Raw genomic sequence first — 127931 nt, forward strand, 5'->3', positions numbered from 1 at the left:
CCTTAGCATACTTGATTTGCAGCCATTCACAGATTGTTAAATCTCACTGAATTTTGATTTAGAACATAAAAGGCACCTTAAGACCCAGCTGCAGTAGTGTAAATAGCATCACATTTGTATACTTCAAGAGAGCTGCACATAGAAGAATCAAGAGACTGAGAAAATGTACTAAGTCTGTTTTCTACAGAGAAGAAAAATTCCCCTAAGCAATATATTTTAGGTTTACAGGTATTGGCTAATGGCTAGTATTTCATTCTTGGTGTAATCTCCTTTGAGCTTAAAAAATGAGCTTGAAAACATCAATAACAGAAATAAATTACTGCACCTAATCAGCACAATGATATAGGAACAAACAAGACTTTCTCAATAGATATGGACTAGACACTTGAAATCAGGGTCAAGTGACAAGAAATGGGAGAAGATAAAATAGTGCCATTTTACTTAAATTGCTGACAGAGGGAGAGATATTCCAGTCCATGGCTGTCAAAAAGTGTGAGAGAGAGCTAATGGGAAGATACTGTGAATCATTATGGAATCTTCGTGTCAGAAATATTTAATACAAATAACCTGTATTCCAAACTTTCTATGTAGGTGCTTTTATGTAAGCATAAGTTTGAAAAGAAATAACTAGATTAAAAGAGTGAAAACTCAAACTCAGACCTCTGCAGTTCTCCACAACAAATGTTCATTCACGTCCAGGTTCAAGCTGATCAAATATAACTACCCATAATGAAGAAATAAAACTAAAACATCCTTTGTGGGAGATAAAGTGGAGTACTTTATTTATTGCTAGCTATTACCATCACCTCTCCAGATAACAGATTACTGCTCACCCAGCTGCTTAAGATGACTAAAAACTCCTATCTGGACTCCAGTTAGTCGTCGTTCATAAATACCCACTCTGAATAGAAACAAGTCCCTCATCCTCTCACTCTGTGGCCCCCATCCGTGATTTCCACTGGTGCCACTTTCACTTCCCATCCCCTGTTAGTAAAGCCCCTTGCTGAGTGCCTGGAAATATCTGTGCTGCAGCTCCCCTCTCCTCAATGGCTTTGGCTCAAATTCCAAAAGCAAGAGATGAAGTGATTTTGGTTCTTCAACCCAGTGTCTGTAAGTAGTTTTGGTCATAGAAGTCACTTACCATTTTCCCTAAGTTATGTGAAGCCTTCCAACTTTTAATACAATATAAAAGCTGGGTTTCCTGAAGCATCTTTCTCTGTCCCTGGTGTGGAATAGTGGCAGACAGGCTTGTCACAGTTGGCCAGTGAAGTTTGTCAGGGAAAATGGGAGCTTCTCAGCTCAGAAGTAATTTGTGACAACTGGCTGAATGCAGACTCTTGTGAAGCCTCAAGTATTTTTCAAGTCTTGGGAGCTTTGCTTCCAGACCACCACATTCACAGCTTTTGCAACTACTGAGGGAAAATTGGTGGCATTTCTCACCTTGACTGCTGCTGTTCAGAAGTTGGTAGGTGATGAAGCTGAAGAAAAATACATCAATTTCACACAGTTATTGCTGAGATTACAGGCAGGGTACAGATTTTCCATGGGAATGTGACATATCTTTGAAAAACACCTGATTTTTGGGAAGCTGCAAAACACAAAATTATCAATAACCGGGAAATTTTTCCAGTTCTCCATGAGTGTTTACTACAAAGAAGTTGTTAGTTAGCATTTCTTTCTGCCATTTCTTAAGGGAAAAAAAGGGAAACATAACATATAATGTGTCAGCTGTTACTCATTCTTTGAATAATGGAAGCTATTTTCTGCAAAGGCTCCAAGCCACACATGGGCAAGTTTTCTCTGCGACTGTGGGATGGTGATATAGCAACAGTTGTTTAAGGAGAAGGGATGGGGGAGTCTTTATTTCACTTTTGTGGTGTTTACTTTTGAAAAACTCAATAGAGTTTCCAAAAATCCAGCAGGGAAATATTTGCCATCCCTGGGTTGAGCAACAGGCAGGGGATTAGTGTATCCTGCTATCACTAATTATGTGTAAATGCAGGGGTTTGGGGATTTATAATAAGATCTCAGGAGATGGGTTCTGCTATTACTAATTGCTGCTACTCAATTGAATGGGAAGATTGGTTTAGACATCTGTGGTAGGGAAGCTGCAAAGCTCTGTAGAGCTGTACATGAAATTAAGGAAAGTGGTGGTGTATGCAGTCCCTTGAACTCAGGGGAGTTTGAGCACTTGTGATCAAAGGTGAAGGTCCTGACTCCAAAGCAAAGCATTGAGCATGATGTTCTCCTTGTGCTGAAATCCAATCCCACTTATTTCCAGACCTTATTTCCCAGTGATGGGACCAGGGCAGCTGCAGCACAGGGACAAGGTTTCTTTCTCCAGCCTCCTAAGCATAGCCAGTGCAGCAGGCTTACCTGTCCCTTCCCAGTCACCAGGTAAAGCCCTTCACGGTGGTAACAGTGATCTGTTCCACATTCCATGTCTGAAAACATCACCGAGGTTTGTAGCAGTGGCATATGCCCGCTGCTGGAAGCAGCAGGGCAGGCTGAGCTCAGCGCTTGCTGTTCTCCCACCATCCTCATTCTTACAAACAGATGGACCTCCTGTACAAGTCATGTCTCAGTTGCATTTAGCTAACAAAAGCAACAATTGAAATCTCCACTGCACCCACAAAGAATAATGAGGATTAGAGTCTCGTCCAGCGTGCCGGAAGGCTCATTTGCATTCCTTGTCTGGCAATTCCCCTCTTTTCCATTTTGTGAAAGGACCCTCTCCCCAATGTCTTTCTGTCCCTAAGACAAGAGAACTAAAAAGCTTTCTTTGATGGGGGAAAGTGGAAGATCTTGTTCATCACATCTCATTTATACATAATTCCTACACATCATACACTTCTGCCACAATTATGATTTAATTCATTCCTCTCCAGAAAAATACACCAATCGTCTCCGTGGTTGCCCTATTTATCATCTCCGGCTGTGGGAGCTGGTACCGGCCAGGTGCAGGGACAATGGCTGGCTATTCATTTCTCTGCACCAGCTGTTACCCTCAGCATGCACCCAGTGTGGGTCCTGCTGGTAACAACCTGGTTATGGCTGCTGCTGCAACTTTAATTTTATTTCAAGAGCTAATCCCGAATGATTGTTCTGAGAACATGCCTAAGTATAGTGAGGGGTAAGTATATTTTACAGAAAGACATGTTCCAGGCTTTAAATCTGTCACAGAATAGCTTATAGGTCTGTGTGAACTTTTAGGGTTTTTTCCCCCCCAGACTCAGGGGAGATGCTGACTGGTACAGTCAGATAATGCCAGGTAGTGAATCACTCCCCTGCTATCAGCATCCACCAAAATCTGTGTTCCAGCATATAGGTTAAACGTAACTTAAGGCACCAGCAATAGCCAGTGCCTGATAAAAAATGTATGGATGCCAAAGAAGAGCCCACAGTATATTTCAGCCCTACAAAGATCCTGGAGCCAACAGGGAGCCTATTCACTGGGTATGCTTGTGATCACAGGAATTGGTCTGCTCCAGGCGGCTTGGAGGTCTTAGGACAGTGCTGATTCTGGCATTTGACTACATGGACCCAGAGAGGAGAGGAGTTCATAATGAACTGATGGCATAGAAAAGAAGAGAAAATTTGTGTACTAAATGTCATGAGGCCTCTGAAGCCTGGACTAAGGATCCAGGTCCCAGTCATTTGCTTTCAGAAACATGAAATCCATCATTTTCCACTTAAAAAGCAAACAAGACTGTCTGGGTTTTCAGGGAAATTCTGGTTCTGGTTTCAAGTTTTGCTGTTCACCAAAAGATTAACTGCAAGTTTTTTAAAAATGGCTTTGAACAAGATGTATTGTAACAAAGGAAGAGATATAATTTGCAGCTCTATGAAAACAATGTAAAAAAAAGAGAAATTAAACTCAGAAAATATTTTCTTAGCCGTGATATTCACTGATTCACAGATCTCTTCCAACTAATTTTTTATAATTCATAATTTTCAACTAATTACTTTACTTTCAAACCTTTTTCATTATTATTAAACGGAGACAAAACCTACTCATAGCTATGTCTGTTACATTTTACTTAAATCGATTGGATTTTCCTCCCCCTCGTTCTCAGCTCAGTCTGTTATATTATCAAAATTCCACATTGAAGAATGTACTTTCTTCCTCTGAGATTTCTGCTCACATCCCTCCAATGAGAGAAGGAATTTGCCAGTACTTTGACCTTTCTCTTTCTACTAATCCAGCTTGAATCGGTAGATGCCAAAGGCAGCTTAGTTATTTCATATTTTTCCAGTTTTGTCTGCCAATAGTGCATCATTCTTTGTATAGACTCAGGTCTGAAGAGTAGTACATTTTGTTCTTTTATAGGCCAACAGAACAAGACAAATGGGATGCTGTAAACACAGTACTAAAATCCACAAATAAGTGAAACTGCAAGCTTGAGAGACGTCACTCAGAAATAGCTTCAATTCCAATAAACTCTGTATTAGTGACTCAAAACTGTGTATATAGCCAATTAAACCACCAGTTCATGCTGAGATACAGGGATGGGGACTGCTGGATATTTTTTGTGAATATTGACTTTCCTTACAGGAAATCTGCCTTCTCTTCCCAGCAATTCCACACATTTATGGTATGATGTTGAGCGAATCATCCCCTCTAGTTTAAAATCTCATGTTCCTTAGAATAGGGGCCATGATATGGATGTTCTTTGTAAAATTCCTTGAAATCCATTACTAAAGTCAAGCCTTACACTGAAAAATCAATGTCATTATGCATTTACAGAACAACTTCTCAGAATGCTCTCCTGAAATTACACAAAAATGTATACAGCAATTCAGCAGTTAGATGAAGCTGTCTGAAAAGGCCATATTCCCAGTTCAAGGACAGTTTGGTTTTTTCCTCTCTTTCATTTTCAGCTTTGGCCCAAATCATATCAAACTCAGAAATCATTAGTATTTCCCGAAAATGGCAAGTTCCAAGGGAAAAAAAAATAATCAGAAATAACAAGGAAGGATGGCTTTCAAGAAAAATTACATTCCCAAGTGAATCCTGAATTATAGACAATGGGTGCCTCAGGCAGGGGGTAAGGAGGAAAAGAAAATTAGTTTCGCAGGATGCCTGAAGAGAACCAAGCAGACCTTGGTATTTAAATTAGTGTTTCTCTTCTTTTCTTGTTTTAACCTCAATGCCTAGCCAAAATTCAAGGTTCTATAGTAATTTTCTGTTAGGAAGAGTAATGATAAGAGAAGCAGGTGTTTTTGACACAGCTCCACTTGTTTACAGACAATGTACAAAACTTTACTTCCTTGAGCAAGGCAAAACCAGCAAGCTGGAGACAGCTTCTCAGAAGGGGGTCTGGCATGGCCAACCGCCAGCACTCAGAACAGCAAGATCCCAGGAGATTTTCCCAGCACCATCTTCCCTGTGCTTATTCACACTGTAACTTATGCTTGGCTTGACTCCTCCCTCTTGGGTCCCCCTGCGCTGCTTGCATGGAGACACAATCCAGGCACTGGGTGTTGCAAACTGAGGCCTCTCTCAAAGCCCCCGCTGCTGGGCACAGCATTAAACTAAAAGAGGCCACCTCAGATAATTTCAGTGAAAAGTTGAAAATAAGCTTGCATGGCAATCTTAAAACTCAAAAAGGAGAAGATAAGAGATTGCCCAATGTACTTGCTTTGCCACAGAAACATACCCTTTATATGAGGGTATTGATTACTCTGGGCCCGACTGCTGCTTTGAACATCTGAGGTTTGTGATTTTCAGGAGCAGACTCTGTTAGGTAAAAATTCAGTACACTTCTGCCCCAAGAAATATTTGGGATGACTTGGGCAGGATGAGGATGGGTAAAAGCAATAAATAACACAAAGGGGGTACACAACTGCCATCAGCATCTCCACTTGGCACAGCCATCACTGTTTCTGCCACAGGCTGAAAGGTCTCTCTTGCTGTAAGAAGTCTTTTTCAACTTCCAAAGGAAAAGTGGGTTGGATATCACAGAGTTTCACACCAGGAAACATGCATGAACTCACTGTAAATGATAATAATGGAATTGTACATATGTAATTTCCAGCAGAAAAAAATCTTCTACCAGCCAGAAATGAGAAACTAGAAAAAAAATGGAGACTTCTTTTTCATTCTGTAACTTGCTATCATTCCTTGAAATCTCCGAGTAAGACTGGGGGCTCTGGAGCAGATCATTTAGTCTCCTTCTCTCTTTTCCGTATATAGGCCTCTGCATTACGGAAATGCAAAGCTGGTATTGGAACCACAAGCTCTATCAGTTCTAGTGAAACCATATGAAATTTATGGAGTATAGCTCCAGACACATGATGAAAAGGGTAGAAAGTGTGAAGGTGATATTTAGTATTTGGAAACACTGAGAAGAGGTGAAGAGTCTTGGAAGGGCTGAGCTTTTTTGGTTTTCCTAAATTCCCTTATCTCTAATCTGAAAGAGTAGGTCTCTCAGGTATTGAGTTTAAATTTAGATTGCAGTGTTGTTTACTACTCTGTTACATAAGTCAGATATATTTAATGTCCAGACCTGTAAATCCTTTGCAGTGAAACAGGGAAAAAAATGAAGTCACACACCTATTAATGGAAGCGTATGGATGAATGGCCTGTGGGGTGTTCCCATTGACTGCTGTGCTGATTTATATTGTTGTTATCACAAACTTTTTGTATTATCTCTCATTGTACTCAAAGAATTTTGCTACAATTAGATTGAAATTTGTCTTCATGGGAGGTATTGCCCTGACCGAAGGATGAGAATGATGTTCCTGGGCAATCTGTAATATAATTGGCCACTTAAGACTGCCAGCTCACATCCACTGGATCTTCATCACCATACATAGGGCCAGCCCAGAATCTGGGGAATGGTTAACCACAGGATTTCAAAACACCCATACCTGCACTAGACCTTCAGATAAAAGATAAACAACCACCTTTGTGTGGCACCAAGGAAGGGAAAATCCAAGCACCTCCCTCCATGGTTCAGGAGGAGTTGAAAGCAGCTGCTCCTGCTGGGGTTCATGCTCATGCTGCTGGGGGGGTAATGTGTGCACACATTGCAACTAATCACACTCTGTACATCAGACTGCAAAAACCAAGACAAATTAATCATCATTTCACCTTGCCAAGTAAGTAAATACTAAAACATGCATCTTGCATACAGGAAAAACGAGTCATCAAGCTGTCACAGAAAGAGCTGGGGCCGGTGCCAGGACCAGGAAACAGCTATCCAAGCTCTCCAGTGTGCTAGCTCTCATCCTGCTCCCCTCAGGCAACACAACTGATCCCCATAGGAGTTAAACTCAAGCTAGCTCCTCTGGAACAGGGGAAGGTGGCAGCCCACCTGTCATGGTATCCCTCGCACCCTCTCTGTGAGGAGCACATCGCACTTCCTAACTTTTGGCTACTTGTAACTTGTTCTTTGCTGAGGGGGAATGAGGAGCCACATACAGTAGTTCTAGGGGATTCTGATTGCTTCTATATTAGAAAAATAGCAGGCACAAAAAATAACAGTGACAAGCTTTGAAGACCAGCTAATATTTCATTTCCATCTAATTTTCAAAATTTCCTATGTGTGCATCCAAAACACAGATGAAGATTAAAAGCTTCCCATTAAAAAATAAAAGCAACAGCCTGGACTTTCCTTAATCTCAGAGGCATCACAGTGAGATCTTCACAGATCCTCTAGCTGACTATTGTTTTCAAAGGCAGGCCAACACAAACTTCTTGCTCCTGTTATTATAGCTCAGTTCATCCTACAGACTCTCTGCTTGCAGGACCATGAGATTGCCTGTCTTGATATACACATGCAGGTACGGTTCAGTTTGCAGACCTTCCCTCTCCCTACAGGACAAAGAAAGAAAATGCAATAAATAAATAATTTTTAAAATCTTCAAACCTTAGCAGAGAAAATAAGATGCTTGGACAAACCTAGTGCTCTGGGGGAACTGACATTTGATTTTCCCTACTAACACATCAGTAATTCTCTATGCTACAAAAGAACTATGTGATTCAGCTTGTTTGCTCTCAGGGTTGTTGCTGAAATCCCCTAGCCACATACTCAGGAAGGAATCCTTTTATCAAGAAGCTTTGCACTTTGCACCACAAGTATTGTACGTGGCTGATACTGCCCTTCATTATAGCCTTGAATGGGACTGACTGTAGTGATGTGGCAGCGATGTGCTGATAGCAGAATTTAGCTCCAGTCTGATGAGACAGGGCAAACACAGATTTCGGGAGGGCTAATAGCAAGAGCTAGGTCTCTGTGGACTTTACTAGCTCAGTATCAAAACCCTGGTGGTCCAAATTACCAGGGACTCCAGCTGTATGAGGAAACAAAAGTGTGGTAGAGCAAAAGGAATATAAGGAAGAGAAAATAATTTGAACCAACTGGAGGAGTCCATCTCCAGCCAGAACAAACATGAGTGAAGGTGGTATTTATGTGCACAAGGATAGAGGGGACAGATTTTGTGTGTGCTCAAAGCTGGCTAGGGAAAGCAATAAGCTCTGTCCAGAAAGTGAAAGGATAACTTGTTCTGAATTAAAAGAAAAAAAAAAAAAAAAAAAAAAAGGGTAATTGCCACACTGTACTGTTCTTACTCCACCTGTGCAAATACTTCTGTATCCAGTGGCAACAAATCTTGAAGGTCCATCTGCTTCTAGTCAACACATCAACACCCACTGATCCTACCTCACAGCACTTACTCTGTGTCCCCTCATTTTACCAGATCATGGAAACAGAGGAGGAGGAGGGAGAAATCCAGTGGATTTACTCTAATCCTTGAATGCAGCTTTGGATCTGCTTTGTATGGTCTCAGAGCCACCCCCTCATCTATATAAACAATATATCATGCTGAACAGGAGATTCTGTACAGCCCATGGAGAAGAAAAAGGAGAGAAAAAGGGGTAGTGAGACACAGTATTCAGTTTAGGGAAATATAATGTAATAGTGGCAGAGTTTGCATTTTATGCCAAAAAAAAATCCCACGAGTTTTCTCAGCTCTTCTTATGAGAATTTGCTGAAGTTGAGAGGCAGAGTGTAATTTTACAGACTCTGACACATTTAGCTGACTAGCAGAGCAAAAAAGCTTAGGAAATACCTTTCACATTCAAAGGTACAAAATAATACATCTTTTGGTTAGTATCAACCTGGTTTTCCACATGCCTAGGATTTAAATGTAAATCTCTGCCAAGCATAAGGAGTTTTTAAGAGTGTTAATCACCTAGCCCTTTTTACAGTGTGTGAAGTGATTTGAAATCATTGGGGGACATTAATACTTTGTGGAGAGAGTTCCAGGATAGAAGACTGCAGTTTGCAGCACTGCTAAGACATATAAATCACTTCATCTGTGGTGGAATGTGATGATTTGAAGCCATTGGGTTTGGAAATGGAAAAAAGACTTGCTCTTGAAAGATTCAAACCACTTTGAATATATTGAGCCCAATCTTACAGCTCTGATTGAGACATTTTCAATAAACATCAAAGTACAAGCTGCAAAATCAAATACTTTCTTCTGGAAAACTTGCAATAGAACTTACCCTTTCTAGTTCTGCATATGTTTAGAAATACTGGGTTTAATCATACAGCAGTTTGCACTTGATGTAATCACCGGCTGTTGTGCAAACTGAGCTCAAACACCTTTTCTGATCTAGTAACATTGTACATCATTTTACCATCTTTGTGAAGTGCAATGCCACAGTGGAGGAATGCTTTGTTCTGCAAGGGGAAAGAAACTGGAGAGACAATATTCTTGCTTCCACAGGACTGCCCTGCTGTAATAAGCAGAAAAAAAAAGATGGAAAAACACTCACAAAATTGTGTAAGTTAGGTAAAATGGAAGTGGGAAAACAGTGGGAGCACAGCAGCTTCATTCCTATAAGTAACATCAGCCAGAGAGTAGGAAAACACTATCATCTTTACCATCTTGTCCTCTAACTTTGCTCATTGGCAATCTTGAGGACTGGAGCTTGCATCCAGTTTACATATTATTTATGCAAGTCTTGCGCTGTCTGAGATCTAGTGCTGTGCTTATAGGAAATGCTGAGAAAGGAAATCTCTAAAAAAGGATTTAGGAACAAACAGCTGTCAATTGGTGATGCTTGGTAAGATGTCATTAGTGACACAGGATCAGACAGGATGTGTTTAAAGATTACACTTGCTTCTAAAAGCCATTGTGTATCCACAGACAAAAGGAATAAAACACATTTCTAAGTTTACCAAACTTTTAAGCACACCCAAATCATTCTTCGGAAGAAGTTTCCCTGCCTTTTGCTATGACTTCATTTAGCAGTAAGAATGATCTGAGAGAGCAAACTGAACTTGTATGTGCAGGTTGTGAGGAGTTACATATTTAGCTTGATTAGTTTTTGCTATTGCAAAAGATATCTGAGCTTTTCTGGAGGAGCTCAATTGCTACCTCTGCCTCATAGCAAGCCTTTGCAGGTCTGGAGCAGGGAGTGGTGACATGGGTGCTGCCTGCCTCCCATGGAGCTCCGTTCAAGCTTGGATGACAAGCAGCATTTTTCAGGTTGCTACAGTCCTTTGGCCATCTGTGTTTACCCCACCAATATCCTGCCAAAATAAGGGAGCACAAGCCCTTTGTGAAGGGATGGAATAGTGTACTACCAACAACAACTCATACACACATCCAGAGTGAGACCCTGCTTATCCATCTTCCTCATGAAGGACTTGTATGTAGAAATGCATACCAACATGGAGATAATGCTTATCAATGAGTATATATGTTCATCATACAGCATTTATATGATATGCTTTAGAATGAGGTTAAATACTCTAGAAATATAAATGGCATCTTCTGTAGAGCCTTAACTTGGAGTGTATGTATGATGGAAGATAACCTTTAATTAAATGTTATTCTTTTTTTTTCCACAGGGATCTTGTCATAAAGGGAGAACAGTGGTAAGAAAAAGAAGCAAGTTTCTTTATTTGGCCCGCCATGTAGGAAACGAAACTTCTGAGAAAAATAAAGGCAGGAAACTAAAGGAGAGCGCATGTGATGCCTTTTCCTGGTCTTAAAATCAAGACTCATACATGGTTAGAAGGGGAAAAGGGATTTTACCTTGGTATTTATTTTGAGGATCCTTAGGCGCACACATCCAGGTCATATGCATCGAGATGCACCCAGCTGAGTATGCCCCAAAAAGATTGGGTATAACATTATAGGTTTTACTAATGAGCATATCTATCAAAGATTCCCCTATGAGAGGCTCAAGTGAGCCCCCCTCCCCAAGGAGCCTTCCCCTGGATGGTTCTCTCTTAGTTTACAAAATGTGTTCTGGAGAGGACCTTGGGGTCTGGGGCACACTGGTCCCTAACTATGAAGCTTCTAAAATGTTTGGTCTCTTAGCTGAACAAACAAGTCCAAGAATGTGGGCAAAAAGCACTAAGAATACAGAAGTTGTAAAAAGGTATAAAAGGGGTATAAAAGAAAAGGCAAAAAATCATCATGGCATCACGTATCTTTTGGAATAAAGCAAGTGAATATTACAAAATGAAACCCTGCCACTGCTGCACACTTCCTCCCTGACTGTAACCACAGCTACCTCAGTCTGCTCCATGGACGGTGAATTGACAGTTTAGACACGACAGGGTGGAAAAGAAGTGTCCAGGTTAGTATAACATGGGCCAAAATTAGAGTACCTGGCAGCTCTGGAAATCAGGAAAGACCAAATTTTGCAAGAAGAGGGAGGCCAGAAACATCACAAGACACCAAGTGGGATTAGGTACATTTGATATCCTAACTCTATGTGATACAATGTAGTTTTACATTATAGAAAATGTGTAGTTGGCAAAATTTGCATTGGGACAATTTTTAAATTCCACTCCAATACATGAAATACTCAAGTTCTCATAAAGACCAGTTACTCTACTTGAAAACAATGTCAGAATGTACTTCCCCAATTTTTCTTCCCATTTTCACTGGTACATTAAATGACTTCATTTCAGAAGTAAGAGAAGGAGGAGTGTTAGAAGAATCAACCAAGATTCATCTGTGTAGGGCTTCTGTCCAGGAGGTTGCTGTGCATCAGGGAATCAATCACCCACTCCACAGCAAACCTGAGCAGTCCCAGGCCTGTGCTGTGCCACACTGCACATCCAGCATGGCCTTCAGCCTCAGCTGTGCCGCACAGATTGACCCCTTGACCATGGGACAAATTGCCACCTCATTATTAAGAGAGGAGCCTGTGGGCAGCTCCCATTTGGTACCAGCAATTAGACCATCCCATTTGGCCTTGCCCTCATCTGAAAGTGCAACAAGAAGTTCTCATGAAAACGTCCTTCGGGAAAAGAGTTGTTTTCTTATAAGGAAATTATTTACTAGCTCAAAGAACCATAAAGGAAGAACTTTTCCTTAGAAGGTTCTGCCCAGAGAAAATACATACGGGGCCTGTCTGATGCAGTGCAATCTGAAGCAACATAAGAATTACTTAACTATGTTTCTGTCTTTATTCTCTAATTAAAAGGGCTATTTTATTAATCTACTTGTTGCCAGCCATTCTTTCTGAAATCCAGAAAGAGCCCTGCACTGTATTTCTCTCCATCTCTCTTTCTCACCTTACCACTAACCCAGTGCAAACCAATGTCTTATATGGATTTTTAAAAAACTTTTTGCTGTAATACTGGAAAACAAAGTCTGACAAAAAAAATATTTGGAAAGCAACTAAGTGAAAGTCTAGATGATACTGTCATTTGCACCATTACATCAGTAAAACAGATGTTCCAGTCAGGAGTGGCTTAGTGGTACGTAATTGGACAAATTCAAAGGAACAATAATTCCTCTGGAGATTTTCCACCAAAAAGCCCTGGTGCTACCTGGAAAGCCATAGAGATAGGATCTGTGATCAGATGCCTTAATGAGAACTTTTTCTGGGATTTATGGGCTAAGAATTCGAAAGGTTATTTTGTCTACCCTTTATGCAAAGATGGAGATATTTTGCAGTATAACAGGAAGGGTTATGTTGCTTGGGCATGCCCTAGAGATAAAAACTAAAACAAAAGAAAATAGATACCTGTAAAATGGACTGCTGGTGTTATAGAGGCACAAACTCACTCTTTACCTTCTCCAACTAGGGCAGAGATAGTCACCCCAAAAGGCACATCTCAGGCGTCGGAGGTGGAGGCATCATGCCCACTCCTCAGACTATGGACCTCCAGGTGAGGAGGAGCTACATGGCTGTATCCATGGTAGAGGCAACAGTGTCTCTGGAGCAGAGCCTCCTCTCATAACCACGAGCAACACTGGGCAGAGCACCCAGTGGAACCTCCGGTTTTCTCAGAAGTTTCATCCCGGGCTTCTCCCCCTGGATTGCTGCCTTCCAGCAACCAGGTGACCATATCATCCAGCAGCCTTCACACCTGTACCACCCCAGTGAACCTTTAAACCTGAAACACATCTCATGCCTGGTGTGGTTTTTTAAACAGTAATGGTAATGGGTTAAGCTGGTAATATAAACCATGAGACAAATGTGTCTAGAGCATGATTTTATGTCCAAGCTGTGGCCTTGGTATCATCTGGTTTAATGGTATGGTAGCCCCAACTACTGTGGTTGTGAAGCCACAGGATCATGATGCATGAGTGGCTCACACTCTACCTGTGCTGAGGAAGGGAACGTGCATAGATAGCAAGTGCAGTAATATAACTCATGATTTTCACACTGATTGCTTCTTTGCATTCATAGCCACAGCCTAATACATGGCTTGATCTCATGTGAACTGCCCCATTGACTTCTAGATGTTTGCAAAAATAAAGATTCTATAAAATACAGAAAGCATTCCTAGAAATTTGATATTAAAAAAAAAGTTATTTCTTCTGTAGCCCCACCTTAGCCATACAATACCCTCAAGATTTTAGATTTAGTGAAAACATTACTCTTGTACTGCAAACAGCAGCTTGGAAATATGACCACAAAAGTAAGGAAGGCAAAGAAAAAGCACTTCAAGCATTCTTTAAAAAAGAACTTTCCAAAATATAATTTTTGCATCAGCCTCTTGATATTCTTGCAGCCTGACTCACTGAGTGTGTGTGGGAGAGGCAGAGTGGGAGTGAAGGGATGGCACTGCCATTTAAAAAATTATTATAAATAGATAAAATGCCAACTGTCTGTATTTTACCCTCAAGACACCATTAACTGGCCAAGATTATTGCCATCATCTATAACTAACAATGCAAAGATGATTAGTTTTGTTTCTTTAATTTAAAGGAGAGTGTCATGAGACTTGACAGCAACACATGCAACTTGCAAGGAACAGCTCAAGTCAGCAGTTTTGAGTTTTCTAGACAGTTTTAGAGATGTTTCTTTTTTTGTTCAAAACATAGCAATTTAAAATATGTGCTTGAATGATCACAAGTAGTCTGGATTGCCATAAAGCAAGAATTTGCAGTATCATTTAGTTTGCACTGTTTATACCGTTTACTCCCTCTTGCTTCTGCTGACATGAGCTGGTTTTGTTTTCTTTTCTGCAGAAGTGTTTCACCCCTGGCTGTCACCCACCACAACATCCTGCCGGTGCGCGGGCTGCAGACCGCAGAGAGGAAGGTTTGACTTTTACATCCAAATGCAAACCCTGCTGTCTTTGGCTGCTTTAAAAATGTAGGGGAAGCACGTTGTGTACAGGCCTAAACTTAGTACAGGCAGTGGGACTGTGGTATTGCCATGTTTTAACCCTCCATTTTCTGGGCCATATATTGTTATACTTTTAAGACAAGATGTGTTCAGTAATGTCAACAAAGCTCTCAAGACCCATATTATGGTGCGCATCCATGTATGGGGTCCCAAGCATGATTGGGAGCTCTTTTTCTCGCTATGCAAGGTGTCTGAGAGGGAACCAAGCTGATGTGTGCTACAAGCTAATGGGTGCCTTCCAACCTGAAGTATTCCATGACTTTATAAACTGCCAAAAGTGTTCATAGAGAAGAAAACAATTCTGAGAAGTCCCACTACAGCAGTTCCCTGCTATCGGACCAGCTGGCTGGGCGTGCTTGAGTAGAACACAATGCAAATGTAAGCACAGAGAGGGGCATTGTTTTCCACAACACAAAGACACGGGTTAGGGAATCCCACTCTTGGCTCTGAGCAAGCCGTTCAACCTCGATGCTGCTTGACACAGAAGCACAGACCAGCTTCCCAAAGAGCCTGAGGCACAGCTTTCTACACAGCAATTTCTTTTCACCTGCTGACATGTTTTTTCGCACACCACGTGCCATGCAGGGCCTGGCAGCAACCTCCACCCACCCACTGCTGATGCTCCCACCCCCTTCAGGCCAGAACCATTCATCAGAATAATGAAAGGTGTCTTAGTGGGTGCTTAAGGAGAAAATTACAGACATTTTTGTATAAAGCTAAGGACTACTCCGTGTCCCTGCTTGCCAGCACACATCCTGGGGGACTTTGGGCATGTGTGTCTTGATTCCCTGTGGTCATATGTCTGAGACAGGCACTTTGGTGTTCAATGGAGACAAGGTGGCAGTGCCTCTGGGTATAGGAAGGTTTGCATGATTTTAGGTTCCCAGCAAAGTTTTCCGGTCAAACCTTAGGTGTCTGTGGACTTGGAGCTACCAGAGTACCTTGAAGATGTCACATACGAGAATTTAAATATTCCAATGCCACTGAAGTTACCTGCAACACAGTTATTTCCATGTTTGTCTTGACTTCAGTGTGAACTGCTACGTAGTGCTGAAGTCCTGACGAATGGTGGTGAGCATCTTCAACTGCTGTTGATTTTCTTTTTTTTTCCCTAAGAAAACTGAAAGCAGATTTCCAAGAAAATCATACTGTGCTCCAAAATAAAATTTTATAAAGGAAGCTTTTTAGAACATTAGCTGCAGAGATGGACCAAGGCCTCTTGACTAATAAAGACCTGGCAGTAATATGTCCTCTATTACCAAAACTTCGCAAAAGACCTAATTCTGCAGATACAGACGATCAATTTTACTAATATAATCTTCTGTGGCATTTACCAGACTTAGCAAAGACCAGGAAATTCAGATCACCATATTCCCATTCAAACATAATTGTCATTTTACTGAGTGTTTTCCCACTGAGAAAAAATAGTCAGGTTTTGAGTACCTGTTGTAGCAGTAAGTACGCATAGTATGCATATACAATTACATGGTACACACTATTGGCCTCTCTGGAGAACAGCTTCAAACATGGCAAGGTGGCAGCAAAACTCTCAGTGTCACTCAGCTTTCGGTGGCTGTGCAGGAAGGAGCTCCAAAAAGGAGCAAGGTCATGGACATAATGCTGCTATATTTGTGAAAATGCTGTACTGGAAAATGCTGTACTGGAAAATGCTCAGGTCTGACTCTGAGCATTTCTCTGAAAGAAGTTTTGATCTGGATCTGATCCGACAAGATGCAGGAGAGCGTTTGTAGGTCAAATTACTCCCTCTCTAGGTTACCAGGCTGATATTTGAGTCACTCAGGTGCTTTTGCAGAGATGAGCATAATCTGCAATGACATCTAGGCTACGCCAGAAGATAATGCTGCTTCTGGTGTGTTATTCAAAATATGTGCCAGCAGACTGGCTTTGGCTGCTTAAATATGCACTGCAGTGCTTTTGTGGCTAAAGCTGTACTCAGAGTGGCAGAGCTAAACTGAACTGCCACCCTCAGGAAAACTTTATTAGAATAATTTTACATTAAGCAGTTTATGTAACTAGGTGTTAAAAACACTGCTTCTAGAAACACTGTCAAGACCTTAACCTCAAATAACCCATTCAACTTATTGTAAAATCAGAGGTACCTGGAAATATGGGCCACACAGATTCCTGGAAATCATTGCACTGGAGCAGCTCTTCAACCTGCTCTTGATTTTCTTTGAGAATGCCATTTCAGATCAAAATACTGAAGATATCTTGCCTTGAAAATCAAATTGTTAAGAGATCTAAGCTGGTATGGGTTTTGCTGCTGGGAGAAAAGGCAGATCACATGAATTTTGCAAAATTACTGACTTTGCCCATTTTCAAAAGAAACAGGCTGGGCTTTTTTTAAGTTCTTGAAAGCATGATTCCCATCATAGAGTTAGCAGACAAAGGATTTTCAAGTAATGCTGAACATAAATTATACTGCAGACTGTGGAACAAACTTTTAGAACTGTTTTTTATACTAGGTGGAGATGATACAAAGGTATCATTAAGGGTTAGTGTTTTGGTATGGAGCCATAAGGCCCGTCCTGTGACAATAATTGGTTCATGTGGTGTCATCTTACCAAAAGCTCTGCAACTGTTTAAACATACTTATATTTTGTGCTGCTGGAGCAGAGGAGAATCTCAACCTATTTCTAGAACATCCAAGTAATTTTAAAAAACCCTCTAAGTATCAGTGGCAATATAAGAAGTTTTCAGTATGTAGAACTTCCTGCTTGTTCTTTCCTTTAAGTGTTTTTTTCGTGGCAGAGCTTTACACAGGTGTGAATGGCAAAAGTGACATTGCTGTCAAGAGAAATCCCTTGGAGCAGAAAGAATATCTCCAGCAAAGCTTTGGAGGGGACATGAGGAATGAGAAAAACACAACATGAATTTTCAAAATTCATTCCAATGTGAGAGGCACATAAATGACAGTATTGCATGTATTTCAACCCTTACTTTGCTCATGCTCCAAGAAAAAAAACCCCAAAATACCATGCTCACAAGAGAAATAGCTGCAAAGTTTAAGATGTCACCACCCACCACAAGAGGTTATGCAGACCTGCACCTCAGCACCTTCACAGCTTAGTTAAAACTCCTTTGAAAAGCACGTTTATCTCCAGTCACTGGATTTTGTATGGAAACAGCTGAGAGGAGTGAGTGTGAATGCACACACTCCACTCCCTCAGCTACTCTAACAGTCCCACCTGAAGATATGCACTGGTGACAAATTGTATTAGCTAGATTTGCCTGAAGCTCATCTAACCTCTCTTCAAGGTTCCACCATGCTCTCAGATCTTATGAAGATGGAGACTGAATTAGTCAAGCTAGACTTTTGCTAATTTCCCGGCATTATCGCAGGCAGGTAACAGCCTTACTGATAGCTCTTATGCTGTTGTCAAAAATCTCTGATTCTTCATACTTCCCCATAGTCAGAATTACTTTCTATTTTGGAATGACTGGTGCTCCTGGCTGACCTGCAAACTTCCTTTCGACCCACAGCTGGCAAGATCATGAACCCATCGCAGTGGAGCGCTGATTGTACTACTGTTTATAGAAATAGGTAGTTCCTCCCCCCAGCTTTTTCTTATTGTGTCAAGTGCTCCAGGAACTACATCTCATGTCCAGGCCATTTGCTGTGGTAATTATTTCCTCAACAGATGTGTGGTCCCATGCATGGGAAGAAATGTTAGTATTTATATACTCTGAAAAATATCTCTAAAAAAAAAAAAAAAATTAGAAAGTCAACAGTGCTTGTATATATAACCTGAAGTGGAAACCCTACACAATTCTGAGGCCAGTAGATACTGGATTAAACTTTGTACTGGGTGCAAATCCTTGGATATACATCCTTGTTCCTGTTGTTCCTCTCCTGCTTTCAGAAGCAGAGAGAAAATGAAACTCAACTGCCCCAGGCAGTACACAAGCCACATTCTCCTCTGATTGTTACAGATTTATTTTAATTCCAAGTTTCTCTGTCTCTTTCTACATGGTGTTCCCAGAAGCCCTGAGCACTTTTATTAGTATTGTTAAGATAAATCTAAAATAAGAGAGACAAAGGTCTCTTCCTAGTCCTGTCTCGGCTCCAACTCAGCACTGAGCCTTATATTTACTGGTTTGGTTGTTTTGTTTTTACTGAATTTTCACGGCTGAGCCCTTCAGTACTTAAGGAGCTGTCAAGAGCTTGTACCGAGAACTACTTCCTGGCTGGGGTAGGTTGGTGCCCTCAGTACCAAAACGGGCATCTCATAGAATCACAAAGCACTTGGTATCTGTCAGCATACTCCGGCTATTCTGTGAATCCAGACAAACCAGACTCAGGCTTGCAGCAAATAGAAGCAGAAGCAAAAACATCTGTGGTTATCTGGACAACACAGAGCTGGTCTGGTCTCACCCCTCTGGCAGAAGGCCTGGGTCTCTGTCCCCCTTCTTTCTGCCTGTGGAGCACAGGGGTGCAGGCACTCGCCAGCTCAGGTCTGGAAGCAGAAGTGCTGCACCAGAGTGACAGAGCACTGGGGCCAATGAGCTGTGCTGAGCTCCTGCTCTGCTCCTCCAGTCCAGCTGGCTTGGACCCAGACAGCTCAAGTTTCTCTGCATATCACTTCCCTGCTCTCCAGATTCTGGGGCCAGCACAGGCAGAGGCAGCCCAGATCTGTTTGCACACAGGATCTAAGTTGTTTTCCTGTTGCACAAAGCAGAGCAAAACAAGATGAAAGGGGTAGCAGCTGGAACTACACAGCTTTGTACAGATTCCATAACCATGCACACATTTGCTGGATCTGGAAATGAGGAGATGCTTTTCAAGCATTTTGCACTTGTAAAAGTCTGCTAAGGGAAATTCACCCATCCTGCAACTTTAAGAGCTACAGCTGTGGAGCGTAAGCACAGAGCAGGAAGCAGTTTTGCTTACCCACAGCTGCCTTCCTCATGCAGCAACTCTTTCTCCCTACTGGAGGGTGCACTTTTACCTGATAAAAAGAATTGGCAGTAAGCTAGAAAACAATCAAAAGGGCTTTTTTCTTCCGCTGCCCTCCTACTTTCTGCCTGGAGAGATTCGGAGAAAGTAGGACTTCTGTGAGGAAAAGAATCACAACCTGAAGCTGCTGTACTAACTTCCGGTTAACACTGCATGAAAGCATTCAGGGAGCTCCTCACCCACTTCCTTCACAAGTCTAGAAGACGAGAAAATGAAAGCATATGACACTGCCACAGATGAATGAGGTACATTCAACATTCATGACTTTTTGTGCACAGTCTGGTCAATCCGAAGGGCAGTCATTCTTCTATTGAATCACGCTGCAAAATTATTTCTCTCTCACTGTCCTGTTTTCTGAACAGTCCAGCTGTTCAGAAATACGCTCCTTGCAGGAATTCAGTTTGCTTTCATTTCAGATTGCAAATAAAAAGAGAAACCAAAGCAGTAAGAATAACACAAATTTAAGTATGTGCTTTTATTTTATACTTTCATGGCACATTTTCATTTGTAAACATTAAATAACCAGTCCTCTTCTTCAGATGTTGAAAATAACCACCAGACATTTGAGAGAATTACCTGAGATTTAAAAACAAAAAATAAAAAAAAAAAGAGAGAAAAAGATCTGGCATCTTTTACATTACTCACATACAGTACCATTTTAGGAAGACTTACAAAAGGGAATGTTTTCCAAAATAGGACAGTTTTCTTTTGACTATAAAGCTATACAAAATACATTAAAATGCCTTAGAATGATCAGCCTTATTAAGAGGATGTGGCAAATCACTGTTTCAAACAATTCCATTAATGCATAGCTGAAACACTGCATCAGTCCTGCAGCAGCATGATATCCACATTGTCGTGAACACCTTGTAAAAGCAGCTCTCCTTGGTAGGTGACAATCTTCCGTCGTTTTGCCGCCTTAAGCGTTCCCACCAAGGCTTCAAAGAGGTTGGCACACTTTTCATCAGCAAACAGCACACCAAATTTCACACTCACTTGTCCATCAGCATCTAAATAAAAGACATAATGTAGATTTCCTTCAAGTTAGGAGAGTACTGGGGAAATAAGGTTACATACAGAACATTGAAAGTAAACCCCACTCTGTTTCCCAATTTCTCTGGGATCATATTATGAATGCTGATGATAAACAGTAGGCAGAACTCCTGCCTAATCTAAGTTTGCCTTTCCTTCCAGAGACTCATATCGAGGACCACATATCTGCTATGTTTACTTTTATTGATGACTTCCTGAAACCTATGACAAGCACAGGCTATTGAACCTCTTCACAGTGTTTGGAGGAAAATAGTTTTAAATAATTAAAATCCTAGAATCCTAGAACATCTCAAATTGGAGGAGACCCCTAAGGATCAAGTCCAACTCCCTGCTCCTACAACCTAAATCTAAACCATACATGAAAATATTTTTTTCACAATTTTTTCACTCATTAGTATTTGAGGTTCACATTGAAAAGGCTGCAATGTGAATTTTCACACAAAGCAACAATTTAAAAATATATTTTAAAGTTGTGTTATTCCTAAAAAGCAGATGCAGTCATACAAATGCAAGACATACATATCCATTTAGGTTTTGAAAAACAAGTGGAACTGAACAAATGGCACCAGAACTGACATATAGGAGCAGGTAGCACAACCACAAACTGCATAAATATTTGTAAAGAAAGGAGTTTTAGCAATGAAAAACAATCTTAAGAAAAAAAGGTACCTTCTAAGCAAGTTTAAGGAAGTTTGGAACTACACGTACAACTCCTGGATTAGTTTTAGGCATACAGACCAACTTCTTCCAAATAATACAATCATCAGCAGAATTGAAACGCATGAATTCTGAAGTAGAGAAGTTACCAAGGAAGGAGGTGGAAGGAGGAGGTGCAAGTTTCTTCTGTGGTGACTGTAGCAAGTATTGAAAACGTGAATCTTGCAGCTGATTCAGGATTCAGGGAGCAGGACTTCAAGCCCACATCCTCTCTGCTGCAGAGGCTTAAATGTTTAACTTTATAACAGAACTACTTTAAAGGATGGGACATAGGTGGTACTGTACAGTTCAACATTAAGTGCATATGTAGGTTTTCAGGTTACCTAAGCCTGCTTATTTAAATTTGCCAAGTTCATAGTTTGATATAACATGACTACATCTGTACAGAGACATTACAATACTTACTTTTGGTTCCCAGCCGCCGAATCTCCTCAACTAAGAGGCTAATTTCATGTTCCACGTTCATTGTGGTCTAAAGTAAAATAAATTTTTACAAAGTTATTAGGAATCCTGTAAATCCTTTGCACTGTTCTGCCATGTTCTCAGTTCTTTAGGGATGTCACAACACTTCATAAATCCCAGGAGCCTGGAGACACACGACTACAGGATAATCTAGGATTTTAGTCTTGAACAGATGAAGAGCCTCTGCACCTCCACATTTGAAGGGAAGAGAACAGAAGTTACAATCTTGTTACATTCTATACACAAATATAAGGAGCCAATCTCAAAATATGAAAGATGTGGGAAGGTCAAGGAAAAGGAGGGTTGTTTGTTTTAAAGAATTGAGCTTAAGCTGCCACAGAATCAGAGCAACTCCTTAACATCACAGGTCTTCAGGGGCAACTTTCCATCGATGGCCTCAATTAAAATGGAACATCTGCCTTTGAATTTCTCCCTGGGATACGTGATAGATTTGGTTTCTTAAACCACACCACAGCTTTCTACATGTGCTGGGAAGATACTGCAGGCATCCTGCTGGTTACAGACACACATGGTGTCCGTAAGGACAGCAGCTCCTGCATACCTGCTACTGAGAGCAGAACTGATCCAAACTATGCAAGTGACCTGAGGCAGTTAATGTTTTTGCCTTTCATAGTGATCCTGAAAATCTACTAATAATTCCAAACATATCCTGGGCACCCCTTTGCCCTGAAACACAGCAATTTGCACCAATGTACACCAATGCCTTGCAACAGCTTAGCCTTAGGCAGCCCAGCATATGGCAACGCTGCAGTCACACAAAACACTATCTATCTATAGTGTCCAAGGTTAACAACTACAGACACCTGAACGGTGTTTTATGACCTATGCTGTGCAAAGCAGCATCAACACAATGAAACCATTAGACATTGAACTCCTCAAGCAAAAACCGGGATTAAGGTAGGCACAAGAAACTAGGCACCACAGACAAAGCAAACCATCAAATGCAGCTTCCACGGGTGCCAACAATGCAGCCTGGAACAAAAGCCACTGAGAGCTTCTGGAGCTGAGCTAGCTAAAAGGGGTTCAGTGAGCACTAAAACCCACTCTGTTGTTCAAGAAACCGGGATTTCTGCACTAGTATGTAAGTGGAGTTAAAAAATAAGCATCTGAATGCATCACAAACTCTTCCTAAGAGAAAAGCTTCCCCTCCTTTCTTACTGAGTTAAAATAGGTAAGAGCAACACAGTTCCACTTCCTGAACCCTTATGATTTATCCAAGAGGCAAAAAACCCATTGCAACAGAGTCTGATTTTAAGATCCAAAATTGACATGCAAAAATTTTTTCTTTTTAACATGCAAAATTGAGCAAGGTTAATTATCAGCACGGGTTTCATGCAAAGCCCCAACCAAACCACAGGTTCATCCCTAGTGCACAGGAACAGCAGCAGACTGACAGGTGACATTGCAAATGGACCACCACTACCTAGGGCAAGGCAGCAAGGCTGCACAGCTGCAACTGCCTTAGGTGAATTCTACAAACTTCGGGATTTTGTTTGAGTCGGCACTAAACAGATCAAGTCAGCAAGGAAAATATGACCCATCTATTAGAAAGCTTACACTCTATTTGTCAGACTGCCAGTTCTGATATTGGTCATCACAATGGCATAATTAGCTCCTCTTTGAAGACGTTCTTCTCATTTTAAAGGCTCTTTTTTACCTTCAGCTCTTTAAATTCACGTTAATTTCTAATTATTTTCATACATGTACACCATCAATATAAACTGCAGTATCTAGAATGAAAAAAGTTAAATTCTACATTATTAGGCAAGACTTTTGAGATCAGAGAAGCATGAGTAAGGAGTTGGGATGCTCGGTATTTCAAAACTTAATTACTTGCCTTATACTGTAGATACTCAGCACAGGAACTGTCAAAGGTGCACACCAACTATTAGACTCTAATTTAATTTCTGATGCCAATACACTGCTGCAAGGCAGTACGTGGTATGGAAACTAAACTTCTCCTTATTTGGTGCAAACGCGCCGAAGCGCTGCGAGCAGACGCACACACACCCACACATCTGTCACCCACCGCGCCGACCTGTCCCCTTGCCGGCACTGATGGCTCCTCGGCAGGACCGCGCTGGGCGGCAGAGCGCGGCTCCCTTCCCACACCCCGGCGGGATCCGACTCCCGCCGCCGCCTGCGCAGGGAGCGCCGGGAAGCGGGCCCCGCCCGGGCGAGCGGCAGCCGCACCCAGTACCCGAGCAGAGCCTCTGCCCCCGCAGCGCAGGGAAGGAGGGACGGCTCCCCGGGCTGGAGGGAGGGGAGGAAGGAAGAAAGGACGGACGGACGGCTGTCCCGCACCCGCTCCCGCCCGCCGCCACTCACCCGATGCCGCCACCGCCGCTGTGGCCGCTCGGAGCCGGCGGAGCCGCGGGGCAGCGCCGGGCGGGGCGGGAGCGGAGGGGCGGGCGGACGGAGCTCTGCCCCCGCCGGGCCGCGCCGCCCCCCGCGCTGAGCTCCCACCGCCCCGGGGCGGCGCTCCCGGCCATCTTGGGCTCGGCCCCTGCGGGATGCTGTGGGAGCGCGCTGGCGCTGCTGCGCCCTCTGTCCTGCCGGGACCTCTCTCCCCGTGCCGTGCCCGCGGCAAGGGCGCTAGTGAGTTTGTTGGGTAAAACGCCTTCCAAGGCCAGCCCGTGAGCAGCTCCCTCTCTGCCAGTGGATCAGCTTTCAATAATTCACCGTGTTGCTTTAGTCACTTTCTGTCACCGTACCGTGCCCCATGCGCCCCATCTCTGCTGGCTTCCCCGGGTGACGTCGTGCCACTTTCCTTAGGCCCCCCACATTTATTTTCTCCTAGAAAATCAGTTCTCCTTCCAAGGAACGAGCTAGGTTAACACCATTTACTTTCGATAAAGTTGTGTTGAAATGTATCTCTATCTCCATTCAGCACCCACGTCCTTGCACTCTACGCTGCAGAAAGAATGCAATTTATTTTTTTCTGTCTTGTATCATGGCACTGACTATTGTCTCTCTTGCTTCCTCTTCACCTCAGAAACGTTTACGTCCTCTCTCAAGGACTCAGGCATTTACGCCGAGAGCTGCATTAACTCCTACAAAGCAACGAAGCTGCCGCCAACGCCCCAGGCAGAGTCAAGGCTCGCACCAAGGCTCTCCGAAGAATTCTCACTGGCACAGCTGAAGGCATTGCCGTTCCCGGCTGTCTGTCCCGCCTCCTCATCAGACATGACTGCCCCTAAAGCAGAGTTGATATAAGAAATTATTTCCAGCCCATGCAATTCACATTTTCATGCACTAGTTTCTGAAGGTGAGATTCTTTCTCAGACTGTGAGCTGTGCCAGCTGAGGCTGGTCCCTTATTACATTCTCCCATCCCAGGTGTGAGGAGGAATTAAATAGGTGATGGCACCTTGAATCACTGCAGCAAGCTCTGCTAGGATTCAAACCTGCAGCTAGATAAATTGATTTACACAGTGGAAATGATGCCAAGAAGATCACATTTTTATCACTCCAGGGATTGTAGTCCAAGCCCATTGCTTTTCCAAGGGATTTTTTGGATGGTGTTTTCATGGAAAGATTAACTTTTCCATAGAATAATCACTATTTATCTATCAGTTACAGAATCTTTGGTTACTAAAAAAACCAAACATACTGCTTTCTGGTTGTGATATGCTATCAAAACGTTTTCCAGAACAGATTGGATATATTTCACATCAATAAAGGGTGGTCTTTGCAAAAAACAAACCTTGATAGTTAGGGAAACAAGATTAAAAGGCCTACATTCCTACGTCGATAATGAAATAAATGAAATTTAAATCTATCGGAATTGAATCAAAAGACAGTGAAAATTCCCAGGAAAATGTAGTATCTGAAGAGCACTGATGCTCTGTGCATATGATGCCATATGTGTGTACTGCTTTTCCTAAGATCTTTGTTATACTGGCTGACAAAACGCTAAATACTACAGTAAAAAAAGGTACTTTTTTAAGGTAGATCTGAGATAAAGCTTTTAAAAGGGAATCTGATTAGTATATTAGCAAGTTAAAGATTCCTATTATTTAGTAGTATAGAATAAAAGTGCTTATCTTCTGGTTTTATTGTCAACAACATGCTTTCAGTTGCACATATTCTAGATTTCTTAATCATCAAAAAACATCATTACATTTGCACAAATAATGTAGGCCTTTGCATAATGTGATTGCTATTATGGATAATTTATGTTTGATCAAGTAATAGTTTGTGACTTTTCAGACTAAATGTATTATTATTGTTGTTGTTGTTATTATTACTATTATGCCGATGATTAAATCTATGTTAAAAATTCTCTTCAGTTTTGACTCATAGACCCTAATATACAAGAAACATCAACTACACATCTGAGAAAGATGAACAAAAATCTGTAATTGCTCATCTTATTTTCTTTTACCACATTTTTTGAATAAGTGCAATTTATTTTTTAATTCTGTCTTTTGAAAAGAAAGTGTTAGACCCAAATATTTGTCACCAGACATCAGGAGATTATTGAAACACTTTTGTTACTATTTTTTACATGGCTCTTCCTGGTCATGTAATGTTAAAATAGGTTGATAAGAAATCAAAACCATCTGTTACCATGACAATTAAGGTAACAGATACTGCCAAAGTACAAAAATTAGCTGGGCAGCATCAGAACTGAGTGACTGATTATATCCTTACAGGGACAGCAGCAGTAAGCAGGAAGCATTATAATTATGGAGATGGTGATTTCCCATCATTCTGTTTCCACAAATTTATGTTGTTTTAAAAATGAAAGAAGCGCAAAATTGTTCTTTACAAGCTTACAGGACAGACATGGAAATATTGCTCATACATATTTCATATAACTGGGGAAGGTCATAATCAGACTCATAATTCATTATGCATTTTAGCTGCATAAGAGTACTCCTTAAAACTCATGAGATTCTGCCTTAAAACAGACTATGCTGATTTGACCTTCCTTGGCATCTCTTTATTGTTACTGACCCCCCAGATGCACATGAAGGCAGCCAAACAGAGGAATTATGCACAATGTAAAAAACATAGCTTGAGAACAACACAGTAGACATACTGCATCTGATCAAACCATCAATTTAACAGGACATTTTGCCTCCAGCAAGGACCATGAGCAGGCATTTGGAAGACAGTGCGATCAACGAAAACTATCGGTTTCTCTCCTGGCTCCTGGCACTTATTGGAGGAAGTAATTATTCCATCTTCTCCTTTCTCCATCACATTCCCTAATTTAATTATTTAATCTAATATAAGATGAATGTATCTCCATGTTGCTGATCCTTCTTGTGTCTCTTTATAATTTTTCAAACAATTCTGTGTTATTTTCTGGGATTGAATTAGCAGAACTGTCAGTATTATTCAGCATGTGGGTATAACATATACAAAAGACATGTTTTCTGTTTTGTTCTCATTCCCAATAATAATAACTCCCAACATTTTACTTGACTTTTTCAGAAGTTCTAAGCACTATACACAATGGTTTCAAAAACTGTTTCCAAAGTGATAGTGATTAATTGTTCTGTTACAGATAATTAGGATTACTCTCCCCCCAGTACACTACTTTGCATTTTTCAGTACCATCAGGTGTTTTACTGTGTAATTTAAAATAGGATGGCACAAACTTCGTCACCTCTTTTCCCATGATTTCAATGACAGCTTTGAACAGCACAGAAGGTCCAAACAGAAATGGTACTAAGAGTGCACTAGTAATTAGTAACCTCTCTCCATCACGACCATAAGTTGACCATCAGCTTTACCTGTTTGTCTCTTCCTACCTTTCAGCTGTTTATTGATTCTGAATGGAATCTTAATATCTTCTTACCCCATGAGAAATTAGTTTTATAGAAATACTTAATGTTTACAGTAAACACGTGGTAAGCATTTGTTGGTACAGGTTTCTCCAGAGACAGGTGTGTAACAGCATTAGGGCCAAGCCTGAAAAATGTAGGGGAAAGTTACAAGGTCATTCGCTAGGTAATGGCCATTTTTATTGTTTTCCAGCATATTCTAGACATTCTCACTTTACTAGTATATGTTGATAACTCATGCTGTTCTTGTTTTGTATAATACTGTTCTTTTTAATTTTTGCTGTATTGTATGTGCTTGTGCGTAGGCAGACATATGCATCACATGTGCATACACAGAATTTTCTGCTGAGATCCTCCCCAGATAAAAACCATTAGAACTGACAACACAATTTGCAGATTTCACTGTTAGATGAGATTGTATTAACAGCCTTCTTACATAATCCAGGTCTTACTTTTGCCTTCCAACACATTTTTGTTTCACGTGTTGATTTAGTAGAGACATGAATTCCTGCTGCATGTGCCTGCGCCCCACCCCCTTGCTTTAACACCAGTAACCTGTACCTGTGCAAAGTGCCAGATTCTCCTTACTGCCTCCAAAGCTGGACGGAAACTGTAGTGCTGTGATTCAAACAGGAGTGTGCGGATGTGTCTTGTCTTAGCCCAGCCCCATCAGGTATCTGTGCCATCGACCCGCCCTGAGCCACTTCTCACCATGGGTGTATTGCACCCACTTCGTGAATGTGCTGCAGGGTTATGACTCAACGTGACTCAACATGAACTTGTAAAGCCACTTCAGCCCCGGCTAAAACAGGTCTTAAAAGTCTTCATATGATTCAAAGATTTCAAGTGGTAGAGGATCTACTACATTCCTTATTCCTGTGGGCTTTGTAAAACCATAGAAAAAGTAAGATATCTTTTTCTAGAACATGACCAGGTCCTTGGATGCAATGAGAAGTTAAAATTCAAGTCAATACTGTTATAGAAACCTGATGAGAATAAGCCAATATTCAGAGAGTATGGATATTAGGGACAGTCAGAAGAATAGCTGTATTTTTTGAGACAAGCCAGTCAACGACAAAAACATCACTCTTTTACCAACTCTGTATCCAAAGGATCCTCATAGATTTTGGTCCAATCATTGTCTTCTTTTGCCACTCTCTCTGTCTTAAGTCAGCAGTTGTTTCAGCTGAGAAAATAATTTGACCAAAATGAAAAGCATAGTGATGCTCTGGAAAACTTTCCACGAATTTGCATGTAGACTCACATTTTAAAATATTGATTGAATGGGCTCATAGCTTTACTTTTCCTATAATGACCAAAAAAGCTCAAACCAAAAGAGAACAACAGAAAAAAACCCAACACTTTCTCTTTTTTACTCTCTCAGTGAGTTACTTTTTTAACTAAGCAAAACATAAACATTTCTTTTGATGCAAAAGGAAATATGCCAGACCAGCCTCAGAACAAGAGAACTACAAGTACAAACACAGTGACTGCTGACAGTCTTGATTCTTGAATGAACACTTCAATTGAGGTAGATGGAGTGATTCACTTACGCTGTTACTCATTGGTGTCTGTCCAGGAGAGAGGACTTATTTCAGGAATGGCCTCAGTGCATCACAGCCTTCCTGTTATTCACTAGGTGCCTCAAACAGTATAATGCTGCTACTTGCTAAATTTAGCATGTAAACCTTTACTACAGTGGAATACAAAAGAGAAGGAGTATTTAAAATCTTGAAGTAAATCACTGAAATTACTTGCTCCATCCCTAAGCCAGGAGTAAACCTCTGCATGAAATTACAGAAAGGTGCTGTACCAACACAGGCTAGAAGACTGGGCCCATAATGTTAGTTATACAGCACACACTGTAAGAAAAACTATGGGATGGCACTAATCCATGTGTCTGAGAGCAGTTACTTGAAAACTGTAAGATTGAATCCAAAGCCTCTCTCAATAGGCACAAAGTCAGAATTAGTCAGGGGGTGATGCTTTTCTGCATGAAAGGATGTGAAGTAAAGAGGATGTGCATGAATGTTTTGAGAGAGAAGAGCATCAAAAAGTGTTTGGAGACAGTTTACAAAGAGAAAAAAATGTATAAAATTCTGATTATACGTAATTACTTTATATTGTTCTTTGTTATAAGAGCTGAATATTGGAGAGAGAGGAACATGAAGACTAATTATTTTCTCATATTCCTGGTGTCAAAAAATCTCATGTGGCAAGGAAACAGCAGTACATCTCCTGATCTCCAGACAGCATGGGAATAGCTGAATCATCCAGTCCCTCTGTCCTCTTGTTTGATATGCACCATGAAAAAAAATCACCTCCCCTTCTCCTTTCCCTCTACACATATACATACACATACTGATATTTTGGGGACTTTTTCAGAAAACCGAAAATACAGGCTTTGCATAAAAGATGTCAAACAATGGTAGCAGAGATGACAGTTACATTAATATGGAATTACTATCCACATCCCCATCAAATACAGTTGTAGGTGTAATATCTTTATTTATTGGTTTCATATAAATTTCCTTTCTAAAGCTCAGGCATTTATCATGAGTCATGACAGAAGTACATCAAATCTTTTCCTGAAGCAAATCTTACTGAAATGGAACTGTGAATTTGCATTTGTCAGAATGCATTTGCTTAGCATATGAAATTGTGTCATGGCAAAAGTCATCACAGTAATTTTTTTTTAATTGGTGAAATGTCAAGACCTGCTGACCATGCAATCATAATTCTCAGCAGTTTACCGTTGGCTAAAAAAAGGTAAGAAAACTTTATCACTGAATTCATGGCAGTTAATGATCATTTAATTAAAGAGTCCTGTTTATAAGCATTTTTAAGGATAAATTTTGTCTGTAATTTTGCTTGTCTGCATTCCAGGTTCTTAGATAAAAACAATGCTTGTGGTGCATATTGGACCGTTTGAATCTGATAATATTTGCAATTGCACTGAATTTATACTATATTCTTAAGTCACATACAGAAACACCTTATTGTTTCCTGCATATGGGGAAGTGTATTTTTTAGGATAAGATTTGTATACAAACTGCCTTTTAGGAGTTCTTTTTGGCTTCAAGATACAATGCCAGCACTGAAATCCAAATGAGGTTCAAATTCACGTGTCATCAGATTTTATTAATTTCACTGGCACTGCAGCCACAAGTCATTTGATCCTAAATAATTTGATTTCATGCTGTTTGAAACTGCAAGAGAGAACAACAGTCAGATTCCCAGCACAGCTTCCCGTGAAGCACTGGTAGTGGTCTCACATATTGACCTAATAGCCTAATAGGAGGATTTCTGTCATGGTGTAGAAGGTAAAACTGTGTGTTGATTTCAGAGAGTAGGCAAATATCTACCAGGGAAGTACTATGAGAATATCAAACTAATTTGCACTTTTAACTATGCCACATGGTTTGATTACAAATGGGTCAGTTTTCTCCTTCATCTAACACCTAAATTTTATGAATTTTTCATCTGCAAAGTTAATTGCAATTGTGTATTCTAAGCTTCTGGGATAAGCCTTACCCCTTCTTATTTTTCCTTGAGGAAATTATGTCCAAGGATCTCTGACATGTTGGAGAAACTTAGATTTAAAATATATTTAAGAAAAATATATAACCATTTTCTTGTTTGTTTTATACTTATCCTATGCGATTGTGTTACATGTATATGAATAATATTTGCCTCTGAAGGTACTGTGATGTCATATTTTGAAGCAGATATTATTTGTTCTCTGTCACACAAATAACACAGATGAATCCCACGTCCTTTATGTTTACTGAAAGAAGCACAAAAGCTGTCTTGCACACAGGCAAGTGAACAGTTACAGAAACTTCCCAATGCACTTCCTCCGAATCCAAGTCTTCCTTAACTAAGTTTAAACCATCTTGTTCTTACAGTTTCCTGCCTCCTTTTTTCACAATGAGTCATTCAAAAAAGCAAGGGTTTGCCACTTTGAGTGCATAATCATTATTTATTGTATTAGGAACCAGCATATTACTCCATTGTAAACAGTTAATCTCCACTTTGATTTTAATGGAATCTTATAAAACAATATTAGATGACGTGAAAGTAGGCTTCTGCTGATCTGCAAATTTGGCAGAAATGATGAGGGTGAGGAGAGGGCTGATGATTCCAGAATTTGTGTATATATTTCTGTTCTAAAATCCAGAAATAACTGTAATTACAGTGCTAACAGGGAACAGAAATTGGAGGGGTAGTTTTATTTTTTTTCTTGAGACAATCAGTTGTATCACAGACCAAGCAAAGTAAGTCAACGTTAACTAATAATTAGTTAACAGTGTTAACTTATACAAAGGCTCAGTACTAACCACTTCTTATATAGCAAATAGTCATCAATAAAGACTTAGTACATTGGTTAATTGGTTACTACAGATCAAAATGTTTCCACCACAGAGGCAAGCAGAAGACTTGAGGCCAGTGTCTCACACCAGAAGAAATGAAGGCGTTTTTTTGTTTACTCACTTTCTAAGGAATACATATCCTTTATTTCATTACTGGGAAATAGAACTTGTACGTGTTCCCAAGCTAAAACTGACTGCACAGGCTATTTTTCTCACAGGTCAGATGTGAGGAAACAGAACCATTTCACTTCCTTCATAATCTCTATATAAAGAGAAGAGGAAAATGGGACCAGACCTATTGTTCTTACAGTTTCCTGCACCCTTTTCCACTATGCCTCATTCAAAAAAGCAATGGTTTGCCACTTGGAGTGCATCATCACGATTTAGTGTATTTGGATATCTAATAATATATATATGGCTTTTGCAGTACACAGACAATATCAGAAAAGCCCTTATTGGTAAAAAGGTTGTATGTGAAAGGTAGCTTCTGAGTTTGTGGGGTTTTTTTTCATCTAAAATAGTGTAGCTCCTCATTAAAAGTGTTCTCTTTCTTTCAAGTTAATAAGATCAAACTACACAAATAAATAATCTGCCCAAAAATCTCAATAAACTATTTTTGGGTTTCCTTTTCTCAACTGTTTTTCCTAAGTCTTCAGTTAATTGAGTGGCTAGAGTACTATGATCAAATATAAACAAGAGAAAGGTTTTAGAGTCATAGAATCATTTAGGTTGAAAAAGACATCTAAGATCATCAAGTCCATCATTACAAAATACATTGGTGCACTCTTGGCCACCCTAGTCCCAGGCTTTTTGCCAGGGCTGCAACAACTGTTACTGAAATGGACTGGGAAGTCGGACAAGAAATTTCTGTTCTCACTCATCAGTAAGCTGTAGATGGAGATGTGGAGAAGCAAGCATGAGCCCACTGTGTGCTCCTGGCAAGCCCTTCGTTGCTCTCCAGTGCTATTCCTTCCATCTCTACGACATGCTCTACAAAGGAATTGCAGGGATCATGCCCTGAGGCTTGCCCTCACTGTCTCTCAGCCATTTGTAAGGCACTTGTATAAAGAAGCACTACCCAGACATTTCCCACGAAGAAGCCTCCTAGTACATCACTCTATGGATCAGCAGAGGATGAGGAGGCTGAGATAGCCTGCTACCTTTTGGTTCCTGTTCAAACTAAGAGATCTAAGCTGCTACATTAGCCAGGTAGCAGCAGTGCTTAGATTCCTGCAAAAAATCAGCATTGCCTTTTATCACAACTGTTTTTTGATCTATTGGGGAGTACAGAAGAGATAAGGATTCAGGACACAGCCCTTCAGTCAGAGAGGTGACTGTACACTCTAATAGCTTCCTGATTAAATTATTTTCTTTTAGAGAGTTAACCTGATCTTAGCCTGAAAGAAAAGGCACATGGGAAGAGTGATGATGCAAAGTGCTGCTTTTTTTCACCTTTTGTTTCATATTCTAGTATAAGAGCAATATGTGCTTCATGCACTCGAGAGTATTCTCTCTCCTCCGTCAAAGACACAAATCCTGGTAAATTACTTTGGTGGAAAGCAGACACAAGTTGACAGTTCCATGAAAAAATACATGGATAGCAAAAGATGCACTCATCCCTCTGTATTTATGTACATAGATCCATTCCATCCTGCTGGTCTCTAACTCTAAAACTCATCTAATTTTATGATTAATTTAAAGAACTGTGAGATCCGGACTTCTTTTTTTCCCTAAAGGAACAGGGAGAAATAAAGTACTTGGCAATGATTCCACTTAAATTCAGAAAGTTGTAGCACTACGTAGGCTTAGCCCAAATTCTACCAAATATAGTCCTGCTAAAATGACTGGAACAGAACATGGTGTTTCAAAAATAAAGAAATTACATTTATTTAGAACACTTGAATGGGTGTTAATTAAGTGTATTTCCACTCTGCTCAAATCATGGGTTTAGTTCAAATAACTTTTATTGATTTTACATTACAGGACTGTCATTAGCATTTGCTAACTGAGTCAAGTTCTGATGGTAATAGCTCTTCTTCAGGAATTATTTATACACTGACAGGAAAACTACATCCTTCTCTGACATCTTGAGACTCTCAATGCAGACAGAAGAAGTTTCAGTTCTGTGTATATTTTATGTATCTTACTGTCAAATTCAAACAGTGGGGTCTGTGAATGGTTTCTGTGAATAGAAATGGCAGTACAATGAAAGTGCTAGTGTATTTTGAAATCAAGTTCTGCTCTCAAGTATACTAATGCAGGTGCAAAGTTAGGCTCCTCAATGTGATGGAATTATCCTAGCTTTTATAAGAATACATGTGAGCTGGGGACATGTAGGTGAGGTCAATGATCTAAAGTAGATGGGGATGGCTGTGGGGGTCAGGGCTGCAAAGCAGCTGCTAGAGGGGCAGCCACAGCCAGGGCCAGCCTTGTCCCAGGGGAGCTGCCTTCATCCCAGATTCTGCTGCAGGGCCTGGCCAGAGCTGCAGCTCCACTGCACTGCTGCCCTGTGTGTTCCTGGCTGTGGGCTGCTGGTCCAGACTGCCCGGTCCTGCCCACTGCCCGGGCTGGGGGTGGCAGCATGGGGCTTTTGCCAGCAAAGGTGACCACTGCGTGTCTTGTCATCATGCTCAGATCCCAGCTTCCCTTGCTAATTCCTCACAATTAATGTGGATAAAGAGATGCCAATTGGAAATAGATCTCCAAAATAAGTTAAGATATTCAGAAGGAAAAAAGAGAAAAACATAAGACAGGGGGCAGAAAAAATGACACAAAAATTAGAAAGTTTGAACATATAAGAGTCTGGAAAAATATATTAAAGCAAAGCTATATATAGAGAGGAAGACCTTTAATTATGAGACTCCTTCCTAGAGCCACCACAGATGGAACACACAGCATCTTAATATCCCTCCTATACCTGACTGAAACATCAGAGAAATGTCACAACAGTGTTGTTTTTAACAAATGAAGCATATTTGAAAGCACGTGAAGGTGTTTTTGCTCTAGAGGAATTTAAGAAAAAGAAATAAACTAGATTATTGCTATCTTTAAAAAATAGAAGACACAGGGAGGGTTTTTTAGTTTATTCATCTTAACGTACCAAGAACATCATTGTGGACAAAAAAGGAACAAATTAAAATCCTTGAGAAACTGGTATTAATGGAAAACAGCTAAAAGAACAGGCTGAGTCAAATTCTGACCAAGAGGGAGAATTACTCTGTGATATAACAAACCCATGAATCCAGAATAGAGAAGACACCAAAGCACAAGGAAAAGGCAAGTTGGAATACAAACTCCATGACTATCAATATTGTGGAGGATTGTATTACTGTCTGTGATGAAAAAATATGCAGAAAGGAAGGTTAAAGGGGGAAATTAAAAATCTTGCATAACAGATTATAACTGAAAACTCTAGGTAAAAAAATAGTAAGATGGAAACTAAAATATAAGTGAAGTGGAAAAGGACAGATACATTTATATATACAGCTAAAAGCAGGGAATATAAAACGAAGGAGGAGTTGAGTATGTGTGTAATATGGGAGAGATGTGAAATTTTGCTTTCAGCACTTCTTCCCACCTCATAACCAATTTCTGACAAATTCAGTAATGTGCCAGAAGTTTCCTGAAGTAGCTATTAACAGCCCTCCCAGATGGAGATTCAGTGGAATAATGATGAATAATCAGGAAGGAATAATGAGGAATAATCCTATCAGGAAGGGATAACATCCTATTTCATCATCAAATTACACTGCACTTCCACATTCAGGGAACAAGAGGAAAGAGTAAAAGGTACAAGAACAATGAGAACTGCTCAAGAATCCAGGGTGATGGAAGCTGAGTAAATAAAGGTAATGGAGGAGGTTAAGACTGTTTTCAGACTAGTTGGGACTTCAGTAGTGAAAATTCTAGGGCTTCAAAAGAAAGAAAGATATTGAAGGACTGCAAAGGTAACCCAAATAATTTTTAAAAATTAATTAGAATATAGCCTTATAATACTTCAAGGCAGCAGTTATCAATATATAAATAATTTTATGAATAAATATGTATGTTAGTGTCAAAAAGTACAAAGAAAAGTTAATCTTACTCCTCCTGACTGCAAAATTATAGAGAATATATTTATAAAAGAAGATGTAGACATTGTCATGAATAAGCTGTAAATAAATACGGCAGCAAGAGCAGATGGATTTGTAGTTAACTATTGTAAGGATCTAAAAGGAGTTTTAATTTATATAAGAGACTTACTTGATAGTATCATGCAAGCAAGAGACATTCTTTTCTTTTGGAAGAAACAAGGATAGTTTTAAAATTTAAAGACAGGTGATATTCAATCAGCTGCTCAGGCAGGTAAATATAAAAAGTCACTCTGCCTTCAATATATTCTGTAAAGGAATGTCTCTCTGGAAACTACCAAACACACGTAGCTCTGCTGTGGTGAGGGTAGGGGGACCCTCACCTTTTGAGATGCGCAGATGAAATCTCCTGTAGAAATCTGCCAAAATCATTAAGGAATCAAGGTTGCTCATTTCCAGTATCTTCCATTTGATTGCTTTAACTGAAACCCCTTTCCTTTAAAGGTTTTCATTTGACTGCTTGCTCTTTTCAATCAGTTGAAATATTTGGATGAAAGAGAAAAGGAGTCAATTTTTTAATATGGGCAACTTTTACAAGGACCATGATAGATATATACAATTAAATGTTTAAAGGAGAGACTGGGGAAAATTGGTGCAATAGTGAATGATATGGAAAGGATACTCTACATTCATTCTGCACTGAGGACGTTTAGAGACAATAGATGTCTTCGGCCAGGATCCCATACATATTTCAGTGGCAACACAACATGTTAGGGAGGCTGCTGAGAAAGAAGTCACTATTTTCCCATCTAGGATGTGCCTGCACACATGTGAGTAACCACATTTTGATGAGTAACCACATTGCTTTAGATCCACCATTTGCTTGACGAATGCTCCTTGCAAAGGTACTCTCCTTGTATAGAAGGAAAAGAACAAACCCCACGTTGTTATTGTCTGCTACCTGGCTCTGTGTGGAACGGTTTTTTTCATCCATGGGAAATCTCATAGCCTTAAATGTAGGATGCCCTTTTGATGGACAAACAATCCCAATAGGTCTGGTAGAACTGGTAGGTTCTTTGAAATATGGATGCCATTTCACAGATGGTAAAAACAGCACATGATAAAACTGATGCTTTTCAAAATTGCAAAAATGTAAGGTTGGAAAGAGGTTGTAAACTGTAACACAGAACATCCATGCAGAAATTTACAAAAATATGGGTATGATGTCTGTAAAGTGGCTATAATCCCACTGAAATGTTGCTTCTATACAAAGAAAATACACATTCTTTTAGAAAAGCAGAACAGGAACTTCTTTCATTTGTAACTGTTAACACTATTCTCAAAATCTTCTTCTGTCTGGAATAAAGTACCTTATGTCCAAAGGTATCTTCTTTTTTGAAAACAGGCAGTAACAACAAACCAGTTCTAAAGTCTGAGACAGCAGATATTTTTAAACATCTCCCATTCATTTATAGCCCTAATCTACTTGTCTTTACACTAAAGAATCAAGATAGAACAAATTCCCAGAACTCCTGATGAGCTGCAGGTAAAGGAGTATATTGACAGAGATTGTAAAACCTGCTCCACAGCATTATGTATGCAGAAGAATTTAGAAAGGCAATGACAAATAACCTCAGGGCCGTTTTTAAACTTGGAGAACCAGATGCAAAATGGAAACTGGACCTGAATACATACATTATAAGGCTGAATGTTATTTGAAGGTGTTTTAATTAAAAAAAAAAAAAACTCTGGGCATCTATCTTACTTTAGTGCAAATAAGGTAGTACATGAGACCCACTAACTGTAATAAGAACATCAAAGCACGTAGACTGTAGACATGGCACACCCCCATCACCTGATGAACACCAGACCCTACATCTGTTTATGAGTTATGCTTATTTTTAGAAATGAGTCTCAACATGTGTAATAACAAGTTTTCAGAAACCAATAGTAAGTTCACAGCTGATAAAAGATGCTGAAACCAGTTTTAAGTGGTATTGCCCTTAAATGAACAAAATTCTTTTTGTTTTTTAGTACCAATGAACATACATATTTCTGGTCACATACCGAATTGCAAAAGTATGCCTTTTCTAAGAATAATGCATTATTGATGTATAATTTAGGTCTGATTCTAAGAGTTATGTGCAGAAAATAACCTTGCATTTTAATCCCCTTGGGTCATTAGATGTAGCCTTCCTATGATGATGATGATTTTCTCTAACTCTTATCTTTTAAAAGGATGAATGCTTTGAAAACAATATATGTAATCTAACTGTTTCTTCACAGAAAATAAAATACAGTAAAATTAGGCATCACGTGGAGGATTTAACTCTCAGCTATTCAGAACTCTGAATTCTAAGAAGGTACATTAAAATGAGACAATAATAAGTACAATACCTAAAAATCCAAGACAAAAAGGTCCTCTTCTTGTTCCATTTAAAACATAAATCAAGGCACTTGAACCAAATGTTTCATGTACTGAACACTGAATCTACTGTATCAAAAGTGTATCACTAATGATACATTTTGGTGGGTATTTTGCCAAAAACCTTCTTTGCGTATATAATATAAGCTCTGGGAAATGCTGTGATACAAATCTTTCCAAACCAAAAGATGTAAAAGTCAAAGTTGTTTGGGTCAGTTGCACTGGCAAGTGCAATTACAGAGAAGTTACTAACTTCTTACTAACATGCATGAATACTATTTTCCTCAGCTCATACTGTAGCAAACAGCATATTCTCCAGATAAACAAAATGAATTGTCATTGAGAAGCCAATGGAAACATTTAATTTTTTTTATCTCAATAGATGCTAAGTCTGGCGTGATGGGCACCAGTAAAGTTCTGAACAGAAGATCCCTCCTCGGGCTAGAGGTTTGTGGGGGCTGATTGGGGCAGGGAAGGGAGATCCCAAGGTAAAACATAGAAACGTAGTACTGGGACTCTTTGAGGCAAAGATGCTTTGTCCATGTGTAGATCTTTGAAAGTAGAATTTAATTTGCTACAAGTCATGTAATTTTTATTATTTCTGCTCAGTCTTTGAACTGACATAAAACAAGCAGGTAAGTTTATAATACAGGAGTTGGACATGAAACCTGATGATCTGATTCCCAAACTATCTACCTGAACAGCTTCAGAGAGATGCTGTTTTCCACAGGGGAAAGCATTCAACCCTCCAGTAAGCAAAGACATCACATTTTCACATGACATATCATGGGTTTAGTGAAACATACAGTTATTGAACATACTTCAGAACTGTTTGGCATTTGGATATGTGGGAATAGTCCATACTAGGGAACTTCATCCTTGTATTAGTCTGTGTCATGTACAAACTGTTGCAGCCAAGTGATCCCCATTAATGTAAAAAGAGAGCTCTTGCTGCAAAGATGCCAATAAAAAATAGCAACTCAATATGTCCAGATTATTCAATTAAAATAATGAGATGTCCAGATTACTCTTAGACATAAACCTCAAAATTATTTTGACAATAAAAGTATTTTGGAGTCCCTAAACTAACTTATAACTACAGATACATACATATATTAATGTTTCAAACTCCAGTGCCTGAACTAGTGCACAATCACTGTAAGAAGCAAAGGCACATGGAACCAAATCACCTACTGATAAGTGATTTAAAAACCTCTTCTACAAATAGCTCTGTATAACTAGTAGAATTGCAATATGCGATTCAGCCATCAGAGGAGAGGTTACAATCATTTTACTTGCAGAGATACTGATGGGTCAATAGCTCCAAGGAAGTGACTTATGATGCTAACTTGGCCTTATCTAAGTCTATAAATTAATAATAATTAGTTATAATATTTTTTAAAGTTATCTCTTTACTATAGGCTATTTTGAGGAATTTTAACTGACAATGTGCTCAATCTGTGTGGTTTCATCATTAGTGTCATTTGGAGTTGCAAAAGCTTGATAATGGTACATTTCTGGGAAGAACCCTTTGTCTGTTGTTTTAACTATAAACTAACATATCTGTGATTTTCAGAAACTTTAGTTGGCAGTAAAAAGATATACTCTATATTTCAAGTAGCAAGGAAGATTAATGTCTGCTTTAAGTTCAAAATGTAACTATCTTAAGAGGCAGAAAGAAAGAGGTGCTTAAGGGAAGTAGAGCAGTCAGCAACAGCAATCTGGGAAGAGAAATGTTGGAACAGTTGTGAAGGAAAGTGAAGTGGAAAAAGAGAAGAAACATAAATTAAGAATGATAGAAGTGCATGAAGTAGTGGACTGCCAACTCAGCAGGATTTATATCAGACCAGGTAGTCAAAAGGGTCAGGCAGGAGACCATGGCATTTGTCAGACGCCCTCCAGAAGCCAAAGTAGCTTGGAGGCAACTTTGTTAATGCACTGCAGGAAAAGCATAGATCTACCAGGGGGACCTAATTGCAGCCTTCCAGTACCCGAAGGGAGCCTACAAGAAAGATGGAGAGACTGTTTACAAGGGCCTATAGTGACAGGACAAGGGGGAACTGGCTTCAAGCTGAAAGACAGTTTGGATTAGATATAAGGAAGAAATTCTTTACTGGGAGGGTGGCGAGGCACTGGAACAGATCGCCCAGATGTATGCCCCATCCATGGAAATGGTCAAGGCCAGGTTGGATGGGGCTTTGAGCAACCTGGTTTAGTGGAGAGTGTCTCGGTTCATAGCAGGAGGGGTGAAACTAGATGATCTTTAATGTTCCTTCCAACCTAAACCGTTCTATGATTCTACCCAAGGAAACACACAGAAGCTTGGAAAACACAGCTCTTACCTCGTCTTCCTTGCAAGGCTGATGTATGGAGCTATTATCCAGGCCACTTATTATGTGCTATGTGGTGTTGATGCATACAGTAGTGATCGTGGAAAGAGCAAGCATGTGGAAGTGAGCAACCACTTATAGGTGGGCCTATATGGCATAATAGGCCATCCTTCACCAGTTATCAACAGAACCTGCACTGGGGATGATATCAAGTGTCCCAAGCCCCACAGAAGTGATTATTCTCCTGTACTCAGCACTGGTGATGCCACACCTCGAGTCCTGTGCCCAATTCTGGGCCCCTCAATTCACGACAGACATTGAGATGCTGGAGCAAGTCCAGAGATGGGCAACAAAGCTGGTGAAGGGTCTGGAGTACTTATGAGGAGCAGCTGAGTGAGTGGGGGTGTTTAGCCTGGAAGAGGCTCAGGGGAGACCTTATCACTCTACAACTCCCTGAAATGAGGGTGTAGCCAGGTGGGGGTCGTCTCTTCTCCCAGGCAACCAGCAAGAGGACATTGTCTCAAGATGCACCAGTGAAGGTTCAGGATGGACACTAGGAGGAATTTCTTTACAGAAAGGGTGATTAGACATTGGAATGGGCTGCCCATAGAGGTGGTGGCATCACTCTCCCTGGAGGCAAGGAAAGACTGGACGTGGCACTGAAGGCCATGGTCTAGTTGACATGGTGGTGTTCAGTCAGAGGTTGACCTCAGAGGTCTTTTCCAACCTGCCTGTGACTCTGTGAAGGCAGCCGCTCGGCACTGCCTCAGCCTCTCACACGACCCACTAAGCCGGGACGGCCGTGACGGCAGGGCGGCTGAGCATCCCCTGATTTATTGGGCAGTTTGCCCGGGGGCCTGTGCAGTTCCGGCCGAGCCAGAGAGCGAGCAGCCCCGCACCGGGGTCCGAACGCCCGCGCCCCACCGGCCTGCGCGGGGCCGCCGCCCTCCCGCGCCGCCGCACCCACAGGGGGCGCTGCCGCGCACGGCGGGGCCGCGGGGCGGGGGCGGGGCGGGGGCGGGGCCGGAGCGCGCGGGTTCCCCCCCGCCCCCAGGGCGCCGCAGATGGCGCCGGCACCGCGGGGCGGGGCGGGGCGGGGGGCGCCGCTGGGCCTTCTCCCCGCTAGCCCCGCCTCTGGGCCCGGCGTTTCCGCCGCCGCCGGTGCGGAGGGGGCGGGCTACTCGCGGCGCCGGGCGCTCCCCGCGCCTCCCTTTCCGGGCGGCGGCGCGCGCAGGCGCGGGGGAGGCGCGCAGGCGCGCGGCCGCGTGGGCGGGCGGCGGGGGGAAGGTGCGAGCAGCCGCCCGCGCGCGGCCGCCGGCGGCGCGTGTGTCACGTGTGTGCCCCCCCGCCGCACCGCCGCCCCCCCCCCGGGCCCGCCGCCGGATGCGGATGATCCGCGGCGGTAAAAGATGGAGGGGGTGACGCTGAGCGAGGCGGAGCAGCGCTACTACTGCGACCTCTTCTCCTACTGCGACACCGAGAGCACCAAGAAGGTGGCGTCCAACGGGCGCGTCCTGGAGCTCTTCCGCGCCGCGCAGCTGCCCAACGACGTGGTCATGCAGGTACAGCCGCCGCCGCGGGGCCACCGGGGGTCGGCGGGCCCGGGCACCGCCCCTCCGTGCCGAGGTGGCCCTGTCCCGGCCCTTCCCCTCCGCCCGGCCCGCAGCCCTTGGGCGGGGGTCGTCCCGCCGGCGGGGACTCGGGGATCACAGAATCGGTAGGGTTGGAAGGGACCTCTGGAGATCATCTCGTACAGCCCTCTGCCGAGGAAGGGTCACCCAGAGCAGGTGACACAGGAACGCGTGCAGGTGGGGTTTGAATGTCTCCAGAGAGAGACTCCACGGCCTCCCTGGGCAGCCTCTTCCAGTGCTCTGCCGCCCTCAATGTAAGGAGGCTCTGCCTCGTGTTGAGGTGAGACTTACTCTGATTCCGTTTATGGCCATTGCTCCTCATCCTGTCGCTGGGCACCACTGAAAAAACTCTGGCACCATCCCCTCAGCCCCCACCTTTGAGATATTTATATGCGTTAATGAGATCCTGTCTCAATCTTCTCTAGACTAAATAGGCTCAGTTCTGTCAGTCTGTCCTGGTCAGAGAGCTCCGGACCCCTGACCATCTTTGTGTCCCTCCGCTGGACGCCTCTCTGTTAGCTCCTAGTCATTCGTGTACTGAGGAGCCCAGGACTGAACGCAGTGGAGCTCCCTACACAGAGGAGGGAGCTATTGTCTGGCCGGCCACCTGAGCCCCTCCGGCTGCAAGGGAGGGGCGGGGGGCACAGCGAGTTCTGCGCCGTGCATCCTGTGCCAGCCACCCTCCCCTTATGTACCTCCGACTGCAGGGCTGGGAAGGGGTTCGTGGTATCTCTGCTGGCGGCGTCCAGCAACTGGTAGGAAACTATTCCGTGCCGACAGAGGCCATCCGCAGCGTGAGAACCCCAGAATCTTTTGGGGAGGTGGGTGAGATTGTCCCCGCAGTCTGCCGATGAAGAGCAACACAGAAGGAAATCTAGGTTTGCGTCGTTGGGAGCTACTGACACTGGTCCACTTCGCCTAAGCCATGCAGTCTTTTTTGGACGTCACTTGCCGGCAGGAATTAACTTACCTGTAGTCATCCAAACGTTTCTAACAACGCAAAATGTGGTGTTAAGACTGACGCGGGCCCGTACTTGTAATATGTATGTGCACAGTTTTAGCACTTCCTTGGCCAGGTTACATCTAAAAGGTGTAGGAGTACTGCAGAACTACCTGTGTAGGAAAGGGAAAGTCTGCTTTGGTGTGTGTATGTGATTATTTGAGGAATGTATTCCCAGTGAACCGTTCTTATGAACAGCTATTTGTAATAATTTGCTGCTTCTGCAGTTCTCTCTGTCATTGTTCAGTGCTTTAAAGTTTACGTAGTCTTTTAAGCTGCTGTGGGTAAAGCTGTATTTAGAAAGCTGTGCCGCGTTTTATGCGGTTTCATCCTCAGCCTAGTGAGATAAGCAGCCCTGTTAACAAAGTATTAAACTTACTGTTGCTAGAAACACAAATTGCAGAGTACTGAAATTCAGTGGCAGGAGAATACTTACTGACTAGGGTTACTGTTGGTGTGTTTTGGGCCTCCCAACTTGGTTAGTTGAAATGAATTTAAGACACAATGAAGTGGAAGAGGGCTGAATAAGAAATGGTTCTTCCTGGTAGAACCAGTAATCTCTTATTTGATGACTTACTAGACTGGACTTAATGGTAAGAGAGTCTACACGCTCAGTATTATGAGTAAAGTTTCTCGAGGGCCACCCACTGCTGCTTTTTGTGTGTGGCCAACCAATTTCAGAAAAATCATCCCAGGGAAAGTGAATGTTCACATCTTTGCTGTATTTAAAAATTTCTTTTACATAAAACTTGTCTGGATCAGTGTATAGTAAGCTTGTGCTAGAGATTTTTTTAATGCAGGAATTTAGTGCAAGAACTTGAAAAGACCTGGAATTTTGAATACAAGTGTCCACAAATTATATCCTTATCTTTTGCAGAGGAGGTCAGATATTTTCCTGCAAAGTAGACTGCATCTGAAGAAGAGAGACTACTCGGGCGTCATTCCATGGGTCCTAAATAAATTAACTCAAGAAGCAGACCTGGCTTATCACTGTAGTGATCTCAAGGAGAACCTTGCAGTTAAAATGGCAAACAAGATATTAGATTGCCTGAGGAATGAGACTGTAAATAGTACAAAGAAAGTTGAAATTCCCTTAGCAGTTTGGCCCATTATGAGTACCTTGTGCAATCACAGTTGGTCACCTGTAAAGTACCTTGTACTTCGAAAAGAATTTAGTTGTCTAGCTATTTTATGTTCTTCTTGAAGTATGGCTCTACCCCAGGTTAACACAGGCATGAATATACTGGATTGGGGTTCTTCAAAGAGAAAACACATTTGATGCTTTGGAAGCTGAGACTATGTAACTTAAACCTCAAGATGAAATAGCTTAAGAAATAAAAAAACCTTGTGAAGGAGATGAATTTTTTTTTTTTTTTTGACCACATGGGTGCTGTGTTGTTACCTGTTCATTTGAACCACCTGATGCGTGTGGGGAAATGAGCTTGATTCAGTTACCCAATCCTTACATAATCCTGGAATGCAAGTATAGTACTGGTCACATGAATGCTAAGTAAATTTGTAGGTTTGCAAAACACAGCAGAAAATTGTCGCTCTTCAAGCTCAAGGGGACCAAGTAGTCCTGAGGAACTACCTTGAGGTTTTTGCTCTTCAATATGACAGTTAGGTAGGTAACTTTGAGTAGTTCAGAACTGATCCCATTGGAAATGAAAATGTCTGACAGTTGCATTTTTCGACTTGTAACTTGTTTTCCTTGCAATCTGTTCTCTAAAGGCTGGATATAAGTGCAGCCTTTGTTGCGAAGAGTTGCGTCCTTGTGAGAGATCCGTCTCACAGGAGCAAAAGTTAATACGTGTGTGTCATTGTTCTTAATCAATTGCATTTCTTCCTCTGAGGGACACTGTCAGCTGCCTGTTAAGTGGGGATAATGAACATATAGAAGACTGAAGCGGTTTAGTCACAGAAAATATAAGGGTGTTGTATACAAAGCTGTAGCATCCTGGGAAAGAAAAGCTAGATATCCATTTTGTACACATCTATAAAAGGACAGCTTTATTATCAGAGTAAAAATACTACACCAAAGATGCATGTGTGAGTCTCCATGTAATGTATAATAATACAATAGAGACACCAGTCTCTATTAACCCACGTTTCTTCTTTTTTATGTTCATCTCTGAAATGAGCATTAAGGTAGAAGACTTGCATAGAAGAGTGAATAAAAGTACATGTGTTGGGGTAAGAAGTCCAACTACTTCAGAACAGTTATGAGTCTTTAGATCACTCTCAGGGTGTGCTTTCACATTGCAGCTGACAAAAATGTAGTGGTGAGGTGAAGGTGGTTCTGTCTTCCCTCAGCCATGTGTTCCTTCTCCTTGAAAAGACACTCATGCCTGTCCAGTGCTGTTGTACGCTGGCATCAGGGACTATGTAGAAAATTAATCACAGCTTTTTGTTGGTTACAACTCTGTATCAGGTGACAGTGGGGTTGAATGAATGTCACTGCTGGCACAAGAAGGGAGGCAGAAAGACTCTTTGAGAGACAGGAAATAGAGAACTTTTTTTGTTCTAGAGTGGCTGGGTATTTTAGTTGTGACCTGGCATGGGGTTTGTGGTAGCTTAAACCACTGGAAGATGGAGCTGGCTCTGGCTTTCCTTTGAACAGATAGTTCGCTGTCCAGGGAGCTTGTTCAGCCAAAAGTTAGAAGGTTTGGTCAAATTTAGTTTTCACTTGCCTCAGCTTGTGGCTCAGTTGCGTGTGCATTGGTGCTTGTGTGTGCAACTAGTGTGACACAACACAAGTGACCCCGAGGAGCAGGGTATTTATGCACTTCAGAAGCTTCCATTTGCTAGAGTTCCAGCCTGGTCCTGTGAATGTTGGCTGGGATTCATTATATGCCCTCCTAGGGTGTATCTCCTAGGTTATCTTCGTACGAAAGAAATGTAGTTGCCTGTTCTGGAGTGGCTGCATAGAGGAGTATGCTCAGGAAATTGGCTTCAAAAGCATATTTCACATTTGACCTAAAATGCTCATGGGTGTATGCTAATAAAGTCAGTTTTTGGTGTCTCTGAACTGGTGGTGAAATTGCTAACCTACGGTTAGCCCAAAAATTATTGTGAAAGTCATTACTCGTGCATGGAATGAATATAGTAGCTGTTTCATTTGTTTGATTTGTAGAATTCTTATTTAGGTCAGTTAATCATAGAATGTTTTCTGAATTTGTACTCTTGATTATGAATCATGGAAACTTCACTAGGCAAGAAGCAAGTCAGTGGTGCATATGATACTCATCTGAAATTGAGTCAAAGCATCTTGCTTTAAAATACAACATTACAATAAAACTACAAATATGTGAGTATTGGCATCTATTTTCTCTAAAATTAATGAACTGTCATCTGCAGTGCTGGCATTGTACAGCAATGTTACCTGATTTCTAATTTAGTGTTAGAAAGTCTTTGAAATGACAGATGAATTGAAAAATTATGCCCAGTTACTTAATTACAGTAGGCTTTCATTAGTCCAGTAAAAACCTACTGTAAAGCTATTTTTGGCTTTTGTTAGCCACTTTCAAGCTTTTTGTTTGTTTTTAAGGAGTCTTTACAGACAGGTTAGTTTTGCTTGTTCTTGTTTCATTGAAGGAAAAAATTACACTCTGGTTTTCTACCTCAACTCTCTGTCAAAGTTTGCTGCCGTCACATCAGAAGTTGTAAGGAAATGCTGTGATGTGGCTGCTTCGTTGAGAAGTCCAGACTGAGCTGCAGGCATATGCTGCCTTCTTGGGGTGGTAGTTTTTGGCAAAGAGAGGGAACAGAAGATGCAGTGGCGTTTCCTCAAATGCCAGAGCTCATCTGCTGACAAACAGCAGAGTTTTAAATGGAATTACAATCCATAGGCAGAACATGGCAAAATGAAATTGCAGGTTCTTGATTTAAAATGTTGGCTTCTTTGTTGGAAAATGGATGCAGAGAGAAAAGGATCTATGAAAATAACAGCTTGTTCACAATTATTTTATTGTTGCAGTTACTGTTTCAGTGAATTGTCCTGCGGAAAGACTACCTGTTTGTCAAATCAGTAGAGTCTACTAAATGCAGACTTTGAATGGAAGCTGAGCCAGGGCATGCTTAGGATTGCCTTTGTGGTAGGGGACATGCAAAAGATTCAAACTCATTCTGGTTAATTTTCTGAATTTATTATCCTTTCAGAAATGACAGGGTAAGAAATTAGAATTCCTTATACATGGCAGATTTCATGCCTTCCCTTCAGTCATATGAATTTGGACTATATTTAAAAGTGCTTTATCTAAACACTTTTAGATCTTTAAAAAATGTACACTGTGTAAAAAGCTTTCTTCTCCTAATACCAACCTACAACTAGTCTGCAGCAAGCCCAAAATAAAAAAAAAATCACTTTACTTAATCCAACTCATACATTTTGTTTGGGTTTTTTATTATTTTAAACCTTTTATGAAAATGTCACATAGAAAAGATTTTAAATTAGTTTAGATTTCTTCTGAGGCAGTATTCGCAACAGGTCATTATCAAGGTATTTTTCCAGTGTAGATACTTTTATAGCAATTTTCTTACCCATCTGTAGTATTTTTTTAGCCTGAGTACCATAAAATTGATGAATCTGTAGACTTTTGGTTATAATCTTACGTAATTTACATATAATTTTCATATATTCATATATTTTCATATAAAAGATGTTTTTGTGTGTACGTTATGCTGAATCCCAGTCCTCATTTAGTAAACAAGAGTTGTTAAAAACCTGTTGTAAATAGAAACAGTGCCTGGATCTGCAGTTAAAAATACCTGATTTGTGTATCACCTATTTTTTCCCTTCTAATGTCACTGTAATGGAGTATTCTCCTCTCAGTTGAGCAGTAGGTTAGCTTTGATTCCCTATATCGATGAGATACCTAAGAGCATACTTTCTGTTAGTGCCAGGACTGGCTTTTAGTCTGCTGTTTGTGCTTTGAGCTTCTGCAGAATTCTGGTAGAAATGTTTGTTTTAGTGATGTTACTTTCACAGAGACTGTAGTGGGCTGAAAATTAATTTCTTTTTACAGTTAATTAGTTGGAGTTGTCTCATATCTCAGCAGCATTTAGGAAGAGAACAGTCATTGTTATTGAAACAAAAGGCAGGAAGTTAATGGCAAAACTTTAGGACTTTAGGTCTATTAGACTTATATTTGTTTTTAGTGGATTTCTTGGTGTAATTGGTTTTGAGCCTTTGAAATCGACTGTTATTCGTACTGTGCAGTCACTTACATGGTAAATAATTCCTTCATAATTCCGTATGCCAACACAGCACTCAGCTAATTTCAAGTATCACAGCTCAGCTTTGTTTGAAAACAGTTTATTCTTTTCTTTTTAAACATGCTGTCAGATGACAGCAGGGGTGATTAATTTCCTTTCTGACATGACTGGATAGAATTCTATAATCGGAAATATCAGGGCCTTTGGCAACGTCTTAGAATCAAGTTGGCTGTACAAAATTATGGATTGTAAATTTGATCTTTTACTGGTAAAAGTGATTCTTTTGTAGTAGAAGTTTTAAGTACTTCACTGACTGTGAAAAATGGCAAACACACCTTCATCTTAGTCTAATCTTCAGTAAATGTTACTGCAGATACTGTGAAATTATAGGACTTTGCTGGCAGTCTCTATGACTTTTCAATTGTATTTACTAGCTTTTAAAAAATAGTCCTTGCTGACAAGTTTCCTACCTATTCGGTCACAAATATTTGCTCTTTTGATTAGTCCTTGTAGAATTCCTAGACATCAAATTGGAGTTCTGCCCTTCGTTTAAATGAGTTTGAAGTCAGACGTGAGTGTGGGAGAAATATGTTGACTGTCAGATTTTTCTCACTGGAGTTCCAATAATGATTAATGTAAGAATATATTTCCCTCTTACTCTCTTTCCTTTAGCATTTCTGGTGACTATAAGGATATTCTGAAGCCAGCAATGTCATTCTTTCTAAATTAATGTACCAAGTTGGTGATCGTGTTCATGACTTGCTTGTTTTTCCACCTGGGGTTAGTGTCTGAAGAGTTAAATTATCCTTACACTTGTTATACAAAAAACACAACATAATTTAGGCATGTCTGACTGTGTATAAGAACTGTGTTTTGATAGGTTAAAAGACTTGGAAAAGATGACAGTCTGACCTGAATTTCTGGAACGATTGACTTCTGACGTCTAAAATGCTTCTTAAGTATGGTAACAGAGCAATGAGTAGGCTCAGTTTTGAATATATCTTTCAACTTCAGTAATCCCAGAAAAGGGTGACCAGGACTGAGCTGTGTAAAATTTAGCATCAGGTGCTGACATACTCCTGCTGCAGACTAGTAGTTGGGAATTTTGTAGAAAAGTCTGTTATTATTACAATAGTGTGAGTGACTTGTTTTTTCTGATTTGAAGCATCTTAAATTATTTAAGACCTAATGTTAACAGTGGAGTCTCAAGTGTAGCTCTGTAAATGTGCAGGTTTTAGAACTTTAACCAAGGTTTGTTTAAACTTTGATAGACACATCATTAAGGCTTCTTGGCCTCGGTGGGAGGAGGAGAGCAGTGCAAAGCTAAGCAACTAATTAACAGTGCTCAGATTGATGCTCAGAGGAAAAAAGATTGGGATGGGAAATGAGTGTAAAGTAATGGACACAGTAGCTTCAGGTAAACTTACATGGATGTGCTCAGGAATAACAGGAACAGACCGAAACAGTCCTATTTGTCCAGGCCACAGCATGGCCACTAATACTGGGATCAGAGAATGTCTTAATCTTCATTTCACGTTAGCAAAAAAGCCAGAAGCTTGTGTTGATTCTTTGGGGTTTTTCTTTGTTAGCATTGTTCTGGCATAGCAGTGTGGAAGGTGATGTGTGAGGAAAATGTTAAAACTGAAAAAGAGAGAAAATAATTATTAGCAAAGAGTATCAATCACTGGAATGCTTCAATTATAGAGGAGGTGTGAAAAGAATGAAAATGTCTGAATAAATGCTCCTCTCTTCAGCATTTAGTATTATGGGGGAAAATATTCAACTTAATGCTGCATGGTAGGAGTATCCACAATTAGAGTATCTGTGAAGTATCTCTCCAGTGCCTGCTGAAGCTAGATGCTTTCTTGTTAATTATATGCAAGTAGTTCCATTCATTTGTTTATGCTGTGGGAGATAAATTGCATTTTGAAGATTGGTAGAGCTTCAGAAGTTGTTTACTCACATAAGCTTCAACCATAAGAACAAGCAAACAACACACAAAGTAAGGGCAAACTTGGTTAGTCTTCATAAGTACTCAGCTGGACTTGTAATTATTGCAAGAATAAGACCAAGTGCCTCAAAATATTACAGATGAAGAATGTCATTCCATGTGTGCCAGCTGGGGCTTGTTTGCTATTTCTGCTTTAGGGTTTGCTTGTCAAAAATATAAACTGCAAACCTAAAAACGAGTTCTAGCTATCTGATGTTGACCAGTGAGAGATGTATGCTCTAAGATCCATTGCAGTTTGTTCATAAAAATCTGTACTTTTTCTATTGTAAATAAAACCTGTGAGTACATAACTTCTGAAGTTGTGCTGAGGTGTTTGTTGGTTGCTATACAGATTCAGTTTAATAAAAGAGAAAACAACTAACACAGTAACTTTTTGCTGGCATACTGAGTGGAGTAATCCTATTGTGTGACTGGACAGATGAGCAGCAGTTAGTGCTCAGGAATGGGGAACTGCAGTTGAGAGTAGAGGGGGGAGGAGCTATTTAGGTTAAGCAGTAGTGTAAAATTACTTAGTAAGAGAACACAGGTATGTGGAATATCTCACTTTCAAAGAGCCTCTCTTTATGCATCAAAAATTAGAAATGGTTCTTGTAGTTCCCCAGGCTGTCTTTTGCTGCTCCAGATTTCCAGATTTTTTTTTTAATTTCCAGTTCTTCTGGGTGCTTTATTACCATTTCTGCTTGTAATATGTCTTTCTCATGAACACCTACTCTGCCAGGAAAACAGCAGTAGAGAAAGTCTTAATACAAGCAAAGAACATCTCTGCCTTGAGGTCTTCCAGGTGTGACTTTTTACTTGTGAGAATGGTAGTTGCTTTCTAAGTGAGTGTTCATCTGGCTGCCTGTATTTTCCTTTGTTGGTGCTATTGAACATACCAGAAGGGTGTACAATTACTTATTCTGCCCTCTTTTTGAGGGTACTTGACAATATTTTCTTTGAGTTGTAGTCAAGTATGACAGCCTATCACTCTAGATATTTGGAAAAGTGGCCCCTCTAAGGATCTTGTAGTTGTATGTAGAGTGCATCTGCCTCATCATTGTGGATTGATGGGTGGTGGTTGCCACGTACTCCCAAATTAGAAGGGAGTTGCTGGCCTTTGGAGAGCTGTGGAGCTTTTCATGAGCAGTTCTGCAGGTAAGATTCATGTGTAGAGCTTTTAACAGCTTTTGCAGAAGTGTAAGACCACAAACTTTGATTGCAGATGGAAACATCAAAAAAGCTACTACTGCAATAGGAAGTGTCTTTAATAAATGAGGCTAATCCACTGTGAAACTGTGTGCTACCAGGAACAACAGGAGGTGTCGCAGACCACTTTTGGAATGGGTTGAGGTCAGGAATTACCTAAAGTATAACTGGTTCAAAAAGCACTACCAGTAATAAAAGTTCTATGAGGTTTTTGTGTGTGTGGTGTTCAGCATATTCACTTGTTAAGAATTTATTATCTGTCATAAATCAGAGTTTTAAATTTCCAGTGCTTTTTGCTGCTTTTCTATTAACAAAGTGAAAGCATGACTCCAAATCTGGCAACCCTTACTCGGGGAGTGGGCATGCTTGTAAAACAGATCCCAAAGAACAGGGGCAGAATAATTCCTCTGAGCCTTAAAATACTGGGTCATTTTTTGAACAGTTAATTATTTCTGATGTGATTAATTCTGAAATTTCATTTAACTGAAACAGATGTATGTTTGACCCTGAAATGACCTGTGGAATGGAAAATTTCAGTTTTAAGTATCTATAGAGAATTAATTGTCTGAGCTGATGAGTAGCTTTTTCTTCCCGATGGCATTTTAGCGGTCTGCTTCCACTGTGGAGCTGTGCAGTGTGAAAATCAAGGGCACAGAAGTATTAGGAGAAGCTCAGACAGTAAGAGATTCTAAATAGTTCACTACCAGAGAGTGTGTTGTCTTGGAAGTCCTCAAGCGCTATCGGTTTTATTTCTTTCAAAGCCTGTGTTCTGAAGCCAGTTTTGTGGAACTGACTGATACGCATCTTCATGGAACGATCACTAAAACCTTATTATTTGTTATGCAACAAAGAACAGCAATGTCCTAAATGTACCCTGTGCCTTGGAATTCTTAGTATCAACTGATTAACTATATATACTACAATGCCTAAGTACCTAATAAGATAAATGTATGTATTGGAGGTAATTTTACACTTGCTGTTCAGTACATGAACATTTTCTGCTTCACACTGCCTGAATATTAAATACAGCAGTATTTTTTATCCTTCATAGATGCATTTTGCAAATGATCTTTGGATAGGTGTAAGACTGTTTAAGTGTTTGCAATGTGCTGAAACATAGAATTCAGAGCAATACTTGGACTGTTTCTTTTAGTGGCATTCTTTTTTTTGTCCTGTCTACAATTAGTTTTTTTATTTGTGTCCCACCTTGTGCCAAGCTTTGTGGAGCTGTGTGGAGAACTGGGTCAGAGACTTGACTTGGTTAAAAATAACTCATCAAAAGAAGGATCTTTGTCAGTTCTCTGTCTTGTTCCTGTTGCACAGTGCTGTCAACAGCTGTTGCATCTGAGAAGCTACCTGTCAAGTGAGATTTTTGAAGAGAAGTTAAAAATTCTAACTAGTACCAGCAGACTAATCGGTATTGCTTTGTCCAGTTGACACTAGGTGAGAGACTGTAGTTGGAAAACTGTGCCATGCCGTAGTCAGCAATTAGTGAGGTAGATTGAGATAAATGAAGTGACGGGACTTGATCTAACAGCAGATGCAGAATAACATGATTAGAAGGTAATGAATTTGGGGGAAAAAAATGTATTCAAGCTAGGAAAAAACAAATGAAAGAGATTTTCATAGTTCTTCGTTGTGTAGTGATGGTCACAGGTTTTTTCTGCTACAATAGCAATGATTAAGAAGCATTTTTTTAACTTATGTTACACATCCCTGAATTACATTCCACTGTAGAGATGTGGCTAATTTTTGTTGTAGCTGACGTGAGTGGATTACATGACTTGAGGAGAGCACTATTGTAGGACAGTGTGTTCTAGTACCCAGTTTGAGGTTGTATTCCAATAAACTTTTAAATTGGAAAACATTCTGTCATATGTTTTAAGTTTGAAAAGAGCAAGGGAGAATTCTCATCAATGAACTGCTGTGTATGATACACAGAAATAACATTATTGATATGATAAATTTTTTAATTTTAAACTGTGAATTAAAATCTATCCATAATCAGTTACATTTTTGTTAACTAACAAAACTGAAGCAAGTTATTATATTTAATTTTTATCTTTTTTGTATCTGAAATAAACAACTTTTTTAAATGTAGTTCTTGTTTTTCATTTGAAGGTTATTGTTAATATGCACAATAAAACTCAAAATCGTTTTCTAAATGTTGAAGCACAAGTATGTTCATATGGTTTGGTTTAACTCAAGTTTGTATTGAATATTGTATAATGAATGTGAAAACTTGTTTCATATTTCTGGTGCGTGGTTTACATGGTATTGTTCATGGTGGTTGTTTAATTTAAACCTAAGACCAAACTTTGTTACTGTAAAGGTGATCACTCACTTAAAGAGGTTGTCTAGAGAGGTTGCAGAGTCTCCCTACTTGTATATACTCAAAATCCCAACTGGACACAGTCCAAAGCAACCTGCTGAGCCTGCTTTCAGCAGGGGGAGTGGAGCAAATGATCTCCAGAAGACCTTTCCAAGTTCAACTGTTCCATGATTCCATGTAGGGTTTCTTTGTGTTTAACAATTTTCATGTTTATATTCTTGGTGTAAGACTTTTTAATCAACACTGTCCTAGTTTGGATGAGATGATACGAAAGGTCCTCCTCTAAGTTTGTTCACTCCCCCTCCCATTAGCACTCACCATGTGTGTTGTAACTTCCAGCCTGCAAAAGTTGTCTTCAGGTCTTGCCTCTTGCTACTCTCTGGTATGGAACAGTAGGTACTTCAGTACTCTCTCCAAGCATATGAAATATTTTTATCTTTACTGTGTAGGTGGCATGCATGTTGCTTCATTTATTGTTTTAGCATTGTAGTCGTCCCTGTTTAAATACTGTTGTACTTTTGCATGAATAATATTTACAGATAATGGGCTTGATTTGCCTTGTAGAAGAACCTGGGGGCAGGGAGACTGATATTGTGGAAGACTCTCCCAGAGAGATTTTCTAAGTTCTGGGAAGTGTGTTTCACTGCATTTGATAGAGATATGATTTATTCCACTTCACCTGGAATTTGTAAAGGTTCACAAGCCTCTCCAAGTTCCAAGGGCCTCTTATTTGAAACCTGTAAGGGTTCTAGAAGGTACCTGCTTGAAACAGTGCCCTTTGACAACATACTACTTCCCAGCCATGTCTGGTTTGTGCCAACGCCTGGTATTTCTGATGCTGTTATTACATCTCTGTGCTATGATGACTGAGCATGCAATTTTATAATTTACAGCTACTGCACAGAGATGTGTTTTTGTGGGTTTTTTGTTTGTTGTTTGGGGGTTCTTTGGTGGTTTTTATATCAAGGGCTTCCAGCAATTCTGGAGCTTCACAGAGATGTTGGCCTTATTCTAGTTAATTTCAGTAGTGTGACCTCAGGTTCTTCATATCTAAGGAGATTAAAACTGTTGTGAAGCATTTTGTCTTGAAGATGGCTCTGCATTCCTTGAAGAATTTAGGGAAATTCCTTATCCTCTCTCTTCTAAAGCAGATGAAAGCCCTAAACCTAAATCTCAGAGAAGCAATCCTTTGATAATTTTTGATTATTATTCCCCCCTTCAGTATAGCTTATTACCTGTTGCATGTTTAAATCCTGCTTCAAGGGAATTCCAGGTACACTGTTTTGAGTATGTTTGAGCATGCTGTCGCTCAGCAGAGGAGTTACCACTAGATGTTTGCATCTAATGATTTTACTCAACCTTCAGTCATGTTTCTAGTTAGGTTATATTCTGTATTTGAAACAGAGGACTCCTTTAGTGAATTTGATGCCTACTTGTTCAGCAGCAGAAGAGCATTCTTTTTTGGGGGAAGGGTGGGGGGGCGGGTGAGGGTTTGTTTGGGGTTTTTTGTATCCTTAAGCTTTTTGCTTTTCTTGATACTTATGTCTGGTGTATTTATATATATTTACTTTGAATCCATGCTTGCCTTTCCTTTCTTATACTTACCTGTCACAGTAGCTTAAGTATTAATTCAGTTTTTAACTGAAGTTTTTTTTTCCTGTCTGGCAGTACTGACAAGCTCCAAAAGAAGGTAATTTGTAGTTGAGCAGTGGCTTTGAAATTGCACAAAGACATTACTGCCTAATGATTCTATAAGCTCAAAATGCCCATATCATTGCTTCTTTTCGTAAGACCCATGAGAGTCTAGTTAACTCATTTGTTGGTGCTAGGCCACTGAATCCACAAGCTTTTTCTATTTTGGGTTTAGTCAAGTATGTGGATGTTCCATCAGTCTTCCAGCATACAATGCTTTAAAAAAAGAAGTTGCTTTTGCTGTCACAGTGGTTTTGATTGGTAGCTGTCTCTTGAATCTCCACTGCTTTAGCTCTGCTAGGTATTTAGACTCAGTATAATTATTTTGGCATTAGGTTGAGTAAAGGTTTAGATGTCGATGCCTCAGTTTTTATTTGAATTGTCATCTGTCAATTTACACTGTCCCTTCTTTCCTGGTGGCACTTTGTAGTCCAACCAACCTGTTGAAATTAGTGTATTGCATTCAAGTGTGTTGAATTATTTTTTCGTGTGATGGATTTTGGAAAATGCTCTGTAATCCCCTGACTTCTCTCCAGACATCGTGCTGCAGAAATACTTCAATGGGAAAATAAGAATAACAGAGGAGCTATGGGACAATGCATGAAGTGTGATGCAGACACAGAAAACTGATTTAATGCAGTAGTTTTTGTCCAGCAGGATTTTAGCTGCATGTACAGCCCTAGACCTGCTGATCCTCTTGGGACTTTTTTGGAACTAAGTGTTTGTCAACTTCCCACACCTTCCTGTGACAGGTTTTACATCAGCTTATTTTCATGAGGTTCCAGAATCCTGGTGCATGGCAAGGAGATATCCAAGTAGTTTTTTGTTGAGCCTGTATCTAGCTCAGCTGTGGTTGATAAATTCATCTGATTCATTGGATGTAGTTACTGAAATATGTTCTCTGATCCAGTGGTGCTGAAGCACACAGGCTAACAGCTTGTGCATCGGGTGGCTCGGTTACTGCTATGTGAAAACGTAATTCACTTCTTCAGCTGGAACTTGCTTGCGAGCAGGGTTCCTCTGCACTTGGAATTGTGTCCTCTGAAAGCTGGGAAACCTTTCAGGACAGCTTTCTCTATGTCCAGTAGTGCATCCCAGTAGACAACAAAATGAGCAGATGTGACAAGAGACCAGGTTCTCCAGCAAGGGAACATGACTGAGCCCAGGTGGGAAGGGCAAGGACAGAAACTAATGCCCACGGATGTAAACTAGTCTGAGATTCTCTGCACTGATATTCACATGCAAAGTCTCATGAATCTTTGTGCCTGAGATGAGATTGAAGGAGACAAACTAGTAGTATTACAAAAAGATGATGAGTCTTTAGAGAAATATCAAATCCATGGGATTGGATGGGATCCTTCTGAGCATGTTGAGAGAGCTGGCTAATGTTGTTGCAAGCCATCTTTCTCTTCCAATATTATGGAGCTGAGGGTTAGGTCTCAATGACTGGAGAAAGATGTTGCAGTCATCTTCAGGAGTATAAAGGAAGATTTATTTGGGGAACTGCATGCTGGTCAGCTGCAGTTTGGTCCGTGAGGAATTGTGGAGCCAGTTTGCTTAGACGCCATTTCTAGGCATATGAATGTGAAAACAGTAATTAGGATTACCAAGAGTACTTCTCCACCAGATTGTCTGGAACTGTGGTTGAGGAGAGAGAGGGAGTGATGCCATCTATATTGACTTCAACAAGGGTTTCACTGTGGTGTTCCAAGAGCATCCTTGTGTCTCGTTTGGAATATCGCAGTCTAGATGAGACTGCTCAGTAGGTAAAAAGGCAGTCTGGATCATTTAACTCTGAGAGTCTGATTAGCACAATGACCTGGCACAAGCTGGCATGCCCTTCAGTAAGATTGCAGGTCATTGTTGTGGAGGAAGATGCAGTCAGTATGTTTGAAAACATGGCATGCTACTCTGAAATGTATGAAATCTGTATAGCAGTTGTGTTTAAAATTTCTTTCTGTAAGTAACTGTGTTTCATTTCAGATTATGGAGCTCTGTGGTGCAACAAGACTTGGCTATTTCGGAAGAAGTCAATTTTACATTGCTTTGAAACTTGTTGCTGTGGCCCAATCTGGTCTCCCTCTAAGAGTGGAGAGCTTAAATACAGGTAAATTACAGGATCGGCGGAGTGGGGATTGAGTTGCTGAGTGCAATTAGTGGTAGTTGCCTCACAGATTCTGATAGAGTAACATTGTAAATTAGTGTGATATGTCTTTTTATACATGTTGCTAATTTAAAAATGTGGAGAGACTGAGAGAGTGTTTTCTTACTGTGCAGTAAATATGAGTTGAAATAAGTACTGAATAACTGAATAACTATTGCATTCACCATGGGAATAATGAACAACTCGTACCTACTACATAGGACCAAGTTAATTCTATAGATTACTGATGTGAGAAATTGTGTGCTGGGTCCTCTGAGTAAAGTACTAAGAGGAGCAATGTAAACTGGAAGAAGAATGCAGCATTTGCAGGTTTTTGTAGTTGCTGCATTTCTGAAGCCTTGACTGTGACATGGTGAAGGTTATCTTTTCTAATGTTACATTTCTTTGCACTTGGTTTGACAGTTTTCTCTCTTAGAGCAGGTATGAAGATTAGTTTAAGATTCTTTCCTAGTGAAAAACCTGATCTGTAAAACATCTTCGAAGTCTGTAATCAGCCAAATCACCTGTTACCCTACTTTTCAAAGGTCAGCTGTGGTGTGGGTGGTCAAATAGAAACAGGAGAAAGACATATTCTAGGAAGATGGTTTAGAGCACCAGGAAGAGCTCTGATGTGAGGCCCTCCTGTAGCCTTCTGAATGAGATAAGTGGATCCATGTCCTTGTTCTGTAAGATGGAAAGATACTTAGGAAGATGAAGTAGTGAGTTTTAAGTCACTGTAGCCCTTGCATTGTAGTACACAACTCACAAATTAAAAATATCATTGGAGCACAGTTTTGACTTAGAGTGACTTTCCTAGTAGATTTCATGTCTGTAGAATAATGTTACGATTTTTATATGCTAGTAAATAAAAGAAGTCTTAGGAGGTTTTTGTGTCTAAAGGATATAGATTAAACAGCAGTTAAGGAGACTGTTAAAAACAATCTGATATGACCAAAGTATTTGACAAAGCTATAAAAAAGAAAGGAATCACTGTGTATACTTTCACAGTTATGTTTATTCTAGGCTTATACAAACTGTTTATACTGCTTTCATGGGGTTTTGTAGCTTTTTGGAAAAGTGCATTGTTTTAGTCAATGTTTTGCTAGTATTCAAATTCCTTTCTGTTTATAATCCACTGTGTGTTTATAAACCATTTCCCTAGTTTTCCTGATGAGTGCTCCCAAATCTAAAGCTTTAGCAAGTTGTAGCAGAATGCCCTAAAATCAGAAAGCTGGAAAAAGAACCTTCGACTTTTAATACTGATGAAACTGGAACTTGATCAAACAACTGTGGAATCTCTCATCAAATGCCTGTTGAAGAAGGGAAAAACAAATCCCTATGTAGGCTTTTTCCAGGGGTTTTATAAGCTTGGTTTTATTTTAATGCAAGACACCTTAACCAGAAGGAGCTTTTCTATTTAAAAAAAGTGGGAAATAACAAGAAATTTGAAGGAAAGAATTGAATGAAGGTACAGAGTTAATTCTAAAATATAAAATATGCTGCTATAAAGTTAACAGTGATTGGAATTTTTATAATTTCACATTGATAATTTCCTTGATTCATGACAATATTACAAATACTTGTAACGATTTCTGGACTTCTAGGAATAATTTTCTGTAACTGGTTCCAAGCCTACAAAATACACCAAGTACAATAGAGAGAACACTTATTTTTATCCTAACTGTTTTTAGCTGTGGTCTGTTGCCTTGGTTGCAGTGGTTCCAGTCCTATCTATGAATTTCCTGCTTCTTGTTGTAACAGCTAACTCAACAAGTAAAATGCAGCAGGCTGAAGATTCATAAAATGTTTCTGAGCTTTGCAAACTTAATTCTGCCCACAGTCCATCTCTAAAATGTCTTGAAGAGGAACTGTTAGAGCCATCCCAAACTAAGATGTATATTCTTTCTCTCTTCAAACATTTTAAATTAGTTAAAGCTTTTATTTTTGGACATCTACGTTTTAGCTTTCCATTTTATACATGTTTCATTGATTTTCTTAATTTTCTTCATTCTTTTATCTTGGGATTTTCTTTCACTTTCCTACTTGTTTCTTTTGCTTTTCGGTGTGTGTCTTGTCAGTAGACAAGAAATTTGCTTTATCTGAGTTGCTGAGCAGAAACTCAGTCAAATTTTGAATACTAAGTCTAGCATAAGTGTGGTCCAACTGATTCTTAAGTGAGTGCTTTTTTGATTACTCAGATGGGCAGTAGAGTAAGAATACTGGCATTAGTTACTATACTACAAGCCTCTAAAGCTGTTGTTCCTTTGTCCCAGAAAATTTTCCATCCACGAAGCTAAAAATTGAGACATGAATGAGTAGTGTCTATTTCAAAATAATATTTATTTTCTAAGTATGGAATGCAGGCTTTGGTGGAAGAAAATGTTAGGAAGGATGTGGGCATAAAAAGTACAGAGAACTCTTTAGTATATTCAATATCAAGGGTTAGTTCCATTCATGACAACTCTCACACTTATAATTGAGGGTTTTCTGAATGATAACAAATGTTGTAGTGTTGAAATGAGATTTTTCTGCTGTTATGGGAAAAAGTCAGAGAGGAGAGAGGTAAAAATAGCAGGTTAGTCACATAGGAACTTAGTACAGCTAAACAAACCTATATTTATCTAGTCTTGCTTTTAGAGAAGACAGTAGAGTATTTTGTGTTTCTTTTGAGTCCTCTATTATTTTGTGACTCGTGCTGGCACAGCTGATTGCACAGACTTCCCCTGTGTCAGTTGGATCATCTGGTGTCTGTATTTTCCTGGTTTTGCAAGCATACACATTGTCATGTGTATGCAATGACTTTTTCACTTTCTGGCTGGCTGTGGTTTGCTGTTTAGTTATGTTACTTTCCTGCTGCAGCATGGGGTACAATGTAATAAACTATGCAATTTCATCTCATATTCTAATATAGCTATAGTACCACTGACTCATTCTCAGTACCAGAAGTAATTTACGTAAGCAGTCAGCAAGCGAAATTAAATTTGAGCCATGCTTGTAATTTTGTTTTGTGTTGTGTTGGAAGCATAATTTCCAAGTAAGCTGTACAGCAAATTCACAATTTATGTTTATTCGTAGAAATCTTGCAGTGCGAAATTAAAGGTTTACATAGGCTCATTTTTATGTTGGGCTACTCTGAACCATGGTACATAAAGCTAATGGCTTCTAGCATATTGTAGAAACTTTGCATTTTAGTTGTTCATATCAAAGTGAGGTGACATTGGGATGTTTCCAGTTGTATCCCAATTAGCTAATTTAGCTTTTGTCGTAGAAAAGCATGCGCAGATGTGTTAAAGCAGTAGTCGCACAGTTGTGATATGACTAGATTATCTTATCTGTTGTAAATATGAACATGACATTATCTCGCCAAAAGATGATGCTATATGTACTGCAGTATTTTAGCATTTGTTTTGCTGATGAGCCTCCTGTGTGAAGACTCAAATTCTATGTATGTGCTAGAAATGGTAGATACTTTGGTAGATATTTTGAAAAATTTTGAAAATCACACTTCAGTAATGGAATGTTGAAAAAACTGACAAAAAATGAGCTAAATCCAGATTATCTGATTATTGCTGCATTTAATGCACAGCTGTAGTGCAAAGCAATGTGAAGTGCAAAGTGGAGCAATGTGAAGTCATCTTTGTGTACCAAAGTCAGAACTTGGGTTGCAGAATTGTGGAGTCTAATGCAGAATAGGTATTTGCTTTTTCCAGCTGCCAGATGTTGGCTTGACTGTAGCAGCAATCTCAGTGTGTAAGGAATTGAGTCACGTGTGAAATTTTAACTTCAAAATTGAACAGTGTTTTTATTTCTAATCATCGTATTTATGTATAGTAAATGTCCTGCTGTGTTTTATTTAACAGTAAAGGACCTCCCTCTTCCCAGATTTGTTGTGTCAAAGAATGAACAAGAGTCAAGACACACAGCCTTGTATTCTTCAGATGCTGATAACCCAGCTTCATATTCAGGTGTGATTCCTCCTCCTCCACCTGGCAGGATACAAGTCAAAAAAGGCTCTGTGAGCCATGATGCAGTTCAGCAGCGTACATCAACTGACCAACAGGTAAATTAACTTAAAAGATTAAATGGGACTCTCAGTCACTGCTGTGTAGATGTCAATTTGATAGGGCTTCTAAGCTTTGTTGCTTTCAATATAGTTTCTCAAAAATAAATTTTTACTGATATATACTGATATACATGAAGACCATAAATGCCTCTGAAATACTTGCATTTAGGAGACATTTTTTATGAAGTCTTAAAATCCATGTTTAAAATATTGGAGGTAGTGGACAAAGAATTGAGACAGCAAAGAATTTCAGTGTGTAAGTTAGGTTGGCACATATAAAGTTGTAGTCATTATTATATTAACAGCTCATTTATTAAATAGTTCCCATCAATTTCCTGGTCACTGGAACAGTGGTACTGAGGTGCTGTGGCAGACTGAATTTCTAGTCCTTCAGCATGCTCCAATACATGCAAATCTGAAATATTGTATTTAGAAAAAAATCTGTAAATTTTCACAGTTGCTTTTCTCTGTCTCACATTTTATTGTTCAGTGGTTTAACTGTTTAGGAGAGACAATGAGAACCAGAAAAACAGACCAAAGTTTTCAAATAGCTTTTTCTTGTGTTTTAATAATGAGAAAGCTGGTTTCTTTTTGTTCACTGGTTCTTTGATCTTCAGTGACAAGATGTCTGAATAAATGAAAACTGTAAAGGCTTACAGCTCTGCCCTCTCTTACATAATTCCTTGGGTTTACAGTCTTTATGCTCTTTTTCCATAGGGAAATCCTTTCTGATTGTCTTTTCTACAAGCAAGAAACCGAGTACAAATGCTAAATTTTGCTCTGTGTGTGTATTGAATGACCTGTTTTCTTCCCTGTGGTATGCTTTTATCTGGGCTTATTTTGTGAAGAATCGAGGAACTTGCAAATGTCCCATAGTCATTCTGGAAATCCAGGGATTACTCATAAACATTTATTAGTCTCTGTGGAAATAGCCGAGACTGATCCAATATAAAGAAAAAGTAAATTAGTAGAGGAAATCCATAATCAGTGTTTGGTTGCCTCTTCCTTTCTTCCAAGGGGAGGATGGGGAATGTAATGAAAAAAGAGCTAGCAGTAGGTCTCAAGATACCTTTTTGCTGTCTAGTTTTGCATAGGTGTGCTTGAGAGAGCTACCAAGCATTTCACACGTTGCAGATTTCCTAGATCTTATGGTGAGGTTTTAGTTGAGTTGAAACTACGTTTCATATGCTTCCATCATGATGTAGAGTTTATTTAGTGAAAAGTTGTAATTTGATACAGGAATCTGTAGTGGCATGAAAAATAAATACGGTGTTTGAGGTCTTGAGGATAAAGAAGTCACGTATTCACAAAGGTGTATGTGCATCATCCCAATTCCATTTCTCTATCTTGGCTGGTAGAAGCAACTTGGTATCTCTTTTTCACACAAGTCTGTCTGGGATCATCAGCATAAAGAAACTCTGTAAGTCCTCTGAGACATCTGGCCCAGAAAACAGACTTGGGACAAATGTAACAGACAACACAGTGCTGAGTCCAGCAATTTTAAGTTGTATTCATGGTCTAGAACATTGGGGAAGTATTGTCTAGTTTTGCACCCTATTGTAAAACTGAATGTTCTATGGCTGATGCTGTATTTCTGACTGTACAATGAACCCATCCAAGCAGCTGTCTTGTTCCAATCTAATAATAATTGATTAGGATACCAGCTTAGAAATAAGCTGAGAAAGGGGCTTGAGCCCAGGTTTCTCACTTAACCACATAAATACTCTAACTGGGTTATTTTCCAGAAGATGAGTACAGCTTTTATCCATGTTTACATGGAAATTGTTGATTTAGTTGTCCTCACCTGAGATACCATTGAGATACCATTCAGATTTATAAAATCTAGAAAAAGTTTCAGATTCTGAATTCTCATGCCACCTTTTTGAGCGATGAGTATGAGAAGAGACAAAGTCTGAGAAATAAATCACAATGTGCCATCTTCCTAGGGATCACTCTTCTTTCTGGAGGAATGTGTGAGTTAAGCTTGGATATTTCACTCATGGAGCTTATCATGTAGTTGCTAGATACTCCATTAACAAATTTGGGGGTTTGTTTTTTCTTAAACTGTTTGTTGCTTTGAGAATGTTCCCAGCACTTGAAAATACATTGATTTCTTAAAATGCTATGGCTGAAATATTATTTGTATGAAATCATAAGGTATCTTAATCTTCATCTTTAAAAACTGGGTTCATTTATATGCAACTTTCCATATTAGTGAGATTTGTCATGCATAGTATAATATCTCATAATCACAAATAATTTATGTAGAAGAATTCCACTTAGTATGGTGTCTACTGAAATGTCCTAGCTAAAACTATTTCTTTATCAACACATAGTTTTGGCAGTTCCCTCAATGAACTTTACTTGGAGGCAGGGAATCAGGAAATAGCAGTCAGATTGTGTTTCCAAAGAGTAGCTATAAATGATTTTGTGGTAGCTTTTGTAGTTTATAAATATAGCACTGGGCAGAAGTTTATATCTTTTTAATATTGTTAGAAGATGACTGAAGTCATGCCCGGCTGTCATGGAAGCTACAGAACTGATTTTAGGAGTCTAGCTGAATAAAAAAAGATGCCTTCACTCATAGGATAGCATGTTAACTGCACATTGTGGTGGAGATAAAACACTGGGTGAAAGTATTTTTTTTTTTTTTCTTCTGACAAAATTTCTTATTCCTATAAAATAGAGGCTAGGTAGAGTTGAACGCTTCTCATGACACTGTGACATCTATACAAGCACTTTGGAGACATAAGTATGCTACCACAGTGTATATACATATCTATACCTTGATAGTAGCAGCTATGTTACTAAAACTGTTAGTGTACTGAAAACTTTCTTAGAAGAGGTAGCAATGTTGAGATTAGGAAGAATTTTGTGCCTTCTGAAAGTAGCTCACATGTGACTAAATATTCTCAATCCTGGAGACGTTTTGTGTTTTGCTGTTAAAGCCAATAAGCAAATACTTTTTCCAGTTTTGTTAGGTATGATCCAGATGTTGATCAGATACTGCTTCAGGATACTTTTACCTCTTTTTCAGGAAAGGGGAGTATCTAGCTTCAATAGATATTGAGACTCTAACATCTGAAAGACATGTATCTGACAAACACTTACAGGCTGAACCTTGCTATATCCAGGTAAAAATAAAAGACAAAGCTGAAGGTACCCCTCTGCCTATGGGTGCATTAAGTGTATTACTGGCACTCCAGATCATATTGATTTATTGCTATGTCAGTGCAGCCTTAGGAGGAGACAGCTCAAATTTGGTACCTGTAGCAGGCAGAATTTGATCATTTCAATTCTTTCAACTGTATGAAAAGTAGTGTGACTTTATTTTAAGGTTTTGCCAGTAGTTTATTTCTGTGCACTTCTGTTTTGTAGATTAAACAGGTAATTTCAGATAAAATATACCTGTTATTAAATTGTTTACAAGTACAGAACTGGACAAGAGCTCATTTGCATCTAACCCTTTATTATTATTATGAGAAATCGTATTGGATAATGAGTTTTTTAAAAGATCAGGGTTCTTTCTTGAAACTGCAAAGCCTTTTGTTCCACACTGGCTTTGTTGGGGAAAACTATTCTAGAGTCTTAGTAGAAATATTCATGGGAATATGGTGGGAATTCCCACTTAGCTCAGCCTGTTCATTTACCAACTCTGTCATTAGTATTTGCTGCAGGGCTCTACCAGTATTTACGGGAAAACTGTTGGATTCCACTTTAGCTCTGTTTTACTTGACGAAACAATTCACAGTCTCAGTTTCATTTCATAAAATAGTTACCGGTAATCCTTAATCCTTCTCTGCCTGTGATCCAATTTGAATTTGCACTTATTGAAAGTATTTTGCTACATTTGTATTTCTTGTTCCAAATGGTATTTCACCAGTATTAATACTTATTTTGTAGGGTTCTTTCCTGCTTCTGCTCAATATATCTCACCTCATATACCTTGGCAGCTGTGAATGAAGCAAATCTGTCATACTTGACATAATGTAGGGGTCTCATAGTTGGCCTGTGCATCCAGTCCTCTCATTATGGCCTTTGGTATTAACTTTCATTATGCAAGAAAAACTGTATTTACTGTTTTAGAATTTAATAGCTGACTGTTCCCTGTGTCCTGAAAGGGATCCATCTGTTTGCTGCCTTGCATTTGTTGTCACAATTCATAAGCATGCTGTGTAGTGTGCATAATCAGTTACCTAAAGTATCAAATAAGGTTATTGCCCAAATCAGTCATTCAGGAGCATGATTAGAGACTTCGCTTCAATCTCATAATTCCTATTTAATACAACCCAGCTTTGCCCCTGCTATAGCCAGTTATTTTACACCTTAGATCCTTTTATTAATCTCCACATTGTTGGAACTATCTTGTATGACACCCCACTGAGGTATGCTTAACTTCAGGTTAAATGTAGTGCAGTTCTTTTGTTGAGGAAATCACAAAAATGCTAGCCAATTTACGTATCATTTCTCATGCTGTGATTGATCCCTTTTTCATTTGTCTCTGGTTTAATTATTATTTTCTTCAAAAATCTAATCCTCTAAAACTTTTCAAACCGCTGAGGTCAGACCAGCCAGTTTGTAATTGGCTTAACCACACATCCCCCTTGAAAAATGTTTTTAACCTTTTTTAATTAACATGCTATTTTTAGTAACTTCTTGTCATTTAAAAAAATATCCAAGCTACAAGTACTGTATAGTGTCTCAGTTTTATAATTCCAGTCTGAAAAAAATAATGCTTTTTTACAATGTTTTTAAATGTGGTATTTTTTTTCTTAATTAAGATGCACTACTTAATTTTTGCCTGGTAGCTATAACCTTATTTTTTGATCAGTTATTGACAAAGATGTTCTCATTAGTTTGATTTAACATGAAAACATTAACCATTTATGTCAACATGCTTTTATTTAGATATTTTCTGGAATCATTTAACGAGGTAAAATAAGTGGCTTAACAATAGTAAAAGACAGAATGTTTTAATTGCTTTGATTTTTATTGAGATTTGTCTGGAGGGAAAAAAATAAGGTAGTGGTTTAAATGTTTAAATATAATTGCATTGAAAACACTAAAAAAATTATAAAAATATAATTTTAATAGTAGCTGATCTAATAAACATCTACTGCAATGTGCAGACACTGAGTAAAATTTTCAAAGTCCCCAAAGAGATTAGATGGGTAACTTCAAATGCCTGAGCTACCAGTAACCTAAATAATGCAAACTGTTTTTACATGCTATGATTTGGAAGAGCAGATAAGTTAGGTTCTGTATCCTAATTACCTTTTAAAAATCTGATTCTGGATGTTTCAGGCTTTGAAAATTAATTTCTTTTATTAATAGATCAGACAGGTGAAAACAAACAGCCCTGCTTGCTCAGTTGCAACAAACATGCTCATAAACTCAAAACACTCTCAATTCATGAGAATGTGTGTTGCAGCTGAGGATCAGAGTTGGTTCTGATGGAACTACTGCCTCTGTTTACTAAAGTGTGAAGCTCAAGACAAAACTGAAGTGGAAACTGTACAACAAACCGTTTTCTAGGTACAAGTGTATGAAAATGATAGCTTTTTATCCACTGCAGAGGCAGATACATAGTTATTACCCTATATACAGGGGGTGAATCAACCTGTGTGTAGTTGCAGCTTCAGTAAATCTCTGCTCATGTTTTGCCATGACTGCTTTTGGATGGGAGTCAGTGTTTCTACTGTCCTGCCTCTTCCCCAGCCTTTTTCATCTTCCTTCTTTACACTTGCATCAAGCCATCAGTATTTTGGCCAAGACATTTGATATGTACACACATATTTGTGTGCATATATATAAATATATAAAAAAAACCAACGAAGGATCTCTTAAGATTCTAGTAAGCTGGGTGAATGAATACCACAAGTGCTATTTGTGAGTGACTAGGATTGCACAAGGGAAAGATGGTGCCACAGTAATGCTGTCTAAATTGGTTTAAACTGAGTTTAAACTGGTTTGAGAATGTCTATCTTGTGATGACAGTAAAGCTGAAGATGTGTGTTGTCCCCCTTCCAGAAGTTTTTTGATATCAGAGCCGGTGACGTGCTTTTGCTGTTCAAAAATTTTGGAGTGTGTAAGCTCCAAATCAGTTGTGGGAAATCTGTAAATGCTCAGAATTCCAACATAATGTTGTCTTCCACACTGAGAACAAAGTTAATTATTTCCTATAGTAATTTGTGCTTCTCATGATCTGATTACTGTTATTACATGCTTTGCAGAATCACATGAACCACATGTGAAGTAAAGATTTAGAAAAATTGAAGTTGAGAATCATATTTACAATTTCTTCCTGTACCAGCATAAGACCAGCTGTTAGGCAGAGGCTTTTACTGAAGAGTCACAGTGCTCAGCCTAGGGCAGGGCTGCTTCGTGAGGACTGTGTGTCAAGTTTTAATGTTCACATGCAGTTACTACAAATAGTGAGTAGTTTCCTTTAGGTAGACTATCATACATTTGCCTCAGGTTTTCTTCTGTGTCTTTCTGGACCATCTGCTTTGTAAGAGTACTGGATTAAATGAGTAACATCTGTGTCCAAGCTTAGCTTTCTTCTCTAGGTTTGCTCCATGATGTTTTGTCTAAAAAATTCAAACATCCTTCAAATCTTGTTTGATAAAAGATGGCTTGTATAAAAGCCAATGGAAGAGGAAGCTTTTTGTAGGTTTAAGTAATGCAGTGTCATGGTTTTCCTATCACCTGTTGCACAATGCTAAGCATAGTAGCCATTCAACCTCAGTTCCTTTTTCCAGCCTGCAAGTGGCACTCTGAGTACCCTGACTCCTTCCCCTCCTGCCCCCATCTACCTGTGATGAGGATAAGAACGCCCTGCCATTGAAAACAGATTTGTCAAGTAAACGAAGCAAGAAGAAATCTTCAGGCAAATTTCAGAAAGGCATGTAGCTGCAACAAAAAAGGTGTCTTGAGTTGGTGGAGGTACTGTGGAAGAGCAGTAACTCAGACTGTGCAGTCAGCTGATGCCTCAATTAAAAGCTGAAGTGAATTAGTATTGCTCCCAGCCACTTAGTAAAACTCTTTGCCAGTGTGTATGAGCGTGATTTAAACACTTGGAATGGAAATCTTGTGGCCTAGAAACTTAGTTGGGGAAATCTGACTTGATGGGCAGAACTTCCGGAAAATACCTCATCTGCAGAACCAACCAAGGTGGCTTTGCTTCACAGGGAATAGGAAAATCAGAGAGCCAAAAAAGGCAAAAGTTTACATCAACACATAACCAATCATTGTGGCTCTAAAGCTTTTTTTGTTAGGATGCATGTACTTTTAGAATATACCTTGCTTGGAGAAAAGCTTGTTTATGGCACTTTCTTACTTTTTAAAAGACTTTCAGACTTTCGTAGATGTAATATTGTTTAAAAAGCTTAATGGTTTTTGAATATTAGGCAAAGTAAATCAGTTTGGATAATTTTGGGGAAGCCTGCAGTCAGTCTGTCTGTTGGTACTTGATAGTATGTTAACATCTGTTAACATAGAATGCCAAACTTTCTGTGAACTGCTGAAATAGATTTTGAGATTTTTGGCTTTGTTATTACTTTTCAGGATATTTGGAGTTCAAGATTTGCTTTCTTGTACTTGTTTTTATTAATACAGTTCAGTTCAAATTGGGAGAACTGGCAAACAAGAATGTCAAAAGATAAAGATATAGTGGAGAAATTACTTTCTACTACATAAATACTTTGTACAATAGAAATAATTTTTCCTTTGTATTTTATTTGAAATGAAATAAAGTGGTAATCTGCATGTCTCATTAGCACTGATTCCATGTAGAAATTGCACATATGATTCTCTTTTTTCCCACCTGTTCAGGAAGAGTATAGTACAATATGGGATTAAAGAGAAGCATGAACCTTAGCATCAGGGCAACGTTACCTTGTACAGCAGAGAAGTCCTAGATGGCATCATTCTTTTTTTAAAAATTACATCTATATTTTTGTATATTAAAAAACCAAGTGTCCTGTCTGGTGATTTTTTTTTTTTAACAATCCTTGATTCTGTTTTTTTTAAATGAAAATAAATGACTGTGAATCCTTCAATGAACATTTGGTATGATAATAAAATGTATAGTAAGTATTTCTTTTGAGACCTGGTTTCAAATGTAACTTTTATCACAAGTGAAAGTGAGTCTTACAATCTAGTTTCCTTTGTAGCTAAGTCATTTAACTCAGCACTGCTGTTGTGTTAAGAATGCCAAGTTAAAAATATATTAGATGACTTTTTTTATGTAAATGTGTCCAGTCCTAGTCATACTGTATCTGACTTCTCCTGTTCCCTCATTTTAATAAGTACTAAAATTTTCACTCTCTAAAATGAGAGTTTAACTGCAGTGATGGTTGTTTCTAGAAATAATGGTTTTAGATAGGCTTTTATGTATTCAGTTATGTAGTAAAAAACTTAAAAGATTCCTTTGTTTTATTAGGAGTCCACCTCTCCAGTTGTTTCACCACAGCAATCCCCACCAACCTCTCCACATACATGGAGGAAGCACAACCGCCATCCCAGCGGAGGGAATAATGAGCGACCTCTTGCTGGACCTGGGCCTTTTTGGGCTCCATTTAGTGAAGTACAACCAGGTATAAATGTCTTGTTATGCTTCTGCTGTAACTCAAAGTTGTGGAATTCTTAAGTAAGTAAAATAAATGAGCTTAGGACAGTTTATCTTTGTGCTTTCCAATCCTGGAAATTTCTTGCAGATTCAAGTGTCTGTGTTGATAGCAGCACTGTAGAATCTGTGGTCTTTGCGTATGGCAGATCCATACATGGGAAATGCTAAGGGTTTGGAGGGAGGAAAAGAGAGTGTTTAAGTTTTCCTGTGGAAAATTTTTAAAAACAAACCCAAATCCTGTTGAAATTGTGCAGAAGCTGTCAGTATACCTGAAAATGTGGGGAGCTCAGAGGAAAGCAGCAGATTTTTTGTTTGAATTATATTTCTGGTCGATTCGTTGAATTGCTAGAACAATTAATTTGATTTCTTTAAAGTTAATGTAAACAACTGAAGCTTCTGCATTTCCAATCTGTCAAGCTAGAACCGCTTGTTTCAGTGAAGCTTTTCATCCTTTAGTGTTCTTCATTTAATAATAATCTTCATTTAACCTGAAGACCCTCCCTGTTGTTGTATCATTGTGTTCAGATTTAAAAGCTTTCTCCCTTAGTATCTCATGTTTTAAAAAGTTCTGTTTTCTTTTCTGATACTTGGTAGTCTTAATAAATTTGGGAGCAATTGTAATTCAAGTTTTGACTTTGGTGATACTGCTGAATAAGATGTTGCATTTTATAGGCTGTATTTTGAGATTGAACTGTGATTGCTTGGTTTACTTCAGTTATGATATTCCAAAATTGGTCTGTTACATTTCAACCATTGTCATTCTGTAGTTCTAAGCATCCATGGAGGAACAGGACTTCTATTAGAATTGGTTGGATGAGAAAATAAAACTTTAGAAGTGAAGTGGGTTGTATGCAGAGGTTTATGCCAGTGTTGTTTGCTAGTAAATCCCAGTCAATTTACAATTAAAAAAAAAAAATTATTAGTCTACTCATTGCATATATAATCCCTTCTAAGGGTTCAGTCCAAGCACTGTCAGCACTCAATTTCTCAATGTTTTTTCTCCTGTAGTTCAGTTGATTTGTGTTTCTCTAAGGCTGAAATACAAGTATGTCTGATTTCTAACTTGAGAAGTTTTTCTAACTTAAAAAGTCAAGTACTCCAGGACAGTATGCAAACTCTTCCTAGTGTTGAAGAGTTCAATATTGTTATCTTAAAAATAAAGTTGTAATACCATGTTAATATTTCAGTTTGGTAATGGTTTCCCTGTGATGTTTAATGGGTTAATTTCTTAGATATTGTCTGAGCATATTTCTGAACAAGCTCAGTATTCCCCAATTTTACATTCCATACTGGAACACATTCATAGTTTATTTAAAGTAATTTGAAGATGCTATTATAGAAGGATTGTCTGTTCTGGCAATGCTAAAGATAAAGTGGTTTTTCATATATTAGTTTAAGAAAAATTGTCATCATAATTTACTGTGGATGATCCTTTTGCACTGCAGATCATTAATTATTGCTTTGAATTTGAGCTGTTGTAGGCAGTTCATATTTTTTTCCCCCTCTCTTGATCCTACATTTCAAGGACAGTGTTTATAGCAAATTATGTTCTCATGACATTTAGATAAAACCAGACAGGCTGTTGATTAGTTTTCTTAAAATCAGCAGTACAAACTCATCTTGATTCCAGTGCAAGATGTTTTTGAGAAACCAGGTGAAGTGTTACAGTTTCAGTAGGACTGTGCCATTTCACTTGTGATCCAAGAAAAATGAGAACCCAGGTCTCTCTGCTTGTATTTCACTTTATTCTCAAACATTATTTCATCTAATGAGGCTGTCAACTGTAATCATGAAACCTCAAGTGTGAAAATGTTTCTGGAGGGTCAGATAATAAACAGCATGTTGCCTTAAACCAGAAGGGCAAAAATCAAATCTCAAATTTAATTTTTTTGTTGGAGAAAGATGTATTTAAACAGGAAGATTCTGACTTATGCATAGTAAATGTTCCATTGCATCCTCATACTCCCACTATGAACAAAGTTAAACAGTGCTTTCTCTGCTAAATTGGGCTGTAGAATAATTATTAGATAATAACTCAATTGTTGGTTTTAAAAATCTTACACAAGATTTTAAAAATCTTGTCTTGCGTTGGAAATCTAAAGCATAACTTACAGCTGTAGTTATCAATTTCTTAAGAAAGAAAGCCTGTTCTCATGGTAACAGAGCAAAAGAATTTGGATTTTACAATTCTTCGTCACTATGTTGTCCAGTAATTCAATTGGGATAGTGTTAATGATGCTTCATATATTAACTGGTTTCTGAGGCACTGTGACAACTAGCTCAGTATGCATACAAACCTGAAATCAGAAGCCAAGGCTTGTTACCATCTCTCTTCAAGAATTTTTGTAGAGAGAGCCCCAAAGGGTGCATCTATTTTACCTTAATATCAGGAATTAAAGTTCGGTGACAGACACTGATTACCTGTGTAGAATATTTATAGTTAGCTCAGGTCTCATCCTGAAATGTCAGAGTCAAGTCTGTTAAAACCTGAGTCTCTCAGGTCCTCCAGGTGCCTCCGATTTAGCAGTTTAAGATTAACATCATGATTTTTTAACAGCTTTATGTCCCTACTCTGGCTTGCATTTCCAATGTGGAAAAATCTTCACAGAATAATCCACGGGACGACTGAACACCTTGTAGGAAGCAGAATTGTATGCGAGATGTGAGCTTCCTGTTCCTATGGTTATAAGAGAGCAAAAACTAATAGAAAAACTAATAGTCCATACTTCTACCTTTTCACCTCATTTTGCACTACAGCTCCAGCTGCTAGAATGTTGCTGATGTTGACAAACGTGGGAGAAAGAACCCTTCCCTACTTCAAATGATAGTTGAGTGGCATGTCAGAATGTGAAAATTATTTTTTATTACCATGTAGTCTGTTGGGACTAGATGCAAAGCAGAATATTTATGTTGGTAGTATTCAAAAAATCAATGAAGTAATAAAAATGAAACAAGTTAAAAAAAAAATCTCAGATCTTCTGTTCTGTCCTAGGACATTTGTTAGCTTTCTTTGGCATGACATCAGAGTTCTGTGTTGATATCTGAATATGTATGAGGAATTGCAGCCCTAAGCCACACTTGTTTCTTTTCTCTTTGGGAGGGATTTTGTAGCAGTTTTTGAATGCTTCAGGGATAGGAGGGAAACATGTCTACTGTGCTATATGTTCCCTTGCATCTTTAGGGCCTTAAGATATTTACCAGGCTTGCAGGGGACTGAATAGTCCTTTGTCCCCTAGTTAATGCTTCAATAACTGATGATAAAGGGCCTTGTTACAAGCTATGTATTACTCTTACCTGGGCATAAGAGCTCTCCAGCATTTTATCTTATTGTCAGAATTGTATTCAGCTTCTGGTTTTGTTTCAACACAGACTGATGATAAGGAGAGCTCTTCTTAGTTTACAGAGTTAGTTGAAAATGTAGTTCTAGTAAACCCATTTTTATCTCATTATTCAAAAGTATGTGTTAACTAGACAGAACATTTGTTACACTTCCGTTTATATCTCAAAGGGGGCAACTTTTATTCCAAAGGAAATGAGATCATTTTCCATCAGTTATTAATGTGTTAGTAAGATATTCAAGCTATAGGAAGATATAGAGCAGCTACAGGAATTTGTTAGGCCTTCGTACTAAACCTAGAGCATTAAACTTCACCAGCTTGTTCAAATCTCATAATTGGTCTTAGGCCTCTTCTCCATTCAAAGTGGTGTTACAGGTGTTTCCACTGATGAAGATGCACAGAGACCATTGAAGGCTTTCTTCACTGGGTTACAAATCATAAGATAAAAATAGATCAATGGTTTTGAGTCTTCTCTGTGACCCAGAGAAATTCCAATTTCTCTTCCACCTCTCTGTTTCCAGTTTGGTTTTGTCAAATTGAGTTACTGGCTGGTGGTAGTCCATGAGTATGTGTGTAGATCCAGGTCTCTATGGTTACTAGTAATCTTTCTCCAGTGTTCTCCAGGTTCTCCAGCCATTCCATTCTGTGTCCTAAAACATTGCATTGGAGAGTAAATAACAGGAACAGTAAAGCAAGAATGTTCTTGCTGGCATTATTTGCACAGGGAAGAAAGGAAACAGTTCTTTCAATACTTGTAAAGTACTCTGAAGGTGTCACAGTTTGGTGCTGCTGGCATCTCCATTGCTGTCAAAGTACTGCTTTGGAACAGATACTGTGCTAAGTGGGATATGAATTGAACTGTACCAAGACCAGTTGTTGGGAGAAGTGAAGGAGGAGTAAATATATATAAGATTAGTGGTGGTAATGTCAGTGTCTGAGAGGCAGAGAAGGGGAAAGCCAATGTATCAAAAACAAATTTGAGTGTGGCATATCGATAGGACTGATGGGAAGGTCTTGTCTGCGTCTGACTGTCTGTTAGTCCTGAAAGACACAAGGTGGAAAGAGACTGGGCTAGTGTTTGAGAGATGAACTACTGAAGAAGAACCTCAAAGCAAATAAAGCATAGTCTGATGCATTACCTTTATTCTCAGCACTTTTGGATAAAGTCACTAGAAGCTCCAGGCCACATCAGGAGATTCCAAAAGTGGAGGATGAATTTGGGCAAAAGGAATAGTTAATAGTGCCTTTTTATCATATTCAAGCTAACTTAAAAAGAAAAGATCTCCCATGAAAAAATAATTTGATTAAATTCTCCTCCTGCAAATACTACCTTTTACTCAATGTAATGCAAGATTAAATGTGTTCTGCACAATTATGACTATTGTATGTAGGAAAAGAGCAAAGATAAAGCGGTTCTAAGCATTTTTCTTATTACTTTTCATTTATGGAATGAAAGAGTAATTGCATGTTGCAAGATACTAGATAGCAGCACTGTATACTAACAATTATACTGTCACTTAAGATGTTAGTCCTCAGCGTGCCTCACAGATTCTCAGATTTCCTTCATTCTGTTTATTGCAGTGTAGTTTCATAAAGCCTTCAAGAACCTGAAATGGTTGATGTGTGTCAGCATCATGACAAGAAATTCTTGGTGTTTATTGCTTGAAAGTAAATCTTACTAGCAGGATTAAATTTATGACATCAGTGTCCTATTTCTTGTGTGGAGGGCTTCCAGAAACTCACAAGAAGCTGACTTGTCTTCTAAAAGGAAGTCTATTTCTACATACAAGGCAGAAATTCTTATTTAAGTATGACTTTATTTGGCATACTTCAAGAGAAAGCATTTAATTGTGCAAGAAGAGTAGATTCATCAGTTTCACAAATGTTGTTTAGATTTAAGGAGTTCAGCATTTCTTTCAGGAAACGAGGAGTAGAATGGAGTCCTGGGATTCTTCTAGACTTGTTCTAAATGGTTTGTTTTCTCTCTGATCTGAGAGTTCCTTAAATTTTTAATTTGCAACTGCAATTTTAAAGAATCTTGATGTTTTTGTATGTAGAGCAGTGGATGGCCATATCTTTCTGTAGTTGCTTCATTGTTATTTTAATAAGAAGACATTGAACGTTGGCAGTACTTCAGAAGTAGATTATAGCAGGGCACTGGGTGAATCTCTGTTGTGCTCCAAATAGTTAATACATAGCAGATATTAGCATTCTGTATGGATGCTTTTTATTATTCTTGGCCTGTTTTTAGCAACTGAGTTAAGTTAGTGCAGAAATGATGTAGAGGAAAAGGATTATCTGTGCCAAAATCCCGATTCTTAAAAGGAATTCCCAAGACTTTGTTCGTTGAATGGCAGACTAAAACATAGAAAAAAGTTCAACAATGACAACGAAGTCGAATGCTAGTTTTGTGTGCCACTTTCAAATAGTATTTGTCCATATAAGCATTGCTCATTTCAATTAAATGAAAATGTGGAGTGTTTATTAACTCATTCAAAACCCATTAAATGGGTAAAAGCCAGTTTACATTTTCCATGTGTTGCAATAAGCACATTCCTCAATTCTGTCTTTTTAGTGCAGATTGAAGCTAACCTAATGTAAAAATCTACAGGAGTGAGATGTCAGATTAACTTTGTCACCTTGGTGCAATTTGGTTTTCATTTTTCTCATGATTCTAGACCATATCTCCCTTACAGGAGATATTTCCATATCCATAGTTCTTTCTCAGTTTTCAAGACTGTCTTTTGAAAAGGAAATGTTTCTTCTACTTTCAGGCTCATCTACTTCTAGTGATCCCATATGGTCTGGCCATTCACCACCACCCCATCAAGAAAATTGGGTCAGTTTTGCAGATACCCCACCAACCAGTGCTCTTTTAGCCATGCATCCTGCTTCTGTCCAGGTGTGACACTTTATTGGTATTTGATTTGCTTCATTCAGATCAATGTTGCAATCCTTGTTTTTTTTCCTTCATAATTTTCATTGCAGATGTTTACTGTGTATCTGTGCTGTAGTCTATTCAGTGCTATTTGCCCAACAGATATTTGTTTCATTGAGTTGCCTTAATTTGGAATGATTAAATGAAAGCTACTAATTTTAAAAATGTCAACAATTATGACTTTAAAACATTTGTATTTAGCTTTTTATGCACATGAGCCATACTTTTTTTTTCTGCTTACATACCTGCAGTCATTCCATATGTATCAGTGTGCAAAAATACCCTGTCATTATCCTGGAGATGCAATCTGCCAATGGCTTCCTGCAGTTTTTAAACTACTGTGAGATTTAACTATGCTTTATATTTTGAAGGCAAGAAGTTGAGAATTCGTAGAAGCATTTTAGGTAGATAATACTGAAGAAAAATATTTCATTTCAGGACCAGACAACAGTACGAACTGTAGCATCAGCTACAACAGCAAATGAAATTCGTAGGCAATCAAGTAGTTATGATGACCCCTGGAAAATAACTGATGAACAAAGGCAGTATTATGTTAATCAGTTTAAAACCATTCAACCTGATCTAAATGGATTTATACCAGGTAAGTTATTCTTTACAAAATATAATTCTGGGTGCATCAGTTCTGTTACAAAGACTTTGTTTTGTACTTAGACTTGCATACTATTTTGAAGGAAGCTCTGCATTTTGCTGATGATAGTGTATTATAGTTCAGTGTAATTCAAGAAAGACTAGAAACTGATTTACCTTTTTCCTTCATTTAACCCTAGTAATTAGTGCCATTTTCCCCAGAACCTTTGCTAAATAACTCCTCACTTTTACAGTAAGTCTGAGTCTTCTAATGATTTCACTTACCTTAAATATTAAAAAAGATTGTTGTCATTTTTCAGGATCTGCAGCTAAAGAATTTTTCACTAAGTCAAAACTACCTATTCTTGAACTTTCTCATATTTGGTAAGTGTGATGATTATTTAAAATAATTATTAATGGTAACTGTTTAGAAGGATGACAGCTACTTCGTAGACATCTAATAATTACTTGCTAGAAAGGTTAAGTAAAACTTCACTACCACATTAGTATGTTCAGTCCTGCTCATATTTATGCCAGTATTGCTTTAGTGGGTTTTAACGGGTCTGGGCTGGTACTATTTACAGGGCACTTCGAGAAAATTTAAAACTCTTCAGTTAGAAGCAATTTGAGTTTTTTATTGTCAAAAATGCATTCAAATTTAAATAATTAATTCCTTATCTATAATTATTTATTCATTTATGTCTAAGTAAATTTAAATAAAATAAACACATTCACATATTTTTAAATACAATTTGTGTTACACGATGACAAATTCAGCTTTGAGTTTGTGCAAATCTTCTATTTCATTGTATTCTGGAATTTGTACTGCATCATTGCATGCTATCATTACATGGCTTACCTCAGCAGGTGCTATCTTCCTTTCAGTGTAATGATTTCTGTTTCAGGTATTTTTCCCATTTAAAATAAATCCTGTTGCCTTAGCGCTATAATTTCAGTAGTATACTTTGCCAAAAATCTAAGGCCAATCATATTGTGTAGTGCTGTCTTAAATGGGTTAAAAACAGTGAGAAATAAAAGTCACTTTAAATGATCTGTAAACTCTTACTAATGAAGGCTCATCATCTTGAAGAGTAAAGCATGTAGTGCTAATATGAAGTGTTTAGTAGGATAAAGTGAATGATAAACTTTGCCCATCCAAGTAGCAAAACAGAAGCCTGTCTTTTGGAAATAAAATAACCTTTAGAAATTTTATTTATACCAAGTTTTCCTCCATAGGGAGCTGTCAGATTTTGATAAAGATGGTGCACTGACATTGGACGAGTTCTGTGCTGCATTTCATCTGGTAGTTGCTAGGAAGAATGGGTATGATTTGCCAGAAAAGTTACCTGAAAGTTTAATGCCCAAACTGATTGATTTGGAAGACTCAACGGGTAAGATACGGGTTCAACACAAATATCAGTATTTTAAGATTGTGGTCTAATTGTTACATTATATCAGCAGATATTTGTTTGTATGAGCAGAAAGCATTTGTCAATACGAAGTAAAGCATTGTGCAGTTTTTAGAAGTCTTAGTGCTCAAAGCTAATTTGAGCATGTACATATTTCTGTAGAGGGCAGTTATTTAGGAAAAGTACACATACACTATTACATTTGGAAATACTGACTGTGTCCTTTAAAGGTTAAGGAAAACAAAATTGTCACAGTATGGATTTTATTCATGACCAGCTATTTTATTCCAATTTCCCAATCCAGCTATACTTTAGACTCGCTTTCAAATGAATATGCTTTCTGTTCACCCTCATTTGTGAAAATACAGCATGAGTTTCTAAGTCTCGAAGGCACTTAGAAAATATTCCCAGATTCAATGCTAAGGGCAGGATAGGTCTTTAAAAGTGCAGGATCAGTACCATAGACTTTTTTTTTAAATTCAACTCCTGACTTGAAAGCAGATTTATCCTTCATTGTGTTGGCACCTAGTTGTTCTGCACATTGTCCTTTACCTTTGGGTACTCGCAGAAAAACCGCTGGATGTGTGAGTTCTGCTTGTTAATATGCGCCAAAAACTCAGTCCTATAACTGAAAAACAAACTACTGTTCCACGTAAAAGTGGTGTACAGGTACTATGATTTGCTAGAATTTTATATCTATTCACTAAATACTTCGAAGTATTCTTCATACTGTGTGTGTAGGTTGTCAAAGATTTTAATCTCAAAATTATTGATGAGTTCTTAAACTAGATACTGTATTTCTTATCTGTCCTTTAATAATGAAACCATTTTTTGTGGGAGTAGGTTTGCTCTTCCAAGGGCTGCCACTGAAGTGTTTTCAGTATTCATTTTGCGATGATGAAGATATTCATAAGAAATAGCTGCAGTTAATTGGTCTAATACCTAGCAAATGTCTAAAACCTTCCCATTCTCTCTATTTTTGTGTTAAAGTAGAGATCAAGCAAAAATCTTGGTAGTAAATGAAATAACATTTATTTGTATAAACCATTGTTACTAGGAAAAAAAGCACCAAAAAACCCCCAAAAACTCCACACCCAACCACTGTATTTGTACTTGATCTTCTATTACCTTTATTGGTAGTAGATTTCAGCTGAAGTTGTCTGGAAACTTTATACATCAGACACTAAACCAAAAGGTGTTATGTGTATGTTTACTGTTCTCACTTTACAGGCAACTTTGTTCATATAAAACTTCTGACTTATTTTCATGAGGTACAAAGTGGTCTTTCAACTTGAGGGAAAACTGCTTTTAAAAGTTTTTCCCTCTAGTATTAAAGGGAAGTTGCTCTGTTCTAGTGAATGTTAAAAGGTTACCTTGCTATGTAAGCCATGCTTAGAAAATATGAAAATCTGATTGATACTTTATTCTGCAGTTATTAAGAGCTACAATGGAAAAATTAAAGTTCTTGCAAACTTGTGGGGTTTTATCCAAATAGCTTTATTTTATTTATATATTATTTGGTCAACAGCATTGGAAATAGCTAATCTTCTCTAGCACATATGATTTTTCACCAAAACTTCTATGTTGAATAAAATACCTTAGACTAAGTTATTGATGTGGCTATAGTTTTATGTTTAATTACAATAGTCTAAATCTCCAGTATACATTTACTAATTTGAAAGTTAGTGATAGGTCTGTCTATTGGACATGCTGAATTATATGAGTTTATCTTAAGGACTGTCAATCAGCCTGGAAAGATGAACCAGTTAAATTTTGGTAATAGTATTTCTTTTTAGTTCCTGTAAAAGTTGTATTTCAATAAAGCTTTCTTCCAACAGTTGTCTTAGAAATAGAAGCTATAAAGTGTGACACCAGAGTGTCTTTTTGAGTGCACTTTTTGCACGGGATAAAACTTTGTCAAAGAAAGAAATGGTTGATGATCTTCTGCTGACATGCCTCAATATGAATAATGTGCAGTCAAACTGTTGAAGAAGATGAATTGCTTGGATGTCTTTGAAAACAATGTGCAAGATAGGAAACTTTATTTCAAAAGTGTTAACAGCGCCATTATTAATCCTGTTCCTTTGTTAGAAAGTTTCCCATTAATCTTCTGCACTATTCCTCTGCACTTGAAAAGTGCTGCTTTTTTCCATTTTGACTTTTGAACTAGTGGCCAGCAGAAGGAGGAGTAACAGAGGGCTCCCTGCCCCCTCTGGCTGTGTTCAGACTGGAGAGGAAGAAGTCTTGTGAGCTGCTCTGGCAGCCTCTCCCTCATCAGCCCCTGTGAATCCAGTATGTGACGAGCTGCAGGTGTTCCAAACCTGTTTGAGATATGGTCTTGCTTTACATCTGGTTTCATGACTAGAGATACGTATTTCTCTCACATGGCACAGACTTACTGTATTATTAAGTATTTGTACAGTTGGTTATTTTCCTAGTACAGCAGTACATCTCTACAGAATTGTAATTCCTTTGAACTCAATTTCATCTCTGTTAATAAAAGCTACCAACCTTTACAAAAGCTGAAAAGCAAGTTTTGCTCTTCTGTGAATTTTTGTTTGGCTTGCTGCCACAATGCCATTTCTTTGTAAGAAAAAGAATCTGCCATGCCTTATGTCTTACACAATTAATTTAACCCTTAAAATTTTCCATGGAATGTCTTATGCATGTTTTGTGGAGGTATTTGCAGAATTCTTTGAATTACAGGCAGCTGTATAGTCTATCCACAACAACTTTCAGCCTTATCTTTTGACTTTTAGTTCAGTTAGCTAGAGTACTGTCAGTGAAATGAGAATTTTGAGGTTTTTAACTTAATAGAAAATTTTTATTCTTATTACACTTCAGAGCAATTAACATGAAATATGTATTTCCAAAATATTGCCACGGATAATATTTTGGGCTTAGAATGTTATTATGTGTACAATGACCACAGCATGTTAGCTTGATTACTTGGTGACTTTATGACACCTTGATGTAACCTATTTTTATTGCTTTCCCTAGAGGAAAGCAGTACAAGATGTTAGGTGCTGGGCATAATTTTGGAAACATTACAGAAACAGCCTCATGTCTGGCTATTTAAAGGAAGTTTACATGACTTTTGAGATTCTGATGAGTTATGTTTTCTGTGTGGCTTTTTTCTTGTTAGTAGCACCTCAGTTGCCCCTGACCTCAAGGTGGCACAATTAATTTCTCTTCAGTGTTTTGGCTGTGCCTGTTGCTGTCTGGAGACAATAATGGGTTGTTACTTCTCAGAGGTACAGGTGGTCACCACTGACTGTTCAAGTATTCAACGGTTTTCAGTTCAATTTGGCATTGGATTTGTTATTAACTTCTTCTGAATGAAGATTGCCAGGCAGAATATTGTCTTAGCAGAAGAGAAGGCTGCAGAGTTCAGCTCTTTAGGAACCTGAAACCAATCCATTTTGTACATTTCAATTAACTTTTGGTACAACATCATCTTGTGGCAGTCATCTTCAATCACATACCCATGAAGCAGTCCTTTTTAATGATAATTTAATTAAACCAGTTTTTTCTTGTTTAGTATTCTGTCTTGTTCAGAGTTTTAATTCTGTGTACTGCTGATATCATGTTGATATGTCTAGCTACTTATCAGTCACTCTTTCAGCTGTTCATGTTACTTATACTCTGAACAGTTGTAATTGGAACTTTCAGGTTTTTTGAGGCTCTCAATGCCTTGCTTTAGCTTGCATTGTGCTATCTAGAATAGTAGACATTGTAAGCAGGATTTTGCTGTGTTAGGCAGAATGCTTAATCTGCTGTTCAGATTTACTTTGAAAGAAAACTAAACAGTGCCAAAGGACCATTTAGTAAGGGCAATGTGACAGCTACTAGATTTACTCAGCTTGCAAAATGTGAATGGAAACACCATTGTTCTAGTAAGGAGGCTTGAAACTAATATTCTTTGGGGACTAATCTAAGGGAATGGTTTTCCTAATGTGTTTTCAATTTTTTTTGTGTGTGTTTTCATTGAGATACTGGTTTTGCTCTGAACTTTCATGCAAGGAAGTATTTTGTTCTGTAACATGAAATGCTCAGTGCATATGATGTAATACATATTTACATATGATGTAATAAACATCCATTAACGAAATAGAAGTTATTTTCTCATACTGTAAGAAAAACTGTTTAATTCTATATGTAATCAAAATCTGAAAAAGCTATTTAAAAGCTGAAGTGCTGGGAGATAGCATGGTACAGAGTAATCTTCAAAGTCTAATTTTCAGAAACATCCTTAAAATAAGAGTAGTACCTGATAAACGGGGTATTGAACTTATTCAGAGTTGTTGAGTTTTTTGGGTTTTGTCTGCTGCTAAGTATTTACTTGAAAAAGATGAAAACAAAGGGTACTTTGCACTTTCCATGAGATGTGAGCAACTCTTCTAAAAATAAACTGAATGCAATTTATGATTTTTGTTTATAGTGATTCCTGTCGTTTCAGAAGTTGGGGAACAGACTGGTGAGGTAGGTTACTCCGGCTCTCCAGCAGAAGCACCTCCAAGCAAGTCTCCATCAATGCCATCGCTAAACCAGACCTGGCCAGAATTGAATCAGAGCAGTGAGGTTAGCACTTTTATCTAAGAGTTATTTCATTGCCAGTCAATAACTAAATTTCATATGCATCCATAATTTGTCGTAAGTGAATTGTTGATCACAAATCATGAAACAGCAGGACAATAGACACAAGAAGGTTTTCTGTTAAAATGTAAAAAAATTATTTTCGTTCTTATTTTTCTGTCTCGTTGCGAGATGAGGTACTATTTAAAACGTTGTCATTAATGGTGATTAAGCTTTATATTAATCACAAAATTATCTCATAGCCTGTTTTGGAAAAGCTGAATTAATTCCTGATTTTTTTTCATTTAGGGCAGGTTTTTGGTTGGGGTTTTTGTTACCTCTGAAGAAGTTTTTTAGCAAACACTTCTGCTAAACTACAGAATAAGTTTCTGACAGATCTGGACATTGAGACTTATTTCTGGAAGTGATTTTAGCCTGAAATATCACCAGTAATATAGAGAATTCATAGCCCTGGGTTTGTTTCAGAAGCAGAGACTCAGAGTTGAGTCTGAATCCAGCCACTGGCTAAATTTATTTAAACCTTAAATTGTTACTGTTATGTACTTCTGCTTCATCACCCTTAAGCATACATATTTGCTATGTAAGCGGTCTTCTGTAGTAATGCTGTATTTCGTCAGAATTTGAAAGTTAGCAAACAGTATTTTGTATATTATTTTTTCCCTACAAATGTCCATTGCTTAAAAGGCCTGTAAGGGATTGAGTCCTAGATTTTACTTGTTGCTCCGTTTTAACATTTTTGCCTCTGACTTAGAATAAACCCATGTTTTATTCTAAGAGCTACTTCAGATCCTCCAATGAGTTTCTGACTGCAGCCATATACAAAGATGATGTAGGCTTACTTTTCATTATGAGGGAGGAAAAAGTAATGAAATTTTCTTTTGAAAACTATTTTTGATTATCTGGGACTCAGTAGAAATTGAAAACTTGTTTTAACATGTAAGATAGTTCTGTCAGTAGCTGAGTCTTACCTTCTATTAAAAGAGCTTTTTGTGGATTTTTTTCTTTCTTCATTAGACTTCAAGTGAATAGAAAATTGGTAGTAGAAGATTTAGACAAACAAAAGGAAAGTCAGCATGAAGCGGAAAATAAGCACATTTTTAGGATTAAAGCTAGGAGCAGGGGAAGCTTCCTTCAGTTCTCAGGAGGGAAGGATTTTATAAAGTCTGCTGTTCCTCGTAAGGGCAAATGCTAGCCTTATAGTCACATCCTTACCAAATAAAAAAATGTTGGAAATTATTTAGTGATTCTTAGTTGTCCTGTTTGACCAAGTGACTCAAGACTGCTGGTAGGAAGCTATGTTTTAAGAGGGAGGTGGAGCAGATATTCATTCCGTTGTTGCTAAAAAGCTGTAAATGTCTGCATCTGCATTAAAATTTGCACAGATACATTCCCTTGTGTTTTCAGTAAAGATTTACTAAGCTAATCATTTGGTAACCTGCATGATAATTGAACAGATTCCTTCAGTGTCTAATGCAACTCAAAGAGTTGAATAGGATAATTCCACTAGTGGAAAAATGTGAATTACAATTCTGTCAGCCAGAATCTTGTCTTATGAAACTGACTATCCATTCACATAGATAAGGTGGTATTTTCTTTTTGAAAGTCTGCTAAAACTTAAGAGGTTTCAAAAAGTTCTCACAGTACTATACTACTGGATACTAACTATACTAAAATAAGAGTTGAACTAAATGTTTAGTTTTTTGTTCTAACACAAAGGAATTTCTGATTTTTCAGATGTGTTGCTGTGCACATTTCTTTCTTCTCAGCATTTTCTTTTCAGCATGAGTCAGGTCAAAGTCCTCAAGGTTTTAATTCCATGAAAAAATTTCTGGTATTGCTGCAGGCACCAGTCTAATTGTTTCCTCTTTCAACCTCTTATAAGTGTCATCAACAAATGAATTGTTTCTAAAATCTCTGCATCTTTTGATTATCTGTCATTCCAGGCAGTCTCATCCTGTTAGTCTCAAAACTGTTGGTTAGTCTGTTCTTGCTAGCTCATAGCTGATTTATAGAATGCAGTTGCCAGGCTGAGTTACTGGAGGCTCCCAAGTAAAGACCAAGGGATCAGTTTAAAACTTCAGAATAAAGAGCACCATGAAAATCTACCTAACTTTGATTACTATGTGCTTCACATTCTCATCTCTTCACTCATCACTTCTTTCTCACTTCAGACATCCTTTCCATCCAGTTCTCAAGGCTGAGCACTTAGTTCTGGAAGCTTAAAATAATTGAAAAGCCTACGCAATTTTTTTGTTGAGAACTGTCTAGTGTCATGCAGCCGTCATATTAGCTTTAACACAGATAAGGAGATTTGCTTTTAAGTTCACAACTATTACACCATGTTTCAAATGTCTTGATGTTCTGCTCATAATAGTTCAGGTTGCTGTGAGTTTTAGTTTCCTGTAATTAACCTTTTGAAAGTAATTTAAAAACATTTTTGCAGTGGTAGAAGACATACTTTAGCTTTAGCTAGCATGAGTTTTACCCTGTCAATGCTTTTAAATTTTGCAGAGTTTGAGATGCAGTCCAGTAGATTCTTAATATATCTAGCTTTCTTTTAACAAGGGAATTAGCAGTAGCTGGCTTCTGGTAGTATCTCAGGATGGAGCACAACAGCATATTTCCTAGAGCAGTCAGTTGGTGTTTATCTGTCTGTGTCCAGCTAGGGAGCCCAAGGACAAGTAATAAAGGTACCTGCAGTTTGGCTTCAGAGCAGTACAGTAAAATAGATTAAGCATCCATCTGTAACAAATAATATTCTACCATATATCTTAACTATAATGTAAGTGCTGTATGCCCTATGGAATTTTTAAAAAATTAACAATAGTTCTGTAATCAAATGGTCTGTTTGCCAGTCTCAGTAGTAACTGTGAAGCCACTGGCCAAATCAAGTTTAAAAGGGTAGTGGTAGACCTAAAATAAATATTAATATGTTTCATGAAAATGAGCAGCTGTGCAAATGCAAGAGGCCAAATCAGGAGAAAGGCTGTCAGAACTTGGCCATTAAATTTCTGACTTAGTAAAAACTGGCTCACTAACAGATTTGTGTATCTCCAAACTACTTGCAATGCTGCCCCTTCATGAAGGAGGGAGTGACACAGAGATGAACTGTTTAATATGGGGAGTATTAAACAGGGACAGAGCAGTTTGGAATCCTTACTAAAAAGGTTTTGTTAGATTCTGTCCATGAAGAGGATAGTTTTCTGTGTTAAATACAAACAAACAAAAACTTCAAACCAAGAGAAAACCACAACAAGAAAAAACAACCAGAAAAAATACCTGCGCCCATATGAATAATTCCATAATCTTTGCCCTAATTTAAAGTTTGAAATGAGGAGATAAGGCTCTTTTTCTACAAGAATTTTTACCACACGACAGCACTTACAAATTTAGTTAATATTTTTCTGAATTTCATCTGATTGTAAACAGTTATTTGGGAATTTCCTTAAGAAGTTATTTCTGAAATAACTGTTTTATACTTGGTTCACATACAGGCTTTTCAGTGAATATAGTTTGGTGTAGAGGAGAACATGAGATTAGGTTGGCTAACACCATATAGTTTGTCCTATATCTTCTGGAATCATTTAGATTTATTTACCTATAGAGATGGGACAAGAATATCACACACAGAATATTCTGAGTTGGAAAGGACCCACAAGGGTCGTAGAGTCAAACACCCAAGTAGTTTCCACAGCTAAACTAACATAACTTTTGTCAAATTTTATGAGCGCTAAATTTTTTTTTTTTTTTTTAGTTTTTGAAACATGTATTTGTAGTGTTTAAAACATGCTTGATATTTACTTGTTATTTTGCCAAAATATAACAAGTTCAGCATTCCTGGTGTGATTTTTAATCTGGTTTCCAGATCACAGACTAATTTAATGTATTTTGGTGCTTTGTTGATCCACTTGTGGCTGTAACTTGACTCAGTTTGCATGAGGATTCTTGACAGCCATGTATTGATACAGCATGCCCATATCTTATAAAATTGTTCAGAAATTGACTTATTTGCTCTTAGCAATCACAACAGTATGTTTGAATTTAATTCTTTGCCTTGTCAGTGATTTAGACTTGTGAAAATGCTCTTTTACAGCTTAGAATCACTTCTTGGGGGTTGCACTGGCAAGCTAAACTGGTGTGATTGGAGTAGTACTCTGCTCACTGTTCATTTGTCTGGGATTTTGTAAGAAAATCAGCATTTACCAAATATGTTTGAAACTTGGCAGCAACAAAGCTGAGGAACCTTTCTGTGGATTTTATGACTACAAATGCACACAATGTGTCTCTGATTTTTATACGAATAAAAGTATAAATATAATAAGTATAATAAAGTATACGAACGGCTTAACCAGTTCTTTTCCTTGTATGGTGTTCATTGGCAACCATGAACTCTGAAGGTACTTCTGGGTTGCCTGTGCACCTGTATCTTCATTAGAAAATCTGAATGTAAAGATTAATATTGACAGATAACAAACTTGGTTCCGAAACAATCTCAGACTGAAATAGAAATGCTTAATATATATTAGTGTGCTTCCCAAGTGACGTACTCTCCTGTGCAAATACAGTACTTTCCAGTGCAACCTCTGAACTACTATGCTAAATCTCCTCAGTGATCTTTTACTCCCATCTTCCTCATCATGCTGACTTCTCTCCTCTGTCTGTTCAGCAGTGGGAGACATTTAGCGAACGCTCTTCAAGCTCACAAACTCTGACCCAATTTGATTCTAACATTGCACCAGCTGATCCTGTAAGTCAATCACTTAGCTTGCTTGTTTGAAATTAATTTTATTAACACTGAATTTCCATTCATTGTATTTAGCTGTTATGCATGATTCCATGGACTGCATTTTGGGGAATGGTGGCAGGCTTCTCAGCTTGTTTGCTTATTTTCGGAACATAAATTTTCTACTACTGCTTAATCTCTGATTGCAAAGAATACTTTTTTTCCTGTTGATTTTGACCTAATACAACACTGCTGTCAAAATCTGTCATACACAAATAATTTAAACATAATGTTTTTTTGAAAAAATGTGTAAGTCAATGCAAGGGCCACGCCCTGTGATAAACCAGTTCTGCTGTAGATTTTGTCTTCGGTGTTGTTTTGGTTTTTTCAAGTTGCAGAGCCTGATTTGCACAAAACCAGTGCCAACTTCTGTGAAAAAAAGCTACTGGGCTTTAATGGGTGTGGTATTTCATATTCCAAGTGTTTTTACCAAGTTACTTATTAATAAGGCTTTTAGTAGTTCTCCAGCTAAACCTGTGGTGTTCTAAGGCTTTACTCAGTGAGGAGCGCTCTGAAGGATTATGTAGTTAAGTATCTTGCCAAGTTTGGTAGCCAGAAATAAACTACAGTGTTTCAAGTTCTGCTGGTTTTAAGCTTTTCAGCATGTGACATTAAAGCAGTTCTGAAATGCATTAGAAATGCAGTATTTAGCTGCTGCTTTCATCCTGCTTTTTTTACATCGTTAATTACCACTGAGTGTCCATTTTAATTTAATTAATTACAGTGTTGGTGTCCATGTGACTCTGTAACAAAATATTATAGGTGTACATACTACACATTTAACTGCTTTTACTGTTAAACCTGTCACTTCTGAAAAGATACAATACATAAATATACATACATTTTCAATACCTCAGAGCTCCAGTGTCAAAGCTAATTCTGATGTTCATGTAGAAATAGCATTTCTAGATGCTGAAAGCTAGAATTCAAACTGCACTATTCCCCATGCTCAGAATTAACCTTTAGCAAACTTCCAAAACAAGTGAAAATGTCCTATGTAAAGCAAAACCCAGCCTTCTTTGATCTGAGATTTTGTTTTAAATATACTGTATTTTTGTTTTAATGAGGTAAACAATGTAAATCAGTTTATAGTTGTTACTTACTGTGTATAATGCTTGACAATAACAAGCTATCACTGTCTTGTTTCCACAATAAGACTGTAATTTATTTTCACACATAATTAGCAAATGACAGGAATCTGAGGTTTGAATTTTTTCATATGTTGATAATCTGAAAAGTAGAGCAGTGATGGTATATGAAAAACTCTTGTACAGAGTATATGCTTCTGTGTAGATATAAAGAGAAATTCACTGGGAATGCAAGATTTTTTCCTGGCCAATCACATTCTTGAGTCCTTTTCTTGAAATGCTTATAGTCTAGAAAAGAATGGTGAGCATCTTTGTTACTTGCTAAGGTAACAGACTTTGGGGTAAGAGTCTTTGTTTTCCTTATTAAAATAAGAACAATTCATGACAAATTTTCATTTAGCTGAAGGCAAACTTTTTGTTTTAGGATTTTCAGTAGTGATGCATAGAAATGATTTATGGAACTACTGCTTCCCAAGAGGAGAGAAAATCAGCTTTCTCGAGCAGTTGTTAATAACTATCTAAAGAGTAAATTCACAGACCAGTTCTTTTTTAGTTGGAAAAGTAGCTGCTTTGGAGGTAAAAAGTAAGTGGAAAGAGTAAAACAGTAAATTTATCCCTTAGTAGGGGAGCATAATATGCCTTTTGTAGGTCAAAGTTGGTAACATGTTGTTTTATGTAAAATTAGGTTAATTATGTAAATTAATGCATTATGTAAAATCTATTTAACTATTTGAGGCATGACTTCTGTACAGCTGCACATTAGAGTGCAGCAGAGGTCTGAAGTAGCCGCAGCAGAAGTGATCTTTGCATGATAATCTCATTACAGAGGGGGAAAAAAGCAGTATATTTTAAAGTGGTAACTATTCCTAAAAGCTTCCTGCAACAAGAGTGTTTGAGCTGTGACTAGAAAGTGGTTTTGTTTGCAACAAGGGTAGTGAAAGTCATTGACATAGTTTCAGAAAATACCAATGTAGATGTATTACACCTAGTGAAATTGATCTACTTGAGTAGTCAGAACAGATTAAATTCTGATACAAGGGTAGTTTTGAAACTTCTTGTTATTTCTAGGATGGACTATAACTGGGGGTGTTCTTGTGCTGTCATTGGCTTACCCATTTGTATATTCTGAATATAGATGACAGTAAAAAATCCTCAGACAGCCATGAGGAGCCACTCAGCATTTTCAGGCTACTTCTGAGTTTTGAGATTTTTTTAAGGTGTCTGCAGTCAGTCTCCAAACCAAATGGAAATTATTGTCTATAAAGTACTTTAAATGGAGCCCCTGGTCTGAATGACAAATGCCTAAGTGTAAGGCTAATGCCCATCTAGAGGTATGTTCCATAGGGCTTATTATACTGAAGGTTAGAAGATTTTTGCTATTTTAAAGACTGCAGAAAATACCTGAAATTACAATGAAGTCCTATTTCATCAGGCATTACTCATACTGTTTAGAGAGGCCATTATTTTTTGAGGCATTGTAAGTAAAGTTGAGGAGTCAGTATTTAAATTGTAAAATTATTTTGAAGATATGCTCAAAGCACCAGATGTCTGATGTGCCAGAAATGGTGGAAATCTGGTAAAATTCAGGTCCTACTTGAAGTTACCTATAGAAACATATTCTAGTGCCCTTTAAAAGTAGCTAAGTTATCATTACAGAGACTACAGCTTAGGGAGTTTTTGTTTTATGGGTATATTCAATTCCCTGGAACTGTGCAGATAAACTAAATATGTGAAATTTTGTTTAAAATCCAAATTTCACATGGTGTCAGAGACTCCTAATAGAGTGATTTAAACTAGGTTAACATAACTGTGATCTCTTCCACAGGACACTGCAATTGTGCACCCAGTTCCTATAAGAATGACTCCAAGCAAAATCCACATGCAGGAAATGGAGCTTAAAAGAACTGGAAGTGGTAGGATATTTTCTCTTGCTACTAATTTGGGGAAGTATTGTACAATTAGAGTTGGCTTCACTTCCTTGAACATAGTTAGGTTGTTTCTTCACCAAAGATGAATATATCTGGAGTTGTAACGAGAATCATTACTGAGGTGCTCCGAGTTAAGAATTGCTGTTCAGGTAAGTGCAGAGATTGAATCAGCCATTTGCTACAGTGAGGATTTTACCATCTCTAGGAGATTGTTACTTGGAGAGTAGTTCGGGAGCATCATGATAAAAATTGGGTTTGGACCTCCAGGAGAATGTCTGGGTTACCTTGTTAAATACTGAAGGAGACTCAACATGGAGATCATAGCCTGCATTCATAAAGCTTGTTCTACTGCGGTCAGAAGTAGTGAATTTATTATTGGAAGCATTGGCAGGCCTTTTTTTAATACTCTGGCCAATAATAAGCAAGGTGGTTTGATACATTTTCTTGAGGAATAGAGGGATCTTAATTTACAGTTCTGTGCCAGTATTTCCTAAAGTCATGGAACTCATGCAGAGTCTTCAGCATAAGAGAATAAATAGTATCAACAACACATTTCTTTGGCCTTGTAAATAGCTGAAGATTCACAGCTCTTAATGCTGAGAAATTGAAGTTTTACATTGTAATAGTGTTATTTCTGAGTTAAAATACACCAATTTTAGTCTCAAGTGCAGCACTTAGAAAAGGGCAGAAAACCAATGTAAAGCTTTGGCACCAGAAATAAAGGCTAGATTGATTAAGTTCATTTATTTAGATTTGTTTCCCATCTAGATCATGCTAACCCTACTAGCCCACTACTTGTGAAACCATCAGATCTCCCAGAAGAAAATAAAATGAGTTCATCTGTAAAATTTACGGCTGGAAATACAGTTAGTAAGTATCAAAGTGCTTTCTGATCTTATTTCTTACATTACACAAAATGTAGATCTCATATATCCCTCAGTGAATGAAAACTGGCTGGACAGTAGCGGCTCTAAGATGAGATAAACTTATCCTAAGAACAGAAACATTTCTGATATAAAGTATGCATTAGAATTAGTAATTAAGAAAGTTCTACTGATGTCACTGGAGTTGTTTTTCTACCCTATGTGCTCAAGAAAGTTCATTTTTGTCAGCTCTTTTCCATCTTTCTGTTTTCTCTTTTAATCCTAGAATGAAAAATTTAATGTACATGAAGTGGAATTGACTAAGTAGCATTTGATTGTTCTTCCTCCAAACCATGTAACAACATGTTTTCTGAAAATGTGTGAAAATGTGTTGACCACAAAATTATCTGGTTTAGCTACTAAGAAAATATAACAGACGTCTACATTCTATTTTTAGTACAGCTTTTCAAGTGTTTATTTCCTTCTAATAGCCTTTTCAATTTTCAGTATCTCTTGTGTCCAAAGCATGTTGCATTATTTTGATTTGATTAGTCCACTTGTCTAATACTGAGAGAGGTCCAAGATTATATGTAGCCTGAATGAATCTCTGGAGTGTTTCTGAGATTCTTTTTTTTTGTTTTCTTCAAGGTGGGAACTTTTCTTCAGTAAAAACAAAGTTTAAAGAACTTGTTATTTTAAGTCCTTTGCATTAGTAAGACCAGAAGTATTTTGATTGGTTTGTAATACAGGAGGAATTTAGGAAGTACCTTCTTGCAGTGTTTTGCTTCTCTTGTGAGCTGTGTTTCAGTGGCACACTTCGTTCTGACCAGTGTCCTGACCATGTCTGAGGCTCACTTTTCAAGCAGAGTTCTGTTTTCACTAAGCAGTTGCAAAAGAAAGAATGAGCAAGCATGGTCTTTTAATGTGGATCTACTACTGTGTACAGGATCTAAGTTCGAGAGCCTTTTGGTGCTCTCTTTTCCTTGTCCGAGTGTAGCTTAATCTGTGCGTTCATCTGTGTACTGTACATACCCTTTCCTTTTTCTGGTTTCTAAGGTTGGTGACAATCCTCCAGCACATCTAAAATCAGGCATGTCCTACCCCTTGCTTTTTTTCCCTTGGATGTCCCTTACTCATGTTCACTAGGTTGTTGAATTGATGGAATCAAGTGTTTAAAAATTTATCGTTTATAAAACTGGTATTTTTTATTTTAAATACAATGTTACTGTCATTGTTTATTCTTCAGTACATGCCAGTAGTAACCAACAACTGATAGTGTTGGGTGAGTGGAGTTGGTTTGTATTTCATCCTTCAACTATTCAGACTCGAAGACTTTGAATCTTGACCAGATGATACCTTACAGGGAAGCAATACAAGGACATACACACCTTTCTTTAACAATACAAGTTGGATATTTGAAATTATTTGTTACTTTTGTCTGTTAGGGTATGCTAATGATGCAAAGCAAATATGAAACTGTACTTTCTTTTCCCAGCAGATGGTTACAGCAGTTCGGACTCTTACACTTCAGATCCAGAGCAAATTGGAAATTCTGTAACACGGCAACGGTCAGTAGAGTAGCAACTGAAAAAAATAAGTAAAAGGTGTTTAAAGAAGCGTGTTCTCAGCTCCTGGTTATTTGACAACTAGCTTACAAAATGATGGCAAAATAGATTCCTTACTTTAACACTCAGGAATCTGGAGACAGTCTGTTTTCTAATGCATTAACAATGTATGTTGCTTTTGTTAGTGTGTAAAATGAAAATTAAAAAAGGAAAGTTGTCTAAAAATTTGTTTGAGATTGGCCAATCGAGTGCTCCATGTGAAGCTCCATGTTCAGTCAAAAATCTTAATACTTTCCCCTTAAACACAAGGGAATGTAAGTACATGAGACCATGCTGTTACTTGAAAGCAGTTTTTTGTATTTTTAAAAATATCCATTAGGCATTATTGGAGAAGAATGTTACAACACTGTAGCCTAAAAGAAGAATTAAGCACAAATTAGGAATACCATGGCAGTGATTCAATCTCTTTTAATAATGGATTTATATAAAATAAAGAGCAGTCATAGGCCCAGTGCAAATGAAGGGATTGAAGAAAGCTATGCAAGCACAAAACAACTGCATCATTTCACATAAGAGAATGTGCTGTACTAGCTGGTGCTAATTGTTCCCATTAAATCTGCCTGAATAGGATTAAAACCAGCTATGCCATTAACCATCTTACAATCAGTTTCAGAGGTAAGTCTCAAAACAAAAATAATTAGGGTGACTTCAGTAGCAAAGAAAGATTTCCATTTGTCTGTCAGTACAGCAGCTTGAAAAATTCTTTCCTCCGTTGTTACTTAATGGAAAATGTGATTCTGTTGTGCTTTTATGTATGTTTTTGCACTATCAACATGATGGTTTCAACATGTTGTTTTCCTCTTTGGGTTGGGTTCTCTTGCTGAACTTGTGCTGATGAATGAAGCTTTCTGATGAGTTCCCACGTTATGGCACAGGGAGCTTCTGTCCTGACCTGTTAGTTGTGGCAGTATGCACACAGGAAATTTGTTGTCCCACTTACCCTTCTACTTCCTTCCACTGGCATCTCTTCTACCAATTGCAATTTTGTATAGAGATGATATTGTCCTTATTCCTACCATTAGTCAAAACTACTTCTTTGTATTTTCAATAAGCAAAAACTGACAAGGCTGTGTCAGATAATGATACTTCAGAATTGTCCTTAAACCACTTTCTCCTGTTTTTAATTCTACTTGTGGTTTTTTTTACTGTAGTAGCTAGAGGGATGACCCAAGGAGTCAGTATAATTAGATTCTCATTTCATCAGCCAGAGAGTTACACAGTGTTACAGAAGCATTGCCATAGAGAATATATTAAGAAAATAAACTTTTCTGTTGTGATAACTCAGTTTTCTGTCTGGACTTAAACATCCAGGAATTCCTGGTTTTGCATGTAATTTGGATACCTTTTACCTCTCCTAGTTTACATCTTAACAGTAGTTACAGAAGAATGTTGCAGAGGTCAGTCATAGAAAAGATTTTATCACAAGTTGAATAGAAAAGCAGCTGTATTCATGTCAGTGATTCAGTAAATCTGTCTTGTTCAAATTAGTTAGGAAGCTTCTGCAAACATTTTAAAAGGAATTGTACAAAAATTCCGTATACAATAAATCCCACTTAAATGGCACTTATTGCAGTAATTTATCCTTCTATCCTTTCTGCATGTGTTCGCCATGAATTTGCAACAGGTATCCACTAGATGGTGATCCTACCCAAGAATGACTCAAAATTTCTGAAGATTCTGCCAAGTACATAGATTTGGAAAATTTCAGGCAGAGAATTGAATTGCTGTCTCATACACTGAAATACTTCTTGAGCTCAATATACATGGAGGCAGGTCCAACAGAAACTCAATATTCTTCTTTTATGAAATTGAACTTACCCCATTTAACCTAAACAGGATGTTGCCTACATCTTAAAAATTATAGTGACTACCATCTGGATGGAATTACCATATTTAGTATTCTCTGTTCCTGAACTATCATTGTTTGGGATGTGTGTCAAGCTGTTGGTTTCCCAAACATAAATTACATGTGATAATACAAGAATAATTTGGATACGGGATATTTAAGTAAATGGAAATATAAAAACAGTTGTAAAATCAAAGAATACTGGAAGTTTAAAACTAATTTGGCAATCTTGAAAATGAGTGGCAATCAGGCTTTTTTACCTCTGTCAAATTTGGTTTTTTAATTGCATGCTTTGAAGAACTTTTGATTTTTAGTTCTGTTGTAGCCACCTAAAATCACTACAGAAGCTTATGTGTTTTGCAGATCACATTCAGGAACATCTCCAGATAATGCTGCACCACCACCACCCCCTCCAAGGCCTCATGCTTCTCATTCTCGGTCATCGTCTTTAGATATGAACAGATCCTTTTCAGTTACCCCAGGTACATATGCCGTGTTCTGAGTGTATATTATTTTTCAGCACGTGTATTCCTGAAGCAGACAATGGTTTTTTTCTCAGAGGAGCAATTTAGAGTTGGTTTTTAAAGCATTGCTTCTGCATAAAAATTTGAAAATGTTGTCACTCTTACTGTATTGTTTGTATTAAAATTTATATTGCACTTTACTTAAGTAGCTAATTTAGAAGTCAATTCTGAATTTTGGCATTCTAGTTTTTTGGATGAATGTGGGAAGCAAAGTCAAGAAAGAATATTCTGGCTGTATACCCACATCCAATGAATTGCATCTGCCAGTAAATTTTCAAGGGGAGTCTTTTTGGAATCAGATGTATTAGAGATGGGTATTTAGTATTTGACTTCAGAGGAAATGATTAAATGTCACTTCTCCTGTTCTGCTTAAGGAGTTTTATTGGACTTCTGACTTGTCAGTACTTTTAAATTCAGGATCACAAAGTATGAGAAAATCTTAAGAGCTTATAAAGAGGGGAAAAAAAAAAAAGACTTAAGATACTAAAACCAGAAGAGTGACTATGTCTGTACTTTGAGCTGGAACAAAGGAAAGGATAAGATCCATGTTCTGATTAATCCTGGTTTTGTCTGTTTGCCAGTTTGAAAGGAGGTGGCAATACAGTTATGAGCCCCAATGTGACAGGTTATATGTGGGCAAAATGCAACATTTCTTCATGTTGACAGTTAAGAAAATTTGATAGCACTGTAATGTACAAAGTAACAATCTTGGCCAAATGTGATGCATCTTTTACAGGACAGCAACAGGCTGGGGTTGTTGCCTATCCCCCTGCAGTGCCTCCAAGACCACAGCCTTCACAGGTGATCTCACTTCTGAAAAATCATATTCTAACTTGGTGCATTATTTTTATATAACTGAATTTTAATTTATTTCTAAAATGAGTATCATTGCTTGATATATTTTTGAAAGCACCAGGATGTGAATGATGGCAAAACTTAGACTATAGCCAAATGTTAGTATTTCCTGAATAAAAAAATGCTTCTAGTTGAACCAGATAGATAGTAGATACTGAGGAGGAATGAGTGCCTCTGGAGCTCTGAATTGTATAAAGGAAAGAAAAGTTACCCTTTCACATTTCATTATCTATTCCTGTTTAGTGCATAGACCATAACAAAGACTGCAAAAGCCATCTTCCAGAGTTTTGCAAAATAAGGGTTTGTCTTCTATTTGTCTGGCACAGGGTAGAATTTTATGTAACATGCATGCTCCCAAAAGGAGTGATTCCACTTCTTCATTTGTCACAGACTTGGTGATCTTTGCAGTCCCAGTCTGAGTGATTTCAGTTAGCTGATTTGGTAGAAAGCACATCTTGAAAAGGTTTGGTTTTTGTCTCAGCCAGCTGAATCCTTCAACTGCTGTGCAGATCTGACATGGGACAGATAAAATTTCTTTTCTTTTTTGTTTCTCACCAGCAGTTGCTTGTTAGAATCTGAGTTACCAGCAATTGAAGTCAGTCAGTGATTCAGAAATCATATACAAGGGTTCAGAAATTATCTGGAGGGATGAAAGGAGGGTACAAGGACAGACATAAGATTACATGCTTCCCTATGAAACTAGACAGAAAAAAATCTGTATCAGGCCCTCAGGGCCCAGCTGGCTCTGTCACAGCAGAAAGATCTATTGTTCAATGAGTCTAGCTGGTGCTGCATTACATCCCTCTTTGGTCTTACTCTCTGGATAATAGCATATCTGAACTTTCTTTTCTCTTAAATATTTCTCCATGTATGTCTTGCATGAGATGCACATTGTTCTACTGATGGGACATAAATTTTTGTCCACTAAAAAGGCAAATAATCTTTAACATTCTGTCCCTAAATGTTTTTGTTGTTTTATTGCAGGGTGCAGGTCCTCATGTGCATCGCCCAGTGGATGCTGAAGGCCTAATAGCTCATACCAGTACCTCACCTCAACAAATACCAGAACAGCCAAATTTTGCAGACTTCAGCCAGTTTGAGGCATTTGCTGTTTCAGGTGTAAACAAAGAGGAAGAAGATGAAATTGAAACTCACTCAGAAGTCTTGCAGGTGAGTAGAAAGGAAGATCTTGTCAATTTCGTTAATACCACCAACAGTTATGAGACTTTGTTAAAACCTATTTCTGCTGTTTTGTGTCAGTGGTGTGTTGTTTGTTGGGTTTTTGTTCTGTTTTGGTTTTTTATGATGTCTCAATCCATTGCTAGAAAGCAATTACATTGCACACTGCAGCACTTACTTAGTTATCACCAAACACCTAGGTAGAAGGAGTTGTTTTTGTATCAGTTCTTGATTATAATTGAAAAGATTTTTGTGCTTATTAGCATACATGGGCACAAACATAATTGCATTGGTGCATTTGAGACTTAGCACAGGCAAAACCTTCTTTCTGCTCATTCTTGCCAGCCTTCCAAATGACTAGCTGGTAATTTTTAAATCATGTCTTAATAAAGACAGGCCTTAATAAAGGAGATGACTGTCAAGTATTGTAAACATCTGCTAAAATTCCATTACTTTGCTTTTCTTCAAAGTCATTGGACAAACAGCTAAAGGAAATAGAGCTCTGGCGTCCTTCTATCATTAAAGATGTTTACAAAACCTTGTTTTCTGCTACAGACATAGGACTTAAAAGTTTGGAAGCCTTAGTGTTAATGTCATAGCTAGCTGCTATTGCAGAAATTACTTCTTGCTCTCCTTTCATAATTTATAGCTTTTGTCCAGATTGTAAGTTCTCTGGGACACTTCTGCATCCTCACTTGAAAAAGTCCTTGTGGTGCTTTTAAGTTCTCCCAGCTGTCAGCAGCATGTTCTTTCTTCCCGTGTTCAGGAAGGTCAGTGACACAGACCCATTTGAGCACTCTCCATGTACCTCATTGCAAAACCAGCTGTGGTAGCTTAAGCTGCCACTGAAAACTGCTTAGGTTAAGCTTGGTGATTGTTTTGCATTGAGGTGGATGGGGAACAGTCACAATGTGTTCCATTGGAGGGATTAACCTTTGGCAGTGACAGATAGATAACGGTGGTACTGTAATAGCAGAAACAGCTGTAGCAGTTTGTGATCAGGCCACGGCCTCTTTTGTGCTATACAGTGCCTCAGGACATGGGACTTGTGTTTCTAAATGGGAATTGAACTAGAGTTTTAGGTGTTAACTCTATTCACATATCAAAACACAGGATACTTTTTATTCCAGTTGTTGCCAAATGAAATATTTGTTAAGAAGCAGATTTCTAAATACAGTTTATATTCCTTTAGGTTGAAAAGCCCTCTGAATCTGCAAGTTCTCTTAGAGTTGCCAAAGCAGATGGAAGAGTTGACGACAAAGCACCTGCTAATGTCCCCACTAGTGCGGTATGCAAAGTACCCTTGGAAGAAGAGCGCAATTGTCTGATGTATATGACATTAAATGTCTGTTTTGATTTGCAACAGCAGTTTTATATGTGTCCAGTTGAACCCAGTTATCTTAGGCCCAGTAGGTGCTTGAAATAGGCATGTGTATGGTAAATTTTTGCAGCAGCAGATGATGATGATTAGATTTATTCTTGAGACAGCAGAAAATTAAGATACTTGTAACTTCAGAATTTTTAAACAGATCAAAATGTTTAGTGCAGAACTTGATTAACAGTAGCTTTTTATTTGGTTACAGACATATAATTACTGGGGGGAAAGTGTTCTCTGAGTTGCTGTGTGTTTACAGTACTCAGTTGTACGTGTTTACAGTACTCAGTTGTATGGAGGTGTTTCTGGTTGCACAGTTATTTGTCAGTGTGTAGCAACTTACTGGCCTTTCACCATGTGGTAGGATTTAGTACTTCAGTTTTTTTCCAGACTCTATGAAAATGCAGCTAGATGTCCATCAGCAAATACCTGATGGGTTGTAAATTCAGTTGCCTCAGTAACTGAATATGAAACACAAGTTACCAGGTTATAATCCAAATAAAGTGTAGTTTCAGAGAATTTATAGGCTGTGTTTTCCTCTTCAGGGTAAAGGCACTACCCCACTTGCTCCACCACCGAAGCCTATTCGTAGAAGATTAAAATCAGAAGATGAGCTAAGACCCGAAGCTGAGGAACATACACAGAAAACAGGTGTCATAGCTGCTGTTCTTGCTTCACAGCCATCTATTCCTAGGTAACCCAAGAAGTATATAAATACATCTGTTACTGGAAAATTTACATTTAAACAGCATACACACTTTCTGTTCCAGGAGTTGCAAAAAATTTCATTGTGTTTAATTTAGATTAATTCAACAACTTTAAAAGTTTTTGGTTTTTAAAGAAGGTCATCCCAAAGCATCTACTACTGGGAGACTTTTAAGAGATTTTGAATTTTGGAGTGTGAACTCTTTTTAACTTCTGCAAGTATGTTGGAAATAAGTGGTGGAAGTATTAAGATGTGGTGTTTAATTTTAAATGGTTGCTATGAACAGTCCAAAAAGTGCAGTCTGTGTGTCCTAGCATGGAAGTACTCTGTTGCAGTAGTCACTTCGAGGTACATGAATGTGGTTCGCTGTGCTGGGCCTTCAGAAAGTTGATCATGACAAGTTTTTAAAATGCACCGCGTGCTCTTTGATTGAAACCAACTATGTGTGCATATACGAAACTTACATATGTGTGTTTCTGTGCAAACAAACATGGTTAATCAAACCAGACAGATGAGGAAAAATTTAACAGTGTAACAAGTAAAAAAAATTTTAAAAGAGGATTCTGCTCACTTAAAGAAGGGGGACTATAAGTGAGATGTTCAGCTAAGTGGCAAAATGACTTATTACTGTACTTCTAATATATTCTCAGATCAGTGGGGAAAGACAAGAAGGCAATTCAGGCATCAATCAGACGTAACAAGGAAACCAACACTGTTTTGGCCAGATTGAACAGTGAACTACAGCAGCAGCTAAAGGTAATTCCTTAGTCTTTGTGTAAGAGAAAAGCCTCAGAGAGCAAGATGTTAGTGATGCACAGTAACAGGCATCTCTGCAAACCAATGATAAATGTAGTAGAGAATATTGATATGAAATATTTAGCTATTTTTGTAGATAATAGAATATACCTATTTGTGACAAGCTTTGTGAAATTACAAATGACGCTTTCGCTACTACAATGCACATTTTTCAATGTATTGATTTGCTTTTAGCTACACTAAAATTTTACCTCACATTATTAATACTAAGTTATCTGTTGTGGTCATCACATACTTTAAAAGCAGTACCGAGAAGAGCAACTGAAACGGTTTGTGTCCTTCTGAAGGAAAAAGCAAGCCTTAAAGTCTTAGTTAAATTGTAAATATTTTTAAACAAATACAATAATCTGAAATACAAAACTTACGGTTTAATAATTAGTGCAACAATAGTCATTTGTTTATCTAGGTCAGCTATCATCTTACTGTCTTTTGCCTGCCATCTTTCTTGCCTAAGATATCTAATTTTAGCTATCAAGATAATTTTTAAAAAGTATGTTAAATGTAAACATAAATTAATAAGATACTGTCCAGAATGGACGTTCGACCATTTTAAAAACTCAAGCCTGAATTTCACTTGTTACTGTTTATGAGAGTCAAGGTGCATAAAATTCACATAAGAGGAAAAACTGGGGGAAAAAATTGTGAGTTTCCAATACTTTTATTTCAGGTGAGAGCTTACCCCCTTAACATCTTACACTTCATTTGGAAATATTATAGTTGGGTTTGCTTCTGGTTACAAATTTGGGTTTGGGTGATTTGAAAGAAAGGAAAAAATATTAAATGGCATCACCTTGGAGCAAAGTATTGATTTTCAATGATAAGTAATTACTAATTACTAGCCAGCCAGTCTTCTATTCAGATCATGGGAGGAGTTATCAAGATTCTAGAAAGTAAGTTAGTTCTCAAACTGAAGCAGATTTTGATTGCATGAGGAAATTTTTAGTTCTCATTTTCTGTGGACAGTCAGTAGAAAATCTTTCTTTTGTAGGATGTTCTTGAAGAGAGAATCTCCCTGGAAGTCCAACTGGAACAACTTCGACCCTTCTCTCACCTCTAAGCCTACTGCCGTTAACTGTGAATTTACTAATTTTGAAAGGGGTATTGGTTTCAAGGCCTATTTAAATATCCATGCATCTAGCTCAGTGCACTCTATTCTACATTAAATGTTGTGGTTCAGTTTTGTCAGTTTGTCCACTTCCGTATTTTAAGTATTTTAATTTCAGTACAGAGAGAAAAAAAAAAAGAAAACAACTGACTTTTTCCTTGAATGTGACACTGCCTCTCACAGCTTTTTCTGTGGGCATCTGTGATCTTTGTTGGACTTGAGTTTGCAGAGTTTGTCGCCAAAATTTCCAACTGGAATTTTTTCGTGGGATTTTTTTCCTGTTGAAACATCTTTGCAGAAGAGGGTTGCTCATCAGTTGATTTTAACCTCTAAGCACATAAACTCTTTATTCACTATGGCATTTATTTTACTGTGCCAGAAAAGAGACAAACTACTAATCTGTCATTAGCCAGTGTTACTTCCCAAGCTGCCTTTCACAATTGGAAAGTTGTTCACGATTCTAGAAAGCCTTTGCAATTCACCAGCTTACTCAGGTTGGGAGAGTTCTTGCAGGTTATTTGCCATATCAGCTGGATTGGATTTTGTGATTTTTGTTGCATACATTATAGAGTATGTAACCACAGATTGCCAGGTGTTCACGTTTTACCCATTCATGATTCAGCCGCATGCATAGAAACATTTATGGCACAATTGGTAGTCTATCAAACAGGTCTTTTTTAGTTCTCCCTTTTGTGAAAAGAGTTGGATGTAGATCCCAAACATTAATTGCACATTATCTAAGCACCACCTGTAATTGCATGTCTCACACATTACCTTTTAATAGCAGATCACATCCACCAGTCTTCACTATAACAAATTGTATTGTCAAGTAATGTGTCAATACCTCTATAAACTTCTAATTCCCACAAAAAAAAAAAACAAAAAAAAAACCAAAAAACAAAAAATGAACGGTTTTGCTTCTTAGGAATTCTGGGGTACCTTCTGTCATCTTGTTTCCAGGCCTTACTTCTCTGGCATATAGACAGGCTTCACTATTAACAGAGTTCCTTGAGTGTATCCTGCTATTCAGGTTGATGTACTGTATTAGGATTTGTTGTATATTGTACGATACACACATTTTGATCTCATATGTAAATTTGCATTAATTGCTGACTAACAGCAGATATTCTATTTAATGGCTTCTTCTGGCTGTGGGATCATAGATGTTTAACTGCATGGATGTATCTCTGCAGAATCAGAACTAGCAATTGTGTGATTTTTACACCAATAAAACAGCACAATATTTTAATTTTGTTGATTCATCTTTATCTGGGAATTGAAACTCATTCAAATAAGGGGGAGGGGTTTATTACAGGTTTGCAGGGAATTTTTTGTAAATTTGTGGCATGTACAAGAAGTGATTGATTGTAATCTTTTGGCCATTTTCTTCCCTCATTTTTAGCTGTTGATCAGAAGTGATTCTCTTGGTAATCTGTGGCTATACTCCTTTTGTATCCTCCTATAAGCAAATTTAATACAAATGTAATTTCTAAAAAGTAAATGTTAGTATTGACTTGGGTCAAATATATTTGTAGTTGTTTAGTCTTAATATCTGGTTTGATTTTCTTGAGAATTCCTTTAAAAGTTAAAGATAAATCATCCTCTGTTAGCAGTCCTTAACATTGCTGTCTCACTTCTGTGCATAAATGAAATTCTCTTAACATCTGCTTCCCTTCCAAAAGGATAGGTCAAGTCAGACTTACCACTGGTTATGCTGTTACGGTGAAAAACACGTATTTCTCTTCTTGGTTATCATAAACAGACTGGATAATTGTGGTGAATTTTTGCTACTATAACTATTCCAACATTTTTTCAGATGTCATGGAAGTGGTGCAGATGGTTTATGTATACAGTCCAAAGCAAAATTCTCTGGTATGAAAGAATGTCATAGTTGCATGAAAGATCTAGTTTCTATTTGCATGTAAAGGGATTAAGAAATGATAGCTAAATGGGCACAAAGGTGATATATAAATTATATATAAAGTGCAAGGCTTGGAATTCAGAAAACTATATATAAATAGGGAAATGTGAAGAAAAACCCAGCTAAACAAATGAACCCCCCCAAAAGTAAACTAAAAAACGTTAAGTTGATGGACCGATCACTTCTATTATAAATGACAAGTAGCAGGAACAGGGTGGGAAAAAGTTTTTCCCTTTTTTAAAAGGTGGGAAAAGTGAGTCACTGCAGTTAAAGAATGTTGATCTTTTGAACCGACTGTATCTTGTCCATAGTTTATTTTAAAGTTTAAAATACATTTCTAAAATAGCACTATTTTCATATTAATATTTAAGTATTAAGCCTATGTTTATAGCAACAGGATTCTTAAATCAAAATTTAACATTTTAAGCTTAAATGTAAAAAACCTTTTACATTCAAATGTTACATGTACATATGAATTTCTCTAACATCCATATCTTTCTAGTAGAATAACAAGTTAGTGTCTCAAGTGAAGAACTTCGGCAATCTGAACATTTTTGTGTCTTGGCAACAAGTCTATTTTTAAGAATTTTTGTGGATTACTTTTAATGCATCATTCTGTACATTTTAAACCAGTTTTTCATGATCAGAAGACGTTCTAACTGAAAAGCTACTTAATGTCTTAAGAACATCACTGCCAATGATGTTCAGAAGTTACCTCACTTAGTAATGTAACCCAACTTTAATCCCTTATAAAATTATCTCCCTGTCTTCTCCATTTGTTTGATCTTGATCCAGCTACTTGATGCATCCTTTTTTATGATCATAGATTGTAAGCTCTTTGGGGCAAGGAATTATGTACAGTACAAAAGAGGTGCTCTCTCTATGGCAAGTATAAATGTAGACTACTAAATAGTATGGAATGTGATTCATGTACCCAGCTGTGATGGATGGACAGCAGCATGCCTTTCTGAAACACCTGGAAAATGTTTTTCTCTGGGCTTTCTCATTGGAAGAATGTGTCTTCTCGTTTGGTTTGTGTTTCTTTTGTATCTCCTAATAATGTGCCTCTTTCTTCATTCCACCTGCTTTGGAGTTGCTTTTTTCTCCATTCATTGCCTATCTTTGGACTGCAGAGAAGATTTCCAAAATGCAAAGGTAAAAAGCTGAAAAGCCGCTTTGTTTGGAGCGGTATTCTAAGTCTATCCAATGTAAGCGAGTATTTTCGATTTTTTTTGTACTTCACATGCACCTCATTTTCTTTGCAATTGTGATGAACTAGATGATCTCGTATTTCTGAAAATGTCTTATGTGGGATAAACAAAGTTGAGGTTATAAAAACGTAAAACTAAAGAAAATAAATTTGCAGCATTGTTTCTTGTGTGACATGTCTCTGTCCCTTATGGATGGGGTGTGCTGTGTTTTGACTCTACATTTAGGGCAGAGTTGAGAATTACTCTTCTGGTTTCAGCTGTGCAGTTTGTCTCTAAATGTCACTTTATGGGTGGCCTAGCCTTAATCACTTTTTCCTAAAACGGTAAAAAATAGTAAATCACTGCCTCCTGACTCCTAGCTCATTCTAGTCTTAGTTTCTAGTGGAACATAGTTTCTTGAAATTGTAATGTGTGGCAAAAGCACATTACTTCCCAAGTGAGTAATAACAATGTAGTTCTTACTCTGTGTGGAAGATGAAAAAATAACTTGTGTATTTTAAATATATTTGCATGCTTATGCAGCTTGTCTTGCCGTGTATATTGATGCACCAATCATTTATCATACAGCTCTCTAGCAGAAAACGCATGAAAACCAAGGACTTCATTATCTAAGAACAAACAAAAAAAATTAAATGCTGTGTTCTCTTAATAGTCTTAACGAACTAGGGATTGTATAGGAAAGATGTTAATAATGTCTATGTACCAATAACCAAATGAGACAATAGAGAGTTGTCCTGATAATTAGTACACAAGCAAAATTTTAACTTCACAGGAGTCTTTGAATTAATTGCTTGTGTTTGGGGGCATGGGGGAAGTTTAATACTGTGTTTAATTCCTTTCAATAGTATTTCTTTTAAATTGGCAAAATGGACTTTAAAGGTGAAATTTCTCCTTTAAACGTAGATGGTATGTTATTTTTGTATCTAAAGCATATACTGATTGTGCACTAGTTGTATCTGGTTGTACACTATTAGTGTGTTTCAAAGTGGTTTCACAGTACTTCTTTCCAGTCACCCCAAGACACTGGTATATAGGTCTTCAGTGTCCTGCATTTAAATTACTGTCCAAAACAGCCTTTGCTAAGTTACAATACTAAAAAATTTGGAATTGTGACTATGAAATAGAAAGTTTGTGATCTCACAGCTTAAATCCAAAGCTTTAAGAAGACTCTTAGTACTATTTATCACACTTCACCAGCATACTGGGCTACAGAAATCTAGATGAATTCAATTTCATCCCTGGTAGAATATATTCTTGACACTTCCACTCTTACAGACATTGATGCATTTGATCTGGAAGCAGCTGAAATTACTCTGTTGTTTTGACTGATCTTGTTTATGAGAGGCCTACAAAATTAACAAAACATAAGTAGTAAAAGCAATTTAAGCTGACTTCAGTGGTAAGTTGAGGGAAACCCAAATTTTGGCAATACTGCTGTTGAATTATATGTGACTGAATTGTTTCCCAGTGTGCAGAGGAGCTCACAGAGGTCGGAGATACATCGTGCTCTGCAGTGCACGTACACTCTGGTGTATCCCTTAGAGCTGCAGTGGTGCCTTTGGCTTTCTGTCGCTTAACTCAGAGGTCTGACTGCTTGTCTTTCTTTGGCTCAAGTACAGCTGCATTTAAACTGACAGAAGAGGGGATGCTCCATGGTGTGGAACACGTTTATTGTAAAAAACTGCACTCTGGAGCAGAACTGTCTTCTGCAAGGGGCCTGTGGTTTTGGTATCCAATCAAAAGGCAAGTAAGGAACACTAACATTTGAAAGACCAGTTGCATATTGAGAAAATAAATTGATTTCATGTTGAAAATCAGTTATTTTCCTGACAGCTGGGGGAGCAGGAAGTGGAATAAGCATTACAACAGCTGCTGTGATCACTTGCCTAAGGGCTTCTGGAGGTCTAGCATACCTGACTGGCTGTGTCAGAGTTAGCAAGAAAGTTATGTATAGTAAGGAGCTTCAGCAATATGAGATTTCTCTCTCTAAGTCAAAGGAAATACTTTGGGAATCCCTATGGTAACTTAGATGTGTGTTTCATTAAAATGCTGTGAAATTCAGCACTCTACTACGTGCTTTTGTGCCTTATTTTGCATAGCTTGAGCTGATAGGAAGCTTGAGTTAGTTTAAGTATGGAAATTCAGAGTGTATTTCAAGGAGAAGATGAAAGTAGTTTTGTAGGAAGTTGTAATTCATTGTATTCTATCAGAAAATGCAGAAGTGCCATGCCTCGAGCATGTCATTTGTTTTTTCTGTTACGTATCTTGCCTTTGGAAGAAGAATGCTTCAGTTTATAACAAGCCTTTCTTCTAGAGCTTCAATCCATTGTCTTCCACTGCCCTCATGAAGGAACTTGGTCACCTGCCTTCTCATCAGAAGGAACCAAGGATCATAGAAGAATCAAAAGGTCCTTTTGCTGTAGAAAGGTACCTTAAAGGAACAAATCCCCTGGTTTACTCTGCACTTTGTCTTTTGGGGTAAAGTAGTGTTAAAGCAAGAATGGTCCTGTGGGAAAGCAGTATTAGCTCACATGTCATTTTTTTCAAAATTAAGAGGCTGGTAATTTTGATGGATTCTGTGGTTTTTACCACATTGCTTCCATAGTGGACTTGCTAACCAAAAAACATGCTAAAATTGATAATGTCTCAGTACTTTTGACATGAAAAGTTCTAATTTTGTCAGTGTTTTTTATCCTTTTTTCCTGTAACTTTTAAGAACATTGATTTCCTTTCAGGTTTTAAAACTTCATTTTTGCAAATACCTCTTCATATAGAATAGTAGAATTTTTTTTGTCAGTTGTGGAAAAGAATTTTACATACTGATGTAAGGGAGGTTGCATTTCAACTGTCACAGCTCAAGACTGTCCTGATCTGAATTAACCCAAAATTAGTACTATCTAAAATCAAAAGTAGATGTAATTTGGATTGTAAGGTAGGATTTTGGGTTTAAAATTTTCATGAAGATGGCATGGATTTTTATTCTAACATACACCTATTTTGTTTCACATACGCATTGCAATTTTTAGAGTTCCATATAAATATTTCTTGTATTGGCACTTGCTTAACTGTTAAGACTGTATCTGTTCCAGTATTTTGGCTTGATGCTACAATATTGCACTGATCAGTGATAATTCATTCACTCTGGTCCCAGCCTTCCAGTTTGTGGGGAATTGTTTGTTCTTAGTTATTTCATGTTCTGGTTCTTGTTGGTTTAATATGGTTAAAGAGCTGTAAGTTGGAGGGCTCATATTAATCTTAGTATTTTTAAATAGTGGGAAAATTATGGTCTATTACAATGACTAATTTTTAAGATTCAAAATTTATATCTAACATCAACTACTAAAAATATATGGATTTTTTTTTTTAACTTAGAGAAATTTACAGCTCTTGTGGATGTGTGCCACAAGTTTCTTTGTAAAGCTTTATTTCAGCAAAGGTCAGTGCTGATACAGAAATCTGCCATGTCTGGTCTCATTGCAGACTCAATCCTTCCCAAGGGAATACTCCTTAATTTCTTTGACATGTTTCCTTGGTGTTTTCCTGTTGGCTTCTGCTACCAGATGAGTCCCTGGGTCATCTCTATAAGACTGCAGGGTGCTCCAGTGTGGCCAGTACAGCTGAGAGCAGTAGAGGACCTTTGCCAGCACCTTGTCCCTCTGACCTTTGCACCTCATCCCAGTTTGCCAGGGACAAGCCTGGTACTGAACCCCTCTCCCATCACATCTAGTGTAAAGCTCTGCCAGTGAGCTACTTCCTGAGCAAAGACTCTCCTCCCTTGCTGAGAAGGATGAATCCCATCTAATGCCAGCATGCCTGGTGCTGCATAGGCCATTGCATTGTCAAAACCCCCAAAATGCTGGCAGTGACACCAGCCATGAAGCCATGATTCAGCCCATCTGTTTCTTCTAATGTTGGTGCCTTCAACTGGAAGTGCAGAGGAGAATGTAACTTGTGCTCCAGATTCCCCGCAGTGACGCAGCAAAGAGCAACTTCTTTCAAGCACCAAACCCATTTATCAGTGTGTTTTTAAACCACAACACTGGCCTAAACTCACACTGATAAATATATTAAACATTTAATGTTAATACACTTCTATCTCCATAAACAGCTCCTCAGGAAACAACATAACAGAAAAGGAGTTCGTTTTCTCCAGCCACTTACATACTTCTCTATTTACAAAAGACTTACCACAAATACGTTATAGTAGACTTTTTTCTTTTCCTGCAGGAGCCCAGAAATGTGATTAGTTCATTACCACATAAAAGAGTTCAGTCTCTTAAAAGTCTTGCTACACAATTTTCTTGTATGGATCCAGAAGTTAATAAGCACCCACCACTAATGGACTGTGTCAAAGACACAAAGTTGTATCCAGGAGGAGGTAAGGGAAAAAGAATTTCTTAATTTCTCAATTATTTGTAATTAATGCATTCTTTGTGACTTATAATTGCCCATGGGTATAAAGAGATTGAAGAAAAAGGGGCTAATTCTTACATAATTCTAAACAGCTGCTTGAGAAAGGTATTTATGTCTATATCTCAAATTAAAGGCTCTGTCCTTGCATAAATTGCTACAGAAACAAGAGATCCAAGACATCCAACGTGTTTGTAAGTGATTTGAAATGTGTTTGAAACAGTAAGCCTAAGCAGTTTGATGGCAGAGCCCAAAAATGGGAAAGAGCTGCCTCTATTGTAGAATATTTAAACTCTGAGGTTAAAAGTGTGGTTTGGGATGAGTGTGCATTTACAGTGCTGCAATACACTGCACTTGCTGGCAATAAGCTGCTAGTGAGCACAGAGCTCTGATCCTGCATCCAGGTGAGCTGCAAGAATGTAATTTTGTTTGTACAACTGCAGCTGTAGTAGTGACTTTTGCCACACCTTGAATGAGGCACAAGGCTAAAAGATGCTACTTGAATGTTTCTTGTTCAGAAGTCTGCCCAGAAGCAAGACCATAGTGCTGATGTGAGAAGGTGCTGTGCAGAAATTATAATTGCCCAATTATTGGTCAGAGACGTGAGGGGGAAACAAACATAAGCCTTGGCTTCACTTTGTGAGAAGCTTGTTGTATTCTAGTTCTCCTAAGCTGACGCTGGATTTCACATCATCACAGGTACATACCCAGCTGCAGGCAGGGACTCCTAGGTACATTTACCAGCATGCAAACTCCTAGAGAACCTCAGCAATGAAGGAGATAAATTGCATAAAGAACAAGAACAACCGCTGGGAGATCCCTCCTGGTTTGTAAATCATGGAGATTTGCATGATAGGTGAGGCAGGGACTTTGAGGCTCAATCTGTAGCCAGAGCACCCCATGGTGGTTAAATGATCCTTCTGTCCCCAGCATGCTGCAGGCTCGGTGCTGCGCAATCCAAAACTACAACTTGTGGCTGAAGAAGCCTCTTCTCCGAAGATGCCAAACAAAAGGAATCTTCTATTCCCTGGCCACACACTCACTCTGGGCTGATGAAAGCTTTGTGTTCAGGTAGAAGGATAAAAATTCCATTCCTTCTTCAGTAAGTGTAAATAGTATAAAATCTGAATGTATTACCTAAAAACTGAATATAAAATAAATCTAGAATCAAAGGCATGGTTTGCTGGACCCAGAAAGAAATTTTGGACCTAAAACCAGCCTGATTTTACACAATACAGATTTTTTTTTTCTCTGACTGTGCACAGAAAGATGATACCAATTAACAGCAGCCTGTTTACAACATCAGAGTAACTACAAAACTGGATATCCTGGATTTATTGAAGAGTAACTATTTACCCAATTTTTTAATTTCACAATACTTAATCAATTTATGTGGACTGCTAGCATGCATGCTAGTTTTAATTTGGTGACATTTTGTAATTCTTCAGTAATGGAAAACAGTAATGGAAAAAAGTAAACTCTGCAAACATTCAGACAATGTAGAACTCATCCTCCTAACACAGCCAAGCCAATAGCAGCTTCTGTAAATGAAACAACATATATTTGAAACTTTTCACTTTATTAACAATAAGTTAATATTGAGGCATCACCAATCAACAAAATACTAAAGATACAGTGTGCAGATTGTCAATGTAATGATCAGAAAGGCAACATTATCACTACCTTCATAAAAACTGGAGAAATGCCAATGAACCTATATACATGTACCATTTGCAACCGTATGAACACTGCGCAGAAGCAATATACTTCCAAGCTTCTCCAATTTTTCTGTTAAGTAAGGCAATGATAAAAAGCACAGCATCACAATTAACTACAGCTCTAGATACTGAGCCCTGACATAATGCAGTGCTCAGAACAATGTGCAAAATAAACACCTGGATTTGCACTTCGATTCTTTGTTGTGTAAAATTAAAAAACAAACAACATAAAGTCACAACTCTTCTTGATTCCATTGTCAGGAAAAACAAAAGCAAAACTGGGAGAATCCAAACTGACAAAGATTTTTCTCTCTCAGCCTGTGGTACCATTTGGAATATCTTGAGCATCTGCTAAATGTAGTTTTTGGCTGAAGCAAATCATTAAGGAATAACACTTTCATATACAGATAAGGCATAAACAACACAGCAGTGTTACACGAAACTCTGCTTACTCCGGGCTGTACACCAGTCCAGATAAACTCTGTTCTGGTAAGGCCTACGCTAGTTCTCAACCAGTAGATTAGTATTACTCAATGAGACTTGAGCATTACATACCTCCAGCATTAGCCTGTGGCTCAAGGGGGGTGGCAGATCATTTTTATCACTATTACATGGTAGTATTATCACTTGTCCTCTTAATGAAATCTGCCTTAAACAGCTTTCCACAGATATGCAGGGAATGCACATACCAGTGCAGGATCTTAGGCCCCAAAAACCAGAGCCTCACCACCTCAATTCAGACAAAGTGTGTAACAACAGAAATAACCAGACTGCAGAGCAAACGGAGTGCTACGCTTCTCCACTGTCATCCTGGCTTATCAAAAGCACAGTGTAAAAGACAAGCTGAGGTATTCAGCTTTATCTTCTTCTCTGTGGGCTAAGAGCACACATTTGTTCAGTTACCTAAGCTCTGCTGAAGTATGTGACCCTAGAAATAAAAAGTTAAGTCAGTTCACTCTCCACAGTCAAATCAGTGATAAATAACCACACGTTTCTAGAAAAAAAACTAAAAGGTAATAGGATTCACTTATCAGTGGGACAGATGCTTCTGAATATTGTTGAAGGAATACTACGGATGGTCCAGAATGTCTCAATAACACGCATGTAGAAAGACCCTGCTGCAGATGGGCTTTGCCACTGACAACACACTGTGGTACACAAGTGGTACATGGTAGCTAAATAAATCACCAGATTAAAAAAACAACCTGTAATTAGATGTGTTAAGATCCAGTCACTTATGTATTGGAAGAACCTAAAAATCTATGCTGTATTATAGCACTAATTTAAAAGAAAAGGCATTATTGAAGTGATTTGACTCTTGTAAAGACATCAGTTATTGGGGAAATACACTGCAATTTGATTACAGTTAGTAATTATAATGCAAAATAAACATTTTAGGAAAAGGATACATAGATGAATTCAGTTCTTCTAGCTGCAATATAAATGTAGAAATTATGAGAAATGGCACTTCTGTTGGTCAAAGAAATGCAACAATTATGGCAGTATGCTAAAATAAATACATTAAAACAAGGAAGGAAATAATTAATAGTCTGGCCTGAAAGGTATGATTTATTACAAAAATCAAATCAAACCTACACTGAATTCTGTACAATGAGCTAAGTTCCAAATTAAGTTTAAATCTACTCATCTCAAGAAATTTAAAGAAATTTTAACAGTTTTGATTTTTACGGAAATACACGAGACAAAGTGTAGAATATACAGATCTATATTGCTTGTTGTGTGTCATCTTCCCCAAATGTAGGGGGATAGGCCATAGGGAAAATGGTTGTAGTTCTGTAGTACACGGGCTGTCCCTAAGCAGGCTGACATGCTCAGGCAGCTTGCAGCTAGCCTGCTCAGCTCCCCAAAGCAACCAGCAGCTGTAATGTATGAAAACAAGTCCTGTGTTTTCCCAAAACTAAGAGGAGGGCAAGGCTCACATCTTGGTTCACTGAAGAGCTACATTCTCTTCAACTGTAAAGCACTGCGAACCCAGGAGCGGCGTTTTCCTGAACTGAGCTTTGCTGTGGGCTAAGTTCCATGTTTTCCGCCTTCCCAGTACTTACGTCTGACAGCAGTCTATCCAGGTTGGAATCACTGGCTAGTTTTCTTTTATCTTCAGGGAGTTCTTCCATCTCCCCATAGAGCTCCAGATTGAGGCGAGCAAGTTTCTCCTGCATACTCCGCACATGCTCCATCTGCTCTATGGAACATTCATTTCCTAAAAGGACAGGCAAAAGCTTTAGATAAAGAAACCCAAGAGTGCAAATGAAGGTGTGGAGAATTTGCTTTCTCGATTTCTCACTGTTTCACTACTGAAGTTTCTGTCACCCCATCTGATGTTGTGTTGTGCTGAATTTACAATGGCTACCAAACGTTCTAAGAGTTTTTTAGAATGCACATGGTTTTGCTATACTCCTGAATTTTTCTCTGATTTAGAGAGGCCCTGTTTTTTAACTTTAAATAAGATCAAAGTAAGCCTTTTTTTAAATTTTGACTAATCTGAGGGTTGCTTTCTTGGAACAGATGGTTTATATAATACAGACTTCTCAGGTTCTTTTGTAAAATCAGTGTGAAATTGACATGCTGACCTAACACTAAACTTGCAAAAGCACATGTGCATCTTTCTACTTAGTACAGGAGGAAAAAAGGAAGCAAAAATGGGTAATGGTTTTTCTAAAACCTCCATCAACTCTGAGGCTGTAAAAATAGTAAGAAGCTAAGACAGAAGAGTAACCTGAGTAAAATGCAGCTGGCACTGATTTTCATAAAAGTTGTTACCAATAGTCTAAAAGGTTCATACACAGCAAAACTGGGTGCTAAATACAGTTACTTCTTCCTACACTATCACAAACAAGTGGTTTTAAATTTGGTATCTTAAATTCGTAAGGAAAGGTGCTTCCATGCTGGAAGGAATAATGAAATGTCATATGAATAATCTCACAACACAGACAACCGTGCAATAGGACTATAATTTAAAAATGCAGTAATATGTATTAATTAGGTTAAATTCATGTGGCAGAGTCCAACTGACAACTAACAGTCTGTCCATGAAGCACACTTGTTTGCAAATGTTACCATTGTACAGCTATAAAAACCAACTATTGTACACACACAATTCATGCACTTACCAAATGCCTGAAGTTTGCCAGAGTGGAAGTCATTCAAGAGACTCAGAAGTCCCCTTTCCATCTCCTGGACATCTGATACATCTGTGAGAAAAGAATGCTGGATTGGTGCTGCCTGTGCCCCTTTTGCTTCACCTCCTGGAGGTTTGGCTTTCTCTTTGATTACGCTAAAAAAAAAAAAAAAATTAAAACAAATATTACTTCCTGTTTTCAATTTCACTGTAAATTTGAAATGTAAGGAAGTGTACATCTGGGCTTTGAAAATTAAATGGGAAATATATAGTGCATATTTCAATCACTGCTTTTAAAATAAAAACTGGACCACCAGCTTGTCTTAAAAATAAAGAACATCACTATCTCAACATTTTGATACTGCAAAATGAAGGGTTCCAGCAATCTGCTTTCCTGCTGACAGTTCTGTATTTAATCTTCAGCTAAAACTTAGAGGTCAGTAAATTCTGCTGCCTCCCTCCAGCTAACATTTCACTTTAGAATTCCTCTTCATTTATTTATCTACTGTGTCTGCCACAGCCAAGAAATACATTTTCTAACATGCAGGAAAATTAATGTTCTCAAACGGAACCACACATACCATCAACAAAAAGTATTCTGATGTGGTACTTTATGAAGAACTGAATGTCTTTCTTTATGCAAGATGCTGCCCCAACTGAGAAGTCCCCAGTCACAAAACACCTGGAAATTCCAATTCTAGCTCATCCCGTTCAATATATATCATTCATTTCCTGCCATACTTGTCAGTTCCAACCTTGCAGTCATGTAATATTTCATTTGTTGCTCACAGCTGTACATCTGAGGCTCTACTATCTCCCATACGATGCCCAAATCTGATCACCCAACTCATGTCTTTCACCAGGCACATCAGGCTATACCCTGCTTCAGCTAAATTGTTGTCAGCATGAGTCTACAACATTGTGTAACATTTCATAAAGCTTACAAAAAGAGTGTAAAACACCTTCCGTTTCTGTAAAATAACCATTATATTGCATTAAACACAAATCATTTTTCTAAAAAAGACACATCATCAAAACTTTTCACAAGTCTGAAACTCTTCTGTCACAGCCAGTCTAAACAACCTTTAGACTATCTTAGCATTGCCAAGTTTCTGGCTCTCACTTCCTCCAAGTCTGCAAATACCCTGAGCTTACCGTTTTAACTTTGGTTTTTGTACGGCAGGCTGTGGGGCAGGGTTGGAAAAGGCTGTACTTTTACTGACTGGCACTGAGCTTTTCTTGGAGTTAGCAACCTGAGCAGAGTGACTGGTAGATGATTTGGGGCTCCTCCTCTTGATCTTCCTTTCTTCCATTTCTTCCAATTTACTGCATCTAGACTAATGCCTTGTCCTTGACAGGGAAGAAGGGAAAGTAAGAAACATTCATTCATTAAAACTGGCGTTCACAATAAAAGCAAGTGGAAAGACAGCTCGTGGCAATGAAACGTGTAGTTCCTTCAGAGACGAGCAGTCACTCATTTCTGAGAACAAGAGAATCCCGTTTTTAGAAGATGCCTGGCCTGCCTGATCAGCGGAACGGGCAGGAATTAAAATCTCCATCAGCCAACAAGTACCTCCAAATGATCTCAAGCTTTGTGTCCCGTGGCTTACGGCTAGAAAACACCGTGACTGCTCAGGCCCACGGCAGGGAAAACACCGACAAGTGCTGGGGACGAGGATGCTGCGACTCATCCGTGCCGAAGAGCCTCCTGCGCAGGGAGCAGCGGTGCTGTGGGAAAACTCAGCCGATGCCGCGCTGTTGTTGCTGTGACACAGCTGTTGTTGTTGCTGTGACACAGCTGTTGTTGCTGCTGTTACACACGTGTTACGACTACTGCCGTGGGTGTTTCACACTTGTTGTCGCTGCCGTGACACCCACGTTATTACTCCTACAGCTGTTGCTGCACACGGGCTCCGACGGGCGCTGCCCAGCGCCGCGCACACAACCCACGCCATGTGCGGTGACCGGGCGCTCCCTCGCCACCTCCTTGCTGGGGAAACGCCTCTGACACCCGTTACACCCCGGGGACGGCCCGAGAGCGCCGCGGGCACCGCGACGGGACCCCCGGGCGCCATCGCGGACCCGCCGCCACCTCCCGGGATGAGGAGACCCCTGCCCGCAGCACGGGCAGCCCCCGCCGTGTGCCGCCGTTTTGTTACCGCGCAGTCTCGGGACGCCGGCTGTGGCCCGGGAGCAGGAGGAAGAGGACGGAGCCTCCCTGCCTGCTCTCAGCCTCGAACCCGCGCCCCCCGCGCCCCCCGCGCGGCCCCGGCCCGCAGGCCCCGCCCCCTACCTGAGAGAGGCCCCGCCCCGGAGCCGCGTGCGGACCCCCGCGGAAGCGGCCGGCTCGGCCCGGCGCGCAGGTCACGCGACAGCGGGGCAGCCCCGCCGCGCCGCGAAGTGCATTGTGGGAGTCCCGCCCCAAGGCAGCACCTCCCCCCGCGGGCGGACTACAGCTCCCAGAAGGCCTCGTGGCGGGTGCGCTGTGTTCTTCCAAAATATCTGCTCTAAGTCCGCACGTGTTAAAACACACGGGGAAAACCACTGCACTGCGACCTGTGGTCCTTTTCCCAGCTGACGCCGTGTGTTAGCACTCTGCCTTCTCCCCTGCTCACTCGATCTCCTGTCTGTAATTGCACTCCAGCCACAACCTGCTCGATACTGAGCAGGCCTCAGCTGCTTTTGATTTTTAGGACTACCCTGAGCACCGGGCGCCTCAAATGAGTGTTTTACACTGTATGGAAAATCACAGAGTCATTAGGGTTGGAAGGGACTTCTGGAGATCATCTCGTACAGCCCTCTGCCGAGGAAGGGTCACCCAGAGCAGGTGACACAGGAACGCGTGCAGGTGGGGTTTGAATGTCTCCAGAGAGAGACTCCACGGCCTCCCTGGGCAGCCTCTTCCAGTGCTCTGCCTCGTGTTGAGGTGAAACATCTTGTTTGACTTTGTGGAGCCCTAATCAGGGACCTGACTCGTTTATAGCCTTTGTTACCTGAGTTTACTGGCATAAGTTTACAGCCAGTTGAACTGTGCTTATACATGCGGCAACTGAGCCCGCTGGAAAAGTATCCTCAGATGTTGCAAGGCATCGCTATCTCCAGATAGGGTCAGCAATAGGAATTCTCTCCAAGAGGACACGCTGGAAGAACTCAGTATGTTCACATGAAGCTGTATGGTCTAGGAATGCCACTGGTGGAACAGCAAGCTCCAGATGACAAGAGGACATAGTATTAAGCTGAGCCAGGACAGGTTTAGGTTGCACATTAGGAGGAATTTCTTTACACAAAGGGTGATTAGACATTGGAACGGACTGCCCTGGAAGGCGATGGAGTCACCGTCCCTGGAGGTTGGTGAGACTGGACACGGCACTGAGTGCCAAGGTCTGGTTGACAAGGTGGTGTTCGGTCCCAGATTGAATTCGATAATCTCAGAGGTCTTTTCCAACCGCATTGTTTCTGTGATTCCGTAGCCCTGGAGGGTGAAGGCTGGGAGGAGATCTCACAAAGCGGACGGCAGAGGGGCCGTCAGCCCCGGCGGCAGCGCGGGCCGTGCCCGGGGGACTCGGGGCCGTGTCGGTGTCACCCGCAGCGACACGGGCGGGACAGGCCCCGGCAGTGCCGGTCCCCGCCCGGAGAGGGCAGCACCTCCCCGGCTCCGGGGCTCCCGGCGGCCGCTCCTTTCCCGGCTCTCCCTGCGGAGGCACCGAGCGGGAGGAACGGGTCTCATGGACAAGGAGGACCCGTTGTCATTCCTGCGACAGATGTGCCCAGAACGGCTATCGATCCCAGTTAAACGAGGAACCCCGCTGCCACGCTGAGTTGGATGCAGCTGTGTCATTTCCGACCTGGATTTCAGTCCTGAATCGTTGGCTTGCAGTAACTTAATTTTCAGGGCAGGCAGTATAATTAGCAGGGTGTGCCTACCTAGCCTGAGTAATTATCGAGTTCAGCCCCACCAAGGCTATTTCCTGGTGCCGTCGCTATTGCATTGCTGGTCATCACTTCTCACCTCAGTGATCCCTGTCAATGATGGCTTTGTGGACTTGAATGGCCGGCACATCTTTCCTGCCCATGACTGGTAGCCTGAGCTGTTTTCCCCCATCTAACAGTAGTTTATTGCCTAGAGAAATGAACTTATCAACTATCTCTACAACTTGTCAGTTTGCATTTCTTCCACCTGCAGCGAGATCTTATGTTTTACTTGAGAAGCATGATGTTCATACCTGTGTGTTTTCTGATGAAGACTCTCAGACATTATTCACACACCAGCTGTGAAGGGTAGTATAATCTTCATCACCCACAGTGAAAACATTGACCAAAAGCTTTACTGGTGTTGCAAGTGTGTGTCTCAGTATGAAGCTACCTCATGGTTTAATAGGTGTGCAGCACCTAGAATGCATCCCTACCTCTGTCTCAACTTTACATGATACCAAGAGAATGATTTTTCAGTTGTATCCTGATCCTGATCCTGGACCTTGAGTTAGACCTGAAGAGCTATTAAATAGCAGTGCCTCATCAAGACTTGCACGGGACATTACAGTTGTGAGACTCAGTAGCCACTCAGAGGCCAAAAAGGGGCACTGTCAAAGGGAGATTGCATTTGATTCTCAGGTGAACAACAGGGACCAAATGTCCACTGAAGGTCATCCTATAGTGAAAGTAATTCCTTGCAGCAGGACACAGTTTGGGTCTGAGGAGCTGAATCAGTTCTGATACATTTACACCCGGTGTTGTTGCAAGAGGTCTGTGATAGACCAGTGATACACTGACAGTTCACCTGTGGGAATAAACAGCCTACGGGTGTTTGCCTGTAAGCAACTGAGAAGAAAGAAATCAATCCCTGTAACTCTGGAGATGCATTACACAAAAAGGCAGTGGTACAAGACTTAAGGGACAGGTAGAGACGCTGAAACAGTTGGTTCTATAATACAAAGGGCTTCTGATACCTGGTTTGGCATGCGTTACAGGGAAACAAGAGCTAGCAAAAGTCACACAGGCTGTGAGCCAGACACAAATTCTCAGTCGCAGGGCTGCCCAAGTAAAATCCTCATTTGCACAGATACATATACTTGTATACATAAATATATAGGGGGCTACAAAAAGTGGACGAACTGAGACTTACAGGCAGATTTCTGCAGCCATTTGGGAAATTTGTATGAGATAAATACTGCTTCTCCATGGTAACTTTGGAAATGTTTGTGTTCATTTAGCTCATTTCTGACATGCTATATGAGCAAGCAAATGTACTCACCTTGCAGTTGGTATATAGAGGTGTGGTTTGTTTTTCCCTATGTGATTAAAGGTGTTCTGTTTGACAGTTTGGATGGAAGGTGACTGGGTGTCCTTTGTTTCCACCAAAGCAGTTGAAATAGAATGATTTATGGTCTGTTTTTAAATAAAGGGGAAATTTTTCCATCACTAAGAAATTTTAAAATAAAATTACTTTCACATTCAGGAAGCAGTTAGATTCCACGGTTAACCCTGCTTCAGTTTAGTGTCTCTCAGTAGGAGGGGTCAAATGCTACAGAAAAGACAATCAATTTTAGCATGCAGGTAATATTTTGCTCCAAGTGAGTTTCTTATCACTGCACACTACATCACATTAGAATTATTTTTAAGGTGCCTCTGTTATTTTTATATCTGATTTAGCAGAGCCTACAAGGGCAGATAATTGGAAAGCATCAGACTTTGTTTTCATAAAGTGATTTTATAGTGAATAATGAATTTGTTTTAAAAGATAATAGTAAGAGCAAAGAATCAAAGGTAGCATGGTCTTGATTTGATACTAGAAATCCTATCAGATAACACTGTTGCCTAGAATCAAATAAAGTTTGACAGAGAAAAAAGGCATGTTTTGGACTACCTCTGTCTGAGCTTTTGCATAATTTTGTGCTGTGATAATGATTCACAGTCCAGAAAAGGCTTTTTTCTTCCTTTAAAAGGCTTTTTTTCTGACAACTCCACCACGCACTACAGTGGTAGCATTTGTATATACTTGTTGACTGAAATGCTCCAAAGGTAACAGTGTTTTAATGGCAACAATGTTATTGTTAAAGCAGCAAATTAAAAAGTTAATTGAGTCTGATTTTATTTACATGTATATCTCCTTACAAACTAGAGGCCCACCTTTGAAGATGCTTTGAAGAAGAACTTCAAAGAAGTTAAGTCTGTACTTTGTATTGAGATAGGCATGCAAATAAAATCAGATTCTTGTTTCTGAAAACCCTTTTCAGTTAACATGAGATGGCAAGTAGTTTCTAAAGGCTTCCAAGACACTGATGAAAGCACTGGGTTCTTTAGCTTCTATAATTAATTTTAGGTGTATTTCACAGGTTGGCACCTTGTATTCATGGAATCCTGACATTGCTGTAGCATCACCTTCCAAAAAAGAGCATGGTCTGGGACATATCTGTTCATAGGAAGGAAAGTACTTATTGTAGGTTTGTGAGGAGCTGCATAACAAGGTGTGTATATATCTATCAGCCAGATAAACGTGCAGGACAAAGCAGCAAAGTTAAAATTATACATCTAATTAATTAGCACTAGATTAATATGGATGTAGATTTGCGTGGGTTAGACACATGTGTTCTTTACAGATTGGTGACGGATATGTCCTCAAGATATGTGACTGAAAATGTGTCAACATATATACTTACATTGTATTTCTCTCTCCCCACACTGTCATTGTGCTAAGTGGAGGAATATGATCATATAGAAATATCTGGACTTATGTATTATTACTGATCAGTTTCCACATCTCTAGCATGAATAGTCCATTGAAATCAGTGTTGTTGCACAAGAGCAAGCAGTTTATAACCTCCACCAGTATTGTGTGCTTATAAAGTGTTGTTATTGCAAAAAATCAATACTTGGTTAGCTATCAAGACATTAAATACATGACCTGCTTAAGAACTAAACAAATCTTTTACCTGAATGTGGATGAAGAATAAACTATCTCTTTGGGCCAGCAGTGTGGTGATTTGGGCACCCAGGACATAGTGATGAAGGAAGGAAGGAGGGAGAACAGAAGGGACCTGCTGAATCCCTTGGAAAGCACCAAGAACTAGGCCTCTAGGGCCCGAATGTCCCTGGACAGCCCTACCTGTCCCCTGCCCCACTGCCCAGGAGTCCAGGAGCCCCACTTCAGCTCAGCCCAAGGCCTTCAATTCCTGCCTAAGCTAAGGGTCTTCAGCTCTCTCTTCAGCTCCTGGATGGACCCCTGGAAAATTATTTTTAAATGATGTTATTAATATATCCACTAGTGAATCTGGATTTCACATTCACAGTATCATGGAAGTAATAGTTGGGAAGCACTTCTCGAGGTCATAGCCTCATGGGCCAATTAAGTTTGTAAGAGACATCATGAGGTACGAGTCAAAGTAGGTCAGCTGTGTGCATAGACCAGGTTCCCAGGGCTTTATCCAGCCTCTCTTGAAAAATTTCCAGGATGAAATCTGCACAAATGTCCTCTAGCACAGCCTCCTCCTCAGAGCAGCGCTACTGCCACATCAGGCCAGGTGTGTCTTTGTCTGGCCAGGCCTTGAACCCTTCAAGAATGGAAACTCTACAACCCCTGCAGACAACTTGTTCCAGTAGTGCATTACTATCCTAGTGAAGAAGTTTTTCCTTATACGATTTTTAGTTATGTAAAAACACGCTAATGTTTTGTATGTGTTTAGTAGATATAGAAGCTATTGTACAGTTACATCTGCCTTCCTCTAAATATTTAGTTTAACTAATTGTGATATGCATTAAGATCCCCAATGAAAAGCACTTTAGAACTGTACTCTAGTTGTTTCAGCAATCCCGATCCTCCAGCTGGAAAAGCAACAAGTCTGTCATTGGCTCTGCCAGCACAACCAGTATTTCAGGTACAGTCCCAAACCTAACACAATTTTTCGGACTCTAACAGGGATGTAAAACTAAGATTATCCATAAATGCAATGGTGGTTCCCTAGTGCATAATGTGTTCTCCATTAGAATTATTTCAAAATTGTTTCCATGGTTTTAGATGCTGACATGTTGTAAAAAGAGTAGGGTTTTCTGAAGGATAAGGATGATAGCTAATTTCCATCTCACACCACTGTCTTGCTTGGACAATGCTTGTTTACATGTTAAAATACATTATAATCAAATGATCCAATCTACCAAACTGTTTCACTGATTTTATCATAAATAACCTTTCCCACAGGACTCAACCCGTTGATAGACATGAGAAAATGCTGGGATAAGATGGCATCACTCCTGCATGCATATTCAGTAGTTGACAACGATGAACTTCATATGAGCTTTTAAAATAAATCAAAATAAACCTTCAGCAAACTCTTCGCCCTTGGGCAGACTGCTGAATTATTTTTGCAGGTACTCACTGGGCTACTCACTGTAAATGTAACAATGATTACAATCACTCTAAGATTAGCATCATGTTTACAGAATTCCATGAAAGTCAGCAAAGCTGAAACCTTGTGAACCAAAATGGGAAGTAAATTCTAGAAACAAGACCAGATCAGGAAACGTGTGTCAAAACCTTCTTCTCTACCGCTGGAGATGTATTAGTGCTAGGTATGCATTCTGATGCATCTTATAGAAGTAATATGTGGAAAGGATTGTTGGATTTTGTTTAAGCTAAAATTGGTAACACCTGTTCTTGGCAGGCACCTGCTCTTTTCCCCTTTTAAATATTGAATAACATTTATGATTAATTTAGTACAAGATAGAACATGCAGCTCATATCACAAAGAACCAACACGCATCCTTTGTTTTCTGTAGCCTTTTTTTTAAACTGTGCAGTAATTTATCACAAGAGGACCATAATGGAGTAAGACCTTGCAGGGAAAAAACCAACAACAGTCTTAAGGTCACAATTGAAATAAAATATTTGCTCAGTTGTTTTAATAGTTTGGCTAAGTGCCTACAAAAGTGGGTTTATTTTCTTTGCCAGTGTTTACACTTCATGTCAGTAGGAGAAACTTCTATTCATATTGTCTCTGTGAGATGCCACTGAACAGTATTACTAGAACAGAGTAACCCAGGCATGCCAGGGAAGGTTGAGTAAATAAGTTTTAACTTTTCAAAGCAATTTCAGCCTCACCTCTACTGTGCACAAACATGGGCTTGTGGACGTAATCACCTGTACGCACCTCTGAATGTCATGGGCAAGAATCCCAGTGGTGTGAGACTCTACAAACTCAGGGAGCAAATAAATGCAATTCCCATCACATGAACGATAAAACAGATGGATACAAGACAAAAGCGGAGAAAGAAAACAATTAGATAACCTGCATCTACATGATCTACCATGCCAAAGGTTCTGCTGGCGTCATGAGTAATGACAAATTCACAGCATACAGGAAAGAATTTGTAGGTCTTTTTTTTTTTGATGGATCATTTTGCTTGAAAGAAAACTGGTCAAACGTATTATTTTCTTTTTAAGCAACACAATATAAAACTATCTCAAATATGCTTGTTTTTTTTTTCCTAATCGTAAACTCCATATGCAAAATGATGAGCCTTATTTGGACACTTCAACTCAAGAAAATCCAGTAATTTTTCTAAGTGAGATCTGTGAAGATTATGCCTGCAAGAACTGTGAAGGCAAGCAGCTAGGTTTCCTTCACTGAATGTGCTAAGAGCATGAAATATAGCTCTCATATCTACAGTTATAGAAATCAACTTATATTCTAGAAATATAACTCAGATTGTTATCTTAATATCAAAGTAGGACTGTGAGTTATTTGCAGTCTGCAATTTTTCCTGGTCAGAGTTGTAGTTGGCCTTGAGTCATTTCTCTGTGTTGTTTGGAAAATTTAATTCCATTCCCCCTCTATAGCTTGGTGGCTTAGTTCAAATACAACTGCTTTGATGTTTTAAGAGCATCAAGTGACTATTTTTTTCCAGGCTAGAAGATGTATTGCTGAGAAGTTCCACTGACTAAATGTCTGTTTTCTCAAACAGACATTGGGAAGCATGTTTGTAATTTTAGACTCTGTTTTGTTAGACATATACAAATACAGAACTGAAAACAAACACAAATCCATTCCCTAAAGAGAATAAGTGTACACAGAAATATCTGTACAGAAAACTGTTTCCAAGCAATGCAGACACGAAACAGTATTCTAAAGTTTTCTTTTTAATATGATTTTACTCTAGTAACTCTAATTAGCAAAGGAAAAATTAAACATTTGAAGCATTTTCCTTTGCATTGGAAATACTAAAGAGGAATAGCAGCTAGAGTTCTCAGCTCCAAACAGGACACCTGTAACAGTGGGCACCATAGTGCTCTAGAATAAAGAGGGCCTTTGGTGAAAATGGTTTAAGGCTTAAATATGAGCTTTTAAAATAAATCAGTGATGGAATACAGAGGGCATGCAAGCAGCACTGTTTCACTGAAGGCAATTGTATCCAGACTAATAGTTCATTGTAGTATGGTACAGTAGATATTAGTCAGAAGACCTCTATTTTAAGGTTTCCTTAAATTAATAGTAATAGAATAGTTGGTTTAAATGAGACCTCCTTTTAGAAGGTATGTTAATAAAGATTATTAACAACTATTTGGATAGCATGGTAAAGAGTTATAGACTTCAGTGGAAAATTACTGACTATATGACTTCGATGTATTGGTTGTGGATCACAATGTTTGTGTTAGTATTCGAAACTGCAGTTGCAGCTGTCATTAAATCCAAATCACAGAAAAACTGACACAGAAAAGAGACAAAATGGAATCATTGTAACACTGTTTTTTTGGTTTTGTTTGGTTTTTCTTTCTTTTTTCTGTGTATGTACAACCAGGGATTAAATTTTCAAACTTCTGGAAAGACACCATAAGGGCGAGTCCTGGAAGGAAGCTAAATACAGTCAACTTTTTTTTTCCTATTCCTGAAATACACTGAAATTGTTTACACTTTCTTTCACCACATTTCTAAGAAAGACTAAACAGAACTTCCTTAGCTGGATTTCACTACATTTAAAAGTTGATTTCTATGCTATTTCTATTTGCTACTAAGCAAAGCATTCATATGTTTTTTCTTGAACTAAAAATGTATTTTGCTAGAAATTATTAAAACTGGGCATGTTCATAGTCCTCTAAAGAATGCATACTCTGCCAAATCTGAAAACACTTGGAACAGAAGGAAGGTCTGAGTATATCTTGCATACTGTGCTACATTTTTTTGTGCTGACTGATGAACAAGTCACTGATGCTTAGCTTGTACAGTTTGTTGGGTCCATGCAGTAAATAAACACAGCTGCATTTATTACAGTGATTGCATAATCACATATTTGGCACTCCCAAACTTCTGGGAATATTCAAAGAGAAGTATGTGCTAAAAATCCTAATTTACTTTACCCTCTCTGTTACTCTCAATTTATTTTATCTGTAATGTAAGGCTTTTGTTTGTATAAGTTAGATATTTTAATAGTAATGATTCTGCAACAACAGTAGTTCAGATCATTTGCACCAGTTGTAGAGTGGTGCTGCCATTGCATAGGTCATAGAAAATACAAAGGTGCCACTTGTCACAGGTATTGCTTTGAGCAATCCTCAGCTGTTACTCCATGTAGCATAGACTTTACTACTTGGTGTAATTTCTAGATAGCCATAATACCATCAGAGTTTCTAGTGATTATTTTGGAATTTGAAAATATTTTATTCTACTTTATTAGCAATATGCCAGTCTTTGAGACTGACTTTACATATAAACAAAAACACTGAGCTTTGCAGCACAGAAACATTGTATCTCATCACAAGCAGTCGCCAAGTAGATGAAATTATGCAAAGGAAAATAAACAAGGCAGCCAGAGACCTTTAATGATCTACCACAGTGGCAAATTCTTTCCAAATGAATATTTTTTGATGTCAGCTTAAAACAAAAAGAATTTTTCTGGCATCCTGTAAATATCCAGAAAATGGATAGTATGCTAAATATATTTAGGAAATATTTTGTCTTTTTTTTTAAATCTGAAAATGGAGAGGGGAGTTTAGACTGGTGGAGTCGCAGATTGCTGCACACACATCCACTGTAATTTCACTGGTGACTGTTTAATCCATGGTGGAGATCTCAGTGACAAGCCATGCTCACTCACAAGTGAGTGCAACTCACTCACAATCACGGCCTGCATTTTTTCAGTGACCAAACTCTGCATTTTGTTTATGGGGCAGGAGCTGCTACAATGTATCAAAACTCATTCATGATTGATTGGCACACCATCCATCTGTGTTCATAACTGAAATGAAACAGGGTGGCATCTTTTTAAAAAAATGTTATATATATACAGTTTAAAGAAGTACTTCACTGCAGCTGTAGTGCCTGGTGGTGGGAAGCTAATACCTAAGGAGAAATTCAGTTCTGCTTTAGTGACCAGCACAGTCTGCATGTTTGGGATGCAATTAAGAGGCTTTTGTCCTTTGGATGTATTGTTTACCCTGAGTCCTGAGGCATTCGTTTGAGAAGATAATCAGCTTTGTTAAAAGAATACAAATTCGTCTTGTTTGATGGAACGTTTTTTCAAATTGTTTTAGACTTTTTTGTTACAATATTTAGTTAGTGAATCAAAATGTAAACTGTGTAATTGCTTCAAAGGAGACCACATACAATACAATTAGAGAAGACATAAATGTGATCAGTGTCCCAGATAAATGAAAATTATATACAGATCTTACACAAGCTTTCGACATGATCTGTTGTCATTAAAGCTAAGGACAGCAGCAAAAGACTTTGGTCAGCATTTATGAAATCTCCGTATGTTTATTCTGATTTTCAGCCGATAATTTCTGCAGCTTTTGTTTTTCCAGATGAATGTTTTCTTGCACAAATCGTAGCATCCATATTCCTGATATACAGTCACTTGCTGTTTGCATACCTGTAGCTATGCAACTCAGTAATAATGAATATATACATAACTTAGATTAGATATAAGGAGGAATTTTTTCATGGTGAAGGTGCTGGGGCACTGGAACAGAGAAGCCATGGACACCCCATCCCTGGAAGTTGTGAAGGTCAGGCTGCATGGGGCTTTGAGAAACCTGGTCTAGTGGAAAGTGTTTCCACTTTATCAATTAAAAAACCAAATGTATCAGAATTTTTTCTGACATGGAGGAAGTGGAAGCACAGAATGCACTTCGTTAAGAGGCACAGATATGCCTCAACCAAATGAAGAAAATTACTATGACAACTTCGGGAGTACTATTATTGATCCATTGAGATAATTTCTCAGCAACTTGGTTTC

General features: G+C 38.7%; 3 protein-coding genes across 19 annotated transcripts; 1 reads left to right on the plus strand and 2 right to left on the minus strand.

Annotated features, from left to right (window-relative positions):
* Positions 1 to 20043: 20043 nt before the first annotated feature.
* ABRACL (ABRA C-terminal like) lies at positions 20044 to 24255 on the minus strand. 4 transcript variants are annotated; one of them, XM_032102008.1, is made up of 3 exons: positions 24180 to 24255; positions 21774 to 21840; positions 20044 to 20608 (listed from the first exon to the last, which is right to left on the minus strand). In XM_032102008.1, exons 2-3 carry the CDS (start codon positions 21832 to 21834, stop codon positions 20424 to 20426), a joined length of 246 nt encoding a protein of 81 aa, XP_031957899.1. In that variant the 5' UTR covers positions 21835 to 21840; positions 24180 to 24255; the 3' UTR covers positions 20044 to 20423. The 4 variants fall into 4 exon arrangements, with proteins under 4 accessions (XP_031957899.1, XP_031957902.1, XP_031957900.1 ...); XM_032102011.1 differs by lacking the exon at positions 24180 to 24255 and adding an exon at positions 23881 to 24080; XM_032102009.1 differs by lacking the exon at positions 24180 to 24255 and adding an exon at positions 23890 to 23971.
* Positions 24256 to 42171: 17916 nt separating this feature from the next.
* REPS1 (RALBP1 associated Eps domain containing 1) lies at positions 42172 to 103557 on the plus strand. Of its 11 annotated transcripts, none has more exons than XM_032102023.1 (20): positions 42172 to 42408; positions 57895 to 58018; positions 61915 to 62114; positions 70561 to 70714; positions 76859 to 76986; positions 77461 to 77623; positions 77931 to 77994; positions 78847 to 79001; positions 83461 to 83600; positions 88282 to 88362; positions 91312 to 91399; positions 92183 to 92284; positions 93773 to 93845; positions 96112 to 96230; positions 97009 to 97073; positions 98112 to 98297; positions 99499 to 99594; positions 100227 to 100332; positions 101038 to 101143; positions 102192 to 103557. In XM_032102023.1, the coding sequence occupies exons 1-19, from the start codon at positions 42256 to 42258 to the stop codon at positions 101115 to 101117; spliced, it is 2277 nt and encodes a 758-aa protein (XP_031957914.1). In that variant the 5' UTR covers positions 42172 to 42255; the 3' UTR covers positions 101118 to 101143; positions 102192 to 103557. The 11 variants fall into 11 exon arrangements, with proteins under 11 accessions (XP_031957914.1, XP_031957906.1, XP_031957905.1 ...); XM_032102015.1 differs by having other exon boundaries at positions 42173 to 42408; positions 93776 to 93845; positions 100227 to 100375; XM_032102014.1 differs by having other exon boundaries at positions 42173 to 42408; positions 88285 to 88362; positions 100227 to 100375.
* A 7612-nt stretch (positions 103558 to 111169) lies between these two features.
* Positions 111170 to 117108, minus strand: CCDC28A (coiled-coil domain containing 28A). 4 transcript variants are annotated; one of them, XM_032102027.1, is made up of 6 exons: positions 117001 to 117107; positions 115863 to 116057; positions 114700 to 114863; positions 113635 to 113789; positions 112978 to 113000; positions 111170 to 111936 (listed from the first exon to the last, which is right to left on the minus strand). In XM_032102027.1, the coding sequence occupies exons 2-6, from the start codon at positions 116018 to 116020 to the stop codon at positions 111882 to 111884; spliced, it is 555 nt and encodes a 184-aa protein (XP_031957918.1). In that variant the 5' UTR covers positions 116021 to 116057; positions 117001 to 117107; the 3' UTR covers positions 111170 to 111881. The 4 variants fall into 4 exon arrangements, with proteins under 4 accessions (XP_031957918.1, XP_031957917.1, XP_031957916.1 ...); XM_032102026.1 differs by lacking the exons at positions 111170 to 111936; positions 112978 to 113000; positions 117001 to 117107 and adding an exon at positions 116867 to 116888 and having other exon boundaries at positions 113031 to 113789; XM_032102025.1 differs by lacking the exons at positions 111170 to 111936; positions 112978 to 113000; positions 117001 to 117107 and adding an exon at positions 116281 to 116837 and having other exon boundaries at positions 113031 to 113789.
* Positions 117109 to 127931: the final 10823 nt, after the last annotated feature.

This window comes from Corvus moneduloides, chromosome 3 (assembly GCF_009650955.1).
Source record: "Corvus moneduloides isolate bCorMon1 chromosome 3, bCorMon1.pri, whole genome shotgun sequence".
Taxonomy (NCBI): Eukaryota; Metazoa; Chordata; class Aves; order Passeriformes; family Corvidae; genus Corvus; species Corvus moneduloides.

What these genes read in the sequence shown, in the direction of transcription:
- REPS1 (XM_032102013.1), top strand. Translation starts at nt 42,256, where the DNA reads ATGGAGGGGGTGACGCTGAGCGAGGCGGAGCAGCGCTACTACTGCGAC. An exon ending in TCTAAATGGATTTATACCAG is followed by an intron (nt 77,624 to 77,930) that starts GTAAGTTATTCT and finishes GTCATTTTTCAG; the next exon opens with GATCTGCAGCTAAAGAATTT. An exon ending in ACATTGCACCAGCTGATCCT is followed by an intron (nt 88,363 to 91,311) that starts GTAAGTCAATCA and finishes TCTCTTCCACAG; the next exon opens with GACACTGCAATTGTGCACCC.
- ABRACL (XM_032102008.1), bottom strand. Translation starts at nt 21,834, where the DNA reads ATGAACGTGGAACATGAAATTAGCCTCTTAGTTGAGGAGATTCGGCGG. An exon ending in TCGGCGGCTGGGAACCAAAA is followed by an intron (nt 20,609 to 21,773) that starts GTAAGTATTGTA and finishes TCTTTTATTTAG; the next exon opens with ATGCTGATGGACAAGTGAGT.
- CCDC28A (XM_032102026.1), bottom strand. Translation starts at nt 116,020, where the DNA reads ATGGAAGAAAGGAAGATCAAGAGGAGGAGCCCCAAATCATCTACCAGT. An exon ending in CAAAAACCAAAGTTAAAACG is followed by an intron (nt 114,864 to 115,862) that starts GTAAGCTCAGGG and finishes TTTTTTTTTTAG; the next exon opens with CGTAATCAAAGAGAAAGCCA. An exon ending in TGGCAAACTTCAGGCATTTG is followed by an intron (nt 113,790 to 114,699) that starts GTAAGTGCATGA and finishes CTGTCCTTTTAG; the next exon opens with GAAATGAATGTTCCATAGAG.